The 121896-nt window shown below is 44.6% G+C and overlaps 1 protein-coding gene across 1 annotated transcript; it reads left to right on the top strand.

Annotated features, from left to right (window-relative positions):
* Nucleotides 1-19504: 19504 nt before the first annotated feature.
* Nucleotides 19505-109702, top strand: gli2a (GLI family zinc finger 2a). Its single transcript, XM_079277452.1, has 14 exons — nucleotides 19505-19979; nucleotides 36644-36783; nucleotides 67771-67876; nucleotides 77717-77922; nucleotides 86267-86470; nucleotides 94802-95003; nucleotides 96007-96205; nucleotides 98233-98343; nucleotides 98830-98970; nucleotides 101708-101857; nucleotides 103333-103497; nucleotides 103728-104009; nucleotides 105107-105473; nucleotides 105688-109702. The coding sequence occupies exons 2-14, from the start codon at nucleotides 36669-36671 to the stop codon at nucleotides 107991-107993; spliced, it is 4554 nt and encodes a 1517-aa protein (XP_079133578.1). The 5' UTR covers nucleotides 19505-19979; nucleotides 36644-36668; the 3' UTR covers nucleotides 107994-109702.
* The last annotated feature ends 12194 nt before the right edge of the window (nucleotides 109703-121896 follow it).

The following is a 121896-nucleotide window of genomic DNA, read 5'->3' on the forward strand; positions in this document are numbered from 1 at the left end:
ATACAATGTTACTAGGGGTGTAACAATACGCGTATTCATATTGAACCGTTCTGTACGAGGCTCACGGTTCGGTACGCATGACGAACCGAATACGTTTGAATAAATAAATAAATAAATATTTTTTTTCTTTTGGAAGACACCCCAGAAGATGGGTCACTCAGGTATAGTTCCATCATTGTTCAAAGTCAAAGAATAACTTCATGATGTTAGTTGTAATGAATACATATATTTTAAAATCAAGTACATTTCTCTGCATTCATAGTTTTCTACTGTACCGTACCGAACCGAACCGTGGCTCCACTGTATCGTACCCAACCCAACCGTGAGTTTTGTGAACCATTACACCCCTAAATGTTGCAGTTGCCCCTTTGTTCGGTTTATGTTCACACTGCAACATTTAACAGTGGACTAAACATTGTAAACAAATGGCACGCGCGAGCAAACTGTTCTCTCATTGGTCCGATTTCTATGCGGCTATAAATAGGCTCTGTTGCTTCTTTTTTTTAAGGTGTGGGGGATTGGGGGTGCGTGAATCTGGTCGGGATGTAGAAGGGGGTGCGTGGCCTAGAAAGTTTGGGAACCGCTGCACGAATGCAATGTGTACAACATTCCTAAATTTGGCTGCAATCCGATCAAGCATTGAAGAGTTCTGGCCCTTTAAGTGCATCAGGCCACACCTTCAAAAGTTTGGTAAAGAATTACAGACAAAGGGGAAGTCATACCCAAAGACAAACTCTTAAATCTTGTTCACCCTCATGTAAATGAAGCTCTAGCGTAAGTTCAGACAGGAAGTCTAAACTCTTGCATGCCTCATCCCATAGTTTATTTCTCATACATCTGCTATCACTCCTCATGCATGCTCACTCATTACTTCCTTGCTGTTATTATTTGGGGCTGTCAATCATGATATCAGCTGTTTAGATCAGCTGGTCTCTCTAGCCAATAGCACAACAACACAAGGACATCGTTGGCCAATCATCTTGCTGCCGTCTCTCTTAAATATGATCGTCTCTCTACCTTCAGTAGTTCATGCTGCTGTTACGCAACCCTCCACCTCCCCATCTTTGCAGGTTCATCAGCTTCATCAACTCATCAGCCACCATCACAACCAGTGTCTGGACTCCATGGGGGGGGGGGGGTGGAGGTATTATTGTTGCCGCTCAGGGCAATCACAACTCGATCACAAATCTCCTCGTCGAGTTCAAGCGCCAAAGAATTTCTGTGTAACTCGTTAACGCAGCATCTGTCCGAATAAATGTTTTTTGAAAATGTATTATGCTGAGCATATCTCCATGGGGCACCTGTGTACCGGCTACAATTACTTCATCATTGAGAGTATTTTGATGAATATATGTGCATCCCCATAGCAATCACACAGAAGATGACATCAACTCAGTTTACCTCACAAGAAGTCCGATGTGTTGTTTGTCTGCTTGTGATTCCATTCCACTCACTCTCAGTCAGCTCCTCTAAAGCTGAAGTCTTTCAAGCAATTAACAGAAATTCTCTCAGGGGAATCAATAGAATCTTTAGTGATTTCAGAAGTTACATCATTTAAAAAATGTAACAAGAATGAATCAGTGGCATGGCTCTGGAGAAAGTCTGTGCATGCTGCTCTGGATCATCCACAGATCTTACCGGCTACAGTTTTCATTGAAACTACTTTCGACCAAGGAAATAGTCCCTTTGAGAACTGACAGCAGAGTCTGTGGACCAGACTAGCTTTTTGAAATTGATATTTGAAAAGACATATTGCTGTTGGATTCTGTTAATGAAATAATCTCAATGCCCACGTTGAGCCAAAGGTGGCATCACATCACACATACACACATGACGCTCAGGTGAGCGACGTCAGGTGGATCCTGCCAAGCGAAGGTGTTGAGATTCTTAAAAGAGGACATCCACCGTCCCATGTCCCCTTCTGCGTGGACTGCCTGTCTAGCACCGCAGAGACGAGGTAAACGATACTTAAGACAGTCGAGATGGTCACTTGGGGAATAACATGACGTCCCAGATCAGTGCCCCAGTCTGGCTGATTCACCTCAGGGATGACCTACATGCCATGTTGCGCTGCGAGACCTGTTTAAACTCCGTCTCCATAGCTCTGGCTTTGTGCTTTAAGGGGAACAACGCGTCTTTGCTTTCCAAAGCAAAAGCTTCGGGACAATGAAAGATCTTTTGTCTTTACAATACCTAGTTACACACAGCACAGCATATGTGTGGCTAGAGGTAATGTGATATAGGAGGCTTGTGTTTGCTCTGTGGATATGTATCAGATACCAGTAGGGACGGCTTCAGTCACTGCAGGCCGATCCCTTTCAGCCGTCAATCACAGCGGCCCTGAAGATGTTTTTCACACCTCCATCCTCCGACACTGAGTGGCACAGAGCGTGGTCATTTAGGACTTTGGAGGTTTTGAGTGCACTCTTAAAGCAAATCTCCTTTGTGACATGCTCAGATACTAAAAGGTGTTTTTACAGTAGGTCTGAGACTGTTGACAACACAATGGCTGTTGTCTGTCATCATCACCCACCTGGATGAGAGAGACCCCCCCCCCCCCCCGTCACTCGCAAGCTCGTCTAATGGTACATCAAAGCACCTTAACTTAATCACCAAAGTTGCAGCCAGAGACCACAACAAAAGCGAGAAACAGTGGGGAAACTCCACAACCTCTGACCTTTTTTCCCTCACGAGAGGAATCAAAGCGCTCAGATGTGGCACACATGAACCCCCTCGTTCCAGTGCCCAGCCCCCCTCCTGCCCCGTGAGCTTCGGGTGCATTTAACTGTAGCTGTAAAGCAGCAGAGGAGCCAAGGTGGGGTCAGTTACTGGATCGTATCTGAGGCAGAACAAGTGGATCCTCTGGAGACCAAAACATGCAGATCTTCAGAGAGAAGTGGGAGGCAGAGAGTCTCAGGCCAGTTTCCGTGTCTGTCTCGACGCCCGAGGTTCCCAGACGGTTTGGTCATGTGGGGGGGGGGGGGGGGGGGACAGCCAGGTCTTTCGGTTGAGAGGAAGCATCAAGCCGGCCAATCATCGAGGTTGCTGCGTAATATACCGCAGGCGGACTATAAAAAAAAAACAGAGGGAGGAGGGCATGTCAAAAAAGAATGGCCTTGATCTCATACATCTGCAGAGTGTTTAGGCAACACCATTACGACAGGTGTGTGTGTGGAAGCGCTCAGATGGAGTTCAGGCGGTAAAGGGACACTAACGGGCATGCAGTGCTACAAGAATCCACCGAGTAAAGGAAGCAGCAAGGTGTTACTGCTGTATGAAAATCATAAACATAAACAGTGGTGGATACATGTACAATTTATTTCCATTTCATGCTATATTTAAATTGTAGTGGTAAATATTGTTGTAACCTCCACTACATTTATATGACAGCTAGTTTTCAGATTGAGATTTGCCATATTTAGAGTGATACTTTCGTGAAAAAACTACCCAATAGCATATAAATTAGTAACAATTATTTCCACCGCAACCAGTTACAAATTCAAATGTTCGTGCATTGAAAAATCACAATCAAATAATGTAAAATATATAAAATCATACAACATTCTGCCAGGGGCCATTTTGCATTATGAGCACTGTTACTTTTCATACTTGATGTAGATTTAATGGTGGTTTTGTACATTTAAGTAACATTTTAAATTCAAGATGACTTTCACTCGCTTGTAACAAAGTATTTATACATCGAGGAATCATTCTGTTTACTTAAGTGTACAACCGGAGTGCTTGCCTTGCCACTGGTCGGAACAATTCCATTAGTAGGTCATCAGAAAATGAACAATTTTGATAATAGATTTATTGTTTAAAGGGGACATTTTGAAAAACTCAGTTTTTCACTGTGCACATACATTTGAGTGTCTAGACAAGACAGCACAGTCAGGTTTTGGTGGGCTGCCTACATCAGAAACATGTGATTCAACATCAAATCACATTTAGCTTCTGTTCCTACAGTGTGTCACATGTAGACTCATTAGAAAATACCCCCCATGGCTTGACAATACCTTTGCAAAGGTGCGGCATGTTTTTCTCATGAGCCAATCAGAGCAGGCTGGGCTTTATTGGGGTGAATACTGGTACATTAAGACTAGGAGAAAAATTTAGTGTTTTTGGAACATTAAACCCACTTTAAGTAGATTTTCAAGCAAAATGACTCAATATTTGTTGGATTCAACTTCTCAAATGTGGTTTTATATCATTGTAAATTGAGATTTTTGGGGTTTTGGATTGTCATTGAACCTAACAATAAATTTGAAGATGTCATCTTGGGCCCGGGGAACTGGAAATACGGTTTACCTTTGTTGAGTAGACAGAAAGTAGACACCATCAAGAGATGAGGTCCCCAGTTGGACCTGAGCCAAGTACATGGCGACAAGGCCTGTGTCCCAAACCCCGAGGTCATCAGGACTTCTGAACTCTGACTGTTTTATAGAGATCAAACGAGGAATTAATTCATTGAAAACCAATCTGTTGCTCAATAATGCAAATAATGATTAGTTATTAGGCCTAAAATAAATGTGTTTGGGACGCATAAAGAATGAAGCAGAATGAAGGATGACTCGGTGGAGGAGTCACAGGGAAGTGAAAGAGTTACAAAGAAGGCAGACTGAATGCAGGCAACGTGGGAGAGCGATGGAGAGCTTATTCCTTCCCCCTCATCTGCTCCTCTATCTAGATCAGGCCTGCATATCTCGGAGCGATCCCTCCCCGGGGTTCCTCAAACTGCCCCTCTGGGTTTGGGCAAGCTTGAAAGAGGGCTGATAGTATTCAAAGTACCACGACAAGCGAGTGACGCACGCGGTCGCTGGGCTTTATCTCGCCATCGGCAGCTGGGAGCACGCCCCCCCCCCCCCCTCACGTTTCTGCAGCGGCGGGCCCAGATGCAAGACGGGCCATGAGAGGTGCTTCATAGGTCAACGGCTTGGTGATTTATGAGACAATATAGTCCCACGCAATAAGAATACACTGCAGGGTGCACTCTGGTGTCACCTGAAGAGATGCATTGAAGGTCTCGAAACGTTATCAGCTGGATCTCCCGTAAGCCGTGGAGAGATGGACTACAAATTGCAGAACGCCTCGAGGGCCAGTCAGCTGATAACTTAATTATGTCAATGTGCCAAAGCGGTTGGTCTAATTTCAAACAGCTTGATCGAGAGAACAACAGGATGTATGTTATACTTCAGACCAACCAGGGTGCTTTCCTGCATTACTGCCAGGAAGACTGGCAAACCAAGCCCAGCGCCAGCTGAGCGGATGCCCTTCGGTGAAGATGTGTGTCGAACTCTTCCTCGTTGGTATCAGTGCCTCAGATCGCTGGAGATGGCTACGAGGCATTTCACAGACAAGGGAGGTCGACGCTCCACTTGTTGATTGTGTTTGTTTGATCTGCAGCATTTTCTCTTTCTAGATATTCAAGTACTCTTGTAAAAGAAGGTCACGAATATCACCTTCAATCAGAGTTGCTCTACTTTGAGATACTTTCTCATTGAATATGAACAGAGGTGGTTATACATACACATGGTGTCTTTGTGTTCATCCCACAGTGGATGATTTCACAGAGGCTCTCAAGGACAATGTGGTTAAGTTTTGGGAGTATGCTGGTTTGATGTCAGTGTGTTTCCAAATGAATGCAGGCGCATACATGTAGTGTATGTTTGTTGGTTTACCAACGGGTCCCAGAGGCCCCAGACTCTCAGGGGCACCAGGTTTTGTGCCACTTGTTTTATGGTAACTGATTCATTCATTTTGTTTGGGACTATGCACCACTAAAGGCTTTGACGGATTATGAGACAATGGGCCTCTGAGCACAGACATGTAAAAAGCCCCCACCCTGTCGATACAAGATCAAGACACCCAAATACAAAAAGCCTACTTTCAGTTATTTGATGTCCGTTTGTGGTCATTTGTGGCATCTATTTTTAGTCATTTTGCATCTCTTATTCGTCAAATTCCATCTTTGTAACTGTTATACATCTATTGTTAAGGGTTTTTCATCTTTTTGCAGCAGTTTTGCGTTTAATTTTGCATCTCTTTGCTGTTATTTTATGTCTCTTAGTTGTTTTGCATCTATCTTTAGATTTATTTTTTACGTTCCGATGTGGTCATTTTGTGTCTTTGTAGCCATTTAGGGTCGTTTGTAGTCATTTTGCTTCTTTTGTGGTCATTTTGTGTTTTATTTTGTTTCTCTGTTTTTCTTTGCATCTATTTTTAGTCGTTTGCATCTTTCTGCGGTGGTTTTGAGTTATATTTTGCATTGCTTTATAGTCATTTTGAGTCTCTTTGTAATCATTTTGTGTCTCCTATTTGTTTTGCATCTATCTTTAGATTGTTTAGGTTCCAATGTGGTTGTTTGTGCATCTTTGTAGTCATTTAGAGTGTTTTGTAGTCAATTTGCATCAACGTGATTTTGTTGCATCTAATTCTTGTCATTTTGCATCTTTTTGTGGTGGTTTTGCATTTAATTTAGCATCCCTCTGTGGTTCTTTTGCGTCTCCTTGTAGTTGTTTTGCATCTATTTTTAGACATTTCTATGTGGTTGATTTTTGTCTCTTTGTGGTCGTTCTACATCTCTTTTTTGTCTTTTTGCACCTCCTTGTGTTTTTTTGTCAATTTGCATCTTTTTGCAGTTGTTTTTCATCGATTTGTTTTACATTTCTTCGTGGCCGTCTTTGCAGTCAGTTTGTAATCGTGTGTATGTGTTTGGTTGTTTGTATCTATTTTCAATAATGTAGCATCTTTTTGCAATTGATTTTGTGCCTCTTGGAAGTCATTTTGGGTCGTTTGGTGTTTGTTTGTGGTCATTTAGCGTCTCTTTGTGTTGGTTTTTCTAAGGCACATTTTGTGAGTTATAGGACCCCTGACCCCTTTGGGGCTCTTCGAGAGGGATGAGATGTGAAGATCTTTCAAAGGATCATACATCGAGTCGTATTATTGTCAACATACGGATTGGTTTCTGCGGGGATGTCGGCAAACTAAAGTAAAGCTGCCATTTGTAGCCCGCAACTCACAGACAGTAGAAAGAACAGAGTCCAATATCAAGGGTAATTCAGACACCATCATCAGTAAAGACTGAGATGATGTCAAGTCTGTGTCCTACAGGATGTCACGGTGCCTCGGGTCCAATGTACTGTTTTAGCTTTTGTTGGAGATGAAAATGTCGAACTTTGAGGCACCATGACTTGGAACTGTGTAACCTCAGCTGTCAACCTTTGCCTGATGTTACCTTTGACCGGGCGACTGGTTTGATGACTTGACATAAGGCAGTGTGAGGTGATGTTATCGGTGCGAGCTGTGATGCATATTCGATGAGGTTTCAATTTTTGTAAAAGACGTCTCACTGCCATCCAGTGTTGTCATCAGCATCCTGTAACACGGAAGTACTTAAAGAGCCGACGTCGCTCTAAAGAACAATTTAGCAACAAAATGAGGAAGTCTCACACTTTTACCGGATGAAACTGAATGACCTTCACCAATCACCTCCAGTGGACCCATGTCTTCAGTGATGATGTCGTCAAGTGAAGAAATACTGATGGAGTCGCTCACATATCACATCACAAGGACTGAAAGGCTTAATTCCAGCGATCCAATGATTGATTTGATGATTTTAAGATCACATTTAAGCTTCTGTTTATTATATAATTCTGAGATTCACAATTTCTTTTCATATTTCTGGCCGATGGGAATCCAATGCAAGGTTTTCTGTCTGTACTCATTAGGAATCTTGTCTGTCCTGCCTGCTGCCTCTGGGCAACAAGTGCATTTGGTCTGTCTCTACTGGTTGAAAACAAATACATATCGGCCACTAAATGAGCAAAGAAATAAGCACATAAGATTTTCTATTCTTAAAAGTTTAAAAAAGTTGTTGTTGCAAAGGACCGCAAACAAAAGCAGATCACTGGTTCCTCCTAGTGTTCACTGAAGGTAATCAACCGGACACTTGCACACAACTCAGGGTGAGAATCTGAACTCAGCACAAACAGTTAAAGCACATTTATTACTTCTATAAAATAAATCAGTGGCTCCAGCTGTAAAGCTCTCTCTAACGTGGGATTTTGTTTCTCCTCTTTTACCGTAACAGCGGGGGAACTTTTTACTGGATCATTTGGAGACCTCACAGAACTCCCTCACTGAGTCCTCGCCTGAGAGAGACTGGTAATGTGGTCGGGGGGGGGGGGGGGGGGGGGTCGGGGGGTGCGTGTTGGCGTCTGGTGCTCGCCCATAGGCCCCCACGCTGCACGCTACCGTGACTCCGAAAAAGCCAGACTGGGCCGTGAGTCAGAGAGGACAGGACACTCTGCCCGCTGTGACTACTGCGGTGAGGCCTTGGCTGCGGATAGCCTGACAGCTACTGTATCTGCAGCGATCTGCGGTCAGAAGTCTGGAGCTCAAGTGACCAGAACAAAGTTCTCGTGGTCCTCAGGGGGAGATGAAGGAAAGTCCCGGACGGAGTCATATCCGAGAGACGCAGCCTTGTAATTCTCCCCATGGATGAAAGTCAAATTAGCTTAAGATGACATCTGAAGTCTTAGAACTTAAAAATGACTCGTTCCCACCTGCTGGATCCTTAAAACCTCAAACAATGACAACTTCTTGACCACTTCTTCCAGCTAGGCCAACAAAGTGCCTGGACCGGATGTTATAGACCGGATCCTTTGAGGTTGACCATGAGTCACTGAAAGGGGACAACACCCTCCCTCCCTCCCTCCCCTCTGTTTCGGTCCCCTCCCACAGCTTTGAAGTGGTGGCAGATTGTGCACAAACAACATAAATCTTCCCCGCGACAAACGCTGTGATTTACCACCCAAGGCAAGGAAATGGCCGGTAAGACAGTTCCATTCAGTTTATAGGGCTGTTTTGTAGCCTTCGTACCTCCGGACGGACGCTCTTTTGTGACGGCCACTTTGAGAATGCTGGAAATGAGGATTCCCAAAGCGGAGCCTGAACAAATGTCTGGCCAGGCCCCTAACGGAGGCTTCCAAGCTCACTGCTCTCACTGCTGTGGTGAAGAGGTCCTCCCTCAGGCTCAGGATTCACACTTCACCTGTGATCCAACAGTAAAGCTGGACAGCTTGTTAGTTATTGGACATATTTACGAATGGGACTGAAACTGAAATGAGTCCAACTAAATTACAAATCAAACGGAGTGTATCCGCTTTTGAAAAGTACAACATTTTTGTTTTTATAGATATGCATATTATATATATATATATTTACAGATTGATTTGAGAGCATTTAAATTACACCATCACTACATTTGTAAAACAGACTTGTCACATACACATACAAGTCTTTTGGGGATATTCATAATACCAGAAAGAGTATTACTCTACTCAAGTACAACATTCTGGTATTAGTACTTTACATGAATACTTGTGTTCAGTGCTAGTACATATTTATTTTACTTTACACGTCAGTCTTCCTTGCTGTTCTAGAGCTTTGCTTGCTCTAATGTTACTCACCACATTTACATGAATTAACATGAGAAACACTTTTCAGTGTAATGCAGTCCCAAACTACAACCTTAGTAATAAACACAGCTGCAGTTAAACGAATACCTCTATGAACGTGTCAATGAAAACCGATCATTGTTATCTTTGTAAAAGTAGAACTAATGGCTGAGCTGTTAGGTGTACCTAATAAAGTGGCAGTAACGTTCAAACGAGCGCTGTACTCTAGTTGGTCATAGTATTACATCTCTCTACATACAGATGTTGATGCAGTATGTGTCTATAGTTGAATGGATTTATAGCCACAGTACCTGCTTCGATTTCTAAGTGACAGTAAAGATGTACGTCCCTGTTATTGCATAAAGTATGTATTACATAAAGCATGAATGATATGTATGAACACTGAGATGATTTAGTGTTACAGGGTCGTTGCACAAAAATGGTTTTGTGACATCCAAACCAAATGTTAACCAAACAGTGATGTCACTCCCACTCAAAGTCTTACTTTACGATCAGCATTAAAGGTTCACCAGTCAGAGTGGAGCTCTGCTGGAACAACGTGAGGTCACCAAACCACCAAAACCAACAGGAATGACAACGGTTCGACTTCTCTTGTGAACAGCAACAGAATGAACAGGACGAAGTCAGAGAGACGTCAACCACACACGACGGGCTCTTCTCCTTTATCTTTTTATTGAATGCCTGTTGCCTGGACTCCTCTCTCCTCTCTCCTCGTGTCGCATCCTTGCATCCTCTCTTGCATGTCCTGTGGGAGGAGTCTAAAGGCCCCACGCTTACTCAGTCCGGAGAAGGAGTCTAACTAAGTGCAAACACAGGTGTGGGCGGACCATGGGTGTGTTGGGCCTTTGAACTCACTCAATTTAAGGTCTAACTAATCAATTAAAGAGCTTTGTAAACATAGTAGCAAACAGGCAAAAAGACACCATTTTTTTTTTTTTATAATTTTAATATAGAAGCAAAAGACTTAAAATATTTAAACTATGAATGAATGTGTCCTTTATGAGGTCAAAATGTTAAGGATTGAGCCATAAGTTACAAACAAGTTGTAATATTCCAAAGTAATCACTAGAGTGCAGCATTTTCTAAGAAATCCACACGGACTCATCTAACGAACGTGTTGTGTGACATTGGCTGAATGTATTCCTTTTCTGTCCAAAGTACTTCTTAAAATCTAGCACTATAGTATAATATAGTACTGTGGTTTCTAACCTGGGGATGAAGAAATGATTGAGGGGACAGCATGATACTTATGGGACACAAAATAATGGATACTTTGCCCTAATTGTGGTGAACAACTGAATACTTTCACCTCTCCGGGCCTCTAAAAACCCCTCAAATCAAACAAATGAAACAATTTGAGAAGGAAAAATGACTCTTTGGTTGAACTGCTCACAGCTAAAGTCCACACTAAAGCCAGGACCTGAGAGAAGTAGCAGAGATCAGGACTTGGACCGAAGTCACATTTGGCACACACAGTGACTTGAGACTTGATTTGTACTTTCAGATCATAACTTGTGTGTATCTCTGTGTTTGAGATCTAGAAGGATGTGTTCAGTTACAGTCAATAATAAACACGAGTGGGAGACCCAGTGTAACTGTACGATACGGTTGTACTCGAACTGTCATGGTTGTTGTTGCATGCATAGTCATTTTCCTTTTACCCTGATTAATGTTAATCTATATCCGTTTTTAGGGACAAAGTACATTTCTTGACTTTAAAGGAAAGTTTTCTTTGTGTGTTTTTTTCATATGGCATCGCAATATCTGGTTTAAAGTGATCATAAACCAAATAGCTCATCAATGCTGCTCCCGTTAACTAATAGATAAAGGAGTGATGACAGTACATGACTGAAGACAGCGATGCAGTACTCTACGCAGACCGGACGACATGCAGCCGATGATGGAACGCTTATTACAGCCAGAAGATACTGGACTTTAACTCAAAGACTTGAGACTTGATGTGGACTGTAGCTCAAAGACTTGAGACTTGATGTGGACTGTAGCTCAAAGACTTGAGACTTGATGTGGACTCTAGCTCAAAGACTTGAGACTTGATGTGGACTTTAACTCAAAGACTTGAGACTTGATGTGGACTCCAGCTCAAAGATTGAGACTTGATGTAGACTCGACCTCAAAGACTTGAGACTTGATGTGGACTCGAGCTCAAAGACTTGAGACTTGATGTGGACTCGAGGTCAAAGACTTGAGACTTGATGTGGACTCGAGCTCAAAGACTTGATGTGGACTTTTACTCAAAGACTTGAGACTTGATGTGGACTCTAGCTCAAAGACTTGAGACTTGATGTGGACTTTAACTCAAAGACTTGAGACTTGATGTGGACTTTAACTCAAAGACTTGAGACTTGATGTGGACTCTAGCTCAAAGACTTGAGACTTGATGTGGACTCTGGCTCAAAGACTTGAGACTTGATGTGGACTCCAGCTCAAAGATTGAGACTTGATGTAGACTCGACCTCAAAGACTTGAGACTTGATGTGGACTCGAGCTCAAAGACTTGAGACTTGATGTGGACTCGAGCTCAAAGACTTGAGACTTGATGTGGACTCGAGCTCAAAGACTTGATGTGGACTTTTACTCAAAGACTTGAGACTTGATGTGGACTCTAGCTCAAAGACTTGAGACTTGATGTGGACTTTAACTCAAAGACTTGAGACTTGATGTGGACTCTAGCTCAAAGACTTGAGACTTGATGTGGACTCTAGCTCAAAGACTTGAGATTTGATGTGGATTCGAGCTCAAAGACTTGATGTGGACTTTAACTCAAAGACTTGAGACTTGATGTGGACTCTAGCTCAAAGACTTGAGACTTGATGTGGACTCTAGCTCAAAGACTTGAGACTTGATGTGGACTCGAGCTCAAAGACTTGAGACTTGATGTGGACTCGAGCTCAAAGACTTGATGTGGACTTTAACTCAAAGACTTGAGACTTGATGTGGACTCTAGCTCAAAGACTTGAGACTTGATGTGGACTCTAGCTCAAAGACTTGAGACTTGATGTGGACTTTAACTCAAAGACTTTAGACTTGATGTGGACTCTAGCTCAAAGACTTGAGACTTGATGTGGACTGTAGCTCAAAGACTTGAGACTTGATGTGGACTCGAGCTCAAAGACTTGAGATTTGATGTGGACTCAAGCTCAAAGACTTGAGACTTGACTTGGACTCTAGCTCAAAGACTTGAGACTTGATGTGGACTTTAACTCAAAGACTTGAGACTTGATGTGGACTCTAGCTCAAAGACTTGAGACTTGATGTGGACTGTAGCTCAAAGACTTGAGACTTGATGTGGACTCGAGCTCAAAGACTTGAGACTTGATGTGGACTGTAGCTCAAAGACTTGAGACTTGATGTGGACTCAAGCTCAAAGACTTGAGATTTGATGTGGACTCAAGCTCAAAGACTTGAGACTTGACTTAGACTCTAGCTCAAAGACTTGAGACTTGATGTGGACTTCAGCTCAAAGACTTGAGACTTGATGTGGACTCGAGCTCAAAGACTTGAGACTTGACTTGGACTCCAGCTCAAAGACTTGAGACTTGATGTGGACTGTAGCTCAAAGACTTGAGACTTGATGTGGACTCTAGCTCAAAGACTTGAGACTTGATGTGGACTCGAGCTCAAAGACTTGAGACTTGATGTGGACTCGAGCTCAAAGACTTGATGTGGACTTTAACTCAAAGACTTGAGACTTGATGTGGACTCTAGCTCAAAGACTTGAGACTTGATGTGGACTTTAACTCAAAGACTTTAGACTTGATGTGGACTCTAGCTCAAAGACTTGAGACTTGATGTGGACTGTAGCTCAAAGACTTGAGACTTGATGTGGACTCAAGCTCAAAGACTTGAGATTTGATGTGGACTCAAGCTCAAAGACTTGAGACTTGACTTGGACTCTAGCTCAAAGACTTGAGACTTGATGTGGACTTTAACTCAAAGACTTGAGACTTGATGTGGACTCTAGCTCAAAGACTTGAGACTTGATGTGGACTGTAGCTCAAAGACTTGAGACTTGATGTGGACTCGAGCTCAAAGACTTGAGACTTGATGTGGACTGTAGCTCAAAGACTTGAGACTTGATGTGGACTCGAGCTCAAAGACTTGAGATTTGATGTGGACTCAAGCTCAAAGACTTGAGACTTGACTTAGACTCTAGCTCAAAGACTTGAGACTTGATGTGGACTTCAGCTCAAAGACTTGAGACTTGATGTGGACTCGAGCTCAAAGACTTGAGACTTGACTTGGACTCCAGCTCAAAGACTTGAGACTTGATGTGGACTGTAGCTCAAAGACTTGAGACTTGACTTGGACTCCAGCTCAAAGACTTGAGACTTGATGTGGACTGTAGCTCAAAGACTTGAGACTTGATGTGGACTCTAGCTCAAAGACTTGAGACTTGATGTGGACTCGAGCTCAAAGACTTGAGATTTGATGTGGACTCAAGCTCAAAGACTTGAGACTTGACTTAGACTCTAGCTCAAAGACTTGAGACTTGATGTGGACTCTAGCTCAAAGACTTGAGACTTGATGTGGACTCCAGCTCAAAGACTTGAGACTTGATGTGGACTCCAGCTCAAAGACTTGAGACTTAACTTAGACTGTAGCTCAAAGACTTGAGACTTGATGTGGACTGTAGCTCAAAGACTTGAGACTTGATGTGGACTGTAGCTCAAAGACTTGAGACTTGATGTGGACTCTAGCTCAAAGACTTGAGACTTGATGTGGACTCCAGCTCAAAGACTTGAGACTTAACTTAGACTCTAGCTCAAAGACTTGAGACTTGATGTGGACTTTAGCTCAAAGACTTGAGACTTGATGTGGACTCTAGCTCAAAGACCTGAGACTTGATGTGGACTCTAGCTCAAAGACTTGAGACTTGATGTGGACTCTAACTCAAAGACTTGAGACTTGATGTGGACTTTAGCTCAAAGACTTGAGACTTGATGTGGACTTTAGCTCAAAGACTTGAGACTTGATGTGGACTTTAACTCAAAGACTTGAGACTTGATGTGGAATCTGGCTCAAAGACTTGAGACTTGATGTGGACTCCAGCTCAAAGACTTGAGACTTGATGTGGACTCTAGCTCAAAGACTTGAGACTTGATGTGGACTGTAGCTCAAAGACTTGAGACTTGATGTGGACTCTAGCTCAATGACTTGAGACTTGATGTGGACTTTAACTCAAAGACTTGAGACTTGATGTGGACTCTGGCTCAAAGACTTGAGACTTGATGTGGACTCCAGCTCAAAGACTTGAGACTTGATGTGGACTCTAGCTCAAAGATTGAGACTTGATGTAGACTCGAGCTCAAAGACTTGAGACTTGATGTGGACTCGAGCTCAAAGACTTGAGACTTGATGTGGACTCGAGCTCAAAGACTTGAGACTTGATGTGGACTCGAGCTCAAAGACTTGATGTGGACTTTAACTCAAAGACTTGAGACTTGATGTGGACTCTAGCTCAAAGACTTGAGACTTGATGTGGACTCTAGCTCAAAGACTTGAGACTTGATGTGGACTCGAGCTCAAAGACTTGAGACTTGATGTGGACTCGAGCTCAAAGACTTGATGTGGACTTTAACTCAAAGACTTGAGACTTGATGTGGACTCTAGCTCAAAGACTTGAGACTTGATGTGGACTCTAGCTCAAAGACTTGAGACTTGATGTGGACTCTAGCTCAAAGACTTGAGACTTGATGTGGACTCTAGCTCAAAGACTTGAGACTTGATGTGGACTGTAGCTCAAAGACTTGAGACTTGATGTGGACTCGAGCTCAAAGACTTGAGATTTGATGTGGACTCAAGCTCAAAGACTTGGACTCTAGCTCAAAGACTTGAGACTTGATGTGGACTTTAACTCAAAGACTTGAGACTTGATGTGGACTCTAGCTCAAAGACTTGAGACTTGATGTGGACTGTAGCTCAAAGACTTGAGACTTGATGTGGACTCGAGCTCAAAGACTTGAGACTTGATGTGGACTCTAGCTCAAAGACTTGAGACTTGATGTGGACTGTAGCTCAAAGACTTGAGACTTGATGTGGACTCGAGCTCAAAGACTTGAGATTTGATGTGGACTCAAGCTCAAAGACTTGAGACTTGACTTAGACTCTAGCTCAAAGACTTGAGACTTGATGTGGACTCTAGCTCAAAGACTTGAGACTTGATGTGGACTCCAGCTCAAAGACTTGAGACTTGATGTGGACTCCAGCTCAAAGACTTGAGACTTAACTTAGACTGTAGCTCAAAGACTTGAGACTTGATGTGGACTGTAGCTCAAAGACTTGAGACTTGATGTGGACTTTAACTCAAAGACTTGAGACTTAACTTAGACTCTAGCTCAAAGACTTGAGACTTGATGTGGACTGTAGCTCAAAGACTTGAAAAAAAGTGCTTTTGATTGTCTCTGATAATAGCCATACATTTATTCTAAGGGGTCACAAGCCAGAAAGGTTGGGCGGAGGGCTGCCTCACTTATCCACTCTACATGGACGTGAGTGAAGTCGACCTTATTTATCGAGTCTGAAGAAGGAGAGTCCTTTATGTCGTGCAGATTGTAAAACCCTCCGGGGCAAAGTTGTGATTTAGGTCTTCATGACTAAAACGTACCTGTCTCAGTTTTAGTACTCTATGTCATAACTCATAAAAGCATAGTCACCACATATAACAGATTTGTTGAGGGTATGAATAAATATGTTGAGATAGTCCTGATGGACGGGTTGCACCTTGCATGGCCATCAGTGTATGAATGGGTGTGAATGGGTGAATGATGACATGAAGTCTTTAAGCTCTTTGAGTGGTCAGAAGACTAGAAAAGCACCTTACAAGTACAGTCTATTTACCATTTGACCTTATGACACAGTACAGGTCACTTTTGTGGACACTGTTTCATTAATCGTGGATTTTTTTTGACATCTAACAGTTATATATATTTTTAAAATGTAGTGCCTTATGGAATAACAGTACTTTACCTCTGTTCACATCTAAAATAGTTTTAAAAAAAGCAACATTTCATTGACCTTTATAAGGCATATACACCGCAAACATTGGGCCTTTAAATGAGAAAGACATTCACACAAATAAATGACTGAATACGTTCACTAAATCATACTAAACAACTACATGAGCAAAGACACTCGTTTTGGTAATGTGCTGATACATTCAGGTCAACATGACTCAACAGTAAACTGCAGTACAATGATCTTCACCACAAATTCATGTTAAGATTTGTTTTAGATGATCCACTAAAACGGGCGATGAGTTCATTCAAACATGTTGTACCCCATAAACATTTGTGTAAATAATGAGTTGCACTATGACAGGCTGCAGATGTTACACCAGAGGAATGCATGATGTAATGTGATCAAACCATCATCTTATGGCCTCCCGATCAAACTCCTCAACTTTAAACCCCTTTTTCCTCCTCCTCCTCCCTGTGGACCTTTTTACTGTCAGCGCTTTGCACTCACATTCTTCTCTTCCAATCAGAAAAGCTCATTAAAACTCCTGCTTGTAAGAAGCATGCGAGCATGGGAGAGGAGGTCAGCGGGCCTGACGCTGGCTCTGGCCCTCGTTGGAAGGACACGCTTGTTCAGAGAGCGGCAACTCAGGCTTGATGATGCAAGCGCACGGAGAGACAGCAGGTGGCAGCACCTGGAGGCCCGAAACCAAGCAGCCTGACCCTCCATCTGTAAGTCACAGTCTCTTTTTCATCCTCTCCCTCCATCCACCTGCTTCTGTCTCAGCAACAATGAGATCCTCAACGTCGGGATGAACATGTCGTGGGGAAGGACTGAGAGTGGAGGCCATGAAAGGATGCAGCCTCAAACTGAGGATTTGTATTTTATTACTTAATTTCATAACAGAACTACGTATTTTAAGGTACTTTCACTTTGCTCACGTTTTTTACATTACATTCTACGATGAACTCATACTGCACTACACTTCATGGAAATGTTTGACTTTTTGCTCCACTACATTCATCACACAAAATATATGAACAGCATTGTTCTGAACCAACAAGGATACACTGATACTGATATCAGTATCCATGTTAGGCCCATACTGACTCAAATAGCTGGGTCGGATATGACAACAGGGAGGATCTATTCAATTCAGCTCTATGTTTAAATAATTCCATTTTTTTTAAATAATAAATACCAATTCAGTTAATTTATATTTACTTATTTATCATCTACATTTAGTTTTACAGAGTTAGGAGAGCAGCCTTCTACATAACAGAATGGGCCAGTCCCCTCCCACAGTGAGTCACAGTTCATGAGTGATCTCCACCAGCTACACTAACATGTTGTTTACCCCTGACTGTGGAACAACTCATGGTAATAATCCAACAATATCAAATATATTACATGATATGTAATGTATGTACTCATACAGTTTTATCATTTCTATATCAACTTTAAATGATGTAGACTTTGTCAGTTATGTGAGTTAACATCTTTTACATTGTCCTTCATGTGACAATGAACTATATATAGAATATATGATTCAGTAGAACTCAACAAGGACTTTTGGTTGAAAGAAACTAAATCAATGAAAACACTTTTGCTTGGTCAGCATATCTTGACGATCTGTAAGGAAGGTGTGTCCTGCTGGTCTCCTCCATGTGTTCCTGTCTCTGCTTTGTTTTAGGGCCATGTGATGTTCAGTGTGTTGTATGCAGCAATGATGCATCTTTCTTCAGACCATCAACTAACAGAAGTCTGCTATTATTGTGTGTCATGTGGGATGGACTATGTCAATATCACACAGACACAGAAAATACATAATATTAATGGTTCAAAAAAACACATTTATTCATACATTTCCTGCAATTTTTAGTAAAAGTAAGATGTGGGACTTTCGCCTGTGATGGAGCCTTTTTAGATGATGGTATTCTGAGGCTCGGTTACAGTTGTCCCCGGGCCCTGGAGCTCCAAGGGCCTCCGGAGTGCAGCCAGAAACCATTCAAACAAATGTTAACGTTTTGTCTCTCAAAACCTTAGAACTAATGTCATCTGAAGAACACAAATTAAAACAGATGATTATTATTTTAGGAAAGTTACAGTTAATTAATGAGCATGTTAACTCAAGAGGAAACTCCTTCAGAATGACTGCCTGCGATACTTTAAATTAGGACCCATCTGTTACTGCAGAGGCTGTAATAGGGTTCTTTTGAGTGCAGCCCTCCAGGACCCCAAATACATTCCGATTTAAATATTATTATTTTTCAATGACAATGACAAGAAAACAAAGATATGAAGTTATTAGGAACACATTGATTGACAAAGTCAGGCTCATTTTCTGTCTTCTCTTCACTCCACTTTCCTTTATAATAACAATGAATTAAAAAAAATAAGACTAAACGAGCATTTAAATGCACCGTCTGTCACGGACAGGGTTGCTTTGGATGGAATCTACATGAATGGCATCATAAATGCTGTTTGTCCACATCCCATCGCTGAATAAAAGGTTCCAGCCGAGATGAAAAAGAGCACGGGAATAAACAAAGCGTGAATTATGAAGATTGTTTGCTGTAACTATAAGGTCTGGATGTGCTTGTTGGGGAATGTGCTGGTTGGTCCTGTTGGTCTCACAGAGCCTTGATGATCTGTCCACCCACTCACACAATCACGACAGAAAAACAACACAATTAGAGCTCCGTGAGCTCTTTTCTTTTCCAACGAGGAACTTCATGCAACTCCTCACGTCAGCACGAGCGTTTCCTTCTGGAGCGATGCGACGGATGCAAACGCAGAGCGGGATCATTCCCGTCAATTGAGCCAAACAGTGTGAAGGAGAAAAATCGAACAATAAATGAAACTTTATCGAACTTTTCCCCCCACCCGTCTGCAACTGCTGGATAGAGTTAGCCCGGCCCATCTGGTGAAGCAAATGGCCCAACTCACCAGGGAGCAAGGGGGGTGAGAGAGAGGGGGAGATGGTAAAGAGGGGGGAGGAGAGAGAAGGGGGGAGATTGAAAACAGATCAGCAGCCTGGAGATCTCAACACCACCGCATGTCTCTGCAACAACTGTCGAGTGAAGCCAAACCGTTCTAACTTCCAAACTTTTACTTGTAGAGAAAAACCAAACAACAACAACGACGAAGCTCGAACGCATCATGCTAGTTTGCTGAAAAGAGCGATAAGCACGCACGCGAGAGAGCGCACCTCTTGGGAGAAGATGGATTGTATGAAAAAGTTCGACTCGCCTCGCGCCCCGCACTGAAGTCGCTCTCCGGGACAGAGAGGAGGCGGTAATGCCGTGCGAACTCTGAGCGGCTCCAAAACTTTTTTCCTGACTCGGTTCATGGAGTTTCGCGTCAAGTCCGGAGAGGCTCGTTCCACGGTAGTGCCAGCCCGGTCCCAGTGTACGGGAATCTGACTCCAGGGCAAAGTTTTACTCGGACAAAAATAAAGAAGAGAGGGAGCGCGAGAGCCTCGGGTGGTTTCGAAGTGTAGCAAAAGAGACGGCAGTGGAAAAGGTAAGGGCACTTTTGCGGTGATGCTGACAGCGGCGCTTTCTTTGCGCCGTGTGGTTCCTCTGCTCTTAAATTGACTTTCGGTGTATTTGTCAGTGTTTAGCCGCTGGTCCTCCCCTCTTTTCCTCTCTTTCTTTGTGTCTGTCGCCCTGCGTGTCAGCGGCGGACGACGGCTTCATGTGGCAGCTTCACATCTCTTTTGCACTTTGAACTTATCTGACACAGGAATCTAAAAAATGTTTGGTCGTGCAACCTGATCCATCACGGGAAGAGACGCGATCGGGAAGCTCGGCGCCAATCCGTCCTGCACAGCTTTTAATAGTTCAACACTTGACGGTTCTGATTGTTTTCCACTGAAGTCTCCAAACAGTGACGCTGCTGTTATGGTTCCATCTCAAGATCTGAATCCAATTAAAATAATTTAAAAAAAACTTTTTTTATTTTAGTACGTTAACCAACATCACGAAAAACCACGTTGCGTTGTTTTGTTTCCACCTTTGAGAGGCTTGAATGGAAAACGAATAAAACTATTACCAGTTTGGAGCCCTTCACTTGTTTTAATCTCTTAATGCCACAAAGCTCTCATCAGGCGTAAAGTGTGTGGAATGCAGCAGCAGCGTGGGGACGTCGGCCTGTGTGAGGTGTGTACTTATTGTTGAAAGATTCAAAGTTTACTGTTTGCTCTGCAGCCTGAGCAGTCAACAAACACTTGACGCCTTTGTGGGGCCCTTAAGCAGCGATATTTGCTGTTGGCTTTTCCTCCCATCTAACAGGCGCTGCTAATGATCTCCAAACTCATGTGTGCACTCTCGAGTCCCACTTTTTCTGTTAGTTCTTTTGGCCTACATATAAATGAAAAAGAAAGTGTTTTGTTAAAGCGTTTCCCAAATAATTCAGATTTTAAAACAACATGCCGGATCCCTCCTTGGACGACTTCTTTTTCATACTGATGAGAATAAAATCCAGAAAAGTTGGAATATTATTTGGGTTTAAAACTCAGAAGAGCATGCTAATAAAAAGATGAGTAAAGATAGAATGCAAGTTAATTTAAAAAAAGGAATGGTTTTGCAAAAAATTCAAATAATAATATCTATTTTTTTAAATCCACCAAGAGTTGTGTGCATGTGTGTTTTCCGCTTCACTTGATGACAAACCGTGTCGGGGCCGAGGTGATTTGCATGAGAAAAAAAAAGAAAAAGTTTTAGTGCATTTGGCCATTGTGAGGAATGAAGAGTTCCAACAGTTAGGGCCGACGGAGAGTGAAAGGAGCGAAGAATGGATGAGCCTATTCAGCTCATTCAGCCTCGGTTCAGGGGGAGACCCATAGTGGCCATGTCACTTTCATCTCCACAGCCGGCCCCTCTGTGCTCTGCTTCAGCCCCGTTTTCACACACCGCCTCTGTGCACAGGCCCCACTTTATTGATCTGCCTCCCTTTTTATTTATTTTTTGTGCTTCTGGAAGTCTGCAGAAAATTTAATGAACCAAATACTGGAAAAGGAGTGACTGTGTGTGTGTGTGTGTGTGTGTGTGTGTGTGTGTGTGTGTGTGTGTGTGTGTGTGTGTGTGTGTGTGTGTTGGAGGGGTATAGGCCAAGGAGGAGGAGTTGGGGGGGGGGGGTACAGCTCTTTTTTGAAAGCAAATACCGATGAAGTCTAGCGTACAGGGACAGAAAGGAGGGTTGGAGGAGCGGGTGAAGAGGGTGAAGTCTGAGTGACTCTGAGGAGGGGGAGGAGTACACCCCACCACCACCCCCCTCCTCCTCCTCCACCACCACCCACTCCTGCTGAGTAAACCCAGACAAGTTGGAGGAAAAAAAAGGGAGAGAATGCCTTAAACCCAGACCCATCCCACTGCGCCCCTCGTTTCCCTGACTTCAGACGCCGTATACTGTACCCATGACACCTGTGTCACCTCATGATGGCAGCCCGAAGAAAACGTGGCCTGTGTGGGGATGCTGCAGGTTGCCTCTGTGGTTCGGCTGACAAATGTTTGTGCTGGAGTTCAGTGGCTGTGGATGAAGAAGAGCTGTGGCCTTCACTGTTGTGTTGGAGCACCAACCTTCTTCTCAATTTGTCTCATTTGTTTTAATTAGTTGATTTCCTACGTTTCCCATAATGGAGTGGCTTTAAAGCCCACAGAATGGATGATTGGATGTCCCTACGTGATGGAGTAGTATAGTTACAACAAGTTTATTTTTATCTGAAATAATACAAAAAAGCAAGAAGCTACAACATGTCCTGTGGCTGCAGTGCATTCTGGTCGACTGAGGATGTAGAAATAGGTATTTGTGCATGTTGTATCATGATGAACCAACACGTTGGTCAGTGGCCATCCGCGTCTAAAACCGACTCACCCGTTAGCTCCTGAATAAAGCCCAATGTGAACCCATCTTCATCATGAGGATGGATGGGTCAAACCAACACAGGGCGTTTTACCCAGGAGACCGCTGTTCGTGAAACCAAGTCAACGTTGACTTACTTTACCGTCATTTTGTGACTTATGGACTTAACTTACTTCTGTTACATAACAAATGTAGTTATTTGAACCCAAACCAGGATATTGTTCAACACCCGATCACGTAGTTTTGTTGGCTGGGTAAACCTAAAAACTACTTCAGCTGGAAGATTATTTTGAAAAGATACTATGCAGAAACTTGACACGCCGTCCCTAACCCGTCCAAAACTGACACTAGAGTTCTAGTTTGAAGTGACGGGCCACTGACCAGCGAGTTGGGAGGACACACAGGTGTGAAACATTGCTCTTTTGTTTGGAGAACTGTGGATTTGTGCTTCAGTTCCATCAAAGACATCTTGTATTTTTCAGCTTGTTTCATTTTTAGGCACAGGAAACAGGAAGGATATTTTCTCCGCAGTCATATCAGTGTTCACAACTCTGTTAATATTTGATATTTCTTACTTAATAATTTACTTTAACAAATAATAAGTAGCGGTTCTGCATATCTCAGAATCCGTGATCTGAGTGAGACCGTGGCCGTCGCGGCGTCTCCTCCACACAGAGGAGGGTTGAAACTTACCCATGAGCAGGGATGAATTGATGAGACTTTAATGGCCATTTAGGGGGCTGTAAAAGGCAGCTATGTGGCGGGCGATGCCACAGCCATCTCTCACAGTCAGCCTCCACTTCAGACGGAGGGAGGAGTGGGAGAGCTGGAGAGAGATGGCCGCTCACACTCATCTGTAGAGCCCTTCACTGAATCCCGTCTCCTTTGCCTTTGGCATGGGGGACGGCGCTGGACAATCCCCGCTTGTTTTAGCACCCGTTGTTTCACTCCCCTCGAGGCATCCGGTTCATTCTCCCTCAAGGGGGTGAGGTTAAATAGGCTCACATCATATCTGGGTTGGGGTTGCACATTTCCAACGCCCCTTCTTGCCCCCCCCCCCCCTCTTTACACTACAGCAGCTATGAGTGGGCACTCCAAATCCCAGAACAGAAAGTGAGGTCATGCTGGATGGTACTGTCAAAAGAACACGTGAGGCCCCTAAAAACACACATGACGGGCGCAGAGCCCGACGTGCATTTAACAAGCCTTTTTAATGGCTGTCCGGGAGAATAACTGACAAGCTCATTACGGGCCGATTGACCTCATCAATCACTGTGGAATTGTAGCGGAACCAGGCTGTCTGAGGAAGAATGTATTTCCAAGTCGTGCAGCGAGGTCTTAACAACCCAACTCCTGTGCTGGTGCCGCTGTAGTTCTCAGACTGCAGAAGAAGAGGAACCTCAGCAGCTCCAACAACTCCAAAAGGGAGGAGAGCTAAAGCAGATTGAGTCTTGTGTACAGTGTGCTCCGTGTGATGCATGATGTGTCATCACCGGCACGCCCCACAGAGATCTTCCCATCGCGTCCTGGCCGAACTCTTCACACACTCCTCCACTCGCATACTGAGTCATAGGAAACCCAGTTTCCCAAAAGCATTTCAGCAGGAACCTCATCATTGTCCATCGGCTTACAAAGGAACAATGGCAGTGGCAGCTCTGGGGTCTTCAGGGGGAACCCTGCCCAGGTCACGGGAGGTCACTTCATTTGTAGGGGGGGGGGGTGAAGCTAATTTCATTATCTCAACACAAGATCAACTCCCCAGACAATGGAAAGGGACAGGTTGTTTTGTTATCCTTTTCTTTTTCACACCGCTGCTCACAGCTTTAGAGCTTCAGTGATTTGTCGATTCATGTTGCAGCTATTCTGATCATCAATTAATTGTATAAATGAGTATAATTCTCTACTTCCAGCCTCTCAAATGTGCATGTTTGCTGAAAAACCATAATGTGGACTCAATAATGAAGGTAACTGTGAAGTGCCGCCCTTCTCAATTTACTCTGTTGTTTGTACGAAGGCTTCATTTCATTTTCATTGAAACACAATCGGAACATTTTTGATCAGTTATTATGAATCAGAAGGTGCCCCTGCATTAATACAGGATCCATAAATAAAATAGCAACACTGTGAGTGTGTTCCATCTTAAATGATAATTCCTCTGTTTGTCACTGCTCTACCATGATAGATACTATCCTGTGAGTTTGGATGTTTCACATTCTTTATTAAAGGGAATGAAAGTGACTGAACTGACCGGCCTGGCTGGCGGTTGTAAAACGCTGATCAGCTGTCAGCAGACTGTAGGAGAAGGATCCCGACTCCCCCCTCTTTGTATCATTAACCCTTCCTCATCAAACAGGCTTTGCTGTGCGACTGTGAGCTCTGGAGATAGAGTGACACAGGCCCGCAGACAATGCCGTATTGTCTGCCATGTTTGCCGCGGGCCTTAATCTGATGCAGAGGCAGAGATCGGGTCTGTGCAGAGGCCGCTGACAACAACATGCAGACAGCACAGAGAAAGAGAGAGAGGGGAGGGAGGGAGGGAGGGAGGTGGGATCTGTTTGTGCTCCTAACTCTGGGGTTTGTGTTGGGAGGGGAGAGGGTAACAAGTTATGATCTACACTAGGCCCTCCCATAGCTACAAAGTCAACGCAGCCCCGAGGGCAAGGGCGGCTGGGCTCCCTTTCTTACGTTTCCACATGATGGGAGATATTAGATTCCAAAATTGTGCTGACTCAGTGCCAGGCCACAGTCTCCTCTCAGATAGAAGCCGGAGACAAGAGCCGGAGAGACGGAGTTGAGCTTGGATATAGAGACATGTGGTTGTCTTTAGCAACTTTCCCCCCTCTTCCCTCACAACATGCCTGTTGCTGCCATCATCATCATCTCCTCTCTCTCTTTTTCTCTCCCTCCCTCTCTCTCGCTCTCTCGGCCTCTTTCTCAGGCTCCGGGCCAAAGGGAGGTTTGTTCATGTTTTGTAATCAGCTCATTCGGGGGAAAGTGGGATGAATCAGGATATCTCAGTCTCTGCATCTTACCATTCTTTCTTCTTTTTAAGCTCTCTCTCTCTTGAGAATTTTATGGATGTGCAATAGTAATGAATGTCATGATCCCAAAAATGTAGTGCTTGGTACCGTTACCAGTGAAATTCCATGATTGTCGCTCCCCAATTCAATACCACAAAACAAATAAAACAATCAAACAAACAAAACTGTAAATCCCATGCACTTAAACATACACTCTGTTTGCATATTGTTTATTGCAAATGTATTGATGATCTGCCTCATGTTTATCAACCAAAACTACATTTTACAAGACAACATTTATTATATCTTGATAACGTTTTAATTTATCTTCGCACAACACAGAGTTTGAGCTTGAATGTGTCATGATGTAAGTCAGGGGTCTCTAACTGGCGGACCGCGGTCCGGATCCGGACCCAGGACCTAAAATCGGTATTTCGGAATCATATATATTAGGCAGCGAGTTTGTAATTTAACCGGCGCATCTTATTCAGCCGTTGCGGTACTTGTTCAGCGGTGCAGGACACACCGACCAATGCGTTGTAAATCACATCACGTGCTAAAGCTCAGCCAATCAAATAGGAGTATTCTGACTCGAGCGAGGTTTACACACACCGTGACACACGGGGGAGAGACGAGGAAATAGAAAGAACAGCAGGAAAATTGTGCTGATCAGTGATCTCACATGACGTTCTCCAAAAAGAGACACGTGTTCAGAGAGAATATCATTTATAAGCATGAATGAACAGAATCTTATATGTTAATTCTTCCCACAGGCAGTTAAATCCAGCATGTCTCATATGTACAGAAACTGTAACTATTAATAAAAGCGGTAAATTAAGCGCACTACCAGACAAAGCACAACTCTTTTGAACAAACGTACCCACTCACATCTAAAATGAAGACACAGAAAATAAACCTAAGAGCCCAAAATGATCAGAGTCCTGACGCATGAATTCACTGTCCAACAATGATGTTACAGAGAGGATAGAGCTGAAACAAGTGTTAATAACCACAGATGAAGTCCATGCTCACTGATTTCTCTTTTTAGAAGACAAAATATAATATTGTGGCTTTTTGATTGACATCACTTCACACCTGAATGAACTGAATTTAAAGCTGCAGGACAATTCAGTGAAATTAGTTTTTCTAAACTTCATTACTTTATTTTAAGATGCACATTTTAGAAAAGCTTTCTGTTTTGTCAGTTATTCTTTAATCCAGACATTATTGTACTTGAAATGAGAAGAACATTTATTTATGTATTATTTATAATCCATCCAGTTAAATTTGTAAACTGAGAATAATAATTTGTTAAAATATAATTGATGTGTACTTTCTTTATTTGATTTGACAGTTGTTGACTACACAGAGACATTGTTACTACTACTAGACTTCTTTAATATATGTATATATATGAACAGAAGCTACATCATCTTTAAATAATTTGAGTGTTAAAGAAGCAACTGTCTAACATTATTGTAATGTTCCGGACCTTTGCCCGAGGAGAGTTTCTCAATCTGGACCTTTTGGAATTTTAGTTGAAGACCCCTGATGTAAGTCAATGCAACCTCCGTTAACGTGAGCTCCGTTATTTAGCCAAGCAGGAGTGCTCTGCCCACCGACTGCTAACAGCTAACATTAGCTTGCTCTCTGCCAATTTTAACATGGAATTGTTGTTCACAATGTAGCATCATCAGGGGAATGTTCACTATCCCCAGGATGACGTTAGTACTATAGAAAAATGAGAACCGCTACGTGTGCATAATTTTGCCATCGCGGCTATCGTGATATCATAATATAATATTGCGATAGAGTTCCCCTACAACATCTGTGAATGTGCCCACAATGCTTCAAAAAGATCTCCACCCTCACTAACAAAGGAAAGGAGGTCGAACCTCCTTTCCTTTGTCTTCTTGCAGTCGGTTCATCTATCAAGGAGTTGAATCTCAGCTGGATGAAGCCTCACCTCTGTCCCCTCTTGCTTTTCTTGATCACGATCAAGTGTTAACACAGCCAGACTCCGGATTGAGTTGTTCTCATTTACAACAGAAGGAGCAGGAAATAGTCATTTAATATTACAGCAGGCTTAGTGTGAACAAAGATACAAAGAAAAAGATACATAGTGAGTTCCAATTACCACAGGATCACCTGGTGACATGCTCTGACAGCTGCTACTGGCAGGACCTGGTCCAACACAAACACACACACACACACACACACGCACACACACACACACACACACACACACACACACACACACACACGCACACACACACACACACACACACTGACAACCCCCCAACTTCAAGGGGAGTCCCCCTCCCGTCACCACAGGCCTGAGATCTGACTTGGACGTAGCAGCAGCTGGCTTGTATGGGCTTAGCAATGCACAACCACAGACTGTCAACTATCACAAGCACTTGTACTGGAGTGCTGAATCCACCGCAACAATGTGGAAGTCGCACCGCAGCGAAACCTGAGAGCGGCGAATGCCAACTTTGATTTGGCCAAATCTTTACTCACTGGCTTGTAGCATATCCGCTGTGGTTCTGCAGAGGAACACACGTGCACGCACACAAAGCCAGTTTTGCTGAGGTAGTTGCGGGGTTATTGACAGCTGAAGCAGTCAGAGTGAGTGCTAATTTAGGATGAATGGCCCAGTCCAAATGCTTCAGAGAGGAAGCTGGCTCCATTCAGCAGCGTGCAATGTGGCACCAGTGACAGCTGTGGCTTTTACACACACCTTCATTACATGTTCATTCAGCTGTGACGTGTCAGCAATAAAAACATCACCGTTTCAAACTTGAATGAATAGTTCCGAATATAAAATGTTCGAAGATGAAGCAAAAAATTCACAATTTTCCAGAGCCTGAGCTGACTTTTTTAAATTACATTTTTTAAATTTTTCACATTTTACTTTTTTTCTCAGAAGACCAAAAAACCCTCCCTGTAGATTGGTCCGTGCCTGGGACTGTATGTAGGCCTTGAGCTCCACATCTGTTTTCTGTTGGTTGAGGGAGGTGACGAGATCAACCACAGGATATTGCCTTTACTAGCAGGAAAGGTCAGGTTCAGGGGGGTAAGAACTCATCCACAGGGCTTTTCTCTGCTGTTTTAGATGCCTTTCATATTACATCAGTTGTAAGCTGCTCATTACGCTCTATCTTCTGCAATCCACTGGATGATTGGGTTTTGGTAACGGATTTGACTCCGTTTGCATCGGTCAATGGAGAAGATCTTTTTTTGTTTTTAAGTGAAATGTGGAGGAACGATATATTTTTAAAGCCCTAATGTATTTACATGATTAAAAACAGAATCGACATGTATGAACGATCCTGCTCTAGGTCAATATGATAAACCATTTTGATTTTGAATTTGAATCACGAGAGTTTGAATTTCCCTTCCTTTCTAATGTCCTCAGTTACTGAGGCATGTAAAGCACTTAAACAGCCCGTCGATAGAAAACCTGCACCCTGGCTTGCAAAACGCATATTGTGGCAATACTTTCCTTCCTGCTTCAGCGACCTGAATCTATACGTGTGCGACAGCCTGTAGTGATGTTGTTTCAACCTCTGAATCAGACAAATGGCTAATGTGTTGCTGTCAGACCTCTCACATCTACTTCATGACCTTTAAGACCTGAGCTTCAAATCCTCACGGAGACGTTCCTCCAAAGAGTGATTCACTCATGGAGAATGTGCCCCGTCCCAGTCCAAACTTGTCTTCCCTCAGAAGTCTCTGAAAACTCGCTGTCCATTGCGGTGTGTCATCTGTCAACATAAAGATTTTCAGTCTGATATGAATTGCTATGCGATGGTGTCATGCAATTTTATTGGATTTTTAGATTCTTAATGTTTTTGTTATTAAAGTACGAAGGTAAAAAGTAATCATCAAATAAGATCTTGTCAATTCAGTTGTAAAAAGGATATACGTTGAAAATGTTGTGTTTTTAGGAAGAGCGTCAAATATTGCTATAATTTTAGATATTTAGATATTTTTATTTATTAAACAAGGACCAACTTCTTGGCCACTTGGGGGCGGCGGGAACAAGCTGTAAATAAAATGACTTATTGTTACCTTTTAACTTTTAAGCATTCAACTCAGCCTTTGCTAAGCCCCGCCTCCTGCTGCTACTCAGTTACCACGGAGCCCACACCATGACTATCTGCACTCCATGAATACACATTATCTAGTTTTTGGAAAATCCAAAAAAAAAAGATTCCAAAGATAAGCAGACAGAAGAGTTTAAAATATGCATTTGAAGGATATTTCCCAGAAGTCAAACTGATTCAGCAGAGAAAATAGGTTATGATAAAGATAGAAGCTACATATCACAGTGGAAAAGTGAACCATCACATCATCTAGAGATCCAGACAGAAGACAATGAAATGAAGGAACAGCAGTGGTCCTGTAAAGCCGGGATGCACTTTAGTCAGTGTTACAACAATTATAAAGCAATGCAGACATTCAAGATACCTTCAGTAGCTAGCCTAGCATAGAAGTGCGCACGCTAGCAATGATGTGCTCACGTACTCTGTTAATGTTAGCGCCATTGAAACGTATAACTCCTTCCAATCTCTCAGGGTAACGAGTATCTGATTGTCCAGTCTGTGTTTTGAGGGGCGGGACATAGCACAGGGGTCATTTGCCTGTTTACAAACCCAACGTATATGTAGCATCAATAGCATTGATTTTGACTTGTGTTTCTTTCCATCTCTAAGTTTTAAGTCTGTTTTGGTCCCGATGACTAACGTCTAAGGAAAATATGTGGCTCTTAAGCTGGTAAATGCTCCACTATGTTCAATGGCTAACTTTTGTCTGCCATTTGGTGCCGGGCAGGTAGTGCACTGTGGGTTTCAAGTGCCTTCTCTGTGAAAACAGCTGCTTCGTGGGCTGTAAAACCCCCCAAAAAACCTTTTGGCAAGAAAGTCCAAAGGCTCTACAAAGCACATTTGATAGACTTCTGGGATTATGCCTAATGTATGGGTGCTATAACATAAACTATAACTTTAAAGGCAAATAGAAACTGCAGACCAATTTGATCTTACTAAGCTGTAATCGAGTTCACCTCACTATGACCCAATGATCGTGTTGATATGTTTTCTCTTCATACTGGCCAAACAAAATGCAGAAATCAAGCAGTTGAAACGAATCAAGTTGGCAGTAGTACGGTTTCAAATGTGGTAAATCAAAAGTCCATTTTTTAGAGTGTGGTTTATAAACTAGAGTTGCTGGCTGCTGGAAGTTGGACTGCATTGCTTCATGTTTAGCTGGGAGCTGAACAGCACCGCTGGCCGAACTTTATATGACGGAGCGGACAAAGGCGTATTGAGTTGCAATAATTGGAAAGCTCATTACTCATGGGTATATTGATGATGATGATGATACGAGACACCTCTCAAATTCTGGCTTAGTACTCAAGGAGTGCTATTCCTATTGTCTAGCTTTTATATCCATAGCGAGAGGTGACTGCTGAACACGTTGATGTAAAGTATGTGTTCATAATGTGGGAAATAAAGCTAGATAGAAAAGCCCATTTCTTTGCTTCCCCCTTTTAAATTCTGGTCCCAGTTAACATTGGAGTCAATGGGGCAGTTGGATGCTTATGGCGCAAAACCACCACCACCACCTCGCTCCTACACCTGTCCACCTGACGGTTCCAGCATTCCTCCAGAGTGTATCATCGTGTTTAGCCTTTTTTCCCTACTTAGACTAGAGGAAGGGTTAGCAGCGGTTCTCTGTGTGTATCACAGCTTAAAGAGTTATTAGTCATTGGAATCATCCTGTCCTCCTTTGAGTATTCTGAGAGACAATCAATACTCACAATACTAAAAGTAGCACAATACATTCTGAACCACTTCCCAAAAATACCACGTCAACATCGCAAAACACATGAAAACAAATCATATTTTGTCTTTTGAAGGTTGTTATGTTCCGCTGCATGAGTTCCTCTGTCAGAAACCTGAGTAGAGAGGTCTGCAGGTGGCGTAGGGGCAGGAGACCTCACCTATACTCCCCCTCTGTGTCTGCCAAGGGAGCAGAGTGTGGGACAGCAGTTGGTGAGCCGGTTATTGTGTATGCGCAAATTCACTGTGTGCACCCATGTAAATGTGTGTGTGTGTGTGTGTGTGTGTGTGTGTGTGTGTGTGTGTGTGTGTTGCCAGGAAGAGAGAGCCTACCAGCATACGGATTACAATGACTGTAAGATAGGAAGGAAGAAAGTAAGAAGAGCAAAGCCTGGAAATCTTCAAAACGAGAGGGGCTCTTTTGATGTGTGTTTGCATTCCTTTCAGTGTTGGTGAAAGGGGAGCTGTTGAACGGTAGTGGAGGAGAGGAACACTCGAAACTGACTGGGGCGCTAAGAAAAACACACACCAGGGCTCATAACAAAAGTGCTGGTGGAGGGGGTGAAGGTAAATGAAGAGAGAGAGAGAGAGAGAGAGAGAGGCACTGATACTATTGTCTTTAAGAGGAAACACTACAGGAGAATAGAGTAGAAAAATGAACTACCGGTAATAGATATCAGCATGAAACTTCCTCCGTTGATTACTTACATTAAGACACTTGTTTTTTGTATTACAAGTTTTATGAAATGTACATTTAAATATGCAAATGAGGAATTGCCTTACATACATTTCTAGACCATCAATTTGGATGAAGCCAGGTTAAAAGTTCCTGTTTCATTTCGTTGACATATTAGAGTCAAATGTTTTTATTGAGGGAATTTGAATATCTCTTTGTATCACCCAGTAAATGAGAAAATACAGCCAAAATAAAATCCATGTTCTCCATTTTTATGTGACAAAATGTTGTGTAAATCCAGCTATGATAAGTTATATGAACAAACCGCTCAGTAAAAACCTTCAGAATACAAATAGGAATGAAACTGGAAGGTTTGCTGTGTATGTAAGAGCTACTGAAGTGGAGAAAGTTATTGAGAGAAAATGTAAAATTGACTACAGACTGAAAACACGACAGTGAGTAGGCTCAAAGAAAAGAATCAACATCACTATGACACTTCCCCAGTTGATTACTTACATTAAGACAACCGTTTTCTGAATTACAAGTTTTACGAAATGTTGTTAAAATATGCAAATTAGGCATTATCTAATGCCAGCTTTTAGTGAATTTAGGAGAAATCTACAGACGCAAATAGACAAAGTAGTAAAATAAACACGAAAATTTTCTTTTCACTATTATTTTACACAAACCAGTTCTGCTCTGGAAACAAGTGAATCTGAACCCTGTATGATTTTCAGGCTGACCTTGGCAGAAGAAAACATAACAGTGACTTTCCCCATTACCTCAGTCTTTTTCCTGTGCCTGGTGTGGTTAAGTGGCATGTCTGGATGCTGCATCACGAGACGTAAAACATCTGCTATAAACTGCACTTTTCTATGTTTAATATTTGCCATCCTGTGCCTCGCTCAAAAAACTGACGTTTTCTGTTAACCGTTTTATTTATAATTCATAAAATATAAGCCGGAACATATTTATAGCCTTCCTGGTGTGGGTGGACTGAAGGAATTTGTTAAATTGAATAAATACAAGACATATCTCTTGGCATCTGTGATCAATTACAACAGTTTAACCGTGTCAAGTACTTGGATGAAAAAAAAAACCCCGGACAGACACAGATTCTTCGTCAAACCTCACTTTGAACGTTTGGTAAGATAATTCACGAAAGCAAAGACATTTCTCAATGGAAAGAAAGATCCAGTTCTGTGGCTCCGAGTGGCAGGAAGCAACAAGAACAAAGCAGCCTCACTGTAAAACTCCGGGTTAAGGTTTCGGATATGGTTAGTCTAGCCTTCAAAAAAGCAGCTTTGAAATGAATGAAATAAACCACTTAGAGCTGTAATCTGTAAACTCTTGTTTTGGGAATTGGCTGCTAGAGACACTGCCATGGATGTTTTTTTGCATTTCCCAGAAATCATGTGGTGATCAGACAGTCGATCCTTCGGCATCTTTTTCCTTCATTTTAAAACGTTTTGAGGTCCGTTCAGCATCGCTTCCTGTGACAGGTCCTCAAGACACCACATGTGGAAGTCTGCATGATGTAGAGGTGATATGTATATCAGACATAAAATGGAATATTTATTTATTTGAAAAGGGAAGAAGTTGGGGCACTGTGTTGTGAGTGGGGGTGATCCTGCCCTGCTATCTGAGATCACATGACACAACAGGGTGGGGAAAGGAGAAGGTGTGGGGGGGGGGGCTTATCCTGTTCGTGCTGCAATGGGCTGCCCAGCCAACCAGAAGATGAGAAAAGAAGTGCACCCTTGTTGTTTGTTCGCCTTTGGCCCCTGCCATCTGTCCGCTTGGTTCCTGACACCTGTACCAGCCTGTCAGAGCTGGGCTTCCCTGTCAGCAGGGACCACACGGGTCCGGCCTGTAGGGAGACACCAGGGTGGGGGATGGGGGGGGGGGGGGGTGTAACAGCTCCACAGAATTAAGGAAAAAGTGGGTGGGATGGAAGGGATCAGGGTGAAGTGGGGGCCACTTTTGGGGAAATGAACTCAAATCTAGCAGTTTTATATAAGCCTGGTGCACTCTGGAGGATTTTCAAATCTTAACTGATTTACAAAACATGGGAGGCCACAGACAGATCAAACCAATATTTATTATTCTAACCAGACCACACAGTCAAGACACAGGAGCACCCACTTGGCATTTATCCTAAACCATTTCAGTGTGGCGATTCCAGGAACTTGGGAACTCACAGAAAGTCGCGTGACCAAATGTGACTTCTGAACAAACGCATACATGGAGGCTGACTGTCTCCGTCACACAGTTGCACTTGTGTGTGCTTTGCACCGGAAAGAAAATGTAGGAAGCCATTATTCCGCTCGCTTGTCCTCCTTTTCTACCATCCACCTGGCTCGGCAGACAGAAGTTCTATTCGTGCTGTTGGCAGCCATGTTTCTGTTCTAAACAAGCCCACAACATCCTGTTGGTGACACTTCTCGGTCACTTCTCTCTCTCATTGGCTATTGTGGGTTCCTGCTCAATATCATCCCATCACTGTTCCATCCAGACAACAGGATTTCGAAAATCGCAGAGATTGCGATCCAGTTGGTTCCATGAAAGGTGCTAAATTCAGTATTCCCTCTGCGTGTCTTGTTATCTGAGTTTCTCTTTGCTTTGGTGACCGTCCATGCTTTTACTGCCGTTGGCTCAGCCATCGCCACGTTGAGAGGCAAGAGAAATGCTCCTAATCTGGTATTTAGCACCTTATATATATGGATATATGGATTATATCCATAAACCTCTCACACTGAAGGATCATTTGGAGAGATAATCTGTTCGTCCAGCCCCAAATCGGGAATATCCCTATTGTTTAGAGGAGTGAATGTTAACCAAACTCTGCCCCAGTGTGGGACCAGCATTAGACAGTTTATAGATCTAAACTGTGCTGATTCAGTTTTTTTTATTTCGAAGTAAATTACCTTTACAGGTGCCTCTACCCCAAACCTCATCAAAATATTGGCTCGGGGTTCAAAAGGCAATTGGAAAGCAAATAGTTGGCATGCTGTAAAAGCACGGAAAGAGCTATTAATGCGGTGCCAGATGTTCATCAGACGGAGATGTTAAGGGGAGGATTCTCAGTTATTTTTAAGGGGCAGGCTGCTTGAAAGGCAAACTCTGTTGCTGCAAGCACTGGTGTGTTCACGGACACGTCTTATCTCTGCCAAGAGGGTTCACCCCCGAAAAGGAGCCCGTTTTCTGGCCAACTGTGAATACGATAAAAGCCCATGAAAGAGCACATTAAATTGTAGCACAAAGATGATGTCAGAGTGACGGAGTTCTCCCAAGACAAGACCCGAGGACGTCCTGGCACCAAGAAAAAAAGAAACAGATGCAGCCTAAACCTGTTAGTCACCCACCTCTAATCGGCTTACACTGGCCCGGTGACAGGCGACTGGCACCTCCGAAGGGTCACAGACACGTCTGCTAATACACACACCTCACAATGAAGGATGACATGTTGGATATCCACATGGAACCGAAAACAGCACACGTTGGGCTAGCGGTAACCAGACCACTGAATGACTTTTTCCCTTTCAAATGACAGCATCACTCTCAGCACTCAGAATGATGTATTTGCGTTTCCATGTTCTCATACCCTCTAGTGTTACAAAGACTGTGTTTTTAATATCCTTTGATCCCTCAGAGTTTTGTTCTGGTCTTTCTCTCAGCCAAAAAGTCACAGTTGTTTCCCTGACTTGAGTGGAAATTAATTGCTGTTTCAGGGTAATGTTTGTGTCTTTTGGACACAAGTCAAGTCGTAAACACTTTTGTTTTACAAGACTTGAGACTGCAACATGATTTTGTGTAAAAATGTTTTAATCAGTTGACTTCCCGTAGCTGCCAACAGGTGTGAGGAGCTGAACTGAAAGTACATCGTTTGGATGCCCAAAAGCACTCGGATGCATACTAAAAATGTTTTTCACTTTTCCAAACATGGAAAGAAGTCTTTCTACTCTGCACCTGTGAAACATGAAGTCACCCCCTCTGATCACATCCATGTTGCTCGTAATGCCGTCTCAGCGCTCTGTCAAAGCGCGCTGACATGTTCTCCCAGCGTCTGAGAGCAGGTGGAAAAAGCGATGACCAAAGCAATGACCTCTCCTTCCCCGGCCGGGAGCCGCAGTCTTGTTTGTTCTCGGCGGAGGATGATCTTGTAGGTCCCACCAAGTCAAACAAGTGGCGCGTTGCCAAGTCATCGGGCCATTCACACAGACATGAGGAGGTGTTGACACAGTGCGAGCGGCTAAAAACCTCAGCGGTAAAGGGCCACTCACATTTACAATTGGAACAGAAGAGGACTGTGGAGTCATTACATCTAACTGAGAAATCCGTCTGTGTGTTTAGGGCTGACCTGACATAAGTTACACTGACAGGATAAATACATCAATCACAGTGTACACATTGTAATACACTTCAGTTCGTGTTGCTACATTGGAGAAAAAATACTTGCTTCTTTGAAGGTCTGGAATTTGAAAAAAAGTGACAAATTCAAGAATTTTTTGGAGTATATTTAGCTTAATAGGGCAATAGACAGCTATATCAAAGCGCTATCTTCTGTAACTAGAAATGATCAATTCGATTATTTAACACGGTTTCGGTCATCCCTCTTTGAGACAAAAATGAAACATGTTTTAGGGGCTCACTATCTAACAAGGAGAACAAAACTACAGCTCCCATGAACTTTGTTTTTCGATGCAGTACCTATTTTCTGCTACGCAGTCACAGCCAAGATCAAATATTTTAACCTAACACTAGTGCCTCTTACCTCTCCAGGTTGTGACGGTAATCGAAGAGCATCATGGAGACTTCAGCTCCAACAGCCACTGAGAAGAAGGAGTGTAAGGGTTCAGGTCTGGATGGGAGCAGCTTCTCAGAAATCCCAAAGAAGCCCTCGCCCACCACTCTGACCAGAGGTACAGCTTTTTTTCCAATCATTTACCCTTCATTCATTCGGTAATTTGGTGATAACTGACTTCAGCTGTTATAATAAAGCACTCTAGTGTCCTTTTGTTTTCTGTAGCATCATGTACTGATAGAGTGAAACATGATGGCCAGTCACATAAGTAAGGCAAGGCAAGGCAAGTTTATTTGTATAGCACATTTCAACAACAAGGTAACAAGGTAACAAAGTGCTTCACATAAAACCATTAAAAGCATCAAAACACAAGGCAAAAGAAAAGGAGATTTCAAAAACAATTAAAAAACAGTGTAAGAAATAAAATGCAGAAATGCAGGAAATTGATTAATATATTAATTGAACGTGGTTCAATTAAAGGCAGCAGCAAACAGAAAAGTCTTCAATCTTGATTTAAATGAGCTGAGGGTCTCAGCAGACCTGCAGCTTTCTGGGACTTTGTTCCAGATATGTGGAGCAGAAAAACTGAACGCTGCTTCTCCATGTTTAGTTCTGACTCTGGGAACAGAAAGTAGACCGGTCCCAGACGACCTGAGGGGTCGGGATGGTTCATAAGGTAGTAGCAGATCGGAGATGTATTTTGGCCCTAAACCATTCAGTGCTTTGTAAACCAACAGCAGGATTTTAAAGTCAATTCTTTGTTGGACAGGAAGCCAGTGCAAAGACCTCAGAACTGGTAGCTGGAAAAGTAGCTGGTTGCACATGAAAAGAGGAAGACCAAGAGATGGGGGACGCATGTTTCAGAGACGTCAGAGAATGGGTGATGAAAAAGTGTTATAATGAGGTCGAAAGACCTTGTTCTCACCTCCCGAGTGTAACTTTCATGAATTACTAAAGAAGGCTGGCATAGCAGTGGACACCATGGTGTACCAGGGTCCTCGGATAAAGGCCGGGCGGAGGGAAGCACCTTTGAAATGCTAAGGAGATATCGGATGACATTGTGGCGTGAGCGGTATTTCTGCTTAATGATGGGCTTGTTGGCCTGCCACGAGAGGAGCCATTAATTGTTTGGGGATGTGGGGTGAGAAACTAGGACGTTTCAGCGTGCCCTCCCTGGCACCTCCACAAAGAGGACACAAGTTTTTCATACCAGCAAAGAAGAAAAAAAACAGTGCGCTTGCCATGATATGAATTATTTAGTCAATTACACTGTTATGATCATTGTGTATTATGTAGACTGCAGTGGTTGAATTTTCATAACCTTGCACCACTGAGACAAAGTAAAGGAGTCTGCTGCACCCATTAGGGCTTATTTGTGCTTGTGTGGTACCAGGGAGGTTGCAGGGTGTGCAAGATTCCCACTATAAAGGGGTCATAATTAAAAGATGAGCGCTCATGTTTTCATTAGTAGATGTGTGATGAAAACTCCTTCTAACGAGGTCTGAGGACCTTGTTCGGGCCTCTGAGGTACCAGTGTTATAAATTACTAACGCCTGCTGGTGGAGCCGGCTGGTGGACACTAAACCCCCTCAGGAAGACACACTGGCATCATCTGAGGGGCCACTGCAGGAACATATCATTCAAGTTGTTTTACTGTTTAATGAAGGGCCTGGTGGCCTGCCATCACAAAGCTCCGGAATGACTAGTCTAGGGACTAGACTACACGAGGGAGCTGTAAAAGTAGGACGTTAGTGTGTCATTAGATAGTTTTAAGCCTCTGCTTTTGTTTCCAATTTGATGATTCTTTTCTTTTTTATTTCAAATTAGCATGCATGTGGAAACCAAAATGTGGGGTACATTTGAAAACATCAAGTAGCTTGGAAACATTCTTTGTAAGATGTCACAGACATATTATCAGTAAGCTTACTCGTATTTGAAACGGAATTGCAAAGTACTCCAAACTATGCGGACTACATTGTAGGTCTCTGAAAGCTTGAAAATGAAACCACACAATACAGTAGTGTAACTTAAGCAGAAACATCCTGAGAACATCTTGTTCACCCTGATCCGCTGTGTCAGCCGGCAACGAATCTCATAACTTGTTTGATGAGAGCTCACTTTGCTCGTGTTTCATAGAGACATGCCTCGCCTTGTTGGACATGTCTGTGAGTGTAAAGACGTGATGGGAGTATGTCTGGCCACTTATGCAGAGTGTGCGTCAGGGTCCAAGAGGAAGCATAAAGACGATAGAGGCCAGGGATGCTGGCACTACAGTGCAGGTCGGGTTCGGCCCCTATGATAGGAGTCTGGCTTCTTTCTCTGGGCCTGGTTAATGGTTTTAAATGGGCACCCACATTTCGTGTCACAGCCTGCATCCATCTCGTAGCTACAGGGCATGCTTCCACAGGCAACGGCCCTTGCAACCCGACTCCCAGGCCCCCGGGATTTACGAGTCTGTGTCGGCTTGTGCTTCACCATGTCAGAGTAACATGTGTCCAGATTAGGTACCAGGACTGTAAAACATATTACGGTTTCAAAGGAATACCTGTGATTGATGCACCCCCCCTCCTCCCAACTTCATACCATAAGACTGGCATATGGATGCTCGAAGAAGTGCCGAAGAAGACCGACCGATTTTCAAATGCAGATCTGCCAACTTGTTGTTTTACGGCCCTTATTATATCCCGAGAAAGTTTGCCAAAGAGAATTTCTCCATCATCCCTCACGTCGGTGTTGACTGTACGAGGCCAGTGGAGCAGACAAGCTCGCTAACACTCTGATTATTTCTGCCTAAGCAGTGTGTTGTATTCATCTTTCTTTGAGTTCAGCCGTAGCTTGCGAACTCCCGACAGAGATTGATGTTCTTCAGCATAAGAAACACATCGTCCACAGATAATTCTTCACAGCTTTGATGTATCTAAGGAGGATGCCAATGAGAGGCGGCACAAAAAGAAGAAATGTCCTCACCTTTGTCAACACTTGCCGTCTCGCTTGTACTCAAACAAGAATACGGCATTAAATCACCCGACCTTTAGTTTTTCTGCATGAAAATGGATCGGCCAAGTCTGACTCGGAGTGGTTACTGGAGCACAGATGGATGCAGAAGAGAAGTCTGGTGTAATTAGTCTTGCAGGGAGTAGAGCAGTGGCTTTGTGATAAGGAGCAGTGCGTTAATCATGGCCATCACGGGTGAGTCTTAGACGGAGCTAGAGTCTGAAGGGTCTCCACAGAGGTCTCCGAATTGGTCGCAAGGGCTTTCTCTGGAAGGTGCTCTGGAACGGGTCACCTCCCCCCGGCAGAGAAAAATGTCCCAGAGCAAAATATACCCCCTCCTCCCCCAGCTCCCTCCCCATCCACAGGCCTACTCCAAAGGGACAGCCACTAATCTTCCTGAGAAAGAGATTTCTGCCTTTCTTTCTGTGCTCCTAAATGAGGCTCTTACGCTGCTGTGGTTCCACAGATCGGGCGAGAGGTGGAGGCGAGGGGGTGGGCGGGGGATTCAGTGGCCAGGGTTATGCAGGGATGACCACATTCAAGCCAGACCCCTTGCCCCCTTTGGTTTAACTCCTTGGTCCTCCACCTTAGCTGAAAGAATCCATCTCCTGATGCCTGAAGTATTCTACTTAGCAAAAAAGAAAAATGCAGTTGTTCACAATGGCCATGATGCTCTAACATCCGGATCAGTTCATTATTTTTTTGACCAAGGAACAAACCTGTGGGTTAAGTGAAATTCCACAATATGACACCATTAACCATAAAAACATCATTAAAAACAAAACTATAAATCCCAAGTACTTCAACATACACTCCTTTATTAATGTTTGCATACTGTTTTTGCAAATGTATTAATAATCACTGATGATCCGCCTCGCGTTTCTCATTTATACTGAAGAGATCTTGAACGCACCATAATATAACTCAATGTAACCTCTGTTTGCTAGCTGTTTGCTAGCTGTTAGCTTGAGTATTTAGCCAAGCAAAACTGGTCTGGCCCATGGCTGCTAACAGCTAACATTAGCTAGCTCTCCTCCTGTTGATTCTACAGATTTGGCTAATGTTTTATCTATGCCACTCAAGCCCTGATCCCTGATACCTGCAGTATTGTAGAATAGCAAGTACCATCATGGTTTCAGAATTTTGGCATCGACTTGGCATCAAAGTACATGTTCTGTCAACGTTCCCAAATCTTTGCTATTTAAGGAAATACTGCAGATCGAGTTACGAGGCTGTACATAGAAGAAACACTTCCCCTGGTCCCGAAGGCCTCCAAACATGTCATGGATTTCGTTCAACAGCCTTGTGTCCATATTTGCATCCTCAGTGCGAAAGAATCAGCTCTATCAGGTGTCATCTAAAGTAACATTTTGTAACAGCATCAATAATGCCTCTACTGATACTTGAGATGACCTGCAAGCAACAAGCTTACAGGAAGGCCTATTGACCAAGTCCCAGTGTTGTTTATTTTCCTGTCAGGGTCTATAGCCACACACTATCAGGAACTCACCGCTGTCCTCCAAGAATGACATTAAGAGAGACCGATATTGTTTCTGTCCCGGAATGACTTTCAATTTATGGCCTTCATCATCTGCAGAGTCAGTTTACACTATGTGCCTGATATGTCCAGTATGTGCCCTTACTTGGGACTGCACACATCTAATTCAACGTCACATCCATATTCCCAGTCTGCATGGGGAGAAAAACCTGCTAAAATACTTGAATGGCTGACTGGGGTAACAGATTACTTACAAACAGTTCATTTGGGCAATGTCTGAGAATATAAATCTCTCTGTACTAGCGGTGTCTATACACACACACACACACACACACACACACACAGGGCCCAAAGACAACATGTTACATTCCTTGCCGTTTACAAGCAGTGGGAGAGGAGGTGGAGGCAATATATGGATGCTTTAGGGGATTACCCAACACCCCGTCCACCAGCTTTCTCTCCCCATCCCTTCTTCCCTTCTTCTGTTTGATCTTCATCCTCTCTTAAACAGAAAGCTCTTTCCCAGCATGCGGAGTGTAATCCATGCCCCTGCCTCAAAGACACTTGCTGCTTGTTGTGTTTGTCGGCCTGAAGGGAATCAGCCCAATAAGTTATCGCTCTCTCCTCTTCTCTGAGGTGTCGCCTCAGGCAACCGCTTTCTTTTGACAGGAAGGTGCCGCATGTTATCAAAGAACTTGTTGGTTCGAGGTCCATGCCCACGCATTTCTACACCGTCAACTCCGTGACCCGGTGTAACCCTCTGCGTCCTTCAGACTTGAGCCACCAGCCTGCCAGCCTCGGCTACTTTCATCCGCTGATGTAGCCCCAACACTCACAGTTCAAGTGAAGCAAAATAAACGTCCGAGGAGTTTAGACGTGGTAAAACAAAAATGTGTGCTAGCTGTAAACACGGACGGGAGGCGCTTGTGTAAACAGGCCTGGTTCCTACGGCTGAGTTTGTCTGGAGACGGACAGTTTGTGGTCGGGCTCTTCCGGTTCGTACCCCCCCCCCCCCCCCCCCCGCCTGCGGACACAGCTGGCTGTGGTCCGCCCTCGTCGGAACGCTCCTGGAGGAAAAGAATCAATCACAGCGCTGCACGGAGAAAAAAAAAGCCCACTCACCCATGATGAGAAGTGCATGTCTGCAGTTGCTGAGGCATCAGCCGAGAATATATAAAACGATAAACACCTTACACATTTGCATCAACACATGTCTCTGCAGGGAGAACATCGGTGTGTTTTATTATGTTAATGTTCCAGACAGTGGACAATAAGTGCCTTTACAATTAATACCTGCTGTACTTGTACTGTAGCTTCCCAGGAAAGCAAGAGGAGGAAATTGATTTTCACCATCAGTGAAATTCCTCCTGAGAGAGGAGCTGCTTCTTGTAATTACAGATCTAAGGTTTCACTGCTGCTGCTCTCCAGCCTCTGCTGGCATTTAGCAATTAGCCAACTCACTGAGAGTTGTGAGGCACAGCCTCCTAGAGCCAGACTTGTTCACACGTATCACCTGCAAACCAACGGGCCAACGAAGTCAAATGAACTGGGTTCAAACGTTCAAACTAAAATGGTCGCGGTGAGAAACAATAGCAAACCATCCTGCCCAGTCAGCGGCTACGTTTGCAGTGGAGTTAGAGGAACTTCATAAACATTCATGAAAAAATAAACTTTGACACCGTACGTTCATGGTCACAGCCCCAGGAGGGCGAGTCTTTCTCCAGATGCAGCGTGCGGCCGTGACACCGGTCATCCCCAATGGACTCATTCCGAGGACGGGACGCAGACGAGTCACAGTAAACTGTGCAACCAGCAAAATAAGCAGATGAGGTTGCCTCAGTAAACAGAGTGGACTGCTGTCCCTTCCCACAATTCATAGGCTCTTTAAAACATTGTCCTAAAAACTGGTTCACACTGGAAAAACTGAAAGGCTTCTTAAACAAATGTCACATATCAAATTTAGCTTCATTTTTGCTTCCTGCAGTTTGTTATTGATTGTCCTTTTGATATTAAGGCACACTTTTTACTACGGCTGTTATAGTCTAATATTTTGAGCAGTAAAATCTCATATCAAGGGTCAACACATTTGACAATTGCATCTCAGTGTCTTCTTCAAATGGAGCCGCTCAGGTTTCATCACGTGACCTCAGTGGAACGTTGGTCACACAATAACAAGTGGACACCGAAGACCACATTTACACCGACGGATAAAAGGAATCGTTCAATAGGAAATGTGCTTATTTGATATTTGTCTGAATGAGATGAGAAAATCATGTCCGTGTGTTAAGTATGCAACTCGAGACAGGGAGTGCTTAGCTTAGCATAAATGCTTGATTCAGGGGGATACAGCTAGCCTAACATTGACCAAAGTTTAAAAGATACACCTACATGTGTGGTTTTAGGGGAAGGGGAAAGCATATTTTGGCAAACAACCTACGTTCACGGTAGGAGACCTTGTGAAATCTCCACAAAAGCTTGCAGGTTGACATTTTGTCCAGATTATTTTGTCACACATTAAATAAAATACAATATTGGGAACAATATGTGTGAGAAAACAACTCAAAGGTCCGGTTTTACTAGCTTTTCAGGACCTTTCAACCATGCAGTATCATGGTCTTCGTAGCCGAATGGAGCTAGCTCTGGTGTCATGGTCTTTGGTATGCACTTATTTGGGTTGTAAAAAAATAATGATACACTATATACACGAGTATCGCAATATGTCGCTTTATGATACTTTATCGATTCTCAAAACCATGATAGATTTATCATCAATAATCTACATGCAAGGATTTGGGGCACACAGGCGCTCAGATTGCACACAGAAGCGCTGCTGTATGATGCTGGATGCTGTTGTGATTGCATACAAAAGTAAAAACAAATACTCAGACATTATATGAAGAAGGAACTCCAAATGGAGGCTGGTTGTCCTGCACTCTTCCTCTTGTACCGTTCTTTTCTGCGGGTTAAAAAAAGGCCTTTCTGCCACCCATACGCTACAGCGTCATATTCTTTGTGAGAAAGTGATTCTGCACTGGGCTGCTATTAGTTACACTGCGCTGTAATCACAGCAAAGCCTGTCATAAGGCCATTGTATGGTTGTCATGGTCCAAACAAAATGCTACCATATGGAAAACTGATTTGTAATGTCATTTATCAGACAGCAGCAGGAAACTGGAATAAAGACAGTGGTTCTGTAACAGCTGGGTAGCAACAGATGATTGAGTGCTAAGCCTGGCTGGGGTTGGCAGTGCAGTTTTTTGGTATGAAAGAAGCCACTACGTGTCCAGAAACAGGAGGTCTGAGATTTAAACCTGAGATTCTTACCCAAACATTACATGTGATATGATACATTTACTCAAAGTGCTTCTCAGTGCTTTATTTTTTTTTACTTAGATGGCCTCTACAATTCTATGGTTGTGGTGCAGTAGATGTTGTGGACCGTAGATATAGTTTCAGCATTGACATTACGATGTGTAGTCACAATGCAGGACATATGTTGTCGGCAGATGAACTACGTCATGCTACAGCTTTGTTGCCGTTTGTTATTTTGCGCTGCAGGCGGCTCTAGGTGTGCTTGGAGAGGCACAGGGTGAAGGTCGAGCTTTATAGCACCCCTCGTCGAACATCGGCGCCTCCCCAGGCCGTGGACTTAATGCTCGCTGCCTGGGTCAGGGCTCTCTGTGCAACTGTCATGGCGGACTTACTCAGTGCGAGGGGTCTGCTACAATGTCGGCAACCCGCCTGACTTGTTTATTTTTACCATTCATATCTATACAACCATGCTGTTTATTATTACAATCTTAATATAACACAAAATTGCTTTAAACAGGTTCTTCATGAATCCAGCCTCTTCATTGTGTTCTCAAAGTGCACCGCGTTTAGCTTTAGAATATACAACATCTTCTTTGTATCGCGAAATATATCACAGGACAAAAAAATATCTTTCAATATTGTGCAGCTTTAATTAAAGCAGAGTGGCATAGGGATTTTGTGGCTATACTTTAAACCGGAAAGTATGGAAGCCCATTTCTGCCAGCAAAAAATAATCCACCAACACTTTTGCTGCATCCATCTGTAACCATGACACTGACCAGATGTTTCCAGTTGCTGTTCAATGAAGGTCGCCACCTCAGCCGCATCGGGTTTATTCTTTCTACTCCAGAGCTGCTTCTTGCTTAAAATCCCCTCAAGGGTGCGTTTGCTCAGTACAATCCCACGTGAAACATCAAGCAATTGAAGCATTTCATGTGTTGTGAAGCCACGTTGAAAGAAGTCTTCAATGTACTCACAATCCATTTATATGTCTAATGTAGGGTAACCTATGAAGAGCTGCTTCTATGACTGTTGTGTTATAGTATCTTATAATTTCCACTTTCGATTTCATAATTTCTCTTTTTTTTGTGATTTCTTTCTGGTGGAAATGGGCTTCCATGAGAAAGGCTGTGTAAGAATTTAAAGACATAGAAACTCATGAAATCATGAATGACGCAAAGCGATAAATTTGAAGCGAGCGATAAAAAGCAGGAAAACCTTTTTTCAAACCCTTTTCTGTCAAATGAACTTCCATAAATGCTGATTTAAAGTTTTGTTCTGGGGAGATATAATTACACTCTTCATTGCTGTGCTTTAGCACCATTGCGTAAGTGAAAGGAGGCGGCTGTCGAGCAAACAGTCTGCCAATGAAAAGGGTTGGTGAATGAAGGTCTGTGTGTTAGTGTGGCGTGTAAGCCTGTTGTGTTTTGTTTGCCAGGTGATTTCCCCGATGGTGTTAGCTAAGCCCGAGAATTTTTGGCGCTGGCTTCAAAGAGCAGCAGGGTCATCCCCTGGCAGCGGCGAATACAGACATGTTCACGGCAGACATGGAGCTGACGTGCACACTGCAGGCAGACTGTTTGTCAGCTTGACCAGCGTCATCTTACATTTAGAAGTTTGTCTGAGGATTTGTCAGAAGGAGACTCGTGCTTGAGTTGAAATGGAAAGCATCCATCCATCCACAGTCACTCTATATGTTCACACAGTGGTGAAACAATTAGTCAAGTGACAGAAGAGCTGTCCTTTTATCAGTGTAAATTAAATACCTTTTGGTTTTAGACTCAAAACAAAAGAGGCGATATGAGGACAGCTTGGCTCTGGGGAGTTGTGTTGGTAATTTTCAGATTAGATCTTCAGATGGATAGTTTTTAGAACAGATCACTCTATAACGAAAACTATCATTAGTGTCAGCCCTATACTTTTACACCCTATACACACAATGTGCAAGGTAATACCCTCTGAGAGTGCATTCACGCTAACGCTGTGTTTCGATCTGACTGGTGCCCCAGACACCTGCTGCCTAGGTGTCGATTTATAATTCGTTGAATTGATGGCACCGCCGCAGGACTGAATGGAGGCGATCCAGCCGTATTGTGCTTTAATTGTACTCCGCACAGTAACTGGGTTTACACCTTCGCCAGGTTTTCAGTTTGGTTTGTTTGTCAGCAAAGTTACAGAAAAACTACTGGCTGATTCTCATGACCCTTGATGGAAGGATGTAGCATACATATTGGAGTGGATCCGCATCACTGAGAAGATCCACACACTGTCATGGCAGAGGTCTGCGCTCTCAGAGTGCGCTTTTAGTTTGTTTCGTCTGTGTGTCTTATTGAAGAGGATAACCTTCTTCCATAATAGCCTGGTCTGTTACGTGTAACATGTAACGTGACAATATTAATTGGGTGGTACAACGTTAACCGCCACCGTTTCACAACCTTAACCAGGGGACACGATGTTTACGAAACTGTTGCACAAAGTTAACCAGGTATTGGGTTAGTAACTGCGACAGTTTTCTTGTTTGCTAACCAAAGACAGAGGCATTTAATTGTCTTCTTATTGTTTAGCTCTTTCAGTGTGGACAGGGAGCTTAATGATAACAACCTGAGAATCCTAGCGTGGAGGCATTCTTTTAGATTTCAGTCGGCTTCGTGTGGATATTTTGTCTCACAATCACCTCTGGACACTGGTGGCTTAAAGCGGCCTGTCTCCAGATTGTAATCTAATCAGAGATTATAAGGTAAACTGTCGTGGTAAGAGATTGTACTGTCTGACGTGTTGTGGCAAGGTGCTTCTTCCGCAAGCACAACGTATCATATCACTCAATGCAGAGCTCCTCAGGGAGCTTTCAAGAGCTTAAATACTGAGTGGAGCCATTGATGCAGCATTTTCTTCATTTTGCAAATCATATTTATTCGTCACCATCTTGACTTTATAATTAATGCTAATAAAATGATAAGTGTTGTAGCATTACTGGCAGTGTGTGTGTGTGTTTCAGGGTATGCTGTATGAGCGCACATTCTCTGAGTGTTAGCTTTGGCGAACAGGTTTGAGATGCTTCCGCGATAAAGACACTGTAAATCCTCTTTATTCAGCAGAGTTGTAGTCTCAGGGAGAATCTGGCCCATCTGACATTCCCACGGAACAAAGAGGGAGGCAGGGGGGTGACGGAGAGGAAGAGAGGGAGAGGGTACTCAGCTGAAGAGGGGGTATTGTTTACATATCAAGACGCTTCCTCTAGCTCCCAGGAAAAGCAGTAATTTACCGAGCAAGGTTTTACAGTTTAATTTCTCCATTGTGCTGAGGGATAAGGCCTTAATTATAGAGGAGGAAGTGGCCCTAAGCCCCGGACAGAGGGCGAGGGCTCAAAGAGAGCCTCAGTGAGTTTTGGACCCCCACTTCTCCAGCCTCGATCTGGATCTCTCACTCCCTCTTGGCTGTGGCCCTTTTGCCTGTTCATTAGCACTTGTGGGGTGTCTGGGCGCTTGCCAATTAGTGCTCTGCTCCAAGTCATATTTCCTTCCGTGAGGCCGGACCAGTTCTGCTAGTGGAGACTTCTAGGCGTCAGGGCCCGAAGGATGGGGGGGGCTGGCACAAGCTGTCAAAACTCTGGGGACCCTCACCCTCTACAGACTGGAAATCACTTCACACAATCATCCCAACTTTTGGAACATTTAATGCAAAAGCCATCTAGTAACAACTTGGGTAATATCACATCCAGACTGGTTCTCTTGCACAGTGAGTCATAGTGACAGACATGAGCAAATATTGACCAAAGCTATAAATGTTCACGGTATACGGGGTCAAATATATGGATACTGCAAAGCTATCCATCAACAACTTGTTAAGTTGTGTATTCAGTTTGAAGAAATGTGCTTTTGAGTGTTTTTCACGTCTTTTTAAATGCAGTTTAACTTCTGACGAGTGCCAAACACTTAATGGAAGTTTTCTCAAGATGTTTTCACATGATTTAGGAATCATGATTTAGGGTTAATGCCCCAGAACTAAAATAAAACAAGATATTCATTTAGTGTAACTCACCTCTCCTCACAACCAGGATAGCTAACAAAACTAGCCTAGTTATGAATATTTTTTCAGATTTTCATGCAATATTTTTCTGATGTTAAAGAGTTTGTGAAGGATTATACGTGTGTTTCACTGTTGCCTTTGCTACCCATTGCTAACTCAATACCTTTTACACTCTGGTAGTTAGTGTTGCCCTTGCCACGCATGAGTCTGCCCTGGGAGAAGGAACGGGGGGGGGGGGGTAGATTGTCTGAACAATATTTTTCAGAATATTTTTCCTTCAAAAAGTGAATGCAGAATGTTGCTATTCAGGCTGAAAATTGTATTCTGATTTCACTGCCAGAACACTTTTATGTTTAGAGGCCTGTGTTGACGGTACTTTATTTACTTTCTTGGAACCCATTTCATAAAACCATTCCAAAGCATTTAATTCTGATACATCTTTGTTTCTTTAATAGCTACTAATGCTACACAATATTGACATCGCTACACCTCTGATCTTTGTGAAAGACAAGCATCTCTACGCTTTTTAACCTCTGTCTTTCTCTTCTACTCTCTAACCTTCTCTCTCTCCCTACTCCTCCCTTCTCGCACTCTACTGCCACACAGTTACTAGCACCATTAGTCTGTCATAACACGGCACATATAACCTGAGGTGATCCCAGGACTGAGTGAACCGAGCGTCCCCGGGGGCGAGGCGCTGCGGCAGCCAAACAGGATTGCTACCTCATGGTCTGGCATGATGGGTACCACATGTAAGCGGAGGCAACTGCTGGCCCTAATAGGAGCCGGCATGTGGCGGTCTGACGGGGAGATCAGATGGCTCGGACTGGCCTATCGCTATAGTAACAGGGCTCTGTGTCTATAGGCCCTGTGTCAGAGTGGTTTGTTTCAAATAGAGTCTTTGTACAGAAGACACACTCACTCATGGATCCCTTCCACCTTGGTCTCGCCATCATTGTAGGCGACTACACTGGCTTGTTGGAATTCATATGTTCCACAGACCGGCCATTTCAGTGTCTCGCTCAAGGACTCTACAACATGCAGACAGTAGGAGACGGGGAAAACCGTCAACCTTTATGCAGTTCAAAGACTTTGAAAAATGAACTTTGTAAATGTGTTATGAGGAAGGAAACATACTCGACGCGTTTGTTAGACCTCAAGGATGATTAAGAATGAACGCGACATAACTTTTGTTTGTTTTCACAAAAACTGCACAGAGCTCCTTGAAATGAGTCGAGTTGGATTGTGGGTAATGTCGGCATCCAGTGTAGACAAGAGAAGTCATGTCATGTAGATATGATGAGTGCCTGTCCTGCACAACAAATGCGTTGCAGTCATAGCCTGCATACAAAGATGGACGACATGACATCTTCCCTAAAGTGAAGCCAAAAGATCTAGATCGCCCCCTGGTGGCTGCCTGCAGTTTAGCTCATAAAGCCCGCCCTCTCAATGTAAGCAGGTGGAACTTTCTGTTTCAACTATAAACTGTATCTTTATAAATAGCAGCTAATAGATTTTTATATCCAGTCCATACGGCCACAGACCGTGTTGCTAGCTAGCTTAGCAACATCTCCACTGACTGTAATGTTATCGAGCGCACTCGGACCGTCGTGTGTGATCGTATCTACATGGAGAGGTGTGATTGGGCGGTTGTGTGGGCGGGTTTCGACACCGCGGCTCCGCCCCCCGATCGCTACTGTGCAGACTTAATGATGATGTCAAAACTCAAGATGGCAGCACCAGTATCCGGGATGTTTTACCTTCACCTTTGTACAGCCTTCACATGCTGATAGTTGTTACATGTGTTTGCCTACGTTTATTTACCATGCTGGTAATTTTAGTACTTATAATCTGTCCGATATTAACCGGGAAGAATGGCTCAGCTGTCATCAGTTTCTGCGATTGCTGGCCAATCAGTAGTAGCTTTGGATGCCATGTAAATCTGCAAACCAGAGTGCATCTCTATTGAGATTATTGCTGTACGATCTAATCTATATTGTTTCATTATCTCATTCAGAGTTAATATTTCTCCTACCTCTTTGTCTTTCCACCATTTTCTCCTCTGCTTAAGAAGCTCTTAAGACTCTTAATTCTTCACCTTAGCAGCTCTCTTAAGATGCTTTGGGAATAACCTTTATCCTCACATTGCTGGGACTGTGGCTCGTCAACGTCCGCAGAACTTGAAGAAGATAAATGTTTCTCCTCGCCCACTGTGACACTTACAACACCACACAAGAAGACATGCTATCACCAGCCCATGGGGGATGTGAAAGAATCACAGCTTTTCTGGAGTGTCAACCGGTATTAATGGCAGGAAAGTAGGACAGCGGCGTTTCCTGACATGCAATGACTTTACATTGCAAACAGCAGTACATACTAAGAGTAGGCTGCGCCGTACACAGCTGCTGTGTTGCACTTTAAGTACTGCAGACCTTTTGATACTACGGTCTTTGAGTGGATGCCAGAAAAGATCTCATGGGCTACATACTCATGGAGACATGCAGGTGTTGGTGGGCATAGGTAGATGGGTGGAAACCAGCGGACTGTTGAATCCACCAAAGATCACAACTGGTTTTAACCCCATTGTTGGAGCCATGATTCATGCCCCCAGCTCCTAAACCACAGTATACAGTGTGACATCACATGCTGTTTGCTGTAACTGCTTAATGTGGTTCATTTAAAGTGAAGATTAAGAATAATACGGTGGCAGCATGTGGCACCCTTTCCCCACAGAAAGAACAAGAGTTGGTTGAAGAAGGTCACCACTGTGCCACATGTGGATCATTATCAAGAGCCAGGCAGCAACAGTTAAAACTTCAATGTGCTCTTAGATTGGGGCTTTGAAGCAGAGCAAAGGAAAAAAATGCTTTCTAATCAAGGCCTTGCAAAAGCAAAAGCCACAATGCCCAAACTGTAAGACGACCATCTCCAACCTGAGGAGCCAGATGGTTTCTGTTTGTTTGTTTCTATTACAGGGAAAACCAAACGAAATAGTCAAAGAATGATATGATAAGTCAGGCTGTAGTCATTTGTCTGTTTAGTACATAAAGGCGGAGTAAAATGTCCCTTTGGGGATTCTATAAGATGTATAAAACAACAACATTTTTACGTTTAGTAAATGGAACTTTGCACTGGAAACAGACTGTAAAGGGAGTTTACCATGATTTTTTTTTCCTTATTGAATTGAAACAAGATAAGCGTACACGTCTTTACCGTGGATTTGCTCTGGAGCCCGGAGTTTGGCTTGAGTCCACGCTGTAATTGCTTCACCATGTCGCCGCTCAATTGCGCCGTCACAAAGACTCAGATCGCATATGGAACTCCCATTTTCGGTTTTCTTATTTTAGCCCTCAAAATTCTCAAGGTTTGATGAAATCCCACTGTTATTATCGGCGTTGTAGTCCAAGAAAGAAATTCTTGACTCACACTCTTCAATTTGTTCCCCAAATATTTCACTTTGTATGTTGATAGAAGCTCTCTGGAAGTAATTCAGTCTAGAAATGGGCTCAGAATGGGCTTAGAAATGAGTAAGACGGCCGTAGTCATAATTCTGAAGTATGGGTCACCAAACGTGGGTGTGTTATTATGATACAGGAAAGATTGTATAGTTAGAGTGTGAAATGTTTAGTTTTCAATGTCTATGGTATGACGGTACAGATTCACACATACATCATCATGTCTCAAATAATGATGCAGTTGGTCACAACGGGCTGAAAGGCATCCACCAAAGGTTTGCACTCGATTTAAGTTTGAGCACTCACAAGAGGAAAATTAAACAAAAGAAGGGACTAGTCAACCAATGCAGCAGAGACAGTTATTTTAACATTTAATTCCTTACATGGCTGCAAAAACAATGGCTACTACATTTCCCATAATGCAACGGAATACAACATTTTTGGTAGATAGTACCTGCCCACATCTTTGCAACTCTATGCCCCCTAATTTGCAGCATTGGTCTTTCAGTCAGGATGACTCTGATGATGTCATCACTACATCATCATGTTTCACACTCATCAAAGCTTCTACAGAGCCACAGAAAACAACCATTAACACCGGGGAGTAGTTCTCATCACAACTGGGAAACCGACCCTCATGTTTAACATTGTTGCAGTGCCCCTTTAAGAAAAACAAATGATACTTTAATAGTTCTTGATTGTTATTTAAAATACATTTTAGTCAATATATTTTTTGAACAGTTGTTTTTGTCATGAATGTTTTTATGCAGAGCGCAAATATTACGTGGCGGAAAAGCGAAAAACAAAGCGCATTTCAAACAGCCAATCACGTTGTGCAGAATGAGTTGAGGTGTGCCTATTTAAAATGATTACATACTAACAACACAGGTGATCTGTAGTGCTAACCAAACTGAATTACTCCTCTCAACCTTGACAAAGGCAGCGCAGACCAGATCCACTGCTTCCGTTCTTACCTTTCACAATAAAAGCATTTTCTGCAGGCTATATTTGGCATGTTGTGTCATTTATTCGTGACACCCGCCGGTGTGTGAAGGCCTTTGTACTGGAAGTGACTCATCGGTCACTCACTGACTCTGAGATTGAGTTCAGTCTTCCAAGAAGTAGCACAAAAATTGTGCTTTCAACAATGAGGCCCTCGTCTCTGTAATTACAGCTCACTCGCCTACTTCTCCCGTAGTTTCAGGTTGCATGAGGACCAGGGATACAGGGAGTTCGGGCTTTAATCAGAACCTGCATGCTTTAGCTACGTTTTCAACTACTTGATTGTATCGCTGTCATCGCCATTTCCATTCTCTTTTTCATTTGCTTTAACCTCCCCGAAGCGGCCTATAAACGTTTTGATCATACGCCTCCATGTGGAATTGGATTCTTGTATTTTGAGATTTTCATGTTTTGACATGTTGGCTGAAACATTGTCAGGGTATTTCTGAGTAGTTTAGTGCAAATTAACACAAAATACAGTCCAGATGCAGAGAGAAAGTATTCTATGAGTCAAAGGGAGTCCGATGGTTTAATATAAGAGCCGGTCCCTTTTACTTGTTCCATGTGAAGACGGGGAGCTTTGAAGACGGACGTAACCCTTACGTTTAAGTCCCCATTGACATAATTCAGAGGAGTAATTTCAATAATTGTTCAATCACCAAATGAAAGTATCCTGTTTGACAGGTAAATCTTTGTGATCACGAATGGATCACTAATCACTAAGAAGCTTATTGAGCAATATGAATAACTTGTGGACTCTCCATATTCTTTCTAGAATCTTCCTTAGAAACTTGACGTCAGCATGGTCTATACCACAATGCCCTGACCTATTAATCATTATTAGGACTTTTATAATAAAGCTAATTTGGTTGTATTGTGGTAGTAGTAACTACTGTATAGCTGTGAAATGACTGGAGTAGAGTGACAGTTGTAGTGGCGTAGGGGTATAAAGTAGCAGGAAATAGTTTGGGATTTAGATTTTGGCGGTCCCTGTGGACAAAAGCGGTAGTGTTTCCGAGCACCAAAGTCCTTTTCGAAAACCTCTCATTCTACTGCAGTCAGGCGCTGGCAAAGCTCTGCTCCTGGCTGGAAACAAGAGGCGCTGCAGGTCAAAGGCAGCAGCAAAGCCGGATCTGGGTCTGTCCTCAGTGTGGAGGCCCCGCTGGAGTCTGAGCTGAAGGAGGTTTTGGTGAACCTGCATGATTTCGTCTGATTTCACGCGCAATCTGACCCGGTGGCACCGATGACGAGCATTAAGAATAACTAGAAATAGACGCTGATGGTCTCGTTTACTGATGTAGGTCAAATAGAGGATCAGGATTACAATGAGACTGTTTCATAACCAGTTGAAGGTTCCTAACAGTAACTTTAAGCAGTAGTTAAGTAAGTACTTCACTTTTAACCACTGTCCATTAAGTATTTGAACAAACTAGAAGTTACCTAAAAGTTCTGTGTATGTCACAGACAAGCATCAGTATCATGTCATGCATGTTTATGTGTCCACAGGGATGCAGAAGTGTTCATGGGGATAAACTTGGACCCATGTAAGGTGATTTCCAGGTCAGACTGCCCAGCCTGTCTTAAACCAATACTACCCCTCGACCACCATAGAGGTGAAGTTTTAGGAAGACAGACACCTCTCCCTCCATCCTCTGACACTGAGATTGCTCCGAGGTTTGTGTGAAGAAAACTTAGCAGCAAGTCTCCTGGGCTTTACTCCAAACATGGCAAGCATGGCCCCGAAGTGGGCAATACGATTAGCAATATCAGCTTGACTTTGGATGCTGCTGCTTGTTTCAAACATCAGATATACCTGATTGTTTAATTTCGTTTTTCTCACACAGTAAAACATGTGCATAAGAATGGGGAATTTAAGCTGAAAGAGCTGCCATAATAGATACCAAGTCTTTTAAACGTTGCTAGTTTGAATCCCCAGGCCTTTTGGGAGACTCTTTACTCAACAGCTGCTGTTAAAGTGGTACTCTCTAAAGCCCAAATGTTCCAGTAGAGATGTTCAATAAAGGTCTATGGTTGAACTGGGCAGATTCCCAGTATGAATGTGTGTACCGGTAACTGTGTAAATATTGAACAGAGAACTGAGGAAAGTGTAAAAAACAGGATGTACAAATGCCAGACAAGAGACAAAACTGATATATTTTATCATCTTTAATAGATAGATGGTAAACTGACATGCTAAATTGATGGCGATGCATGATAAAACAAATTCAACCAATTTGTTTTCTATTTTTTTTCACATCCAAACTGAGAGCAGAGCAACTTCCTGATGATTGAGAGCCCTTCCCCACTATATCCACGAGAGTGTTCGTCAGATAAAGGAGATTCCCCCACAGGCTTACCCCGAGGTGACTCGACTCTCTCAGTGTCACACAAGGGAAGCGGCGTGTTGGCTAATTTTATCGCACAATGCATGCTGTTTGTCAGCGCAGCTCCGGTGACGAATGATTCCTTATCTTCAGGGCTGTTGTTTGTTGTTGCTGAGTAATGTCCTGGCAGCTCGCTGCTGTCTCTGGAGCCTTCAGGGGCTTCAGCTGCCCCGCTGTCAACTGTCAGGGGCCACACTCGCATTACAGTCATGTGTGCGCGTGCACTCACCTGAGCAACACGCGATCGGAGACGCAAAGGATTTCAGTTGCAGCTCTGCGGAAGAGCAAAGTTTCTTTGTACACAAACTCAAGTGTCGTTTACCAGCGTAGGCCAACCCGTTCTTACTCTCCACTCGTTAAACACCGACGCTGGGTCAGCAGCCTTCACCATCTGATAACCCACGCACTGAGGCACCCTTCAGCATCAGCATGAGATGCATCAGGCTTTCCACTGATCGGCAGAGATCTTTTCCAGACGTGGTTTGTGTGCGAGTAATTGCAGAATTGCGGCAGTGTATGGTTGATTGCGTGCAGCGTAATGTCTCAGGGAGACATCGATTATTGTTTCAATGTATGTTTTAAATCTCCTTTACTTTTTACGACTGAATTTTATTTCTTACACGGTTTCTTTAATTGTTTTTAAATCTCCTTTTCTTTTGCCTTGTGTTTTGATGCTTTTAATGGTTTTATGTAAAGCACTTTGAATTACCTTGTTGTTGAAATGTGCTAAACAAATAAACTTGCCTTGCCTTTAATGTAAACCTATCCGTATCGCTGTTACGCGGTCAGAGCAACGACCTAGATTAAAGAGTGAGTCCTCCCAGTGCGGGTGAGGTTGGATGGGGCCGTTTTGTTACGTGACCTCCAGACTTTACAGAACAAACGTATAGTTATTTTGAACCAAAAACCACAACAATAGTAGTTTTGCTGCGTAAGTAAACCTCAAAACAAAGTTTATTTTGAAAGAGACACTATGCATGTGACCACCGGAAACTGCCACGCCATCCCTGACATAGAAACCGGGAGCGTCAGTTTGAAGCTGAGGCCACTGACCAAGCTGCTGTATTTAGTGGGTTATGCAGTCTTCTGTTTTCTGCCATTTCCTCTCTGACTTAAGCTTTCCACCGCTCGGCTTGATGGCCTTTCTATTTGCCCGCATATAATCTAATAAAGACGGACATGTCGACTAACATGCCCCGTTTCAATGTTCCGAGTCCCTCTCCTTTATAAACGGTTCGACCCTATTGCCAGCGAGGGACTGATGAAAGCGACATGTGTTACTCATAGAGCCCCTTGTTTATTTGACTTCCATAGTTGCATTAAGTCTCAGTAAACATATCAACTGCCCTCCAGGCTGCAGGCAGAGCAGCCAGAGAGAAGTGTTCAGATCCCTCTCTCACAGCGCCACCCCTCCTGCCAGAGGTAGCTGCAGGGAGGAGACCGACGTCTCACCTGGCAACCAATCAACCGCTGATGAATGCCATTCAGCGCTCAGGGTAAAGCTTGTGCGCAGTTTTATATTCCAGAATAATAAGCATATGAGTCTGGACACTTCACAAACTATATCGTCACATGAAATCAAGTCAAGAAGAGTGATTTTTAGTTGTGCAAAAGGGAGCGTCTCTGCCCGAGGGCCCTGTGGTAATCCTGGCACCGCATGGCAGAGAGACAATCAAATCACATGTTTTGTGACCTGGCAGATCCCAGAGGTTGTGGCCTCTAATAATATAAAGTCGGAAAACCGGTGCCGTTTATATTGACCAATAACTAGTAGCGCTGCCCGCACGCTTTTTTACATGTCACTGAAGCGACACAGCTCTGATTCCATGTATCTCAGGGAAGATTCACAAAATGTAGCTTTCTTGCCCCCCCCCGTCTCTGCACTTGTTCAGATTGTTGGGCTTTCCACGCTGAACCATGGAACTACTTTCTTTCACTGATTCTGTATAAAACAACCTGGATGCCTCAAGAGCCTTGTGTGAAATAGCTGGAGGGAGAACAGGATGCTGAAAGGGAAATGTCTCTCCACAGTTCTTCATCACATGGCCGCGCAGGCTTTGAAAGCAGCGACGCAAGGCTGTGCAGTTAAAGTTCCGTAAGTCGGCTCGTAAATCAGTCCTCTGTCGTCACTGTGATAGGTTAAGAATTGTCCTTTTTCGGGTCGCTCTGGCAACAGAGTCCAACTAGCTGAAACAACAACAGATGGAAAACAAGTGAGCAAGCATGCCATAGTTTACTGCTCAGGACAGCAGTATAGGGTCGGCTAATGCTGCTCCACACTTTGTCCGCTTTAACCACAGACTTCTTTTACATTCATGACCAACATCCATCAGAAACAGGAGAAGTTTGTTTCTATTTCTCTCGATTTGATATGTAAGTAGACCTGGTCTAGAATCCTACACGAAATAAAACAGATACATTTCTAGGTATATAATAGAACACTGTAGTTTCAAGTGACTTAGTAATGATTGCAGAATAATTGATATTTCTCGATATAGTTTATGACAAAAACGTAAAAATCTGTATTTCGTTTTTTTAATGACTGAATAGAAAATGCTCCAGTAGATTAGAACACCTACTGACACGCCAAAAATATGAAACATGGCCAGTGATATACTGGGGAACTTTCTTTTTAGTTTTTTACAAAATGCAGCAGAAAGAGTATTGTTTATCTCAGTTTGTGGGTCAGTGTCATGTCATCTGCATATCTCAAGAACCGCCCATCCGATCTACTTCACACGTGGCGGGTGTATTGCTGAGGATCCAAGGACGTGCAGTGTTAGAGTTGGTGGAATTTGGCCTCACGCACCTTTGATATTAATAAACTTTGAATAAACAGGGGATAGTGCTCTGTGCAGCAGCGGGGACGGGGCTTTAGGGCTCTGCGGACTGAGTCGAGCATGTCGTCCACAGTGGGTCTTTCCAGGCCGCGGCTTATTGAGCAATACACTAACGTTACAACCCAACTTCTCTTCACTTCCGTGTAGTCAACGAGTTGCAGTTGTTGACATCACTGAAAGCAGTACTTCAGAGAACCAAGCAATGTAGGGTGCCTAATCTATCTAAATTTGATATTTTCACTATGGACGCATGACCCTTAACATAAACAAAATATGGTATGGAGTTAGGGGTCAGTGTGCTGTAGTGTGAGCTGCTAACGCTAACGTTGCTAGCCGTGGACGGTGAGTCGGAGAGCTAGAGCTAGCTAGAGTTTGATAACTGACACTAGCAAGCTCGCTAGCTCAGAGAGCTTTGTTTCCCTTCTGTTATAATCTAGAAGCAGCAGCAGGAGTCACGGCCGTCTTCCATTGGTTTGATGGGTTTTCATGTATTTCAGTCGCATCTGTGGTGTATCGAGGACGTGTTTTCTCAGTATTTAATGGGTTTTCTGATCATCAATATACACTTCTTTCGAAACATAATATTATTCGAAGACTGTCTCATCTCCTTGGTATCTTTGACATAAGGGATGAATTATTTAACTATGAAGCCATTCTGAATCCCTTCAAATAAGGGGTGGTTTTAGAGCAATTCTGCTTTTGACAATATTTCTGTGTCTAAAGACAGATCCCTCCATCATTTTAAGGAACAGGTCATTCAAGACGCCGTTTGATACGAGATGTTCTGTTTCTGTTTAGCAGATAATCAGAACAACTTACAGAGAGCGGGCCAAAACACTTTGCTTTTCAGATAGAGGTCATTTAACTAAGAGGCCCTTTGAGAATATAAAATAGTACATATAACAACAACTATCAACTTCATCTTTTCATGCAAAACGTGGCCTCTAACACACAGAGAACGAGCGAGGCAGCACTGTCAGACCGGGAGGGGGATCACCTGACAGCCAATCCAGTTGGTCGGAGGCCCTCTGACCTGCTTCACAGCTGTTTCTTGTTAGTGCTGTAAAACAAATTCCCACAGCGAGATGGTTTCCACGCTTAATCCTGCCCTGAAGAAAGAGGCCAGACAAGAAGGGGGTTTATAAGACCCCGCTGCTGCGTGTGTGTGTGTGTATAAAAGGCTCAATCTTAACGTTTTATCTTATCGGGGGCCTGCACGGAAGATGCTCTGCCCTGTGTTATGAACGCCACCAACAGTCAGCTGAGCTGGTCTTGATCTCCTCAAAATCTATTTCCAGCTTTGAAAGTATAAACCCTTAACTGAGCTTCAGAAACACTCAGAGGATGTTTACAGTTTAGTGAGAGTCGACCTTTTAATTCAACTGTTGCCGAATATAAACAAGTGCAAGTCGGCCTCATCTTAGATGGTACAAACGGATGGTACCAAATGTTTTTGACAGTTTATTCTCACCTGTCGCCGGACTTTTAAAATGCTTAGAATTGGTCTGCTTTGTAATGCAAACAGACATGAAGAGAAAGTGGAGGGGTGTTCGCCGTGTTCTACAGTTAAGTCTGAAATGGGCCACATGTTTCTAAAGCTGTTGTAAACTCTGCTGCTATTAATGTCACTACCGAACTAATGGATATCAGTCGTTTATGTAATAAAAACCTCCTTGCTGTCGGGTGCAAACATTCTTAGGGGCATGAATTATTTTTAACATGAATTATTTTTCCCTCAAGAAGAATCCACCTCTGGCCTTTAAGCATAAATCCATGTGTCTTAAATAATATTTGATGTCTTCGCTGTTCAAAAGAGGAAAATGGTGTGCATCATTCTGTAAGAAAGAGCATAGACATAACAGACTCAGCGTGGCAGTTTGATGGAGAACAGGCCAGGTCCATCCAGGATACTACTTGGGCCGGGAGGGCAGTCTCTCGGGGGGAGGGTGGGGGGGGGGGTTGCCTCACCTCGCGGTGACCCCCAGCTGAGACGGCTTTTAGATTGATGTGCACTGCCTCCCTCTCCCTCACATTGTGTGCTGTTTCGGGTATTTCCTCTGCCTTTCCATCCCGGGAAAAAAGCCCTGTTCACAAGTCATGGAGGGGGAATGCTAAGCTAGTGCTGAAGATGCCGTCATAGGGCGCTCAGGGCGCTCTTTGTGTGAACTGGCAGCTTCTCCGTCAGCTGTGTCTCGGAGGTCAAAGGGCTCACGGAAGACAGAGGAGGGCTCCGGGTTCCCGCCGTTTGAAGTGACTTGGCTTGATTGGCGTGTTAACACTCGCCAGAAAGTGGCAAGCAAATGCTTTTTCTAAGAGAATGAGGAACAGATTGATGAAGTCACACATAAAGTGATTTTGTATGTGTTGTTTTGATGAATGGGAATAGCATATGATAGTGACAACTATGTATTTCAAGTATCACTCCTCTCTGTGCAGCCCGACGGACCCTCTCCAACTGGGGCCGAGGTTTTATCTCCTTTTAACTTGCATCCTCCTGAATTGAAATTAGCAGCGCCGCAACAATAACACACCCAATGCATTAATTACTTGATCAGCCCTACACCTGTGCTCTAAAGGGGCCAGGCGATAAATCAGAAGTCTGCACGGGAAGCTGGTTATCCTGACACCTCATCAGTCTTCACAGAGAGGCCCGCTGCCTGCCACAAGGAGAGGCTTGCTAAGCCAGGCTACCTGTAGGCTAGCATCACACACACACACACACACACATGAAGGGCACACCCAGCCCTGCTAAACGCCGACCACTACGGCAGGGTGATGCATGACCGTCGTAAGGCAATGATCCGCAAGTGCTGCTACTGGACACTCGCTGATTATAGCACCATGTCCAAGACGAAAGCTTTGGAACTTTGATTTCTGTGTTTTTAGTCGACTAATGGGTCTCAGAGGGATGAGATCATAACAATTCTCAGAGTTTTTAGGAAAAGTACAATTTCAGAAATATTTTAAAGGTAAAAGAAAGAGGTGCAAGCGTCTCTTTGTGTCGTGCTACTCCCCCATGGTTCCTCTTTCACACTGAATGGACTTTAGTACAACCAGCTGATGGTGACCCAGGTGAGATCAGGTCTTGGTAGCACTCAGTCTTTAGAACAATTAGGAGAGGCGGTGCAGCACCTTGTAGCCCGGGTGATGGATCGTACTGGTGGTGGGTTTCTGGGGTTGACGCTGAGACTAGTGATTGGCTGAGGCCGGCGTACAGATTTGACAGAGACTGATTGCAGAGGAGAGAGGCCAGCTGGGTCTGAGTGGGATCTGTAAACACGCTGGGGCGGGAGCGGAGGCCCAAGCAGCTTCACAACAACCCCTATGAGGAGATACAACACATCTGGGGGGGGGGGGTGTCATGGCAACGCGATATAAACACAGGCACAAGGCCATCTTCAGATTTTAATCTCACACTTGCTGATACGCCCAGCTCATCAGAATACACTCAATAATAAATGTGCCTGTTATATTTCGCGGGAGTTGGTGGAGACCAAAACAGAGTTTGAAGATACTGACCTTTGTTCAGTCCCCAGAAACAAAACTCAGAGTCTGGTGAAAGTGTCTATACTAGGGTCACTTAAGTTAGCGTATAGCGTGAGGGAATACAAATATATTCTTATTAGAAACAGTCACGCGTCCCGTCCCCCGATGCTACTCACTAGCTTTCAGAACTCCCTGTAACTACTGTTACATTAAAAAGCAAAAGCACCGTGTTTATACTTTCAGTATCAGTGGCTAGCATCGCTAACGCTAGTTTCTCCTGTCTGCTAATGTTAGCGCCACCGGTTTTTACGTATAAACGTAATGTTTCAGAAACATTTATCTCCTTCTAACCTCACTGGGTAACAAGTATCACTATTACGTTCAACCATGACTAGCTCCAAATCCACTGAACCTGCCTGCAAGTGAAGAAAAGCTGAAAGGATTACATGAGAGCCTTTGGAGCAGAGCCGGATAGTGGTCGGACCCCGGTCAGAGCTGGCCGATGCTACGCTGTGATTGGCCAGTCTGCGTTTGAGAGGCACGACTATGGACACATTTCGGTCCGTTCTATAAAAGTGTACCCAGCTCGAGCCACAACTCCTGACTAATGGACACGTGTTATATCTGAAATATAAACATCTGATTTCACAATGTGCTATAAAACAGTGACAAGCTTCAGGCACCGTGCTCTCTTCACAGCGCTGACTCAAAGCCTCTGGAAAACAACAGCGTTAGTCTTCCCAGGGAGAGTGTTTGATGTGTACATCATAACATATACAGACTTTGCACCAGTTCACAGGGACTAATGAATTTCCGCTCAAACCATCTCATGTCATTACAGGGACCACTGGCCTAATCCACTTACCTTCTGCCCAAAATCCCCCTATCAATAAAAAAGGTATCATTTTACCCTCCCTGAGGGCTGTTAACAGTGAAGAGCCACTCTGTTAAGACTTCCTTTCATAGATGGCAGTGGTTCCGTGCTCTCCTGTAAGCCTCTAATCTCTCTGTCGCCGTCACTCGCCCATGCACTGCCCTAGAGGAAGCGACGTCTTGCGAACTAAACCTGCAGGTTTCGTGTTGTGTGTGTAGTGCAGGATTCCCGGATTAGGCTAAACATACACTTTTTATTAACCTTGGGCATAACACTTGCTGTAGTGTTTTTTGTGTGTGTGTGTGTGTGTGTTTGTGTTTTAGAAAGGCACGTCTGTTGAACCTCAAAGTAACACATTTGTGTTTGTCTCCGTCACTCTTGATGGTTGCTTACTGAGAGTGAACTGCAGAACAAATCAGTATCTGTGTGTGTAATTGCGAGTGTGTGTGTGAGTGTGTGTGCATGCACATGAGCGTTTGTGTATAGCCGTTGGCACGGCGCTGTGTAGTTAGGACCCAGGCCAACTTTTCCTGCTGGAATTTCCTGTCTGAATTGAGCACCCCCACCTCTCCTACTCCTCTGCTCTTCACTTCTCTCTCTCTCTGTCTCTCTCTCTCTCTCTGTCTCTCTCTCTCTGTCTCTCTCTCTCTCGCTCTCTCTCTCTCTCTCGCTCTCTGTCTCTCTCTCGCTCTCTGTCTCTCTGTCTCTCTCTCTCTCTCTCTCTGTCTCTCTCTCTGTCTCTCTCTGTCTCTCTCTGTCTCTCTGTCTCTCTCTCTCTCTCTCTCTCTCTCTCTCTCTCTGTCTCTCTCTGTCTCTCTCTCTCTCTGTCTCTCTCTCTCTCTCTCTCTCTCTCTCTCTCTCTCTCTCTCTGTCTCTCTCTCTCTGTCTCTCTCTCTCTGTCTCTCTGTCTCTCTCTGTCTCTCTCTCTCTGTCTCTCTGTCTCTCTCTGTCTCTCTCTCTCTCTGTCTCTCTCTCTCTCTCTCTCTCTCTCTCTATGTCTCTCTCTCTCTCTGTCTCTGTCTCTCTCTCTCGCTCTCTCTGCCCCTTTCTCCCAAACTGATTCCTGGCCTGGCCTCTCAGGGCATTATTATTATCGTTGAGTACTTCCTCCAAGACATGAGCCCACTCCACTCTCCACTTCAGCATGGTCCTGATCTGGGGCTTCGTTTGGACCTAATGAGAGAGTGCTTTTCCTTCTTCTGTCTCTGAGTCATGAGACCCGACGGGGCCTTTGTTGACATCGAACACCTGGCATTGTCTTTAGTGAGAGATCAAACCGGGGCTTTGAGATGAGAAGCTAAGAAGGAGGTGATGTGGCAGTTCGGGGGGGGGCAGAGACATGTTCAGTCTTAAAACACGTCATGAGAAATCGCAGCACATATACAGTGGCTGAAAACGACCACCAGCTTTGATTTAAGATCACGTCAACAAAAGTGTGCACTTCATGGTTTGAAATGTATTTTTATTTGTTTTAAACTTTTTATTGTTGCTGTTACACTGAACAAACAACGCGACAAAACATCGTTAATGACAAAAATACAAATAGACAGAGATAAAAAATACAGTTGTTATTATATTTGTTGAAATTCTCTTAATATCCCGACAGTAAAAAAAAAGAAGAGGGTTTTGGTTGGCTAATCTGTCAAATCCAGCTTGCTCTTGCTGGTTTCTCCAGTGTTTCAGACCCAAGCTTCAGCTGCATTTTGAGCCCTTTCCATATGTGCACCATTCAGCAAAACACAGCCTATAGCCGAAAAGGACAGAACACCAATGGACCTGAAGTAAAGGTTTTACCTGTCTGAGTTAATGACCTTTAACGACGACAAATTCAGGCATCACGGTTATGATATGAAGCTGATGCTAAGCAGTGTTTCTGATCCAAACTAGCTGCATTGAAAATGGTGAGACGATGAACTATGTTTCAGGAAGTGGGGCTTGAGCAGTAGATCCATGATTCCATGGACGTATCTGATGCCAGAACATTGCGCAGAGTGAAGAAGGATTCTACAACTCTGGACAGCCATCACTGTGAGCATTTCATCCTCCGTCTCAAATGTCACATTGTGTTGTGCGTTGCGCTGACGTCGGTCTGAACAGTCCACTGCACTCTTTGGATAGACAGCATGTGGCCCGGGGTGGAGTAACCCTGCATGCCAGCACACCCAAAGGGGACGGACGGGCGGTAAATCAAGAAGCTGAGGCGTGTGAATCGTCCCAGCCATGTACCTGTCGGTAGCTGTCCCTGCAGCCAGGGAAACAATGCAGCTGTCTGGGTGATGGAAGGGCCTGTTCAGCCCTTATCGCCCCCACATTCAGCAGCCCCGAGCTGGGGAGGAAAGCAGCCTCTGGGGCTTCTGCTTGTTATTTTAGTTTGTTTGTTTGTGTGTTTCAGTAATGGACATCATTTCTTACAGGGAAAAAACACCAAGCCATGCTCACAGTTTTGACGATGACATCATCGATGACAGGGATTCTCAGTTCATGAAAGCTCTTTCATCTGCTTCTCTAAATATCTGATGTTAGACAGGTGATTAAGACTTGCATTAATACAAGCTCCCCCAGCTGGAAAAAGGTTAACAAACCAAAATATATGAAAAGGAAAACACAACACAAGTGCAACGCAAAGTTATGAATTCAAGAAAATAAATGAATAGGGCCCTGTTTGACAGTTTACTAGATCAGCTTTCCAATAACTTCTAAAAGAAAATACCAGCACAACCTTTGTCTGCGTCTAGTCTCCTCGTCCTGTGCCCCCCCCCCCCCCCCCCCGCCTCTCCACCAGAGATGTGCCAGGCAGCACAAGCAGGGGGCAGCTCTCAGACAAAGCCCGAACTTCTGGCTCCACTTGTGAAACAAAGCTCAAACCCCTTTTCCCAGCTCCCACTCCCTGGCGCTCATTTACCGGGTGCCTCTTTTGGCTTTGTAACGCACAAGTTGACTCGGAATTGGCCGCCCGTCCGGCTCACAAAGGCGAGGGAGGGTCGCTGGCTGAGATCCAGCGGCGTAGATCTTGATAGAAACACAGAGCCCTTAGCCGTCTGAGCTCAAAGACGAGGGAAGACAAGGAACGCAGGGCACCAGATGGATTTTTACAACTCACTTTGGCTTCACGGGTCATTTTCACACATTCTGTGGCAGAGCAGTTTGAGTTTGAAACATATTTTCCCTGCTTACATCCAGTGCTGCTGTGCATATCTGCCTGCCTGCTGTCATTTCTGAAGTAGAAATGATCCAACATGTTTCAAAGACATCGGCAATACTTAGCAGGTTCTATAAGCTGGAATCTTTCGGACAGCTTTGACTTTCATGTTTTGTTTCGCAAAAACAGGAATTAACCAGTTGTATTAAAATCGTATCTTAATCAACTGCATCTTCAGCAAATGTCATAATGGCAGGGTTTCCAAAATAAGAAACAATCATTGTTGGGTAATGCTTGTTCCTAATCAAATTCCACACCAGTCAAATGTTTCACGGTTCAGGGAAACTCCTCTCCCAGTCGCGTGTAATCCCATCAGAATTAACAAAGAACAAGATGGTACAACGTCATGATGACTACCTCAGTCACAGCAACAAAAGGCTCAATCAGGGTTTAAGGAGCAGTAATGTCTGTCTTTGTAATTGGCATCACCTAAAAACAACATTAAGCGCTGCGCCATAGCCTGGAGGCACAGAGTCCTGTTACACCTTGTCTTCACAGCTCAAGCTGGGAGGTGTTTAGAATACGCAGACCGTGACAAGAAAAGCCACGGGATGTTATAAACGCTTGGACGTGAAAACACTGGGCTTTACATGCAAATTCCAATCAATATCTGAGAACCAGGTATTTACAAGGTATTTACAAGCTTATATTAGAGAGGTCTTTGGATTGCCACTAATATAAACGTCCATATTTAACTGTTGTCTTGAGAGGGTTAAGGTCTCTGCATATACTCATATGACCTCTCCACATTTTAACAGTATTACTTTTTTTATCCCTTAATTGCTTCCAACCATTAATGAAACACCTTTCTTCCTGCACAGATGTTTCACATTAAAAGCCCTTCAGGGGCTGAATGGCTATCATTTATTCTATTCCTGGCAGACTTTTAATGTGAAAAATAAGCAGGAAGTTTGGGGTTTCATTGTCAGCAGCGTTACTGCGATCAAAAAAACTAAGTGATGATAAGAAAATGTAACTAGAAGAACAAGAATAGTGAGTGTGGCATTACAAACAAATACACATTTTGCTGAATGTCTGAATTCTGGCAGCATGTCCTTTGGACTTAAACATCCTCGATATGTTTGCTCGTGGCACATTGGCATCACATCGGTGTGAGAAGAAGCACCCATTTCCCGTCCCAGTGGTCCTCTCCGGTACAGATAATGATCTGCTCTCACTGAGCTCTGGCCTTTAACCCTGGTGGTCTCTGCTCCCAGGTCATCCCGGGTTTACTGAACCGTACAGCCACAGAATCCTAATAGCAGCCAGGGATCATCTCAAGGGAGCTGCACAGCACCATGCTCTGTCTCTGTCCCTCCACAGTGCACACACACACACGCACACACACGCACACACATGCACACACACGCACACACACACACACACACACACGCACACACACGCACGCACACACACACACACACGCACACACACACGCACAACTGAATGTGCCGTGTGTATTTTCTATTTTTCCTGCATCAAACATGTGGAACTTTAACGTATTTAACTGGAGAATTAGTCGGCTTTTGTCTATGGTTAGAGCTCTCCTCCTCCTTCAATCAAGACAGTAAAGTTTCCTCCTCAGCCGTTGTGATCACAGTAATTAATGAAGATCGGCTGTGTTATCCTAATGAGACTTCCCTCGAGCCATCAGACCATTTATGGCAGGAAATGGTGGATGCGTGCATTCTTTGTCTGACACATAAAAACACATTCATTGTTGTGTAAACCCTGCTCTGGTCTCATTGGATAGAGACGGCCATTAATGAAGGCTTCTCGGGGCAAAAGCCACAGACAGTGGAGAAGGTTTCAATTACTGCTGAGTTACAGGAACTGTAAAAGGGTACAGTTGCATCTCACGCTGCGTTGCAGGCATGAGTCAGGAACTGTATATCAGCCTTAATATTTCTTCTTCTATGTAATATCAGTACTACTCCTCTTATTTAACCTCATTTATCATTCGCTGCATTTGTTTCACTGTATTTTGTTGTTTTTTTTGACGTGGGACCGTTTTCTGTCTTCCTGTCACTCTCAGGTCCCCACCACCTCTTCCCCACGTTTCACACACCCATCCCCATCGACATGAGACACCACGAAGGGCGATACCATTACGAGCCACACCCACTCCACGCCATGCATGGGTAAGTACCATTAGATGTCGGCAGTCCTTGTGAAATGAATAATCATGGAGACATCCACAGTGTGTCTTCCATAACAAACAGTGACCGCTCGTTGCACCCATTCCAAATATCAGCTGATTGAACAGTCGTCATCAGTTGTTATCACGATCATAGTAATGCTTTAGAGCAGGGGTGTCAAACTCATCTCCACTCTGGGCCACATCAGCATCACGGTCGCCCTCAAAGGGCCGGTTGTAACTGTAAGACTGTAACTAACTTCTCCTAACATATTGTTAAATAACTCTCTGCATTTGATTATTGTTTATTCAAGTGTAAACATATTGTACATGCAGTTATAAAAATGAAAAATGATATTTAAACACATTTCTGTTATTGTAACATAAATCATTTTAATTGAGGGTTAAGAAACCCACATGACTCTATCAAAGATCAAACTATTAAAGAAAATAACAAAGACAAATATCAAACACAAGTTCTGACATTAACTTTGTTCAAAGCTGTTTGTTCACCTCTCTGCATCACTAATGTTCCTCCCTGTCGTCGTCCTGTGCATGCAGCTTCATCCAAGAGCTCCTCACTGAGAGTCAGGTCTGATGAACATGATAGATGATGTATCCGTGTTGTCTGCTTTCATCAACAGATAATTAAAAACACAAGTACCTGCTCGTCTCTTAGCTGCTGTGTTGTTAGATTGCTGCTAGTTCATCAACTCGGTCTGCGATGGTGTTTCTTCACAAACTGACATTTGTAAAAGTCTGTATCTGGTCGGAGCTCTGCTCACATACCTTCAGCATGCACTGGGCTGTAGCTGTGTCAATATATTCTGCTGTGATTGCAGTCTGCCTTTTAGTTCTTGGACAGTTTGATGTTTTTCTTGGATGCTAAATTTAGCTCCGTGTTTGGTGTCAAAATGCCGACGTGAATTGTATCCTTCATCACCGACACGCCTCATAACACAGAAGACAGACCCGTTGTTCTCCTTGAAGCACAAACATGTATTCGCTTTCCCATCTTTCATTACATTTTCTTCCCTCTGCATCAATTTTTCTCTTCGTGGACATTTTGGGATTATTTGTCGATCTTTTTCAATCGTTGGAAAAACTCTTTTCGGGCTGTTGCCTCTCCTGTCCACCTGTTGTGATAGTTTTAATGTCGGTACACAGACAACATGCTATCTCATCATTTCAACTTTCTATCTCATAATTTCGACCATGAGGATACTTTTATTTTCAAGTCTAACTTTTAATTATTTTTCCAAAAAAAAATTATTTTTTTGCTGGCGGATTCGCGGGCCACATAAAATGAAGGACACGTGCTTTAGACGGAGAAAACTGCACCTACCAACACTAAAGTATGTTTGTAATGTGACACACAAACGTTCTCTATGTTAAGTTACGTTACCAAACTTTACGTTATAAAACGTTACGGTGGTCAACCAAGTGAACAGATGATAACAGCCGTCTGAAGCTAATAGTAGCAGGTCCCTTCTTACCCATGTCTATGAGGCTGATGAAGCCTGTTAGAATCCTTCTGTGTAACATTATTCAAATCCACCAAAGTTTATTTCAAATTTTAATGGAGATTCAACAGTTTCCAAATATGCCATCCTGACAATTTAGGGAAATGTGCACTAAATGATGAACGAGATGTCATTGATGGAATGGAGTCCTTAGTTTGAATACTTCACTTTCTGTTATATCATACAGTTGATTCATATGACACTGTAAGACAATGTGGAATATCATGATTTTCTAACCTTTTCAACTGTATGTTTACAGATTCATGAAACAAAATCCTGTAACCGGCCCTGTTTAATAATTCATCAATACTAAAATCAGAAGATAATCTGTCAGTACATTGAACACATTGTACATATCATTCATACTGACCAACAAAAGAGTCATAGGATCCCCTTGTCAGTAGCAGGGAGGCAAAAACATTATTTACATCCACTTAAAAAGTGTTTACAGAGGTAGATAATGTCTGTCACTTTTCATTGCTTTCTCTCTCGGAGAGTTGCGCCACTCCTCCCTCCTATTTGTCAGCACCCGAGCTGGAACTAAAAACTGCCCCTCTTTCTGAGCTTCATTGACAGAGCCAAGTTCAAATACACCAAAGCCAGACACGATGCACAGAGCAAGAGGGAGACAAGCCACATTAGCACAATACAATAGACCGTTGACATGTCCGCTATCGCCTCTCCTAAAATGTCATGCTGTGGCAATTCTAGCACTCTCTAGGACAAAAGCTGAGTTGCGATAACGTCCAGTGAAAGGCAATGTTGGAAGAAGTACATGTACAAGTATGTTTCACTTAAAGCTACAGCGAGGATTTCACTTTCCGTTGATTCTGGCGGTCCCTGTGGACAAAAGCGGTAGTGTTTCCGAGCAACAGTCTCTCTATTATTTCTAACAATCATTCCATTTCAGAACAAGTCAGATTTTATGGGTAAGCATAAATAGTCAAGTTGTGTGCTTGGATTTGAAACTTGTATCCTAACCTGACCTACAAAGAAACACCAATTTATTTTCTGACTTTATTACCATAAAAGTCTGGCCTTCCTAACATCGCCAGGCCTCTTTCTGCTTATCTAAGATATTCGAAATACAAGAAGGAAACCCAGGAGTAAGATCAATGGAGGTTTTGTGAGAACTGTGCTGTTACATTTAAATTCAGCGAGATCAGGTGATACACAGTGTCGGCAGAGCTATTCATCACCTGCAAAGCGAGGCGGTGGGAGGAGGGAACGGTGTGGCTGCGCACCCGGTTTTGTTTTGATTAATGTGACGGGACTCTGACAGAGTGCTCCCACTAATTCATCAAGACCTTGATCTAGCTGTCTTTTTCACTGCGCCAAATTCACCTAATTACCGTTGTCCCGGCGAAATGGAGCAGGGTGTCGGCACGGGGTGCTTGGTGGCAGCGCTTTGTCGGCGGCTGGGTTGCACTTTCTGTCTGAGGGATCGCGCTAACTCCATACGGAGAGATCATGCAATATTCCTCCGTCATGAGGCTGTTGGTATGTTTTAATTGAAGTGTTTTTTTCTTTGAATCTGCCTCTATTCAAAAAGATTCGACACACGGGTGGTTGGACAAATGTATTGCTGAAGGTTACAGCGTCCGTATACAAAACACCATCATGTGCCATCTATTTCATACAGGATTTACAAGTAGCAACCTTCGAGCTGTGGTCCCACTGCCTTTCACTGACGTAGCAGCCATTAGAGGGAAGAAACATGCAATGTCCCTGGAACATGTTAGGAAGAGCCTCTCATGGGGTGACAGTAGAACATGAACTTACAGTAGAGACAGCTCTTGTGTGCTGTTTCCTGCATATTTTGTAGTCGGGCATCTTCTGTACGAACCCACAAGCCAGGGAAGCCAGCCACCGCGCCAGTATGTTTGACCGGGTAATTAGCCATCCGAAATCCGGCCTTCCCTTCCCGGAACCTCAACGACAACGCAACAGATGAGAAAAACAGATCCCCCGCTCATTCCACAGCCCGCATTTATGCTTTTTGGGAAGCAGTCGGGGGACAAATTGCAGCACTGCAAAAGTTAAAATATTCCCAAGGTTCTAGTGTGGCAGGGCTGCGGCCTGTACCGCACCGCCCCTGTACACAAACAGATGCGGTCCAACTCGCCAGGCAATGAGCCTGCTCAAGGCCCACAGCGCGGAATGTGTTGATTAAGTACAGTTTACAGATCAGCCATTCGGGCCTGTGTTGTTTTTTCCCTTCTTTGTTTTGGTTTGGTTAACGTGGAGGGTAGGGAGATGAGCAAGTAAAGGGAGGGAGGCAGATCTTTCGAGCATGGGTGTCAGTGGTTGTGACAGACGTATGGTTATGTTACGTTGTTGCTTGTTGGCTCCAGCACCGGCTCATCGCCACGACTGTTTGAATTCGGATGCTCCCCTGAGTTACAGCCAGGAATGTGCTGCTGGAAAGACAAGGGACCCGTCGATCACAAGGCTGGGAAGCTGGAAATCAATCGCCTGAAATTTCCACGGCTTCTCACGCAGTCTCACCGTCATTTTTTCGCACTCAATAAAGACTAAATGGTATGTGACAGCAACGGGGCCGAATAATGGATAGTTACACCTCTGTATTATCCCATCGTCTGACATAGTTCTACTGGGCCCCTCCTTTGTGCACAGTCCTCTCTGCTTAGGAAATACAGTCCAAATCCTCAGCATCCTGGTCAGGGCCCCAAAAACAACTGATGCAGGATCTTAGCATGTCCCCCGTGGGCCAGCGTGGTGATTTATCTTGATCGCCCTGGCTGCCCAGAAGTACAGAAGGGAGTGTGTCACATCATAATTCATCCCACCCCGAGCCAGTAGGGAAAATGCCAGAGAGGCAAATTCTAACTTGTTGGTCAGCCAGGAGGGCAGGGAGGGAACTTGAAGTTGAAAGTGTGGCTTTAACACCTCACCTTGAAAACAGGTTGCATGGGAAGCATCTCGTGGTGGTGAAGATGGATGATTTTCAAAGGCATCACTTGCAGAACAACCCTGTTTCCGACAAAATGATGTTCCCACACAAGTAAACTGCACTCTCAAGTCTCAAGTACATTTTCAGGGAAAGTATTTTCTTCCGGACTGAACAGTCAGTTTTAAAGTTGTGGTAAACTTGGGTACTAGAACAGATTACTTTGATAGGTTTAGGTAACTGACCTCCTAAGTTAGGCTGCAGAAAGGCCCATTCAGACTTTCACACTATAGCTAGATTGGTTAAATTTACCTTTGCAAAGATACAAGTTATAACCACCAATAACCAGTTCATATGAAGAGTTAGTCGACCCTGTCCGAAGGCAAAAGGTACTGCTGGTATGTACTTACTCGCAGGGTTCCTCATTGCTCTACAAGCTGCACCATGTCATGTTTCTCACAGCAGAGTTTTAACAATGGAACAACAGAGGGCATGGAATCACAGAACACAGAGACAAATAGCAATTACCGAGTCGAAAGCATGTCATCTGCTGACTCACATTGGCTCCCTATCCCTCGATCTCTCCCTGGCCCTCCTCAAGCATCATCCTTACGAGGACGGATTCCTGCTACTTTTGTTTGGCAGCAATGAAGAATTTAGATTAGAGTGTGTTTCCACCAGGCCAGCCACCCATCGTGTTCAGGTACGGTGGAAGTTTCTTTAAATGGCAGCCACTTATTAAGAGACAGGGCTCTCCCGGGGCTATGAGGCCCTCAAAGAGCTTCGCATTCAACCTCTGTGACTGACGCCTCCCGAAAACACACTGACTTCAAGTAACATCTTGTCAGAAAAAGGGTGGATCAACAAGGCTTCAATAATGGTACCTGCCAGACGGGACTATCATTTGCAGCCTCCTGACAGGCAACAGCCGCACATTTCACCTTATTATCAAGCCTTCATACACACTCTTGGTCGTTTGAGTGATTTACTGCAGCTGGAGTGATGTGTGTGGACACGCTGGTTTGCTATCGGCTAAAACAAATAACTATTGTTGGCGGATGCAGGTTTGAAGTCAAATGTTGCAAAAAGGTTTTGGTAGGTGGAGCATGGAGAGGGGGGGCGTGTTGATTATAATGGATACGAAATGTATTTATTTTCACACTTCTGATTATATATTTACCTTCAGCAAACACATGAAACACGCTGAGGATTCTCATATCACAGTGCGGGAGGCTCATGTCATCACTGTCGTGTTTGAATTAGCTTCTTTGTAGATGAGACGATATTCACGTATGCACGGCTCGATGCATCAGTGCCATAGAGCTCCACATTGTTGTTAAAATGAGCCACACTGTTGCACTATTTGACATGTTCCTTCATTACAATGAACACATACACAGTCCCACATACACCAAATCACTCATCAGAGCACCACATGTGGATTAAATGAAAAATGTAACTCTACATTTGTGACCAGTTATTAAAGAATTACACCTTCAGTAGGAGCCGATGGGCCCGAGACACAGACAGTGGAGAGAACCCAACCTGTTACCAGGTGTGCTGAATGATGAATCCCACTACATCATCAATTGGAGGGGTGTGGCAAATTGTTTATTATTAGCACAGCTAACGCCCACTAAACAATATATAAGGGCAGGTGTTATACTCTGTCTATACTCTGGCACATGGCCACGAATTGAAGAGATGCCCCCAAAAACAGCACATCAGAAGAAGAACTTCAGCACAGTCAAATCGCTGTAGTATTGCCGTTACAGGAAAATGCATTCAATATCATCCAAGAGTTTATATCGTCTTAACTGTTGATAAGTGGACAAACAGTATTTATTAACAACCGAATCATTATATTGACTCTAAAACATATAATAATCGACATGTTACTATACCATATTCATGCAAGTTCTTTTTTTCATGTTACTTAAATTTAAAACTTGCGTAGGACAATTTGTGGACTGTGAAAATAAGATTGGTTAGAGTGCTCTCGGCAATAAAATGTTCTCTTTCTTCAGAGCAGAGCGAGAACAAGAAAAGCTTTGATGAATCCCAGATATCAATGCGTGCTGACAAAATACCAACATGTGTGGATACGAACAAAAACAAGAGCAAATTTGTAAATGTGTCCGATATTGCTGCTCTCGCTGCATGAGGCCCAATGTTTGTTTGCTTCGTTTAGAGATGGAGGTAAGTGTGTTAAACAGGCTCCTGCATTACATCAGGGAGCCTTTTCTGAAATTCTATCCATTCTAGAAACATATTCGACAATATTGCATTATAGCTTTAGGCCTCAGCTAAATCGTGTGAATCCCAGTGTGTGATTACTTTGATGACTGTTGAGTCACCCAGACTGATAAGAAAGAAAGCCAGCAACAGTGCCAGCTTACCCAGGTAGTCCTTCAGTGAAGCACACAGCCACTAATCTGAGGCGGCACTGCCAAGCTCCCTGTATGCTGCATCGAGGCGGACCGAAGGAAGCATGTTTTGGTGTATGGAGCGTCTGTTTCTTCTCACTTCTCCCCTCCCGCCCAGAACAGAGGGCTCTTTATGGTTGTTTGTAGGGAAAGACTGGGCCTGACGGCAGAAAGTTGGCCCTCGGACAAGGCCGGCAGTCTGCAGGCGCTTACTGGAAATGGAGCGAGGGCCGAGGCTCTGGGTTGGTTGGCTCGGACTGGGCCCGGGTGCAGGCTGGCATCCGCACAGAGACAGTGAATGAGAGACTGAGCAGGGTAACTCTGAAGGGAGGTTGGTGCAGGAGGGGGTCCTGCCAAGCATGCATGCTTGGTCTGAGGCCCCCCTTTCATAGCCACAGACATATAACTGCAACCTGAACCAGTCACACTCATTTCACCAGAATCAAATGATTTGACACCCCTGACCAATGTTTTTCAGATGTATAAGAAGATATCTAAGCTTCTCCAGAATGATGACCCGCTTTACTATTTACTGGCCTTAATGCATGTCGGTCCACAGAGAGATACAAAACATAGATGTAACATGACTAACCTCCAAATCTTTAATTGAAAAACATTACTGAATCATGTTACCAGCTGAGATGAACCATTCCTCACACCCTTCACACATGCAGTTGTTGCTGCCAAGAGTTAAAACCACACGTATGAACACTCACGTGTTCACCACAGCCATCAGGCTGCTTTACTGTCAGATTAAACAGAATTTGTTCTTCGGCCCTCATGAAGACAGCTACTCTGTTCTTTTGATGTCGTTGTATTCTTGCACTGTGTGTCACTGTGGTCACATTTTCTACAAATGAATCGCTCCTGCTCGGCTTGGTCAGTGGCTCTAAGCTGCAGACTGAGACCTCCAGTGTCAGTTCTAGATGGCGTTGCATGCATACCCCCACTGACTCTGTCATCCCCAGGACAATTTCCCTCCGGTCACTCCCCCGCACATCCCTTCTATCACACTGGACACTTTCACACTACACCGCCTGTGCACTCGACTTCACTTTATCTTATATTTCACTTTATCTTATATTTCACTTTATCTTATATTTCACTTTATTATATTTCACTTTATCTTATATTTCACTTTATCTTATATTTCACTTTATCTTATATTTCACTTTATCTTATATTTCACTTTATTATATTTTACTTTATCTTATATTTTCTGTAAATTTAATTTGTTCTACTTTGCATTGTTGCCCGTTGTTGATTGTTGTTAAATGTTACGCACCTCCCGTCATGTCAAATTCCTTGTATGTTCAACATACGATGGCAATAAACGGTTTCTGATTCTGATTCTGATTCTGATAGTGTCTTTTCAAAATACTCGTGTTCAAAGGAAACATGCAGATTCACTTGACTTGTCTCAAAATAAACTTTAAATGTAGGTTTGCTTAGTTTTTAGGTTTACTTTTGCAACAGAACTACTTGGTTAGGCTTCTGAAGAGATCGTGGTTTGGGTTCAAATAAGTATGTTTGTTACATAACTGGTGTTAGTAAAGTACAGAAAGTGAAAGTTGTGTTTGTTTAAACCCATCTAACCTTCCCTCCCGACCACCCTACTCTGACTTTCCTACTATGTAATTTGCTCTGACCGTCTAATAATGACTACGATTGGTTTACGTTTGAGTTGGTTGAAAGCCCCCATAGTGTCTGTACAGACGCCTAAGGGCGCTCTAGTGTGTCGGTGTGAGACGCCGTGGGCCACTGGCCAAGCATCAGTGTTGGACGAGTTGGGAACGGGATGCCCGGTTATGAGGCGGATTGAAGTGGAGTAAGTAGTGTGTGATCTTTGACACGCGATAACATGACATCACTCCGTTTCCTCAATACGAAACGTGAAGTTGGGATGAACATGGGAGCAAAATGACCAAAGAATATAAATATTTTAAATCTAAACGTTTAACAGACAGTGAAGTGAAGCAGGTAAAGCACTGTCATCTACTGGCCTCTTCAACCACAGAGCAGTTTCAACCTAAACGTCCACTTCAATTTGAGTCTCTACAACAGTGTCGATTGACAATTTATTAGTTCCTGTTAAACCAGCAATGTAACCAGTCATTCAGCCTTTTCATCTATTAGTCATCTTCCCCCAGCCTAATAGTCATCCTCGAGGGTTGAATACTACCAGGTGTTCTTACCACACACCGGTGGAGTGGCGGGCCTCTTATCAGAGCTGAAGCACACTAGGTTCGACATAAGTACTAATGCCCCTTCAAAGGGTTGTGCCACCGCCAGCGGCCAGCCGACATTTTTATCTACAGTTCAGCCCCTCGGGGCTGTTGAGAACTGTAACACCCACTCGTCTGTGTTTCTGAAAGCAGAGCCAAATACCTGTCAGAGATGACACATTTACTGTACAGCCTGTTGTGACCGACAGGCTGTCGGACAACTTCTGACTTTTCTTGCTAAAGGTGGCTACTGGCAGCTACTTAAGGTTTTGAGCATCCAGTTGCACTCTCTTATCAGACACTATGTATTAGCTGATGTAAGAGACCCTGTAGGTTTGCCCACCCAAACAGATAAAGAATATGCTTCCTGGGAGCCTTGCAGTGGAAAGCCCTTGGTCTCGACTTGTCTGTAGCTCGAGGGCTTAATAGGAGAAGGCGAACAAGAGGGGATTATTATGTATTAGCTGTGGGACTGGGAAGGGGAAAGGGTGTAAGTGGATTGAGACTGCAGAGACTTTGGTGGAATAACAGAATTTAAGGCCTGTCTGTGAACATACCGATGAAGATCACTCACAATGATAACGGAGCACAATACAAGTAATCACATTAGTACAAGGTCTTTCCCTCTCCATCTCCCACTATGTGCTTTTTGTCTTCCTATTGACCTATGACCCTCCTCCTCTATCCCTTCCTGCCTCCACACCTTCTTTCTTTGAATCATTTGTTTAGATTGGTCTAATTTTGAATTCCTCCTCGTAGACCTCCAGGACTGACGGGCAGTCCAGTCATCTCAGACATTTCCCTGATCCGTCTATCTCCCCACGGGTTGCCTGGGATGGTTGAGTCACCGTTCTGCCCTCCACATCCTTACGTTAGCCCGCACATGGAGCACTACCTTCGCTCGGTACACGGCAGCCCCACCCTCTCCATGATCTCAGCGGCCCGAGGACTGAGCCCTGCCGAAGGTAAGATTCACCCCGTGTACCACCAAGATGTAGACTATGATATCGATCTGATATCTACAATTAGATGTTGCTATTACCACAGGAACATAAGAACCATCACACTGTTGTCTAACAACCTCGACCACTATGACACAAAAAACTGCCTGAACAGCAGTATCACACACGAGGAACACAAAGTGGCACAGGGCTTGAGGTAAACTCCTCATCTCTGGGTTTAAAGACAATGTTTTGAAGCTGCCTCCATGTGTTTTTAACTCTTTGTATTTTAGCTCTTCGCTCGACATTACATTTGTACACCTACTATGGATGGCTTCACAAACTGCAGCTGTCAATCTAATTCCTCTTCTTATTTTCTTACTGGTGGTTAAAGTTGCTACACTGTGTTTCTCCATCCTACTGGGCTGCGTTGTCTGGTGGATTTGGAGAATTGTTTCCTTTCCTGTTACTTGTTGCACATTTCCTGCTGTAGATTGTACACATAAAAGTATTACACACTTATGGACTCAGTAAATTGACTTACCAATGGCAAGCGCTGGAACAGAGTGTGAGAAACACATACTAATACTCACACGCATTCATTCACTCGTATGAATGGCTAATGTGTGAATAACATGCAATACCCAGGCACACATGTTCCATCCATAAACACTCTCATACCTGTTAGGTTGCAATCAGCATCATGCAAGGTGGAAACACTCTGCCTCAGTGTTCTTATGATGTATGCAATGTACACAGTGTGAAGAATAAACGGCAAGTGATGTGGAAAATCATTGACCAGTTAACATTAAATCGGTGGGATTAGAGTTGAGCAGGTTCACAATTTATGTTCACTATAACCAACTGTGTCTGCTTGGATGCAGCTCACTGCATGCACGCTTTAGTTTACACAGTTGATTATTTAACCAACGGGATAATTAGTCTTGCACCGTATACACTCCCCGATAGAAGGTAGTGAGGCACACGCTTGTTATGGTGTTTTGGCAAGTGTGTGCATGCTGGTGATTTGCGGGTGTATCAGGGATATGCTCTTCGGTATGTGCAACTTCGCTGCTTGTCTGTATATATGTCTGGACAGGAGAACACATGGAAATTGGCACAGTAAAAAAACATGCGTCACCCCTGCACTATTGAGTTGACACGATGACAGACCTGTCCCAGCTACCCTTGCTCAAACAACAGGTCGGAGAAGTGAGGAGCCACAGGCCCGCACCCAGCAACAATTAATCACCAGGCGCACGCTGCTGGCGAGTAATGCCGCGCCGCTTTTCAAGAGAAGCAATGCGGGAGAGATGCTGTCCCTGATAAAGTGGCAGGGAGGTACGGCTCCAGATGGAGGGCAATCTACAGCTCTACGTAAAGTCTGTGGAACCACGGAGCTCAGTGGAGCATGTGTGAACCCTCTGATAGGGACACCTGGGTGTCAGGCATGTGTTAAGGTATACTCAGAAGTGGAAAGAGTATTAGAATATTGTACTCAAGTAAAAGTAAAAAGAATGTGCTTGAATGAAAATAAAAAGTAGGTCAGTAAAAATGTGCTCTGAGTAAAGGTCACGGTAATAAATAAAAAGAGCTATGGACACCGCGGCGGGTGCAACGGGTCATATTTAGTGTCATACAATAAATAACACTTACAGCATCAACAGCAGGTAAAAACAGGCAACCAGTCCTCTCAATCTCTGTCCCACTATAACCAGTCCACTCAGTCTCTGTCCCACTATAACCAGTCCACTCAGTCTCTGTCCCACTATAACCAGTCCACTCAGCCTCTCTGTCCCACTATAACCAGTCCGCTCAGTCTCTCTGTCTCACTACCAGTCCACTCATCCTCTCTGTCCCACTATAACCAGTCCACTCAGTCTCTCTGTCCCACTATAACCAGTCCACTCAGCCTCTCTGTCCCACTATAACCAGTCCGCTCAGTCTCTCTGTCTCACTATAACCAGTCCACTCAGTCTCTCTGTCCCACTATAACCAGTCCACTCAGCCTCTCTGTCCCACTATAACCAGTCCACTCAGTCTCTCTGTCCCACTATAACCAGTCCACTCAGCCTCTCTGTCCCACTATAACCAGTCCGCTCAGTCTCTCTGTCTCACTATAACCAGTCCACTCAGTCTCTCTGTCCCACTATAACCAGTCCTCTCAGTCTCTGTCCCACTATAACCAGTCCGCTCAGTCTCTCTGTCTCACTATAACCAGTCCACTCAGTCTCTGTCCCACTATAACCAGTCCACTCAGTCTCTCTGTCCCACTATAACCAGTCCGCTCAGTCTCTCTGTCTCACTACCAGTCCACTCATCCTCTCTGTCCCACTATAACCAGTCCACTCAGCCTCTCTGTCCCACTATAACCAGTCCGCTCAGTCTCTCTGTCTCACTATAACCAGTCCACTCAGTCTCTCTGTCCCACTATAACCAGTCCTCTCAGTCTCTGTCCCACTATAACCAGTCCGCTCAGTCTCTCTGTCTCACTATAACCAGTCCACTCAGTCTCTGTCCCACTATAACCAGTCCACTCAGTCTCTCTGTCCCACTATAACCAGTCCACTCAGCCTCTCTGTCCCACTATAACCAGTCCGCTCAGTCTCTCTGTCCCACTATAACCAGTCCACTCAGCCTCTCTGTCCCACTATAACCAGTCCGCTCAGTCTCTCTGTCCCACAATAACCAGTCCACTCAGCCTCTCTGTCCCACTATAACCAGTCCGCTCAGTCTCTCTGTCTCACTATAACCAGTCCACTCATCCTCTCTGTCCCACTATAACCAGTCCGCTCAGCCTCTCTGTCCCACTATAACCAGTCCACTCAGTCTCTCTGTCCCACTATAACCAGTCCACTTAGCCTCTCTGTCCCACTATAACCAGTCCACTCAGCCTCTCTGTCCCACTATAACCAGTCCTCTCAGTCTCGGTCCCACTATAACCAGTCCTCTCAGTCTCGGTCCCACTATAACCAGTCCGCTCAGTCTCTCTGTCCCACTATAACCAGTCCGCTCAGTCTCTCTGTCCCACTATAACCAGTCCGCTCAGTCTCTCTGTCCCACTATAACCAGTCCGCTCAGTCTCTCTGTCCCACTATAACCAGTCCACTCAGTCTCTCTGTCCCACTATAACCAGTCCACTCATCCTCTCTGTCCCACTATAACCAGTCCACTTAGCCTCTCTGTCCCACTATAACCAGTCCACTCAGTCTCTCGGTCCCACTATAACCAGTCCGCTCAGTCTCTCTGTCCCACTATAACCAGTCCGCTCAGTCTCTCTGTCCCACTATAACCAGTCCACTCAGTCTCTCTGTCCCACTATAACCAGTCCACTCAGTCTCTCTGTCCCACTATAACCAGTCCACTTAGCCTCTCTGTCCCACTATAACCAGTCCACTCAGCCTCTCTGTCCCACTATAACCAGTCCTCTCAGTCTCGGTCCCACTATAACCAGTCCGCTCAGTCTCTCTGTCCCACTATAACCAGTCCGCTCAGTCTCTCTGTCCCACTATAACCAGTCCACTCAGTCTCTCTGTCCCACTATAACCAGTCCACTCAGTCTCTCTGTCCCACTATAACCAGTCCACTCAGTCTCTCTGTCCCACTATAACCAGTCCGCTCAGTCTCTCTGTCCCACTATAACCAGTCCGCTCAGTCTCTCTGTCCCACTATAACCACTACACTCAGTCTCTCTGTCCCACTATAACCAGTCCACTCAGTCTCTCTGTCCCACTATAACCAGTCCACTCAGTCTCTGTCCCACTATAACCAGTCCACTCAGTCTCTCTGTCCCACTATAACCAGTCCACTCAGTCTCTCTGTCCCACTATAACCAATAACCAGTCCGATCAGTCTCTCTGTCCCACTATAACCAGTCCACTCAGTCTCTCTGTCCCACTATAACCAGTCCACTCAGTCTCTCTGTCCCACTATAACCAATAACCAGTCCGATCAGTCTCTCTGTCCCACTATAACCAGTCCACTCAGTCTCTCTGTCCCACTATAACCAGTCTACTCAGTCTCTCTGTCCCACTATAACCAGTCCTCTCAGCCTCTCTGTCCCACTATAACCAGTCCACTCAGTCTCTCTCTGTCCCACTATAACCAGTCCACTCAGTCTCTGTCCCACTATAACCAGTCCACTCAGTCTCTGTCCCACTATAACCAGTCCACTCAGTCTCTGTCCCACTATAACCAGTCCTCTCAATCTCTGTCCCACTATAACCAGTCCTCTCAGTCTCTGTCCCACTATAACCAGTCCTCTCAGTCTCTGTCCCACTATAACCAGTCCTCTCAGTCTCTGTCCCACTATAACCAGTCCACTCAGCCTCTGTCCCACTATAACCAGTCCTCTCAGTCTCTCTGTCCCACTATAACCAATCCACTCAGTCTCTGTCCCACTATAACCAGTCCTCTCAGTCTCTGTCCCACTATAACCAGTCCACTCAGTCTCTCTGTCCCACTATAACCACTCCTCTCAGTCTCTCTGTCCCACTATAACCAATCCACTCAGTCTCTGTCCCACTATAACCAGTCCTCTCAGTCTCTGTCCCACTATAACCAGTCCACTCAGTCTCTGTCCCACTATAACTAGTCCTCTCAGTCTCTCTGTCCCACTATAACCAATCCACTCAGTCTCTGTCCCACTATAACCAGTCCTCTCAGTCTCTGTCCCACTATAACCAGTCCACTCAGTCTCTGTCCCACTATAACTAGTCCTCTCAGTCTCTCTGTCCCACTATAACCAATCCACTCAGTCTCTGTCCCACTATAACCAGTCCTCTCAGTCTCTGTCCCACTATAACCAGTCCACTCAGTCTCTGTCCCACTATAACCAGTCCTCTCAATCTCTGTCCCACTATAACCAGTCCACTCAGTCTCTGTCCCACTATAACCACTCCTCTCAGTCTCTGTCCCACTATAACCAGTCCTCTCAGTCTCTGTCCCACTATAACCAGTCCACTCAGCCTCTGTCCCACTATAACCAGTCCTCTCAGTCTCTCTGTCCCACTATAACCAATCCACTCAGTCTCTGTCCCACTATAACCAGTCCTCTCAGTCTCTGTCCCACTATAACCAGTCCACTCAGTCTCTCGGTCCCACTATAACCAGTCCTCTCAGTCTCTCTGTCCCACTATAACCAATCCACTCAGTCTCTGTCCCACTATAACCTGTCCTCTCAGTCTCTGTCCCACTATAACCAGTCCACTCAGTCTCTGTCCCACTATAACTAGTCCTCTCAGTCTCTCTGTCCCACTATAACCAATCCACTCAGTCTCTGTCCCACTATAACCAGTCCTCTCAGTCTCTGTCCCACTATAACCAGTCCACTCAGTCTCTGTCCCACTATAACTAGTCCTCTCAGTCTCTCTGTCCCACTATAACCAATCCACTCAGTCTCTGTCCCACTATAACCAGTCCTCTCAGTCTCTGTCCCACTATAACCAGTCCACTCAGCCTCTCTGTCCCACTATAACCAGTCCACTCAGCCTCTCTGTCCCACTATAACTAGTCCACTCAGTCTCTGTCCCACTATAACCAGTCCGATCAGTCTCTCTGTCCCACTATAACCAGTCCACTCAGTCTCTCTGTCCCACTATAACCAGTCCTCTCAGTCTCTGCCCCACTATAACCAGTACACTCAGTCTCTGTTCCACTATAACCAGTCCTCTCAGTCTCTCTGTCCCACTATAACCAGTCCACTCAGATTCTGTCCCACTATAACCAGTCCACTCAGTCTCTGTCCCACTATAACCAGTCCTCTCAGTCTCTCTGTCCCACTATAACCAGTCCGCTCAGTCTCTCTGTCCCACTATAACCAGTCCACTCAGTCTCTCTGTCCCACTATAACCAGTCCACTCAGTCTCTCTGTCCCACTATAACCAGTCCTCTCAGTCTCTGTCCCACTATAACCAGTCCGATCAGTCTCTGTCCCACTATAACCAGTCCTCTCAGTCTCTGTCCCACTATAACCAGTCCACTCAGTCTCTGTCCCACTATAACCAGTCCACTCAGTCTCTCTGTCCCACTATAACCAGTCCACTCAGTCTCTCTGTCCCACTATAACCAGTCCACTCAGTCTCTCTGTCCCACTATAACCAGTCCACTCAGTCTCTGTCCCACTATAACCAGTCCTCTCAGTCTCTCTGTCCCACTATAACCAGTCCGCTCAGTCTCTCTGTCCCACTATAACCAGTCCACTCAGTCTCTCTGTCCCACTATAACCAGTCCTCTCAGTCTCTGTCCCACTATAACCAGTCCGATCAGTCTCTGTCCCACTATAACCAGTCCTCTCAGTCTCTGTCCCACTATAACCAGTCCACTCAGTCTCTGTCCCACTATAACCAGTCCACTCAGTCTCTCTGTCCCACTATAACCAGTCCACTCAGTCTCTCTGTCCCACTATAACCAGTCCACTCAGTCTCTCTGTCCCACTATAACCAGTCCACTCAGTCTCTCTGTCCCACTATAACCAGTCCACTCAGTCTCAGTCTGCCACAAACAGCCAACAGGCTGCACCCTTTTGTTAATGAAGCAGAGGTACGATCATGATTGTTAATTTGATTGTTTTGTTGTGCTTTTATGTGCTGTTCACTAACTGCTAGCCCCGTGTGTGGTTACCCCTTAACCGGTCATATTTTGATTTATTTTATCAAGTAAAGTTTTCGAATTTGCTAATTCAGGATAACCACCGCTTCACTTGGCTATCTTAAATAAGGAGCTGGAAGTATAAAAAAGATGTAATCTGTGAAGATGGAAAACATTATACCTGCCAAACACTAGCATGTTAGCATTGTCTCTTACGTTAGCATATGGCTCAAAGCATCACTGCAATTAAGTGCAGCCCCACAGAGCCACTAGCATGCCTGCAGACTCTTCAGCTGTAAATGCTCTGTCATTTTATTCAATGTACGTATGCCCTACATGGTCCAAAATGTCAGTTTACTTCTCCTATAGTGTAAACTACCCAGCAGTTCTTATATTTGGGATAGGTGATGAGTGAGCAAGAGAGGGAATTCAGACACAGCGTCAGTATTGTTTCACTACAACATGGTGTTGTGTTTTTCTTTTAATAATACACTTTTTACCGGTGTTACTTTTGTCTGATTTAATTTGGACCAGTGGAGGTGGAGCTGCTATCTCTCATCATGTGTCCATAAGTGAGGTCACGCACAGACTTGAAATGCTACTCTGCAGAGTAGGTAAGGTGATCTGGCAGCCACGGACAAACCAAAGGTATAAGCAGCCGGAGCACAAACACACTGCCTGTGCACTGTTACCACAGCCATGGCCTCATAGCTTCTGATGGATCCAGATTTCTTTGGTTTATATGCGCGATTATGTGTCAGAGGGTGGGGGGAGGCTGTGGTTTTGCTCCCCCAATATCCCACTTGGCTCCCACTCAGTGATCGCAACCCCCACATCCCCCTGTTTCCACCAGCATGCATATTAATCTGCCATCGGCCCACACCCCTGTCCCCTCTCACACTGCTGGGGGAGGTTAGGAGGAGGGGGAGCAGGAAATGGAGGAAAGGGGGACACAGGCACAGTTAGATGCAGGAAAAAGGAAAACCAATCCATCTCTCACTCTTATAGTTCCTGACACTTTTAAACACGGCTTTACTAGGAGCAGGTGTTAACACATTTTACGTCAATATTACCTTTGCACAAGCAGCATTGAAGGCTTCCTCGGCATTATGAGCGTGCATCTGTTTGCACCTGCAGTGTATGACTTCAGCCTGTCCAACTTAGAGAAGTGCAGGAATGTAGTATTCCTTCCCTCCATAGCCCCCCTCCGCCCTGCTCCATCTCTCCCTCTACTTCCTTTACTCCCTTGAGATATTTTCCCTTAGCCCAGCGAGCCTCAAAGACAGACATCTTTTATCAAAAGGCTCATGCCCCGCGGCATGCACGCAAGCGCATATCTTTAAAGCAGATCCTTCGTCTCCTCTGTTGAGTCCTTCTTGCAGTCTTTTTCTGTTCTTGTCTTTGTTTTGTCATTCTGTCAAGGGGATGGCAAAATGACTAAATCTAAATGTTTTTTGCTCAGTCCCTTTGACTTGTCAGAATGTGTTCAGCATCACTTTGTGGGTTATGACCACTGTGCCGTGGCACCAGCCGGTATTGTACCCAATACAATCCCATTGTCTGTGTTTTTATTTCCTTGATATGGTCAAATTTCTTTCACGAGATGATGAATGTTTAAAAATAATAACACATGCTAAAAGTCGGCATACACAGAGGGGGATGGGAAATTGACCATGTGTCCATGAAGTCAAGTATATTTTTTAAATTTATTTCAAGAAGAAGAAAAAAATTAAACCTGTGCTCCTACATCTTCTATTTGTTCCTCCCATTTCTGCTGCAGTGACCCACGAACACCTGAAGGAACGCGCCCTTTTTAGTCTCCCTCCTCCGCCACCAGGGGCCAACCCCACAGAGTACTACCACCTGATGGCCAGTGCCAGCCAGCGGAGCCCTTACGGAGACCTGCTGATGCAGAGCAGTGCAGCAGCAGCGGCGGCTGCAGCAGCGGCAGCTCATCTGCCAGAATACATCAGCCCTGTGGATGGTGAGGATAAACTGACAGCTTGTGATTTGTTGCCTTTTGACAGAAATACAACTTAAAATGTTGTGCTGCACCTAAGCAATTTATGAATGTACAGTCATGAAATGAGAATTACACCATATACATTAATAGCACATCAGATTATAAAACTGTTGGATTTCAACGTCATTTTATCATATCTTAATCTAGTAACAAATTTAGTTTATCTCATTTGAAATCTGTTCAAAACAGTTATTATGAAACCCACATTTTACTCCCAATGAAACGCAGCATATTTGGGTTTCACTGGGAGATTCCGACTTCTGAAATTGACAAGATTTTTTACTACGAGACTTAACACACTGTTCAATGTGATCTCCCCACTCTTCATTTATTTGCTGTTTGGCAGCGTTTTGCATCATTTCTTGAAGCACGTGTTAATGTTGTGTGGCAGTGGCGGTTGACGCTGTAACACACGGGTAACATTGTGAAACGTCACGGTTAACGTTGTAACACATGGTAATATTGTAATAAGTGACAGTTAACGTTGTAACACATGACTAACATTGTAATAAGTGACAGTTAACGTTGTAACACATTGTAATATTGTAATAAGTGACAGTTAACGTTGTAACACATGACTAACATTGTAATAAGTGACAGTTAACGTTATAACACATGATTAACATTGTAATAAGTCAGTTAACATTATAACACATGATTAACATTGTAATAAGTCACAGTTAACGTTATAACACATGATTAACATTGTAATAAGTGACAGTTAACGTTATAACACATGACTAACATTGTAATAAGTCACAGTTAACGTTGTAACACATGGTTAACATTGTAGTAAGTCACAGTTAACATTGTAACGTGCTTAATGATGTGAAACAGGTGTGATTAGGTTTAGGCCACAAATCTACTTGGTTAGGGTTAAAAAAAATATGTTTGGCTTAAAATAAGTACGCTTGTTACGTCAATTAAGCTACAGCCATAACCTGATGTGACTCAGTGACATAACATCAAGTGACATGACTTCATCAGTGAAACTTGGCACGGGACACGGACACCGGTCCCCTGAGTGAGTGTCCCGTGTATGTTTGACCCATCCTACTAACCTCATTGGACTTTTTTGCTCTTCATACTACTTCAGTTGCTCTGAACGTCTCATAATGATGCGTCTCATACAGATGCTGAACCTTTACTGGAAAGCTTACTGAATCACCAACATGATATGTTGATATTTTCATGTCAGAAATGTATAATTATCTTTAATAACTGCCATCCCAATACAAGAGTAACAGCCAGACTTAACATCCATCTTGCCCTTTGTTCCCAGCACCAGGCATGTTGATACCATCCTCTTATTCTTCCTCTTGAGGCGTTTTCATGGAAGAGTTCACCACATCAAAGCTAGTGTAGCTCTTTAGACTTACACATAGCATGGGGGCCGCGGCTAGTTGAGGGTTGAGGATGCATGAACACTAAAAGCCCAAAGGCCAGGAGCTCGTAAAAGCACGTGTTCACTAAGAGTCTCTCATTCTGATGGTGGTTCAGGTGTGCTTCTACTGAGTAACATCCTACAAAACAAATCCAGGGCAACTGCAAAAAGAGCAGCATGAGGAGAATTTGTCCGTGCACGGCGGAGCAGTGTTGCTCTGAGACCTTTGCGTCTGCTCTCTCTTTGTCGGGTGGTTAAGGCAGAGATTAACCTCGCGGGCTGCACGGCTGTCCACTCAACGATGGGGATGAGGCAGCTTAGCGCTGATACACACACAGTGGTGCACAAAAAATGTAACAGCCAGGCAAATTGGCGGGCAAATGCTCACACGTGTTTGCACACAAGCTCACAGAGGCCAGCCTGTTCGCTTTTGCCGGTGAGAACCCCGGCCCTCTATCAAGATGACGGTCCGGCACCAGAACAGACGTTTGACCTCAGCAGCGAAACACATCCAAGAAACCTTCAGCCCTCATGAATGGGGAACAGAAAGCACACAGAGTGGAAATCTGTCTGTGAAAGTCAGCCTTTTCGATGCCTGATAATCAAATACTCCACTTGGCACCGACGCCCGCCCGGCTCCAGGAGCCCCTCGCTCTCTCTTTCATCCCGTCCAACCACCCACCCAGAGAAAGAAAAAACTAATCTGCCCACTGCTGTCACCACTACAGTGTCACACGGTTAACGCACGACACCGCAAAGGCAGGCATCCTCACGCACAGGTAGGAAAACACAGCGGAGCGGAAAGGAAGGGACCGCTTGGCAATTACTGTTTCAAATGACCTCAATCACTTAGTTAACCACAGCGGTGCTGAAATGGAAGGACTAGGGGCCTTGCAGAAACTGTAGACCACCTCTCCGTCCTCCTCCTCTTTCTTCTCTACCTCCAACCACCTCAGTGACCGCCGCTGCCCTGTCTCGCCCGCACTTGTTTGACGAGACTGTTTGCTCAAATAGCCGCAACCCCCTCCGCTCTACGCAGCGTCCACACTTGCTGCCACCATCCCGGCAGCTTTTATTTAGTGTTGGACCGTGCTCGGAGTGATGTGGTTAGGTTTAGGCCACTCTGCCAGCCTGGAGGCTCTTCCATTGCGGCCTCGAGACACAAGGCCCGTATTGACCAAGACGGCCAGCTAATGGTCATCGCGGGCAGCCTCGGCCTGAATCAAAGGCCTCATTTACTGCCAGAGCGTGGGAGGAGGAGTAGTGGCAGAGGTGGCAAATATGTGCTTCATCCCTCAGCATTAGTTTTGGAAGGCAGTGCAGATAAAAACCCATATTAAAAATCAATTTATGCACTAATATTCAGCAGACCCACCGCAAAAACTGGGAGCCCTCAGTGAACCCATAGTATGGCTCCTCACCCGCCTCCCCCTCCTCCCCCTGTTTATCCTCTGGATAAGTGAATTGCGAGGCTTACGGTTGAGCCATGAAACACTGAGTGCTGCTGTGCTGGAGTGTGCTGGTGGAAAAGTTGCGGACACATGTGTCAGGGTGGGGGGTGGGGGGGGGGGTTGTCAGTGCCACAGGTCCCACTTGTGAATTTGTAGGATTTACTGTTCGGTTTGCCTTAAGTCAGACACTTAAACACAGGAATTTCTCTCCTCTTCGTTATATGAGGAAGATGTTGTTTAAGTGCCACAACTACAGACCGCCACAGACTTTGGGGGAATTCTCTTCATGTTCGCAGTTAAAACACAAACCTATGCAGCACAATGGTTGTTTGATTGCAGTCTGACTGTTTCAAGATCCATAAGCCGCTTGCTGGGTTTTCCTCCCACAGAGTGTGATGGACAGGACTGCTCTGCAAACATGGCGTTACCAGCGTCTGTGAAGGCCTCGCTGAAACGCTTAGCTGCCTCTGTAAGCCGGTGTTGGAGTCTGCGGTGTGTTTTTCACACATTAATCATCTCCTGTTCTTATCTGATGACAGTGACATGGATTCGGAGTTGAGCAAACTGGACTAAAACAACAAAAATACATTTTTTTACGAAATACAATGTTGGTTCAAATCTCCTTGAATCACAAATGCCTTGTTTTGAATGACATATTTATCTGAAAACAAGCTGGATTTCCTTCAGACTTAAAAAAAACTCTGATAAAATGTTAATTTGTGGAAGATCTTCTCCCTATACGGGATGTAACAATTGGAATATGAATGCCAGAATCACACACGGCATGCCTGCAGTGACTTAGCTGAGAGACATCGGAGACACTTTGGGGCCCAAACACTCAGACATTTCCCCGTGTGCCCTCATAGCATCTTTCACAATTCACAAGGCAGCGCTTACAGTGAACTGTTAGCAGAATTACCTTTTCATCAATTTTTACTTTTTGAAGTGTTTTATGTCGTGAAAAGTGCTGGGACAAAATAGTAGGCATTTCCATCCAGTTGATTTGTGCTCATTTTGAGGTGATGCCTATTTGCATGAGAAATATCTCCCCACAGGATTCACTAGTCATTCAGCTACGAGTAGTTTGGTCTTCTGTCACGAGAGACTTGCCGTGCCTACATCAGTTAGCTGCATGTTTTCCCAATTAGATGCACTGGGAGGCATTTCGATCGGAAGTTGGAAATACCGACTCAAAGTTCAACTTCAGACTTGCAATGGGTCATAGCATTAGCACTCTCGTTTTGGGGTTTTGGAGAGAGTTGTTCATGTTTTCTAATATTTTTGATATAGTGACAATTTGTATGGATTTTGAAAGTAGTTCCCTTTTGCAGACTAAATACGAGACGAAATGACTTCAATAGATGTCATTAGTTTCTGTCAGAGATGGGCAGTTGATAAACCCGGCCTTATTAATATTCTGCTCTGTGAACCTCAATGGAAGTAACAAAGATTCTCATACGAATGAAAAGACATTTAAGCATGGTTAGCATTAGCTTTGGTGCACCACCACTACTGTAAGTAGAAGTAAAGTCACATTATGGTATTTCACATTGCGAGGCATTCAGAACACTGTTTGTCTGTGAACGGGCCGGTATGTAAGGGGTGGGTGGGCAGAGAAATATCAGAGCGGTTTGCGGGAAAACGCTGAAGCTCCCACGACAAAAGCAGTGGCCAAGGTAAATGTGTGCCATCCCGAGGAAAAAGGCTTTAGTGTTGATGCAGCGGAGGGAGGGAGGGAGATAGATCTGTGTACTGATGTGGTGGTGAGGAGTGAGGGGGGCGGGGGAGACTGCATACACAAGCACTTAACCTTAACTATATGTTGGTTCATGAGCACATGGCTGGAAGTGTGTGCTTAAACACGCTGGCAAACACAACGCCGGCTCTGGGCTGGACACTGGGGGCTCATAGAGGATTCAGCGCGAGCCCCCTCGCTAATAATATTCACAGTGTTGGTATTAGTGAGATTTAGCAGGGAAAATAAACATGTTTCTCACTCCGACCGGCCTGTGGGGTAGCTAGGCTGGCTCAAGATGTGGAGGCCTAGGGCCCTGCTGGCATGGACTCACTTACCCCCAAAAAAGACCAGCAGTGCACCGCCCGAAGGATGCACCAGTACTGATATCAGATATCAGGATCACGAACACTGACTCAAATATCCAGTGTATCGTGACAGTGGGGACGCTCTATTCAATTCAATTCTATGTTTTAATGCTATATGTAGTGGAATCTGCTGCATTTAAAAGATTTACTCTTGAATTGTAATTCCTGTTCATTTTGAAGATTCTTTACCAAGTCGCTGATGTACCATTGTCACGGGAGTTCACAGGTAGGACCCAAACGCAAGACCACAGGAGACAGAAGTGAATATTAATCAGGTTTTATTTAGGCTGTGCGTGCAGGTGTGGAGCCCGTGGTCCGACACCCGAGCGGCAGATCGACGGTGTGAGGCCCGTGGCTCGACACCGGGGGGCTGGTGAGTTGACGGCGTGAAGTCCCGTGGCTCGATACCAGAGTAGACAGATCGACGGTGTGAGTCCCGTGGCTCGACACCGGAGGCTGGCAGCTTGACGGCGAGTGTAGTCCGTTTAACACCAGGCGGGTAGAGCGGCGGAGTGTAATCCATAGACCACAAGGAGGTACCGATTCTCGGTATCGGCCGGTACCCAAAGACCAGGCATCGCTATCAGTATCGCAACTTAATAAGTTGGATCAATGTTTCCCGACACCCCACAACACCCCACAACATCCCCTTACTCAATGGGTTAGCTATTTGAAAGCACACGATTCACATTTCTAAACGCAAAACACAAAGTGCTGACCAGCTGCTTGACACCGTGGTCACACAGGTCCAAGTGCAGCACCGTTAGCTGCTGTTGTGTCACCAGCTAACGTTGTGTCCGTCTCATCACCTCCCTCTGGAAACGCCTCTCCCTCTGGCTGTCATCAGCCTCTATGCTCTCAGGCTATTTAGTCTTTTTGCACAAACAGCAGACAACATTTCTTTTACCACATGCAGCCCATTTGATACCCCTCCACAAAGCGTATTAGGGAAGTTACGTTGCCTACAAGGAGGTGCTCCGTGTGCGCGGGCTGGGATGACACCGAGAGCTAGCCCTCCAATTAAAGTGTTTTCATTTTCCACAAAGCCATTTCAGTTGAAATAGCTCAGGCAAATGCTTAAAATAATCACACACACATACACTCTTCACTCCCATCCTTTTTGATATATATATATTTTTTTTACTTTACTGTATCGATGTGCACTGGAGCGGCTGTAATTATGACTCCATATAAATCCAGATCCCACAATTACTACCAGCCCACGATGCAGTCCCACACATAGACACACTCCCATATCACACACACACACACACACACGCCATGTTACCACATACTGCCGCGCCGCCATGGCCTGTGCAACATCTGTTTTCTCACTCCCTGCCGGAACCTGCTCACCCTTTCAATTATAACCGCCACCTATAAAACACTCCTTTACCACGTGGTGAGAGTTGTGTGCGCACATTGCTGTTAAAATGTGCTCCAGGTAAAAGTAGGTTAGACCAGTAACAACACCGCTGAGCACAAACAAATACGAGCTTGTTCGCACCTGAGGTTTAGGACGGACGTTATAGGCGTATCGGCGTTGAGAATTCTTGCGAGCTGAGGTGGATTTATAGATTGAGGGGGCGGTTGTGACGACGGAGGCGGAGGGCGGCGTTTTGGGCACAGTGCCCAGAAGCGTGAGGCAGGCGCCAGGCTGCCAGGCTGCCAGGCTGCCAGGCGGTGAGGCCTGTTTCCTGCTTTATAAAGGGGGAATATTAATACACGCATCTCCCATTAAATCTGCAGCCAGCTCGCCTCACTGCAAAAATAGCAAATCCTTGCTGCTGCACGACCCGTACGTGATGCATAGCTTCTCAGAATGAACTCCTCATTCATGACGGTCCAAGTGGAGAATGGCCTGCCTCTCCACACTGTGTTTTCTGTTCCTCCCCTCCTATCATCCTCCTAGCTCCCTCCTATCTCCCTCCTATCTCCCTCCTTTCCTCCTGTATGTAGCTAACATACAGGGCATAAAGATGACACATTTATTTATTGGCCCTAAAGAGGCACATTCCTGAGGAACGTTTGTTGTTTTTGCCAACTCTTTCATACACGACGTCTCTATCATCTCCACCGGCCTTTTTTTTTTCAGGCCCCAAACTACTGTCGTCTGTCGTCCCGGGGGCCTTTTTAACTAAGTGCATATGCCTCTGCTTTACGACTCGCCACCTCCAAACATAATAGTTTTGGAAGTCAGATCCTGGTTTATGGCTGCAGGTCTGGCGCGGTGATTACGGCGGTGCCTGGGCTCATTTTGCTCGAGGGTTTGTGAGTTCCACCAGGTGTGGGCTACACATTGACAGCGGCAAAGCTGACGTGCAGCAAATGTGTGCGTAGGTGAGTTGTGATGGGCCTATTATGAGTTTCCTGCCTCTCGCGCCTCTGATGATGTCTGCTGTAAGACCTAATTACAACGTGCGCACAAAGACACACATGCCGGTCCTGCTCTCTGTCCCCACACCCCTTCAAAGCAGCACCTGTTGGTCCCAAGCAAGTGATCTGTCTCTGTGTCCGTGGGAGTGGGACAGACGTATTCCCCAGAAATACAAAAGAAATAAATACACATGCATGATGGACTATCAGTATGAATGGAAAAACAAATAGCCTTCTCTTCAAGTTCATGGGAAAGTAGTCTCCCCCGTCATTTTCTTGTGCTCTTTTTCTATGCGAATAAGAAAATAGTGCACCAGCCAGATCTAGCGGAAGGCCATGAATGCTACCTTTGTGAGTCAGCCTTGTTCTTTTCTTTTATGGTATTCTGAGATCAATTTGTTTAAATTGCCTCCATTTAACTTGCCCAAGTACAGCGGTTTGAAAGAGATTGCTATCACGGCAATTACTGAGACTGATTGGGGGCGATTCATTATGCATAAGAGGACGTGAATGTTAAATAGGGGAGCTGTGTGTGTGTGTGTGTGTGTGTGTGTGTGTGTGTGTGTGTGTGTGTGTGTGTGTGTGTGTGTGTGTGTGTGTGTGTGTGTGTGTGTGTGTGTGTGTGTGTGTGTGTGTGTGTGTGTGTGTGTGTGTGTGTGTGTGTGTGAGAGATGCAGGCGATAGAGTGTGGCTTAGCATGGCTGTGACCTCTACTAGAATGCTCGGGGCTGAATGTTTCTTCTAACATGGTCCAGGGTAACTGCTGGTCTCTATTGAGGCCAGTAGAGGTTTAGTGGAAGTACGAGGAATTAACACATTTGTCCTCCAACCTGGTGACTGTGACAGGGCTGTCTGCATGTGAGACATCATGTCTCATTCGTCAGCAAGCGGTCGATTTGTTTTGAAGTCGTCCATGGAGGTAGCGATGACGAGATGGCTGACATGGTCTCTATTGTGTCTCCTTGCGTCTGTGTCCAGTTTCACGCTTCTCCAGCCCCCGGCTGACACCCCGACTGAGCAGGAAGAGGGCGCTGTCCATCTCCCCGCTGTCAGATGCCAGCATTGACCTGCAGACCATGATCCGCACCTCGCCCAACTCGCTGGTGGCCTACATCAACAACTCCCGCTCCAGCTCGGCCGCCAGCAGCTCCTATGGGCACCTTTCAGTCGGAGGGATCAGGTACTTAGACACGTGCATGCATATCTAGCAATCCTCAAACATGCACATACGCACATTTACAGGCATATACACATTTCATCAGAGATAGCGGTAAAAAAAAAAGCTTTTTATCGCTCGTTATAGTATTCAATTCAACAAACATTTTAGATATCTTATATATAACTTTATCTACTGGAATCCATTGATGCAGACTTAACTCTGACAATAATTAGCAGTACTTTAACAAGTTATACGTTTTGAAGTACTACCCTATTTGTATCCAGTAAAGCCAAAGCCCTTAAGGGGACAGGCACGTCTGTTAGTCGACATGATGATGTATTTTTGTGGCTGGAGAGTAAGTGGAGGGAGAATAATTCTCTTCTTCTCTGTATGTTAGCTAACGGTCTAGCAGGTTTTGCTGGCTTGTTTTTTAACAATGGCTGAATGAAATACGAGTTCCTCTGAATACGTACAGTCGTTCGCCGTGAGTGGTACTTGAGAAAGTCATCATTTACCGACGGGACCGGATTGGCAGACCCTTACACGCTGACTCGATGGCCAGACGCTGGCCAACAAATGAGCTATTTACTCCTGTGTGGGTTCGCTTTAATAAAAACTACAGTGCCCAGCTGTTTGGGGAAATTGCTTCAGATTTTCCTGTTCAGTAAAAACAAATGGATTTGAGCCACAGACAAGGAAGGAGAGTCAGAAAGTACTGAGAAGACTAATGCTTTGCAGGTGTTGGTCTTTTAGGGGGAATAGTTCAAAGATAAGGCCGGCCTTATCTTTGAACTATTAGCATACAAGCTATCATGCTAGTAGGACACTGCAAGCTGATACTACATGCTACAAGCATCCTGTTTGCATCCAATCAGCATGCCAGTAGCCTAGCACATGGTGGCTCAGTTGGAATTCTTTCAAATCTGATTCATGTTTGGGTTTAGTCTTAGCCTATTAGCCACGAGACAACGTTATCCATCCCATTACCACAGGATAACTTCTTTTCTCTTTTTCTCCTGCTCAGTCCCTCGTTCAGCTTCCCTCATCCCATCAACCCTGTGGCTTACCAGCAGCTGTTGAACCAGCAGAGGAGTCTCAACGCCTTCGGCCACACACCTCCTCTCATTCAACCATCACCGTCCTCTTTCTCTGCTCGCCAGCACCCCCTCACTGCTTCACCTATGACCACCTCCCACAACAGCTCCAACTCTGAAGCCAACCAGGTAGGAATGGAAGCATTTCTACCTTTCAATGTGACACTCGCACACAAATAGTGCTCAGATTCAAGGGAATAGTATATACTTTCTCCTTCAATCTTTCTTACCTTAGCTCCCATTATTCCGATACCTGAACGTGCGAATCGGCCGATAGCGAGTACCGACCTGTGTGTTGAAAACATGTCGCCATTTTATTGATAAAGTGTTAAATATTGTCAAATTGCTGACATTTGGCTCGCGTGCCTGTACGGTACCGCACATGTGCAACACTCAACAGATATGGGGAAGGAGTGAGATGACTCAAAGGAAGGAATGCTGGGTGAAACATCGATGATGAAAGTAGCTAAGGAGTGATCCATCTCGCTTCTTTCTCTTTGGGGAGAGCTGTGCAGTAGCGATCGGCAGGATAAACAGATCGGGGAGCGAGTGCAACGTGTTGCTGTTGTTCCTGTGTAGCCTAAATGAGCTGATATGGTAACATGATATCGGATCGGTGCACAGACTCAAGTACTCGTCAATACCTGATCCAGCATTGTATCCAGCATGTATCCGTATAATACTGGTATTGTATCGGTACCGGGGAAACAGCCGTCAATACGATGAACTCAGCAAACCTATTTCAAGAGATGTGGGTAGCGATTCAGTAGTTTTGACAATCTGGGCTAAGTTCAGGATGGAAAACAATGAGACATCACATTAAAAATAAACATGGCTGATTGTTGAACTACGAGGACAAAAAAAACAAATTTCTTCATTTAAAAATGTCCATCACAAGCTCACAGAGCCAACAGGTGACATATTTGAACAGATACTTTTCTCCAACAGATATATTGAACCGACTAATACTGGAATCAAGCATGCCGTGGTTTCATTTGATGTCAACAAATTGACCAATTGTCCGAGCACGTATTCAGAACTGAGGATGAAGGCTTGCTCTGTATGATATGCAGCCTAAAATTACAAGTAGGCATGAATGAAGTCTTTTTTGTAAATTGTCTCAAGTCCGAAATATGCACGAGGCTCCCTCCTCCCAGTGCCATCTGTCTTACTTCCTACTGTCCCCCCGTTCTCTGTATCAGCCCTCTGTGTACACCACAGCGTAACGTAATGTAAACTTCACACTCAGTGAATCACTCCGCCTCACACTATCAACTGCCTCCAGCTCTGTGTCAGCACGCTGGCTGCTTACACACACTGAGAGTATCTGAGAGGGTATGTTTGCACCTTGTTGCTTACTCTCGCACACACACACACACACACACACACAAAGAAGACAGCCCCCGATTCCCACACATGCACAAACACACATTCGGCTCCGTTTCAGCAGTGATCAGAACCATATTTCCCTCTTGGCTTTCAGCCAACGGAATGAATCATGGAGGCCCCCAGAAATGCCGAACTGCACTGCAGCGTCTGGGTGGGATTAGGAGACCCCCCCCTCTTGTATTGGACCCCTCCAATGAACCTTAATGTACACACACACATGCACAATCATTTATCAGCTGCTTTACGTTTGATATCTTTCCTTTCTTTTTGTCTCCATTCGAGCTTTAACAGGCCTTGTGTGTTGTCGTCTTAGAATCAAAGCCCCCCCCACACACACACACACACACAATCCCGACCCTGCCGCCTTCCCCCTCTGTACCGAGGGCAATAACTCCTCTTCTTTCATATTTCCTTGTGGCTTTGGCGATCATAAAGCAGTCTAAACTGTTTAGTCTCGACGGCGGGTCCCAGTCTGACTCATGGCCTCCACACATCTCTTTGCAGTGGACGAGCGAGCCAAAAGGAAATGTGCGTGGCATCTCCTTGATTCTGTTATCTGATTCCCATCTGACTGTGTGGAGTCTGTTGATGTAATGGAATGATTCACTTATAGATTATGAATGACTGAATTGTTGAGAAAGTGATTGGTTGTTTTTGGTTTCCTTTCATTTACAAGCATGAATGACAAAATGATTGAAAACCTCCTTTCCTGCTTGAAAAGACAGTGGGGGAAAATAAACGTGTGCCTCTTCAACCCTGTCCTTCAGAATGCCAGCGGAGACCCAGCAGTGAGTAGCACAGTCAACCCATTGACCACCAAGAGGTCAAAGGTTAAGACGGAGGCAGAGGGTCCGCTGCCCATCTCACCGTCCTCTCAGGTACGACAATCAGACAATCGTGCTGAAGAATCTTGAAAACAAAAAGCAAATCTTAAGTATAACTTTTCCAGGTTGCACATTCCAAACATGATTGATTTCCTTTCCTGGAGTCTACTTCATGACCTTGATGTGCATGGATTTTTTTTAACTATCTTTATCACAGCTTCAGCCATTTACAGTGGAAAAACAGTCGCCTCTTAAACTGCAATTTGGCTGTCATTGATTACAGGTAGGGAATAAGAATGCAGCTTTAATCAATGACTAAAGGTGTTGTCACGCAGTGAGATCAGGCAACAACTCATTAGGATTAAGTACCAGATAACATAAGAGAGATGCAAAACACGACGGACTGCTTCTGCAACATCTTAACCACAGTTTCAGGTGAAAGCTGCAGTCTGTCTGTATCTTTTTATTTTAGTCATTTATACACGTTTCTGGATGCACACATCTGTGCTCTCTGTTCTGACAACGGGCTGCTTTCTCCAGGACCACTGTGGGGGGATCTTGGACCTGAGTGAGGATCTGGATAAAGACGAGTGCAAACAGGAGCCCGAGGCCATATACGAGACCAACTGCCACTGGGAGGGCTGTACCAAGGAGTACGACACCCAGGACCAGCTTGTGCATGTGAGTGCGTTGAATGGCTCGCTCTGTGTTATTGCAGCTCATACAGCTCTTTGAACATAACAACGAGAAGTCTGCTGTGAAAACTGTCCAATGTTTCATCGACCTTATTCGTTTCCATAGTGAAAGTCAATTCCAAACTGTGCCATCAGAAGCATGCGTTTTGTTTGTGTAAAAGTTCAAACAACTCTCCTCATTAAATCCATGCCGATTGAAGCCGGTCAGCCTGACCAGTAACTCGTCCTTTCCTGTTGGGTTGACACGCGCAACGTTAATGAGCCTGCCGGCTCTCGCCACGTTCAAGCCCGGGCTCTGCAGCTGTGCCCCCACGTCCCACCCGCCCACCCCTCAGCCCCACGACCCCTAACCCCTAACTCTTACCAACACCCCCCCAGAAGCTCTGGAGTTCCGGAACCTCACGCTGCCAGTCACGTCAGAGCGGTGGGCATGTGTCAGGTCCGCAGACGGATGGGAAGTGGTGGGGAACGGGTCAGGACCAGAGTTACCTTTAAGAACCTTTGGCCAAACCTCAGCTCCCAAGCCAGCTCTGTGAGAGCTTGCCAGGATTAGTGAGTGGGCCAGCAGAGGATCGCTGGTTTGATCTTGGACAATGTGAGGCCAACACATTTTTAAATCTTCACAGGACAATGTGTTTTTTTAAAGGCCTCTGCTTTCTATCCACTTTTTTAAAAAAACAGAAATTTGAATAGCCATCTCCCTCAGTACACCCAGCGTTTCACACAAGGTTAATATCAGAAAGAAAGAAACCACACACACACACACACACACACACACACACGGGTTCTTCTGGCTTCTGCTTCACCAAAGTAATGCTGTCAAGAGCCCCCTAATGACGGATTCACAGCCGTGTGTAACCTGAAAATAGAGGCCTCTGCTCATTTCCATTCCTCATCCTTCACCCAAAATACATCTCAGCAGAATCGACAACCTCTGAGCTTTTGCGCTGGTGGAGAAGTGGCCACATAAGTGGAGCGTTGTGGGCCTGGATGGCCTCAGGAAATGAAGCGGTTCCTCTGGGTGTGTGGATATTTGCTGTGGTGCACGGGATGAGGGTTTTAAGTGCGTCTGTTCAGAACCGTGTGTGTATGTGTGTGACAGTGGTTTGTCTGCAATGTAAGTCTTTTGAGTTTGATAAAAAGCTGTTGTGTCAGAGGGCATAATTAAGATAACGGTGAAGGTACGCTGGCGCATTGTACACATTGTACACATTGTACACATTGTACACATTGTACACATTGTAGTAGGCGTAACTGACTGCCTCCTTCTCCATCAGTATACATTATTCATTGTAAAAGGACAGAGAAAGGGTGTGTACCGGTAATTTGCAGTGAAGATGGAACATTTAAAAGAGAATTCCCTGAGATTCCACATTTAGGTTTGAAATGTCATTTGTCTGAAATTACTTCACAAGCTAATACAAAGGTTTTCAATTTAAGCATCGCACAGGAAACGTTGTGTGTCCCTCACTGACTTCCTGATCCCTTAAAAGTAAGGGGAATGGAAGATAAAAACAAGTGGGTTACCCTCTTCCTGATCCCTTCTACTGGGGTCTGAGGAAGTTCCTCACACACACACACACACACACACACAGAGAGACACACAGAGCCTGAAAAAACAAAACAAGCTTTTATAGTTTTTGTTTCCTGTTGACAAATGCAGAATAACTGTCAGCCATAACGGATGGCATCATCAGCCACAATGTGTGCGTGTGTGTGTGTGTGTGTGTGTGTGTGTGTGTGTGTGTGTGTGTGTGTGTGTGTGTGTGTGTGTGTGTGTGTGTGTGTGTGTGTGTGTGTCTGTCTGTGTGTGTGTCTGTGTGTGTGTGTGTGTGCGTGCGCGTGTGCGTGTGTGTGTGTGTGGATGCAAATGCATGGACACGTGAAAGAGCGAGACTCCTCTGGTGGGAAAAGGACAAGAATTTTCTGTCTCGTTTTAATTAATACACACACATGCTCACACACACTTGGTGTCCTGTCTCCATTCTGACAACTTATCGCAGTAACGCAGGTGTAGCAGTTGCGTACTCTCCGTTGCGTTGTGTTTAATTCAGGACACGATATATTTTGATGGCTCCAACCAGACGTTTATTCATCGGACAGAATATTGCTGGTAAAAGACAGAACAGCTTCAGTGACTCTCACAGACAACGTTGTGGTCACAAGCTCCGGAACACTGTTCAATCAAAAGGGACAAATACTTAAGCTAACTGTTGTTAGCATGTTACTCATGCTAAATGCTAAATGCTAAATCAGTTAAAACCATTTGCTCTAGAAATTATAAATTAAAACAATTATACGACCAAAAAGGGACTTCTAGACATCTCTATATATCTATATATCTATATATATATATATATATATATGTACATCAGACATCGAATGAGATGTTTCACAACGGTGCTTGTCACAGGTCAAGCTACCATGAAAACAGCTTCAGACCAGTTCATGAAAGCGGGGCGCACCACTAGAGTCTGCAAGCAGCCAGCAGAGGGCGCTGTTACACACAACCCACTTGTCTCCATGGGGAACTAATGATACGTTGTAAATGATATTTAAACAAGGAAATAATATGAAAATGATAAGGATCAGCAATAACTTAAATAATATAGTAATACTAGCAACCAATGGCCAGGATGGCAAGTGGAATCATTAACTCTGTTACACAGGCGTATGTGATGCTACGGTGTGGAGATTTACTTGAATTCAAATTGTGTCCTCAGCACATCAACAATGACCACATCCACGGTGAGAAGAAGGAGTTTGTATGCCGCTGGGAGGAGTGTTCACGGGAGCAGAAGCCCTTCAAGGCTCAGTACATGCTGGTGGTCCACATGAGGCGTCACACAGGGGAGAAGCCGCATAGATGCACAGTAAGTACCTCGTATCCCTGCAAAACGCCGTGGTGATATGTTAGCAACGAGCTGCTTAACTTCACTGATTGGCTGCTGCATTTAAAAGTGAACTCCAGTAATTTAGTGTGAACTTTTCTTTGGAATTGGGGGACATACCAGAGACCGATTTTAAAAAGGAATCGTCAAAATCAAAGCAGCTGAGGCCGAAATATCCTGACTGTTCATCAAAAGCACTGGATCCTACATTTCCCATAATGCAACCAATTGTATCTTTTGATAGAACCTCCCGACCTAAACTTCCCACGCTCCCAGTCTATAATGCAGGCTTTTGTCTTTGAGCAAAAGCCGACATACCCTGATGACATCACAATGACATCATTCGGGTTATTTTGTGAGACTTAAAAAAGCTTCTCCAGAGCAACAATAGACATTATTATAACTATCTTTATTGTCTGAGTCTGCAAAACCCCCTTACAAAAATAGATTTATATGTGCTTGTTATTGTTGATATCATTTTTTTAAATCTCCGGTGATCAGATTTTAATAAATGGCTTTTTATAAGTGCTTTGTAAATGCCGGGTCATTGAAGTCCTGGGGTATGCAGGATTGCACCCATGCATCTCTGGGTTAACTGTCTGGTTAACTGGATGGCCACTGGAACTAGAACTCACTCACTAGCAGCCCTACCGGCTCTACCGGCTCCGTGCTTTAACTTGCTTTTGCCCAAAGAACATGTTCTTGTGATTTTCTTTGTGCTTCGAATCCGTGATATTTCCCAAATCATGAGGGTTTCATTGAAGCCTTCATTTGCTGTGTGAAGATCAAATGGAGGGCATGTTTGCTCGGCTTCAAAGCTTGCTCTTGTGAATGCATTAAAACAGACGACTTGTGAAGGAGAGAGTGAAGAAAGCTGATTGACGTGTAATTAAAATCTGCAGACAAGCAGGGGGCCGTGGGTTCTTATTAAGACCAGGCTGTGTATTCTCTGCACAAATCCCACGTGCGTCTTCTCACAACACTCCAGCTCCCTTAAGCCTCGTCTCCAATGGAGAATCTTCTGACTTGTATATCCGATATCTGCGCCCGTCTAGTTTGATTCTCTTTTCATTTCAAAGCCAATTATGTTCACAATGACTGCTCAGAAGGAATACCAAATTACAGCTTGTACAGCACAAGTGAACACAAAGGCTAAACACAGACTCCTCTTTGTCTCAGCAAAGCACAGCAGCGCTACCGCACTTCACACTCCGTTTAGATATTTCGCATAATAGCCTCTTTTACCAAACTGTAGCACTGCTTTGCGTTTGTGTGGCATGTCACAGTAGGCGGGCACGAGTCCAAGACTAGATTACATTTAAAAACTGCAACTCACTTTTTTGTTGTTGTTGTTTTCTGTGTATTTCTTTAGTTTTTCTCCTGCCAGCTGCAGACAGAAGAGCACAGCACTCATGCATTCCGTCTCACTGTCTATCCGTCTATCTCCATCTCTGCAGTTTGAAGGCTGCGCGAAAGCTTACTCCCGCCTGGAGAACCTCAAGACCCACCTCAGGTCTCACACAGGGGAGAAGCCCTATGTGTGTGAACACGAAGGCTGCAACAAGGCCTTCTCCAACGCCTCGGACCGGGCCAAGCACCAGAACCGCACACACTCTAATGAGGTTTGTTCAAGCACAGCCATCGATCGGCTGACTTATTCAGTGGGTCGTCATGCATTTGACCCACAGTCTGCTGAGAGCTTAGTGTAGTGGGAGTTATGCAAAGCTCTGGGGTGGCATCATGAAACCAAACAAATATTTAAGATAATATTATGCCCAAAGGAGAACATATGTATGTGGTAACAGACCAAATATCATTTCATTTGAGTTGATCTTTAAATCCCTTTCGGCAGAAACCATATGTGTGTAAGATTCCGGGCTGTACCAAGCGCTACACGGACCCCAGCTCACTCAGGAAGCATGTTAAGACAGTCCACGGACCCGATGCCCACGTCACCAAGAAACAACGAAGCGACGCGCCTCCGAGACCGCAGCCTCCCAAAGGCAACGGGGAGAACGAAGCGAATTCCAAGATCGGTGCAAGAGCCGCGGACGGCAAGATCGAGGCCAACAGCACCTCTAGAGGAGTGGAAGACTGCCTACAAGTCAAATCCATCAAGACCGAGAACTCTATGGTGGGTCCCGATCACATACATTTAAAAAAGGCCATCCCACACAAATCTCTTTCTGAGTTCATCAAATATTTGTGTGCGGGAAATTGATTGTTTTTCTATAAACTTTGGAGTTTGATTGAATGCATTGTGGAGGAAATGTACCACTTTGTGCACACCAAAAGAACTGCGTCACCTGTCAATGTAACAGGTGCATATGATTGCCTTTGTATGTTTAGGACACAATTATCTTCCTGCTTTTCACTTGCAACGACTAACATTGCTCTGAGGTTAAATGTGTACTGCTGGTACTGCCTGCATCCTTCCTAACTCACCTCTCTGGTTGTTGCTTGAACTTGCTTCTCTCAAGTCCACCTTTCTAATGGACAGACATCACTGAGGTGAGCACTCAAACTGTCTCTCTGACTGGTCGCAGTCAGCATGGGAAGATGTGTGAATGTTTCGTGCTCCATCGGTGCATTCTTACATGATGTAAAATGTTCTTTTTGCATGATTCTTCATTTTCACGGATGTAAAACATGCGCGTTTGTATACGGGATGCCCATATATGCATGTATGGAGACATAAGACATGAGACTAGATTTTTCTGTCATTTCTGGCAGTAGCGTCTGTGGGCGGCCGATGATAAAAGTCGTTGTCACATTAATATGCAGAGGCTGGGACTGTTTTAGCATGTGTGTTGAACAAATAGTGCCAGCATCAAGCTGTGATCAAGACTTTAGTTCATTTTCGTCCAGTTTGAATTACAATCACTGCTGGATTGTGGCTCACAGAACTCATCTATTATCCACTTGTTTTCTTGTTGTAAATAAATCAAATTCATGTATGATTGATGAGGTGTGGAGCTATAGACCCACATTAGTTATTGAGACACCATTACAATCTGAATTTCTCATATCTGGTGATTGTTTAATGTTGTAGAATATAATGGAGTTCTCTGAACTTGGCATGTCACTATAGCTTTTATTATTTCCCTTTTTTATTTTTCAATTTCATTTGTTATTTACTAGTTTACAATACAGCTCTGTCATTTCAAATCAAGCTCCTATAGTTTGATTTATTCCACTTACATCAAATTCCTCCCTGCTGTCCTCAACCAGACATATCAGTCCAGTCCTGGTGGCCACTCGTCATGTAGCAGTGAGCCGTCGCCTCTCAGCAGCGCCAACAACAACGACAGTGGAGTAGAGATGGCCTTGCACAGCGGGGGCAGCTTCGGGGACCTCAGCGCGCAGGACGATTGCCCCATGGTTGACTCCACTGTTACCGCTGGGGGACAGCAGGCTGGGATGGGGCTTCAGTTGAGGAAAGCTGTGGGTCATGGTGGCGCGGTCACCATCAAGCTGGAGAACATCAAGAAGGAAAGGCTGAAGACAGTGAGGGACTCCTGCCCCTGGGTCAACTCTGCACCACAGCCACCGCAGGGCCAACGCAACAGCATGAAGCTGCCTCCCATACCTGCAGTCGGTAAGTGTGGGCTGGGGAAATATGTTTGCTGTAGTATTTTAAGTCCTTGACAGTGAGGGTGATGATGGTGCAAGATGGCTGAATCACTCCATGTCTACATGTAGAGTGAGTCCAATAGCCACATACATAAATGCTTCGTCTATAACTGTAAATCACTTGAACAATTGTAAATGAGTTGGTGTCATGATGTAATAATGTCCTTTGTATCTGCCAGGTTCCCTGCTGGAGAGCTCCAACATGATCAGTAACTTAAGCGGTTCGTACCCTGGCCAACGCATGGGTGACCTGTCTTCATCTGAAATAACACTACTGAACCAGCTGAATGAGCGCCGGGACAGCACCACCAGCACCATCAGCTCAGCTTACACCATGAGTCGGCGCTCCTCCGGCATTTCACCCTGCTACTCCAGCCGCCGCTCCAGTGAGGCGTCCCAGTTTAGTGCTAACCGCCACAACAATATCAGTTCGGCCGACTCCTATGACCCCATCTCCACTGATCTGTCTCGCCGCTCCAGCGAGGCTAGCCACTGTGGAGGTGGTGGTGTCAGTGGAGGAGGTCTCCCCAGTGTCCTTAGTCTGACACCAGCTCAGCATTATCGACTTAAGGCAAAGTATGCTGCTGCCATTGGTGGAGCTCCACCTACTCCTCTCCCAAATATCGATCGAATGAGCCTGAGGACACGCATGGCACTCTACAGTGACTCCCAGGAAGGCATGTCGCACTCATTCCATCAGCCACACCCTGGAACTGTGCCACGGCGATGCAGTGATATAGGATATGGCACGCGGAGCATGATGCCCCATGAGGTACCCACCAACCTTCCACGTCGTGCCAGTGATCCAGTGCGTCGTCCCACTCTGGACCCTCTGTCCTTTCCGAGGGTTCAGCGCTACAACAGCATGAACAGCATGAACCCCATGAATGGTCCGTCAGCTGAACGCCACCAGGCCATGGCTATGCAGGGCTACACTCGCTCTGATGGCAGCCTGCAACGCTACCCATTTGCCCCCAGACCACCCAGCATTTCTGAGAATGTAGCCATGGAAAACATGGCAGTGGATGGTGTGATGATTGGAGGGGAGCAGGGTGGAGAGGATGACATGGTGCTTCCAGATGATGTGGTGCAATACCTTAGGTCCCAGAATTCTGGCCCTTCAGGTCACAACTTGGGGCAAGTGGATTACCATTCCAACAATCAGACTAAGGGCTACCAGACAGGCATGGCCCCACCAGCATCATTTTATGCTCAGAGGAGGATGGCCATGGCGGATGCCACCATGACTCAGTCTGGTCAGGACATGCAATCCTGCCAGATGGGTCCCGGTGGCTCCCATCAGTCCTTCTCATCACCACCGGGCAATATGAACAAGACCAACATGCCGGTGCAATGGAACGAGGTGAGCTCAGGCACTGTGGATTCCACAAACAACCTCTCCAAACAACAACAGCATCCTCTGAGAGGGAACCTAGCTGTTGTTCAGCAGAGGCATACTTTTGGATCCTTCCAGGGACAAGGTCAAGGCCTGGGTAGCAATCAGCAAGTAGTGCCTATGAGTCAGAATATGTCTATGCAGGGGTATGCGAACCACAACAGCCAGAGGCTGATGAACATCTCCCACCAGCAGCATCAGCAACAGAGGCAATGCAACAGTGCAAACTTCAGTGAGCAAATGAGTCCTCAGCAAGGGTTTGGCCAAGAGGCAATCCCAAATTCTATATCTGGGAGCATTAGCGTGAGACCTACCCGGAACAATGTGGCAGCTCCAGAACTGCAAAGTTGCAAAGCAAGGACACAGGCTGACGGGTATTGTCATGTGAACCAAGTGGATCAGCAGCAAAATTACAGTGTTGTCTCTCAGCAGCCCAATATCCATAATGGAGGCAGAGGAATGTTACAACCCAGGCCTCCCATAGAGCCCAAGTCTATTGCCAGACAACAGACTGGGTCTAGCATGATGCAACCAAACCGAATACCCAAGTCATCTGATTTGAACCCCAGTTGTGGTACTGACACGTCAGAGGCGAGCCCAAAGAGGCCCAGTGGCTCAGCAGCCCACAACAGCAGCTCTGCAAATCCAAACTCTGCTGTGCTCTACACGGGTCAGATTCATATGTTTGAGCCAGCTTTAGTCAGCTTTGATGCCCCCATGTCCCCCAGTGCTAGTCAGGCTCCTGCTAGCAACACCACTGCTGCAGCCAACATGGCCTCACCAGGAGTCAACCACGTCTCGAGCAGCACTGTGGATTCTTCCACGAGCGGATCCGGTGGCACGGAGCATGCCCAGATTGACTTTGACACCATGCTAGATGATGGGGACCACTCCAGCCTAATGTCGGGCACCCTGAGTCCTGGCCTCCTGCAGAGCCTCTCCCAGAGTTCCTCACGTCTCACCACCCCCCGCAACTCTGTCACCCTTGCGTCTGTACCGGCAGGGATTGGCAACATGGCCATCGGTGACATGAACTCCATGCTCACAGCCTTGGCTGAAGAAAGCAAGTTCCTCAACATGATAAGCTGAGAGCAATCAAACACCTCTTCATCCATCCAGTCTTAACCCGTTCTGCATCAGGAATATATGGACTACACAAAGCACTGATTGAATAATGCAATACTGGCTATTTCAGACATGTTTTTCTTCACTGTTCATGGTAATATGCTTGTCTTGTAATATTCGCTTGAGATTATGTTACTTTAAAAAAAAAGAATAGTAAGTATAGCTAGGCTTTAGGACTATTTCTACCATTATGTGTTAAAAAGCCATACATTTTACCTTCACACAGGTATATAAATGCATCTACAAACAATTGCCATTCAGTATTTGCTGGTGTAATAGCCCTTTACAAAGTGGTGCACTGGAAGCAGTTCACATCAACATCTGAGTACGACAGGAAAACAGAGTTACCAGGAAATGGACATTAGATAATGTTTTCTCATGAAGACTTGTATGTGTATCGATCATACTGTATGGTACTTGCTTTAAGTTATGCTGTAGACTTTCAATGTTTAAACTAGGGCTGTCAAAGGTAAAGTAACATATGGACTCCTACTATATATTCCCAATGGATAATGAAATCATTTTCAGTTATTGTTTTAGTTTTTGTCTTTGTTAACCATGTGGATTGCAAAGGATCTCCTCACAAGAGGGAGCTGTTTGTTACGGCATGTGAGATGCGTGAAGAGTGCAGCGGGAACCCGACACACTGTAAAAAAGCAGTTGTGAAAATGAATGAAAAAGCTGAATTTGTTTGTGACATGGTTAATACTTCACATGGCTCAGAAGGACATACAGAGTAATGTGTGTCATTTTTTACGCAGGTAGATGATCACAGACCTACAGTTTGTTGAGCCTTTCCCTTCACCACCATACATGCAGGGACTTAAAGCGCTGAGCTGAATGAACAGTCAGCACCCACAAACACAATATGCATGCAGAAGTTGATCCAAAAACACATGTATTCATGCACTTAATTTAATCTTGCAGCATAACAAAATGGCAAAGAAGTGGCATTACAATGACCTGTCTCCTGCACAACCTGTCTTTGTATCGCTGAGTTTCAGTTACACGTAGATTTTGAAATGAAGGCTGAGAGCGATTCTGAGTTCATTAAACATTTGAAATGACCTTTCATGAAATTCAATGCGTAATTTATATCCTTCAACCAGGAAGTCAAGACTTATTGTGAGTCACAAAAATCTGCATTTGACAGCCCTAGTTTGAACACGTGGTTGCACAACATTATGATCCACAGATATGAAGTGCTTTTTGATGGTGGTCTGAGCTCTTGGGGATGGCACTGTAAAATCAGATTTACTTCTTTGCCCTCTGGATCAGAGGCATTAACTCTCAGCGGTCCCATCTCACAAAGGTAAATGATTGAACAGGACAAGGATGTGCGTCTGTGCTAGTCTATCAGGGCATATGAACCCCTGTGTCTGAAGAGTATTCTCTAAAAGAATATACAAGTACCTCTGTGTGTTCTCAGTAGTGAGCCAATCCTAATTAACACATTCATACCACCCCCCTCCACTGCACCACATACCTCCCCTGGGCTCTGGATGAACTGCAGAGAGTCCAGGAAGGGACAGACTTTGATAAAGTAATCCTGTTTCGGACAGGACCGTGGAACTCGCCCTGCAAATTCCTCCGTTTTATTATGTTGCTGAACTTCTAAGTAGCCTTTCAGATGTTTGTGTGTATGCTACCATTCACCTTTACTGTGCTCTGTGTGTGTGGGTTTGCGTGAGTGTGTATATAGCTTTTGTACATTTCAAATAAACTATCTCCTTCCTTTCTGTTTAAAGCCCTGTGTTGTGTCGTCTTTGATAAAGCACGCTCTGTGGTCCCTGGAGGCCTCGTGGCAGTAGGGCCAGTGTGAAATCACATTTGGCATGTTCTCAGACCACTGACCACAGCTGTGAGGGCAAACACCGGTATACTCACTGTACTCATATGTATGAAGATGAAACACGTCAAGAGGATTCTGAGCTCCAGATTTCAATGACATCAATCACCAGATATTAATGAAAACAACATTGATTTGAAAACATGGTCCTCATACAAACAGCTTTATTGGAGGATAAATGAAAGAAAGATTTGAAAATAATTCCTCAAACTGTCCGTTTGCAGAGCTGTAAGTGTCAAAAGAAAAACAGCGTTAACATCGGTTGATTTAACATATGCAGTATATAACCGCATAACTGACGGGGTGTCAAATTAAACCAATTTCTTTGCACACACCTTTCTCTTGTGCCAGAGTCGGGTCTCTTTGGATTGCTCTTTGATAACTGCAGTACATATGTTTCAATAATAGAAGAGCAACATTTGTGATGCTTTGAAGCCCTGTCTCGCCTCTCCATACATCTGCATATCTTTAATGTACTACATGTGGTTGCTGTGCGATTTATTCTTCATTCAAAAAGAAGACGAAAAACTCCAGTTTGAAAACCCAGTGAAAAAGAACACTCCTTAGCACCAAATGCATACGGAGCAGTTTCTAAAGTTAGATGGCATGTTGTTCAAAATGAACAGTGGCAGGCCGACCCTGAAGAAATGGGTCTGAGAGCAACATAAAACAGGAAAGAAGACAGAGGAGAAGAGGTGGCGCAGGAAAAGGTGAAAGGAGAGGAACATTCAAGAGAAAGAGAGAGCTACTCTCAAGCTGAACAGAGCAAAGCTAGCAGGCGAGAGATTGGAGATAAGGGAAGGGGATATGGGTATAAGAAAAGATGCTAGAGCGCTAAAAGAAAGAGAACAAACCACTTTTAATTTGACAGCAAATGCAGCTGGGGACTGGTTAGAAGTGGAGCCCACTGATTGCGTTTGCCACTGGAATTCCTTATTCTCTTAGAGAGGATGGGATAAAAATAGCCCCAGGGTAAGGGTCTCACCAGAGAGGAGAACAAGAGGTTAGTGAGGCAGAAATGGATGATGAGACAAAGCACACACATGAGCAGAGATGGTGTGCTGTGATGCACCCAGCTTCATACAGGGCAGACATTGTAATGTTTCTGTATTGTAATTATGACCCAGACGAACAACGACTTGATGCACTGCAACAGGCTTTTATTCCGAGCTTCGTATACACGCTGTCCATGCGGTCTTGCTGACTGACTGTGTACATCTTACGTTGGAACAACAGTTCAGCAGGTGATCTTTCCGTAGTGCTGTGAGGTGTGGATCGATACTCGCGTAGAAAGATGTTCAGTCGTTGTTTCCAGGGAATGCCTTGTGTTTCGGCCACACGAATAGCTTTGCCTAGGGTGCGCATGAATCTTTCAGCTGGAGCATTAGCTTGAGGCCACAGCGGTGTGATCCGGCGGTGGTGGAATCCTAGATGCTCTGCAAACTGGGAGAACTGGTCACTGCTGAATGGGGGACCATTATCAGTTTTCACAACTCTGGGGATCCCAAACATGGAGAAAACTTTGTCCATGACCGGAATGACTGTGTTAGCCGAGGTTGACCGTATGCTCTCTACAACTGGGTAGCGTGTGTAATCATCCGTGATGACAAGCAAGTACTGTCCAGTTGGAAGTGGTCCATAGAAGTCTGCACTGACACTATGCCAAGGAGCTTCTGGCAGAATGGACATTTTTAGTGGCTCAGTATGCGCAACTGGCGTGTTGGCTTGACATGCAAGACAACTGCGCACTACTGCTTCTGCTTTGCGATCAATGTCTGGAAACCAAACCTTGGTTCTGAGTAGGGATTTGGTTTTGACAATGCCCTGATGTCCTTCATGGGCTAGCTGTAACACTCTATCTTGTAGGGCCGTGGGAATTACTATTCTAGTGTCCCGCAGTACAATGTCTGATGCATGTGATGTTGTTAGTTCACTGCTAACTTGTCTGAGCTGCTTTACTATGTCAGCATGTCGTGACTTGTCACTCTGGTGCCATGTGTTGTGTCTGATGTGAGCACTAATCTCTTGAAGGATTGGGTCTGCGAGTGTCTCTCTCTTGATCTCCGTGAGTGTCATGGCTTTAGGTGTTGCATGACTTGCGATGAAGTTCACATACTCCTCTGCTACCTTTGCTGCACGTGTACTGTCAGCTGTCTGAGACAAGATAGGATGACGAGACATATAGTCAGCTGGGTTGTCGGCTCCCTTTCGGAATTCCACCTTGAAGTTGTAGGGCTGAATCCTCAGTCCCCATCTCTCAATCCTGGCGGGTGGTTTTGACCTGGGATTGTTGCATATGATTTCCAGTGCTTTGTGATCTGTCACTAGAGTTAAAGGATGACCATAGATGTACAGGTGGAAATGCTCACAGCTCCACACAATGGCCAGCGCCTCCTTTTCTGTTTGGGAGTATCTCCTCTCCACATCGCTGAGAGGCCGACTAGCATATGCCAGCATGTACTTCACCCTTTTTCATCTTTTTGGCAGAGGATTGCACCCAGTCCAACAGGGCTAGCATCCACAATCAGTTCTGTCTCTCTACCTGGGTAAAAGTATGACATAGTCGTGTCACTGGTGAGATTGTCTTTCAGTGTCTGTAACGCAACTTGCTGTTCTGGGCCCCATACCCAGGGTGTGTCTTTTCTGGTGAGCTTGCGCAGTGGTTCTGAAATGGAGGAGAAGTCTTTGATAAATCTGGAGCAATAGTTGGCCATGCCCAGCAGACTCCTGACTTCACCTGGATTCTGGGGGTCTGCAGCCTGCTGAACTGCAATGACTTTCTTTGGATCAGCTGAGACACCCTCTGCAGAGAAGATGAAACCAAAGAACTCGAGCCTGGACTTGTTGAACTCACATTTGTCACGATTTAGTGTGAGACCGCTTTCCCTGAGTCTCTGGAACAGTGCTCGGAGGTTGTCGTCATGTTCAGTCTGGGAGGCACCGTAGACGATGATGTCATCGCTGAGGTTTTTCACACCAGAGAGACCTTGCAGTGTTTGGCATGTGGCATTTTGAAATACCTCAGCAGCAGACGATATGCCAAAACTCAGTCTCTTGTAGCGCCTCAATCCAAGGTGAGTGGTGAAGGTAGTGATGTATCTGCTGTCTGGATGAAGCTCTAGCTGGTGGTATCCAGCTCTCAGATCCAGTTTGGAAAACGCAGTTGCTCCATTCAACTCATGTATCACATCGTCCATGCTGGGAGTGATGTGGCGTTCCCTCTCGATAGCCGTGTTAGCTTGGCGCATGTCAACACAAAGTCTTACTTTGTCAGGGTCTTTAGGCTTGAGAGGAGCGACAATAGGTGAGACCCATGGTGTCGGGCCAGTGACCTCCTCAATGATGTCATCTGCCTCCAGTTTCTGAAGCTCATCCTCAACCTTCTGGCGGATGTGGAACGGCACACGTCGATGTGGTTGGCATGTAGGCTTAATGTCAGGATTTATGTGAAGCTTTACCTGAACGTCTTTCAGTTTTCCGATCCCTTGAAACAATTCAGGATGACTCTCCACTAGCTCATCTGCGACTGTGCAACTCTGTGGTGTGGATGATACTGCTGTGACTATTTTAATCAGTCCCAGTGCTTTGGATGTTTTGTTGATGTGAGTCTGTGAGCTCAGAGGTCTTGTCAGCATCAACTGCAAAAACATAAGCATCATCACTGCTGGAAGAGTTGTGCTCTTTTTCCTCACCTGGCGTCTTTGTTATGTGATGGACTTTTTTAGGGTGTTGGTTAGCCTTGTACAGCGTTCGTGTTGTATCACCGTCTTCGGCTTTAGAACGGCATTGCTTTGCAAAATGGTTTAGTTTACCACAGGCTCTGCGTTGTTTGTTTCTAGCAGGGCATTCACCATCATGAGGATATTGTTAAGGCTAAATCTCCTCACAATGAAAATGGAGCCGGCTAGCACACGTGGAATGATAGCTTTCCAGACACACGGCGCTAAAAACATTACCGAAACTGATTTACAATTATAAGGAATTTAATTCCACTGATGTAAGCACGATTACAGTTATACATTGGAGTGTATACTCCTATGACATATTAAAACAATAAAACCCCATTTGCAAAAAACCTCGCTCGGCTCCTCCGGTGAAAACACGTCTGTCGTCCGGGAGCCATGGCACAGAGAGAGAGCGAGGAAAAAGACTTTGAATTAAACCTCCCACTACTGTACGACACACCTCCCCTTCCGTCTATCTCAATTGCTATTGGCTACCTTCCAGGAGTGTATTCTGCAACTTGGCAGAAGCTTCATGCTTCTGCATGTTTATGTTTATGCTTATGTTTATCTTAATTATGCATTCTCAAAACCCTTATGATTATGACTAATTATGAATTATTAATTATGAATTATTAAACACTTTTATTATATCTACTAACTACAGTTTTTTTCTCAAATTTCTTACAATTCCCCCCTAACTCACAGTTCACTGTGAGTTAGCTACTCAAATGTAGTTAGTTATTCAAATGTCCCTGGAGACCTCCCCCCTACTCAATCCAGGGAGAGGCTCCCTATCTATCTAAACAGAGGCAAAGAATTCATGCACACAGATATCATTTCAAGTATTTCTGTTCAGTTCGTTTCAAGATAGAGTGCGTTGAAAGTCACTGCCTTCCATGTCTTGGGGCTGGCAGGATCAGGATACAGCCTGTAGGCTAGAGAACACATACTGAGAAGCCTTGACTGTTCTTTTACACGTGACAAAATTACATTTCTTAATCTTTACACCCTAAAATCCCTTTATAACCCAATTAAACAAAAAATTTAATCTCCAAATACTCATCCAAAACAATCCGTCTATTTCCCAAACTTCCAACATCTCACTGGATGTTTTAGAAGTCCATCTGGGCCTTTATCAGGTCCTTCAGGATCTCCGAGAGGATGGTCAGGAACCGCTTGTGAAGTTCCGCTATGGCACCGCTGGTGGCCTCATCTAGACTGTGGCCATCAGAAGCTCCAATTCTCCCTCATCCTCGTCACATAACTGGTTGCCTGGACTGGTGTCTGGCTCATCGGTGAAGCAATAAACCCCAGTAGAGGTCCACGGATGCAGGGGAACCCCCATCCACAGACAACTCGGAGGCTTATGACGACAGCACACAGAATAATTACGATTGCCAAAAATGTATGTTTTCACTGGCCAAGCATACTTCCCAACCAGTCGGTGAACGGATTCGTGACACCAGAGTTGTCTGCTAGCTCTTGGCTGAGTGCTGTCAGTCCCTCCAGAGCCCTGGTCACCGATCCATCTGGAGCTGTGTTATTTGGAATGAAAGTACAGCACGCAGACCCAAACATCTGGCACACGCCACTTTTCTCTGCTAAATCATATCTAATGCCATTCTGTTCTGCAAGGTCATTAAACTAGTCTTCGCCAGCTGTGCATGCAGTCCTGATATGGCGTCACTGGTGAAGTTTACTAAACGCTGTTGGTTATAGTAAATGTAGTTGATCCAATCGACATTTTTATTAATCATCACCCTCTGAGAGAAAACAGATTCTAAATCTGCTGCTATTTGATTTCTGGCTTGAAAGTCATTAGACACCCCCCTTGGCAGTCTTATGACATCTTATGTACACTTGGTCATCAAAGGCTCCCTTCGGGCCACCGGCATCTCTTTTGGATTTTCTGTTAGCATGTGGGCGTGGAGGGATGAGTTCTCTATAAGTTGCATCAGTGACAGGCAGGATATAGAATGACAATATAAGTTGCATCAACGCACATCTACTGGTCCAATCTTTAGGCTGGATTGGATATATGGTTCTTCCTCCACACCACCATCATAAATCAGCTCTAGGTGCTGTCTGTCTTAACACACTGTTATATAGATAGTCGCTAGCATTGTGACTGTGGCTACAATTTGCAATAATTTGCAATAATACTACCTACATTGGGCCCCATAGCTGTATCTGAGACTATACAATCAAATGGACCCTCTGTAACCTCGAACAGAGGTGGGGTATTATATTCTACAGGTGGGTGATCCCAGTGCAGCCTCTGACAAGTGTGATGGAGGGGCAAAGTGTCATCAGTAAACAGAGTTAAAATACAACTAAATTCAGGACTTATGAGTCTGAATCTTGAAGGAACTGGTGTTGCTAGGGGTTGCTCGGTCCTGAACACACAATACAATCTGTACTACTGACTCTTAAAGGATTACATCTACCCACCCCCTTTGTACACATCACAGGCATAATATGATAACAGCTTCCCATACTTATGTGTGGCAGGCCCACACTCGTCAGTTATGATGCACAAGGTTTTGGACATCCATCCGTAGGTGTGTTCATACTTGGGACTGGAAACTACTTCACAGAAGTCGAACTGGACCGTTGATGTTGTACCTTCTTTGAACATAAGAGTGAGAGTTACATTTTCATAGGTGAGTGTCGTCAGAGAAGCCTCTCTACGTGGTCTAAGATCGGTTTGATTAGCTACTGAGGCTAAATGTCGAATCCTGATGTAGTCATGCATGTGATCTGGTTCCTGTCTGTGGTTAATTCCACATACTAAGGGGAAGCTACTGAACTCAGGAATAAAATAATTACAGACTTCCATAACCTACTGAAGCTAGAGTCTCCTACTGGACGCCCTCGCTTAAACTGTGGGGAAAACGTCATCTTCAGTACTGTCTAACCCCTCTTTTGAGGTGTCTTTGGCTTCAAATTTTCCTGTTTGATGTTCACTCCTGTCTCTGCGAGTGTCTCACTCGTTACCTTCGCTGCTGCACAGTGAGTGAGGTGGTGCCAAGTTGCTCCCATTTTACCTTTTCTGCATGTGAGGTTGCCAATACTACCTCCCATGGACCTGTCCACCTTGGTTCACTCCACCTGCGCTCATGGACTCTTATCCACACCAGACTGCCTGGTGACACGTCAGCCTGCTTCCTTTCGTCAGCTGCTGCTTCTGCGTTTGTCACCTGAGAAAACAACACTCGGCTCATGTTAGTTAGAGCTCCCGTATATTTCTCAATTTCTAGAGTTAGCAAGTCTAGTTGTGGTTTATCATGACGTTATTAAATCTCAAAAATTGTGAGTAGCACCTTTACTGAAAACTATTCTAAATGTGGATCTACAAAAAATGTTTGACACCTTACCATAAATGTTTGACACCTTACCATATCTCCCCTTCACCTCGATATCTCTGCTGTAAGGGATCACATGGCAACCATCTATGTATCTTGGCTATACACTGAACCTTCCCATGGTCCTGGTGACAGCATGGGCATCTGTTGATGTCTCATGGGAGGAGGTCCAGCTGGACCTGGTCGTAGGTACTGCTGATGTTGTGGTGGGAACGGAGCATGTTGTGGTGCTGCATTGATCTGTCTTCTTCTTCTTTTATGTGGGCAATCTCTCACCCAATGACCTTCTCTCCCGCATACGTAGCACTTCCCTCTACCTACAGGTCTTTCATACCCCCCTCTGTAGTTACCTCTCCCTCTGTTGGATGATCGTGCACGTCCTCTGCCTCTATACTGTGGTGGAGGTTGGTAGTACACCACTGTGTGGGCTGGTACTGCTGGATTTGGTTGGTATGAGGTCGGGGGTGCAGCTGGATATTGGGGCTGTTGTGGGGCCTGAGCCTTGGCTACGGCCATCTGTTTCTTGGCCAGATGTTTTCTAGTTATTTCTCTGTCGGCCGCCGCTATTTGAAGTTTCAGCAGCCGCCGCGTCATTCTCTCCAGATCTTCCTGTCCTCTTGTCTCCTCAGTTAGATGTCTCTGGTTGTAGTGAGTTAGGTGTTCCCTCCACATGGCATCTTCCATGTTGCTCAAGCCTACCACTCCTCCCAGCGCTGTCTGTACTGGTAGGGGCAGGCCCTTCTGCACAGTGTCTCGCCATACTACAGTGGTGGCTTCATTGCCGTCATGTCTCCCCCCTGTGGCCTCATGCCACTCTTCTTCAGCTCTTTTTAGATACCGATGCAGCTCTTCTTCTGGTTTTAGCTTCAATCCACTGAGGGAAGTCATGTTTGGCTTCGTGGGCCAGATGCTTCTCATAGTTTCCCAGTAGATTCCTCGGAAGTTGTCGAATGGGGTCTGGTCCACTCTGCGGGCCGTTCCCGTTCCTGCTTCTAGGGCATTTAACTTTATTGTCCCCTCTGTGCGGATAATCATGGCCCGTATGTCTCCCAGTGCCAATTTATCCGCTGCCGTGAGTTTTTCAAAGAGACGGATCCAAGGGCTGGCTCCTCCTCCCAGCGGTGGCAGTGCCTTCTCCAGTGTGTCCATGTCTCGATGTCCCCATGGCACATACTCCGCTTGTCCGTTGTATTTCACCAGCAAGGGGTACTGTTGGGTCTGGGCTAATGGTGGCATCTCACCTTTTACAGGATAAAGACGTTCTCGACAGCGTTCTGGTGCCTTCCTTTTCCTGTTGAACCGTCTGGGAAGTGGACAACCTCCGGCTGCTCCACTTACCTCTTCTCTTCTGTCCTCATCAGTGTCGTCAAGGGTGTCATCATCACTTGTGGCTGCTCTCTGTCTGTTTCTGGGTTTTGGGAACACATAACCGTCTGTCTTATACTCACCACTCCCCATCTTCCACTCCCGTTTTATCTTTTTTCCTCTGCACCCCATTTGACCTGCTTCGTCCTGGCAGCCCCCTGGAGTCTCCACGTCCATGTCCCCCCTTTATTCTGTACACAGGTGCCCGGAACTGCGTTGTTCCCTCTGTGCTGTATGGTGTGTGGCCGCTGACTCCAAAACTGGGATCCGCTGCTCCACTTCCCAGATCTGGACCCACTCAACCACGCACCTTGACTAAAACCAACACAAAACTGCCAAAAATTCAGCAGTAAATGTTAGCATACGTCTGTAGTGTAAGAGAGGTCAATGACCTCTCAAATATGTTTGCGCCGTCTGTGTCAAAATTGATTCTTAGGAACGATGTAAAATATTAAATGTACCAAAATTAGTCAATACTGGATATGTGAAGGAATCTCGAATCCAAAATTGAAGCTAGAATTCCGAAATCAAACTCAACATCTAAATCAGAATCACAATCACAATCCAGTTCCAAATCAGAATTCGAAAGGTTTAAAATTGGAAGTAAAATGAAATTAAAAAACAATGAATAATTAATCAATTAAATATTAAATTCAACTTTAAAAATCAATAACTGTGTTCAAAGATATTCAATCAATTCAAAGATGCACAATAATGAATCACAATTAAGTTCAAGAATTGAAGAAACACAACTGAAACCATTAAGCTTTGTTAAAATGCTGAATTAAAACCAAAGTCAACAACTAAAGTTATAATGCTTAATTAAAACTAAGGTCAGGATATAAGCTCACAGCTCTTAGACAATGAATCTCTGAAAAATTCACAGATTCTAAACACTTATTTACGATTATCTACCAGTTACGTGTGTTTTGCATTTATTCTACTATTTTTCTAGCTTCCTGTTGACGTTCTAACTTGCCAGAAGATATGCTAACGGGAATGCTAACGGCTGTGCTAACAGCAAAAACGGAGCTTCTAATAAAGCATACGCACACACAAGTTTCACCAAAATCCCACACATTAATTCCACACATACGCCTCTGTCTCCTCTCACAACCCACCGGTTATTTTCTTTTATAAATACTTTTATTTTACATACAGAGTACCGCAAAACCGGAGCTACACGTAGCTAGCGTTAGCTCCTCACGGCGGCTACAGATCATGTAATGTTATACCTCATTTTAAACGTATTTCCACGCTGCTAAAACACAGACTAGACACACGTATTATTGGACTTAATGTCCGTTTTTTTAGTAACCTTAAATCCTCTGGTTTAACCAGACCCTACGATCGTCGTATAACGCTACAACCTTTCACCCAGTGTGTTCTCACAATCGTATCTCCCCACAACGCTATCGCCAACACGGCAACCACGCACATGACAAGACACAATTGTTACCGGACTTATTTATCTTTTACCCACCCGAACGTCCTTTAATATCTTGCATTCAAAAGCCTCCCAGCACCCCGCGGCAATCTTACCTTTTGCAGACTCGATTCCCGGCAGCAGTGCCTGGCTGCTTCCAAAGCTACCGAAGCTGTCCTGGCTCACCAGCTCCTTCTTGTCAGTGTCTTTATTCCATTTTGAACCACACCATCCAAAACTCAAACTCTAGGTAAGGCCGGCGAGGTAATCCGCGGACATCGGGCTCTTACCTATACCGAGCAGTGTTGGTCCGCCACTCCCAAAGAACACGCAGTTCGGCCTATCAGGGCTGCCGCCCATCAACGCTTATCGATTCAACGCTCCCAGTCCTCGCAGCTTACCAAACGCTCTGAATCTCAGTATTCACTGAACTAGTCCCCTCTGCTCACCATGCTAGTATACTTCAGACTGCAAATCATAGCTTACCTCAGTGGAACGAGGCCTCCTCCGGGGAACGTCCTCACCGGCACCTCAGAGCTAGCTGTTAGCAACGCTAGCCAAAGACACTTCCTCTAAAGTTCCTACAAAACTAACTCACAGATTTCATGAAACGGCTCTGCCTACCGATATGATGGGCCCAGGAAGTGTGTTTGACCAGTGCAGCCTTCAGCCCACGCAGCGAGGCCGGTAAGGAAGTCTCCATCTGGGGTGCCAAATTTGTTAAGGCTAAATCTCCTCACAATGAAAATGGAGCCGGCTAGCACACGTGGAATGATAGCTTTCCAGACACACGGCGCTAAAAACATTACCGAAACTGATTTACAATTATAAGGAATTTAATTCCACTGATGTAAGCACGATTACAGTTATACATTGGAGTGTATACTCCTATGACATATTAAAACAATAAAACCCCATTTGCAAAAAACCTCGCTCGGCTCCTCCGGTGAAAACACGTCTGTCGTCCGGGAGCCATGGCACAGAGAGAGAGCGAGGAAAAAGACTTTGAATTAAACCTCCCACTACTGTACGACACACCTCCCCTTCCGTCTATCTCAATTGCTATTGGCTACCTTCCAGGAGTGTATTCTGCAACTTGGCAGAAGCTTCATGTTTCTGCATGTTTATGTTTATGCTTATGTTTATCTTAATTATGCATTCTCAAAACCCTTATGATTATGACTAATTATGAATTATTAATTATGAATTATTAAACACTTTTATTATATCTACTAACTACAGTTTTTTTCTCAAATTTCTTACAATATCTACCTCCACAGTTCCTGCAGCTGTTGTCAGAACGTCTACTTTCCGACCATCTGCTGTTTGGATGCGTCTGCGTAGTCTTTCGATCCAACCAGTTGACTGTAGCTGTTGAGCCTCTTTCCATGCCAGTCGCTTGCATTTCAGACAGTTCCAGTGTTCTTCCATGATCAAGAAGCTCATCTAGGCTAAGGTCAGGCTCCCTTAGCGCTTTCCTGCGTAACCTGGATGATGTACAGCTTTGTATGATTTGCGTTTTAATCTCTGCCTCAACACTTGCAAATCCACAGTTCTTAACTAACATCCTCAGCCTAGTGTGATAACTGTCCACATTTTCTCCTGGTTCCTGTACAGTTTTTCTTAGGAGAGAAATATCCAGATAACTTCTGCTTTGTGTCTGCATATTTGTCATCTTCTGCCGAGTTTAAAATGTAGCATTCTGGTGTATTCTGAGAATAAAATACATTTACTTGAAGCAAAAAACTAATTTATTATTCAGTTATTAATCACTATTTCAGCTCTATTATTAATATTAACCTTTATTTAGACAAAATCCATAGAGACCGAGGTCTCATTTTCAAAAGTTTTGGTCAAATAAAAACAGATAGCAAGAGTAGCGAGAACCATCGCCTGTACAAATAAAGTGATTAGTTTTCATTGAACCCTGTTACTGTATGTTTTCATATTAACATCTACTGTTACTGTACATTTGTTAGAATTGTGGCCCATCTTATATTTTCAATTAATATGCATTCAATCCAGTTCAATTATTTAAATTAAAATGATAATCTACTCTGGCTAAAGTAGTTTATCAAGAGTAAAATATTAGCTGTGATCTATACACACCTCTGCATTAGCAACCTGCTGAAATGAA

Source organism: Melanostigma gelatinosum (assembly GCF_949748355.1).
Source record: "Melanostigma gelatinosum genome assembly, chromosome: 10".
NCBI classification, from domain to species: Eukaryota; Metazoa; Chordata; class Actinopteri; order Perciformes; family Zoarcidae; genus Melanostigma; species Melanostigma gelatinosum.

What these genes read in the sequence shown, in the direction of transcription:
- gli2a (XM_079277452.1), top strand. Translation starts at nt 36,669, where the DNA reads ATGGAGACTTCAGCTCCAACAGCCACTGAGAAGAAGGAGTGTAAGGGT. An exon ending in CCAACTCTGAAGCCAACCAG is followed by an intron (nt 96,206 to 98,232) that starts GTAGGAATGGAA and finishes CCTGTCCTTCAG; the next exon opens with AATGCCAGCGGAGACCCAGC. An exon ending in CCCAGGACCAGCTTGTGCAT is followed by an intron (nt 98,971 to 101,707) that starts GTGAGTGCGTTG and finishes TTGTGTCCTCAG; the next exon opens with CACATCAACAATGACCACAT.